Source organism: Acanthochromis polyacanthus, chromosome 19 (genome assembly GCF_021347895.1).
Source record: "Acanthochromis polyacanthus isolate Apoly-LR-REF ecotype Palm Island chromosome 19, KAUST_Apoly_ChrSc, whole genome shotgun sequence".
Classification (NCBI taxonomy): Eukaryota; Metazoa; Chordata; class Actinopteri; family Pomacentridae; genus Acanthochromis; species Acanthochromis polyacanthus.
In genome coordinates this window covers 16,513,553-16,633,336 of record NC_067131.1, presented here as the reverse complement: position 1 = coordinate 16,633,336, position 119,784 = coordinate 16,513,553, and the positions used below count along the sequence as shown (strand labels likewise).

The 119,784-nt window shown below is 40.4% G+C and overlaps 7 protein-coding genes and 1 long non-coding RNA gene across 9 annotated transcripts; 4 read left to right on the top strand and 4 right to left on the bottom strand.

Annotated features, from left to right (window-relative positions):
• Nucleotides 1–2,610: 2,610 nt before the first annotated feature.
• snu13b (SNU13 homolog, small nuclear ribonucleoprotein b (U4/U6.U5)) lies at nt 2,611–4,940 on the bottom strand. Its single transcript, XM_022197651.2, has 3 exons — nt 4,729–4,940; nt 4,423–4,543; nt 2,611–3,075 (listed from the first exon to the last, which is right to left on the bottom strand). The coding sequence occupies exons 1-3, from the start codon at nt 4,729–4,731 to the stop codon at nt 2,813–2,815; spliced, it is 387 nt and encodes a 128-aa protein (XP_022053343.1). The 5' UTR covers nt 4,732–4,940; the 3' UTR covers nt 2,611–2,812.
• A 1,127-nt stretch (nt 4,941–6,067) lies between these two features.
• Nucleotides 6,068–15,776, top strand: LOC110953569 (cytochrome b-c1 complex subunit 2, mitochondrial). 2 transcript variants are annotated; one of them, XM_022197653.2, is made up of 14 exons: nt 6,068–6,198; nt 8,069–8,137; nt 8,547–8,696; nt 8,952–9,016; nt 9,131–9,187; nt 9,394–9,518; nt 11,172–11,269; nt 11,356–11,413; nt 11,498–11,593; nt 11,702–11,901; nt 12,083–12,163; nt 12,291–12,367; nt 15,131–15,281; nt 15,420–15,776. In XM_022197653.2, exons 1-14 carry the CDS (start codon nt 6,166–6,168, stop codon nt 15,501–15,503), a joined length of 1,344 nt encoding a protein of 447 aa, XP_022053345.1. In that variant the 5' UTR covers nt 6,068–6,165; the 3' UTR covers nt 15,504–15,776. The 2 variants fall into 2 exon arrangements, with proteins under 2 accessions (XP_022053345.1, XP_022053344.1); XM_022197652.2 differs by lacking the exon at nt 8,069–8,137 and adding an exon at nt 8,173–8,271 and having other exon boundaries at nt 6,077–6,198.
• Nucleotides 15,777–16,864: 1,088 nt separating this feature from the next.
• LOC110953570 (uncharacterized protein C16orf52 homolog B-like) lies at nt 16,865–37,382 on the top strand. The gene is made up of 3 exons (XM_022197654.2): nt 16,865–17,633; nt 27,659–27,871; nt 36,405–37,382. The coding sequence occupies exons 1-3, from the start codon at nt 17,528–17,530 to the stop codon at nt 36,587–36,589; spliced, it is 504 nt and encodes a 167-aa protein (XP_022053346.1). The 5' UTR covers nt 16,865–17,527; the 3' UTR covers nt 36,590–37,382.
• Nucleotides 37,383–38,993: 1,611 nt separating this feature from the next.
• tmem235b (transmembrane protein 235b) lies at nt 38,994–54,527 on the bottom strand. The gene is made up of 4 exons (XM_022197616.2): nt 54,042–54,527; nt 49,384–49,464; nt 49,122–49,259; nt 38,994–40,510 (listed from the first exon to the last, which is right to left on the bottom strand). Exons 1-4 carry the CDS (start codon nt 54,217–54,219, stop codon nt 40,281–40,283), a joined length of 627 nt encoding a protein of 208 aa, XP_022053308.1. The 5' UTR covers nt 54,220–54,527; the 3' UTR covers nt 38,994–40,280.
• Nucleotides 54,528–54,817: 290 nt separating this feature from the next.
• birc5a (baculoviral IAP repeat containing 5a) lies at nt 54,818–59,113 on the bottom strand. Its single transcript, XM_022197617.2, has 4 exons — nt 58,912–59,113; nt 57,711–57,820; nt 55,305–55,422; nt 54,818–55,061 (listed from the first exon to the last, which is right to left on the bottom strand). The coding sequence occupies exons 1-4, from the start codon at nt 59,017–59,019 to the stop codon at nt 54,969–54,971; spliced, it is 429 nt and encodes a 142-aa protein (XP_022053309.1). The 5' UTR covers nt 59,020–59,113; the 3' UTR covers nt 54,818–54,968.
• Nucleotides 59,114–59,528: 415 nt separating this feature from the next.
• faap100 (FA core complex associated protein 100) lies at nt 59,529–69,240 on the top strand. The gene is made up of 8 exons (XM_022197618.2): nt 59,529–59,777; nt 59,903–60,021; nt 61,493–62,346; nt 63,159–63,315; nt 63,417–64,335; nt 64,442–64,564; nt 66,860–66,946; nt 67,297–69,240. Exons 1-8 carry the CDS (start codon nt 59,628–59,630, stop codon nt 67,411–67,413), a joined length of 2,526 nt encoding a protein of 841 aa, XP_022053310.2. The 5' UTR covers nt 59,529–59,627; the 3' UTR covers nt 67,414–69,240.
• Nucleotides 69,241–77,713: 8,473 nt separating this feature from the next.
• Nucleotides 77,714–95,107, bottom strand: fscn2b (fascin actin-bundling protein 2b, retinal). Its single transcript, XM_051939872.1, has 7 exons — nt 90,942–95,107; nt 90,518–90,616; nt 89,616–90,342; nt 80,890–81,046; nt 79,864–79,985; nt 79,576–79,743; nt 77,714–79,488 (listed from the first exon to the last, which is right to left on the bottom strand). The coding sequence occupies exons 2-7, from the start codon at nt 90,608–90,610 to the stop codon at nt 79,283–79,285; spliced, it is 1,473 nt and encodes a 490-aa protein (XP_051795832.1). The 5' UTR covers nt 90,611–90,616; nt 90,942–95,107; the 3' UTR covers nt 77,714–79,282.
• LOC127531164 (uncharacterized) lies at nt 86,357–95,658 on the top strand. Its single transcript, XR_007938156.1, has 3 exons — nt 86,357–86,690; nt 95,034–95,109; nt 95,229–95,658. It is a non-coding gene; the product is annotated as an uncharacterized LOC127531164 (long non-coding RNA).
• Nucleotides 95,659–119,784: the final 24,126 nt, after the last annotated feature.

Below are 119,784 nucleotides of genomic sequence, written 5' to 3'. Positions count from 1 at the left end.
CAGACAGTACTGAAGGAAGTAGTCAGATTATTATGTGACAATCAGTGTATGTTTGTCCGTCTGTTTGTCTGTCTGTTAGCAGCATTGCTCAAAAACGGACAAAGGGATTTGGATGAAATTTTCAGGAAAGTTCAGAAATGACTTAAGGACCAAGTGATTAGATTTTGGCGGTGATGTGGCTTATAGTCTGGATCCATGGATTTTTTTTTAAAGATTTCTGTATCATTGCGAGATAGTGGCACTGCGTCACTGTAACTATGACAAGTGAACGCTATGTCAGCTGCCTGCTGATGATCACATGATTGTGATCCTACTACAAATCCACTGCTTATCAGGACTTATCGGGAAATGATACAAGGAACAACGGATTAAATTGTAGGGGTGTTTCCGAGTCCCATCAATTCCGCCGCTCCCTACATATTTAGGACACTCTGTACATAACATACACAAGCATAACACATGCCTGTGCTCACTGCAAGGTAGTTTTCTGTTAAAGATTTCATTCATTGGAAATGATACGACTGAGCAGCTTTGGCGGAGTACTGCGCTCTCTAAGTGCTTTTCTTGTTAAGTAAATGTAGCCATGTAAAACTATTACAATTAAAAGTCTTGCATGAAAAAAACTACATAGTCAAAAGTACATGATTACAAACAACACAATGTCATTAAAGTATTGATGTAAAAGTACTAGTGTGGTCCCTCTGACTGATCTGTTATTATACATGACATCATTAGATTATTAATAGTGTAGCATCAGCAGTATGTTTGTGTTGTAGCTGCTGCAGGTAGGCCTGGTTTATATACAGCTCCATACACATAGACAGCAGGTAAATCTAAGAGGAAAGAAGGAAATCAAACTTCTGATACACATTTTTTTTGGATTGTTTTACTTTTTAGTTTTTGGACTTTTGAGCTACCAGATAATTTTAACATTCATCAAAATGAAACCAAGTGAGCAGTTTAGAGAGAGAGAAAACATTATTTAGAGGAGCAGTGTGCAGCTCATAGACACCTGAAATTTGACCGACTACACAGTTTTTTGTTTTTGTTTTTTTGTTTTTGTTTTAGTTTTTTTACAAGAAATCTAAAAGTTTAATCTCTATTAAAGTGTTGAATTGTTAAAAGATTGCTTTATTATCCATTGGGTATAATGTTCTAAAAAATAACGAATGCTGTCAGATATACAGAATAGAAAGTATATTATTTCTGTCTAAAATGCAGCAAAATGGAAGTATGAAGCAGCCTAAATTGGGAATACTTCTGAGGAAGTTACTCAAAATTGTACAGAACTTCAGTAAACCTTCATAGCTATTTTCCATCACTGTTAAGAGTATTCTGAGGTCAGACATGAGGATCTGCTGGGGACAGACCGTTGTTTCTGTACTTGTGCTCAAGATCAAATGAGGTGGGATTTTTTTAATTAATGATTTTTAATTGTGGGCTGCACGGTGGAGTAGTGGTTAGCACTTTCGCCTTGCAGCAAGAAGATCCCTGGTTCGCGTCCTGGCTTTCCCGGGATCTTTCTGCATGGAGTTTGCATGTTCTCCCTGTGCATGTGTGGTTTTTCTCCGGGTACTCCGGCTTCCTCCCACAGTCCAAAAATATGCTGAGGTTAATTGATCACTCTAAATTGTCTGTAGGTGTGAATGTGTGTGTGATTGTTTGTCTATATATGTAGCCCTGTGACAGACTGGCGACCTGTCCAGGGTGTCCCCTGCCTTCACCCAAGTCAGCTGAGATAGGCTTCAGCCCCCCCTGTGACCCTAGTGAGGATAAAGAGGTGTATAGAGAATGGATGGATAGATGGATTTTTAATTGTGATATTTGAAATTCAGTACATTAGTGCTTTTACCTAAGGATCTGCACACTCTTTCCACTATTCACTGACTTTTAAATTATGTGTTGAGAAATTGGTAAGTAATAAGTATTCTTACATTACTCTCAATATTTTCAAACTAAAAAAGTCCATTTAAATTCTCTATTTTACAGTTTTACAATCTATGTTTCAGCTGCATGCCAGTCTGCTTTGTCTATGATAAATTTGTGATTTTCTAAACACTGGATTTTTCAGTGACAGAGGCTGTTGCAAATGATCAACATGTTGACATTTGTGATTTGTACCATCTGTTATAATTGGGCAAAAGATTCGTTATGAAAATCAGGTTATTGCAACATCTCCAAGTAAAACTAGCTTTGATTGTATTTGATTACAGTTATGAAAAGCAAACTATCATCTGAAAACTTTGTCTAAGGCTAAAATTCTCCTCAAATGTAATGCAAATAGGTTTGTTACGACCCTCCACTTGGACACCAGTTGTGCCTGTTCAGGTGCTGAGCATCGTCAGCTGATTGAGCCACACCTGGGATCAAGTGGTTCAAACTACATAAAGCTTCCCTCATTTCTAGCATCGGGCTCTCTTCCTTCTGGTTTGGTTGGAGGTCTTCAGTGTGCCTTTGTTGACTTGGTCTGTTAATGTGTGCTGTTTGAGATTCCCAGGGGAAGCCTTATCTTGAGGGTGTGTGTGTGTGTGTAATTATATTGTTCATGGTTGAATACATATACTTAATGAAAATAACAAATTAAAAAAAAATATGAATCAAAACATCAGATTTAAATAAAAAATCTTTTATTATGAAGCAGTTGATGGAATTGCAATCTGCAACAATTCAGTGGAATCAAAGTCTTAAAAAGTAAAAAAGAAAAGGAAAGGGAAACTACAACATCTATATTGTTCTGTCGTGGACAACATGCTCCTTTATATCAAACGTACGACAACATTCTGCAATTCTTTCTTCAACAGTGCAACACAAATCACACCAGCAGTCTCTCAATAGCCATCTGGACAGACTGAATCTGCGGTTTGAGCTGAGATCCCTCCTTTATGGTGACTGAGGTAGCGATGACGGGGCGTGACACCCCACAGGCCCGACCCAAGGCCTGCTTGGAGCGGACGAACACGTACGGGACGTTCTTGTCCTCGCAGAGCAGTGGCAGGTGGAGGATGATCTCCAGTGGTTCAGCATCAGCGGCCATCACGATGAACTCCGCGATGCCTCTGTTCAGGGTTTTAGTGGCTGGGAAGAAAGGAAAGCAGCACAAGCACAGTAAGTTAACATTTTCTGAATTACAAGACATAATTTCAAACTCCACTTTTTGGTTGCTTTAGAATGATTGTTTCTATCAGTATTCCTGAGCTACAACACCCCTCTTGCCATCGACAAAAATACAAAGCAAAGAAGTGTTTTTTTTTTTTTACTACACTGGATCAAATAGTATAAAAACATCATTTTGTTCAAGCAAATCACAAAGGCTCCAATTTAGGATACACAATGCTCTGCACATCAGTTAAAAAAACTAAACCTTTATCTAACTAGGCTGCAGAATGCGTAATGTGTGGATGACCTACTTGTTTCAATGTCAGAGACTATTTTACAGAAATGTCCTGTTATTTTCTTACTGGTACCATTTTTTAAATCATCATTATTTTACTTAACAGTCACAGATTTTGCCTGACCCTATGCTAACTAAAAATATAGTAAATACATGTTCGAAGCAGTTTTGAATTTTCATCTTTGCACTAGAAATGACAACAGTTTGAAGGAATCTAATATAATAATGCTCTATTAAACAACAAATATCAACCTGGAATTTATTGTTACACTTTAAACTGCAGAATTGGTCTGCTACTTTTAAATAATGAATCATCATGTAAATATACCAAACATTTGCTGTTAACACCTTCAGATGGTGAACTATAACAAGCTAAAGATCAAACAATGCAATTCAGCAAGTTTTGATGACCATGCACTGGTGTGATAATTAGTTGCAACGTGTTTTTTTGATTATTTGTCATTTATTAAATTAATTAACTATTTCTATCGTTGATTAATCAGAGTAGCATTAGGGGGGAAAAACTCAGACTTCTCCGACTAGTTCAAATTTGACAGTTTTATGATTTCTTTCCTCCACTATGACAGTAAAATTAAAATATCTGGCTTGTGCGCAAAACACTTCATTCAAGGACCTCAACTTGGGCTTTAGAGATCAACATTCAACATTTTGAACCATTTTATGACCAAATAACTGATTGATTAATCAAGAAAATAGCAGAAAATGAAAACAATCATTAGTAACAGCAGTGATAATCTTAAATAATTAGCTAAGTTATGGTTCAAAGGATCTAAGGTAATTTGTTAGAGACCTTTCCTCAGTTATTTTTCTTCTCCCCATCAGGATCTATAAGTGCACAAATTTGAGAGGTTTTTCAGAAAACCCAGATGATAGTAGCTCTGCTGATCTGAAGAGACACCACGTTTCATAGACCTCCAGAGGCACAGCACATTTCAGAGAGGTGAACAGGCCACCTGATGAATGTGATCGCTCTAGCTGAGTTGCAGTGACCGGATTTTCTGTTTCCTTACCTTCATTGGCCCCCTTTCTCAGCTGTTTGTAGTTGGACGCTTGTTGCACCAGGTCCAGGATGGTTTTGGTCAGCGTGGCGTCGGCCAGCGGGTAGGCCTTCGGGTTCACTTGGGCTTCAGTCTGGTCATAACACACAAAACCAAGTAACTCCACATTAGTCACAGGAAAGAAGTGTAGAAAATAAATACACTGAAAGATGTAATTTAGAGTTTAAGTACAGTGCTGAGCAGCAGTTTAGTCTGTCATGGTTGCTAGTAGTTAGCTTGTCTGCTAGCTTGTCCGCTCATTCAGAACACAACACTCACCATTTTGAAGATTTTTTTCTGGTATTCCGTCCCTCTCGGCGAAATGCTTCACGGAGGATTATCTTCTTTCACTTGGATTTAAAAGGGCAACGATACGCCTGTTGTTTTCTTTACTTAATACTTTTAAGTTTAGCACTACCGACTCTCTCAGATGTGTTTCATGCAGCAGGTCCAAACGTTCACCACACGTGTGGGGAAACGCACATGCGCACTTGGAAGACTAGCCGACGGGATTTTTTCTCTCTCGCGTTATTTTGTTTTGTGACGACTGTATAACACATTTGTTATAAATTTGTTAAATGATGAACTATGTTACAATTAATCTATGATATATTCAAAATGTGTGTCTTTAAAGAAAATATTACATATTTAAATGATAAAATAACAACAGTATCTGTAATTCTTATTATTATGGAAAATATCGATATAAGTACTTTATATTTTAAATAGTTAATTTAAAAAATAATATTGCTACAGTATGTTTTTTTTCAATCATTTTACTGTCTGTATTTAAACTATACCTATGTGACCATGTGATATGTTTACCTGATATATATTTTTGGACAGTTCCTGTATGTGCTTAGATTAGGGATTTTGATTTTTCTGACACTTTCACTCTCAGTAGTTTGTAAAGTTTATGTTTTGTTGATCTTTGCAGGACAATTATTTTGTGTGAATGGTATAATGTTGATCATTCCCTTCTATCCAATTAAAGCAACACAATTCTGAGAGCAAATTGGGGAACAAATGAAGCATGGTACAGAATAAAAAATCTGCAAGAGTTTTGCTTCTGTTTTTTTTTTTTATTACTTCGATAGTATATTTTACTATTAAAACAGGGTTTTTTAAAAACAGACATTGCCGAAACAGGCTACCTAGAAGAAGGCAATATAGTAAAAATTAGAATAAAGCTAAAATATAAAGACTGCACACAGAAACTTGAAAAATGCTGTATGTCAGTATCAATAAAGGTGAAATACCTACAGCATCACATAAAATTCAAATGTATGTCACCTTTGGTTTCAGGAAAATTTTGATTCTAGCTTTGTATTCCTTATTTTTATTTGTAGTGAGGTATTTGTGAGGAGCAGTCTGACATTCTCTCCTGTCATATTTTGAGAAAACTTTTTCTTCTTTTTTATGTTGGGACATGTGGGAAATAAGCAATTTCAGATTTAAGTTTGGTAAACAATAGATTTACGACAAGCTCTGTCCAGAGAGTAAAGTATGGACTTGGCAAATTGCTGAATGTGTAGCCTGTTGTGCAGTGCTTATCAATGATTTTGTGTAACTGAGTTCATCTCCGTGGCAACAGAGGGCGCTCTCTCATTGGCTCAGCTGTACTTCAGCGAGGGAGCGGCGCGCTACGCATTCTGGGTAGGGCACTTTGAGGCCAGCCATATTGCTGTATCGTCCTGGCTGAAGGAGAGAGGGGAGATGAAGGGGATTCGGGGAATCAGTCAGCTCTCGGTGAGGACTCCGTTATTCTGTCCTGTATGTTTTATGTGTGGGGAAGCTGCACACACACCAGCCGTCCAGTTGTCTCTCCGTTTGACTGTCGGACGGTGTCTAAACTTGGGGTCGTGTCCGGTCAGGGTCTGATGAAGAGCGGACGAGGAAGCAGGCAGCTTCAGCTCGACTGTTCTCAACCACCTCTAAACCACCGACTGATAGAGTTACATCACCAACAGCACACATTTAGAGTCGACTTACGCCGAGATAAACTAATATTAGACTCAATTCAGTCGACTCAGGCTGTGTGAATATGAGACAGTCGAGATGAGATAAGTGAGAGCTAGCTAGGTAGCTTCTTGTTGTGTAGATTTGAAGCTTGTCGGGTCACTAAACCTCATATTTCTGTTTAGAGTGTATTAGCTGTAGTGTTGTTGCTGTATTTGTGTGTAGTAGTCATAACTTGAATTTTACAGTCAACAACCACATTCACAAAAACATAGAGCTGTCTGCTGTAACAGCTAACCTCGTATGGTGTAAAAACACTACATTTTTAACATATTTTGAGGGAACTGATACAACTATCTGAGTATTAGTATAGTATCTTTAAACGTGTTTACTGAAATAGTCGAAGATTTGGCTTCTAGGACATAATCTATCACCATGTAGATTAAAAGACCTCGAGGTCCATACAGAAACTACTATTGAACTTCATAACATCATATCTCTGGGCTAACTGATGTCTTTGTCGTAGTTGATATCAATACCCATATTTAGTAATCAAGGAGATCTCCAACTATGGTATTTGACTGTGATATATGTTTGAAATAATAACCAATATTTGGGTTCATGTTTTACAAACAACTGCAGTAACAATCATTAAACCACTGAGGTGAGTGTTTTCTGTATGTTCCTTTGCGGTTCTTTGCTGCACTATGTTCTTAAGGCTGCAATGAACAGACGTTTTGATGATTCCAAAGCAATCAGCAATGGTTCTCTCGCTGAGTCTCTCTTCATGAAGCACAAAGATGGCTGTGTACTCTTCTTTTAGGCATTCTCGAATGATAGTTTATTTTGGATTATCTGTCGACTTTAGACATTCAGGTTATGTAAAGAAATAGTAAAATTAATGGTGACACAAAACATGTTTTTCACCATATAATGGGAATTTTAAAATCTGTACCATTTCATTGCACTATAATTTTAAACATTATTTACTGTATGTTTTTGATTTATTATATGACCTTTTTTGCATCTTTTAGAAGATGCTTTCATTATTTAACGACTTTGATGAAATCCTAACTTAATTATCAATGTTGAAGGCCTGGTGTTTGTATTGCAGTACGTTCTTTAATTGGTATATTCAGTGATCAGCTAAAAATCAGTGAAATGGCACAGATAATCGGAAGAATATTGAATGTCCGATAACTGGTCGGCCCAATAAAAAGACGATCCCTGGCCACGCCATATTCAAAAGAATTCTATAGGTTCAACTTTGTTTGTTTGCGTTTGTGTGAGGACTTAAAATACTTCTTGGCTATGTTGGCTTCAAAGACAACTGGGAAAGTCCAACTGATGAAGGGCAGTTGACACAATTTAAATCTCCACAGAAGAAGCTTAATGGACCCTGCCAAGAGGTTATTTTGTCATTTATTCAAAATCAACTGCGGGTGAATTACAAAAGCATGTTTGTTATAGGCACATAGCACTTTAAAAGCAGGAAGGTAGCGGAACAGGAAGCCCTGCTAGCATCAGTGATCCCATTCATCATTCCAAAGTCTTTCATCCCTCTGATGCCCGTTGTTCTCACACTGCCCATTCATCATTCAACCAGCCAACAACACGTTAGTTGTAATCTCCTCCCTTCTCATGTTCTCTGTTCTTCCAGACAAGGCTTTATGCAGCCCAGGCTGCCCGTAAGGTGGAGGTCACTGGGTTTCAGCCGCAGGAAGCGCAGGTCAGTGGTTGTTGACTTGTTTCTCTTCTCCACAGAGACGGTTCTATGCGGCTGCCAGAAAAGGCCAGTCCCTTGTTCAGCCCTTGGCTGGCCTCAAGCTCTCTCCTGGAGCCCAGTCCTACAAGGATGTCCATGTATGTTGGGGAGTAATGAGGATGGCTGTGCTGGGGCTAACTGGGTCCAGACAGTGTGGCGCTGCATCTAAAGATAACAGTTATAGAAAAATGGCCATGCTTATATTTAAAAGCTTTAACCTTTAGTCTCTTCTCATTATGCTGCTTTTAGAATGTTAAATGATCTTAACGTGCATTTAATGTACAAGATGAAGCTTGCTGGCTGACTTGTTTTAACTGTGCTTAATGAATGTGATGTAACTAAAGTAGATTTCGCCATGCATCCTTCTGTCCAGGTGACCAAACTGCCCAGTGGACTGGTGATCGCCTCACAGGAGAACTATTCACCAGCCTCCAAGATCGGCGTCTTGGTCAGGGCCGGCTGTCGTTATGAGACCCCTGAAAACCAGGGTGTCACCCACCTCCTCCGGCTGGCCTCCAATCTGGTATGAAACTTCAGTATAGCCTGTTTTCCAGCTAAAACTGCACAGACACCGAATTACAAATCAAATATTGCTCTATATTAGGATTATAATGGGTACTGTTTCATCAAAGTAGTCTTGAACAATTAGTGTTCACAAATGGAACATGTTTTTCTCTTTTTAACCCATTGCTATACATGTAGTGTACACATGTGTCTTTACTAGAATTATAGCAGTTGTTACATACAGTTCCACTGACTTGCATTTGTCCCTTTCCAGACAACCAAAGGAGCTTCAGCTTTCAAGATATGCCGTGGTATTGAAGCAGTGGGAGGCAGCCTGAGGTCAGTAACTTCTCAAAGACGTTTTTCCTGAAAAAAAAAACGGTTTTGTCACAACAGTCTGAGTATCTTTCCTGTTGAGTACTCTAACCTGGACATCTGCATGTGTCTGTGCAGCGTGGCTTCATCCAGAGAGAATATGATCTACACCGTTGACTGCTTGAGAGATGACATGTAAGTCTGTCTGCCATGAGTGTCATTTAACAGGAGCATGTGATTAAAAACGGAAGTGTCAACACCCAAACAAAGGAGTATAGCTGTGACTATGTGGTGCTTATGAAACCGATTATGCTGCAGGGATAATTCTGTCTTCAGAGTTCTTGCACAATCACATCAGCTCATAGCACTATTTTCCCTCCCTTTTCATTATTGATATTCAGTGATACAGTGATGGAGTATTTGATCAACGTGACAACAGCCCCAGAGTTTCGTCCGTGGGAAGTGTCAGACCTGACACCGAGGGTGAAGTTGGACAAAGCACAGGCTGCACAGAACCCACAGACAGGTAGGTCTTTATTTCCTTTTGAACACACTTTTTTTTTGTTAAATACAAGTGTTTTATCATACAAACGCTTAATTTGTATTCCCTTTCATGTCCCACAGAGTTAATCTGAGGTGCAGATTGTTGTTTCACAGCTGTGTATGGGAGTAGATTCAGACTCTGTGCTGCATTAACAAGCCAGTGTGTGTCACAAGAGGTTGTGAAAAGGCTGATAATTGTTGTTAATGTGAGCTGTATATTTCTCAGAACTGTTCTACACTACTGTAACAAAACTGAAACATCCCGCTGGTTTAAACTGATCAGAAAACACTGTTTAAAGGAAAGATGTTTTACATGTACTGCCTGAACTGAAGCTGCAGTAATAACTACAGCAAAAAGCGAGCATTAAGCATCTACTTGATGAAGTTATTTTATCTGAGCGCTGCTGGTATGTAAAGTAAACATCAGGAAACAAGGAAGACTATTAGTTACTTAAGGATGTGACTTCATGGTACGAGTTCACAATGGCAGTTTTGGAGACAAGGGGTCGTTTTGGGTGCTTGATGGGCATTCAACTTGTCAGTGTCACATCAGAAACCGGTGCAGGCTGGAGCGCCCGTATAGCTCAACAGGTTAAGCGGGCGAACCATGTATAAGGGCTGGTCCCCGATGCAGCGGGTTCGATTCCCACTCGCGCGGCCTTTTGCAGCATGTCTTCCCCCCACTCTTCTCCCTCATTTCCTGTCATTCTCTCCACACTGCACCTATCTATTAAAGCCGGAAAAAGGCCAAAAAATATATATATATAAAAAAAAAGAAACCGGTACAGGCTGCACCTTTCCACAGCCGAGCAAACACTGGCTGTATCTGACTGTATGAATGCATTCATTTGTGGGATTACAATGTGCTCTTAGAGGTTAAAGTGTCACCACTTAAAGCAATAACTTCAACCACTGAGGAGCTATATTGGCATTAGTGACAATTGTGTCCACAAATGCACAATTACCCAGCATTAAATTAATCAATCAAATAAACTAACAACATGCTTGAGCAACATTTACCAAAGAATGAAGAAAACAACTGTGACTTCGCAGTTCTTCTGTGACTGAACTGCTGTTCTTTTGGTGCAGCTGCCAACTGACAAATGCAGTCCAGTACTTCCGTAGCCACAATTTCAGCTTCATCAGAGATATTTTCATTTAAATTTCATAAAATGAAATGTGGAGAGATAATATGCAAAATAAAGTGCATATACTATTAATGAACAACACAAAGCTACAAATAAGAAGGCAAATGCACAAAAATACCCAGCATGCCACATCTGTTTCCTGATTTGCAACTGGACAAACATGGGAGCACCTTTGGAAATTTTCTGTTATATTTAAAAAAAAAAAGTTCACTGAAACCAAAAAGCCACGCAGTTGCTCAACCTTACTTCATTTTAGATTGTCAACAGTTATTTTAAAAGTTTTTTTTTTTTTGTGTTACCGAACTGCATTGCATGGTTGCTTACATAGACGGTGAATAGGAAGTGTGGAAATGATAAATGTTGCGAACGTGTACCTTTACGCAGGTGCACCAAAGTCAGACAGACAATATTTGTCTAACAAGGAGAAAACATCACAGATTTTACCTCCAGTTGTACTTTGTGATCATGCCTCTTTCTCTCTTGTCCAGTTGTGATTGAAGGTCTGCATCAAGCGGCCTACAAGAATGCCCTCTGTAACTCCCTGTACTGCCCCGACCACATGGTTGGAAACATTCAGTCGGAACATGTGAGTATTTTTTTTTTTTTATTCAACTGATAGTATTAATATGCCAATTTAAGCTGCCATTTTCTAATGTTTGTTTTTCTCCACAGCTGCACCAGTTTGTCCAAAACAATTTCACAAGCGCAAGAATGGCTCTCGTTGGACTGGGTAAGGCTCGTTTTAGGTAAAAATTCAGATTTCTCCTGAATGACCAGTGCATCATGAAGTTTCTGATGTTGTTCTGTCCTCCAGGTGTCGACCACGCTGTGCTGAAGCAAGTCGGAGAACAATTCCTCAACATCCGCAGTGGAGCCGGCACCACTGGAGCGAAGGCTCAGTATCGAGGAGGTGGGCTGAACCGACAAAACATACGCGGCTTTTGATGCCAGCAGTGAGAGCATTACGACTCTTCCTCCAAGCCAAGAAAATTCTTCACACTGTCTCGCTCTTCTCCAGGTGAGATCCGTATGCCCAGCAGCAGCAGCCTGGTTCATGCAGCGGTGGTGAGCCAGGGAGCAGCAACAACCAGTAAAGAAGCTCTGGCTTTCGCTGTGCTGCAGCATGTTCTGGGAGCTTTTCCATATGTGAAGAGAGGATCCTGCCCCTCCAGCAAACTGGTGCAGGGTGTTGCCAAGGCAACTGCTGACCCCTTTGATGTGAGTCTCTTTCAGCTCATAACATAAACTGGTACAACAGTTTCCTCGAAAAAGCAGCGTGTCTGTGTGTGTCAGCAGTGAAAGCTACACATGTACCGCCATCACAGCGACACAGATTACAGATTTGCTCAATCGTAATTGTCACAACACCTTCAAAACCCTCCGTTCTGTTTTTTCCCAGGTCTGTGCTTTCAATGCAAGCTACTCAGACTCGGGTCTGTTTGGGGTCTACACCATTTCCCAGGCTGCAGATGCTGGTGAGGTGAGTTTGTCTTAGCTGTGACAGGAGTCTGTCTATCAGCACAAACTGTTCAACAAAGTAGCAGCAGTCTCTCTTTTTTTTTTCAAAAATTTCTAAATGTGACCTCTGTCTTCTTCCGTCTCTCCAGGTGATTAAAGCCGCTCTGGCCCAGGTGAAGGCTGTTGCTGATGGTGCAGTCACAGCAGCTGACCTGACTCGAGCCAAGTAAGAGAGCTACTTTATCCTCATCCTCTAGCAAATGGTCTGAATCATCAGTATGTTGTAGAGTGAAATTGTGATATTTCTGTTTTAGCAAACGGTAAAACACAATCAAAATTGGATTGGATTAGTGGTTAAAAACGTAAATAATGGGGTTGTGATAAAGCCATGCAGCTATCAACATAACATCTGACTGAAAACATAAGTAAACCTGACAAATGTGTTGAGAGCAGTTAAAGAGTTGGAATTTTTTTAAAAAAAATCTTATTTTACCTACATACTTTACCTTAGCTTAGCATAATGACTGGAAACAAGGGGAAACAATTAGCCTAGTTATGGCCAAATGTAAAAAAGAAGTAGTTGTGTGACACAGTTGTCCAGTTACGTGTTAGAAATGCTTTCAGGTAGATTTTACTTCTTACTCTGAGCCCCAAGACGTTTTTTTTTGTTTCATGTTCCTGTCACATTTCTACTGCGCTATAAAGCCCCACACGTCTACACTACTGTTCAAAGGTTAATGGTCACCCAGACAATTTCATGTTTTCCATGAAAACTCACACTTGTATTCATGTGCTAGTATAACTACACAAAGGTTTTCTAATCATCAGTTAGCCTTTCAACACCATTAGCTAACACAATATAGCATTAGAACACAGGAGTGATGGTTGCTGGAAATGTTCCTCTGTATCCCTAAGGAGGTATTCCATTAAAATCAGCTGCTGGAGTAGTCATTTACCACATTACCAATGTCTAGACTGTATTTCGGATGAATTTAGTGTTATCTTCATTGGAGAAAAAATTGCTTCTCTTAAAAAAATAAGGACATTTCTAAGTGACCCCAAACTTTTGAACAGTAGTGTGTGTAAACAGCACAATTAGGCTAAAAACAGAGAAAACTGAAGAATGTATAACAAAGTTTAAATACCACAAATCCTTAAATAACTGAATTTCTTTGGTTATTCATTTTACAAATGAAATAGAAAACAAAGCCTGAAATCACAATGTGGTATTGATACTGACAGAGAAGATCCTCTTACATCACAGTCAGCACAAAATACACACGTGGACAAAATTGTTGGTACCCCTCAGTTAAAGAAGGAAAAACCCACAATTCTCACTGAAATCACTTGAAACTCACAAAAGTAACAATAAATAAAAATGTATTGAAAATTAAATAATCAAAAACAGCCATTACTTTTGAATTGTTGATTAACATAATTATTTAAAAAAACAAACTAATGAAACAGGCCTGGACAAAAATGATGGTACCTCTATAAAAGATTGAAAACTATTTGACCAGAGTGACATGATTAACTCAGGTGTGTCATTTAATTGACATCACAGGTGTTTCCAAACTCATAATCAGTCAGTCTGCCTATTTAAAGGGAGACAAGTAGTCACTCTGCTGTTTGGTGAAAAGGTGTGTACCACACTGAACATGGACAACAGAAAGCGAAGGAGAGAATTGTCCCAGGACATCCGAAAAAAAATTATAGACAAACATCTTAAAGGTAAAGGCTATAAGACCATCTCTAAACAGCTTGAAGTTCCTGTGACAACAGTGGCTCATATTATTCAGAAGTTCAAGACCCACGGGACAGTAGCCAACCTCCCTGGACGTGGCCGCAAGAGGAAAATTGATGACAAATTGAAGAGACGGATCGTTCGAATTGTATCCAAAGAGCCCAGAGCAACCTCCAAAGAAATTAAAGGTGAACTCCAAGGCCAAGGTACATCAGTGTCAGATCGCACCATTCGTCGTTGTTTGAGCCAAAGTGGACTTCATGGGAGACGACCAAGGAGGACACCACTGCTGAAAAAACTCATAAAAAAGCGAGACTGGAATTTGCAAAAATGCATGTTGACAAGCCACAAAGCTTCTGGGAGAATGTCCTTTGGACTGATGAGACCAAACTGGAGCTTTTTGGTAAGGCACATCAACTCTATGTTCATAGACTCAAAAACCAAGCATACGAAGAAAAGAACACTGTCCCTACGGTGAAACATGGAGGAGGCTCAGTAATGTTTTGGGGCTGCTTTGCTGCATCTGGCACAGGGTCTCTTGAAAGTGTGCAAGGTACGATGAAATCTGAAGACTATCAAGGCATTCTGGAGAGAAATGTGCTGCCTAGTGTCAGAAAGCTTGGTCTCAGTCGCAGGTCATGGGTCTTCCAACAGGACAACGATCCAAAACACACAGCCAAAAACACCCAAGAATGGCTGAGAGAAAAGCGTTGGACTATTCTAAAGTGGCCTTCTATGAGCCCAGATCTGAATCCCATTGAACATATGTGGAAGGAGCTGAAACATGCCATTTGGAGAAGACACCCATCAAACCTGAGACAACTGGAGCTGTTTGCTCATGAAGAGTGGGCCAAAATACCTGTTGACAGCTGCAGAACGCTCATTGACAAATACAGAAATCGTTTAATTGCAGTGATTGCCTCAAAAGGTTGTGCAACAAAATATTAAGTTATGGGTACCATCATTTTTGTCCAGCCCTATTTCATTAGTCTGTTTTTTTTAATAATTATGTTAATCAACAATTCAAAAGTGATGGCTGATTTTGATTATTTAATTTTCAATAAATTTTTATTTATTGTTACTTTTGTGAGTTTCAAGTGATTTCAGTGAGAATTGTGGGTTTTTCCTTCTTTAACTGAGGGGTACCAACAATTTTGTCCACGTGTGTACATGGAGTTGAATGTTTATTTGTCCTAGTGTGCACTATTATAGCTTCTGATGAGTCTGTGTCTGTTTTCTCTGCAGGGCCCAGCTGAGGACTGAGTTCCTGATGCTCATCGAAACCTCCGAGGGTTTGCTGGACATCATGGGCACTCAGGCTCTGGATGGAACCTACCAGCCCCCTGAAGAAATCTCCAAAACCATCGACAACGTCTCCCTGACAGATGTTGCTAATGTAAGACATTTGCTTCCGTTTTACTTATGTCAAGCTATCACATTAACTTGTAACTGAATTTACACGACCTCATACAACTAATGTTAAGACTGAACGCATTCATCATTGTGACATTTGTATTTTTCTCATCATCTCCAGGCTGCCAAGAAATTCGTGTCTGGCAAGAAGACCATGGCATCCTCCGGCAACCTCGTAAAAACTCCATTCGTGGATGAGATATAAAGCCCTCCTCGTCACCTCGCCCCGCACCTTGATGGACGGCAAAGCAGATTTTTTTGTTTCCTCTACATTTGAACACAGAGGTCATTGGTGTCTGTTTGCAATGCTGTTGTTCTAAGAAATATAATGTCATAACACCACTGAGTATTTATAGGTGTTGTAACAGTATATTTGCAGGTGATACTGCTCTGGTGCATCACAGTACTGTGCTCTACCCATCTGTCCACATTAACTGTATAGCCAATGTAAAATAAGGAATAAATTCTATCAACCTTACTGAGTTTGAAGTGTTTTGTGTCCCGGATGCTTGACTTACTTTATGGTGTGAAGCTTTTTAACCAAATTAGACTGACTGAGAATCAAGTTAATATGGATGAGAAGTGCTCAAAATCATGGAAAGTTAATGCATCGACATTTCCAGGGCAATTAAGCAAACTTTGCATGCCGAGGAAGCAAGTAAGTGAAGCTTGAGCTGTGAATTTGCTTTATCTCTGTAGATTTTGGCCTGAATGAGTGCTGGAGCTTCACAGATGTAGATCTCAATGGGATGCTGTAAAAACTGGAATAAGAAGACTGATTTTAGTGTATTAGTCTCAACAAGGAGAATATAAAATGAGAAACATTGAGAATAAATATTTGAAAGCATTATAGATTGCCAGAGAGCCTTGCTACATTAGCATTTTACATTAACCCTCGTGTTGTCCTGCAGGTCAAAATTGACCTGGTTTAAAGTTTGAAAATGTGGAAGAAAATAATATATTTTCACAAACTTCTGATGTCCACATTTTCAACATTTTTGGGACACTTGAACATCTTTTGGTGATAAAAGGAATGTTAAAAATGTTTCTAAAGAATATTTGCAAAAAAATCAACCAAAATCCAGCAAAATTTGCTGGATTTTGGTTGATTTTTTTGTAAATGTTCTTAATGAAAGTAGAAGTTGATATTGATATATATGTAATCACTTCATATATTTTTAGGATTTTTTTCATAGATTTTTACTCATTTTTTGAAAATAATTACACGAATTTTCTTTAAGGAATTATTGGAATTTTATTCCTGAAGTTTCTGCACATTTTCTGAAATTATGGGGATTTTTGCTGAATTCTTGGATTTTTTTCAGCGAAGGAAACAATGTTTTTGGTGCCCATAAGTGAGGACAACAGGAGGGTTAATATAAGCATTTCCACCTTAAATCTACCTTAAAAGAGTTCATCAGAGTGCAGAGAAATGTTCGATGTATAAAGATTTTCAGAGGATGGACCCTCATCCTAACGAATTGAAGTGTGTTTCAGAAACTCCAATGACCACCACCTGCATAATTTAAAGGCAAAGCGTACAGGGAAGTCAGCTTTTTACTGATTTTCTCGCGAGATTTGCCGCCACACGGGCATGGAGACGCGAACTGGCTGGATTTTAGTTTCCTTTGCAGAGAGAGGACAGCAGCATCGTTTTGCATAGAATACAGTTGCTGTGCATTCAAAGGGTGTTTGAAAGGAGTCAAAAGAAAGGATTCAGGCAGTGAACGTGCAGATTTGAAGCCGCAGAAAGGCGCTTTTGTGTAAGCATGGGCGGTGTTTCCCGTCCGTGTTCGTCCGGAGGACAGAGAAAGCTTCCATACGGGGAAGATTCATGTGAAGTCAGGAAATAAGTCGACTGCATGCATGATTTCGTTCTCACCGCTGGATATTTAAACAGTGATTCAGTTAGAGGCCTTGATTTCAGCTCTTATTTTATTTTATTTTTTTGCAAGTAAGATGCAGCAGCCGGAGCGAGGTGATCCATGAACCCGGGCAGCGACGCTCTCCTCCCGGACTGGAGCAGGGCCAGCAGGTCGGGGCAGCTCCGGCTGTTGGAGGATTAATAAAAGCGAATCAAAGTGCTCATCTGGGATCAAACACGATGTGCGGACAAATAGTGGATCATCCCGACCCCGTCTCCATCACTGTGTGCCCCCTGCTCGACGGGACAGGAGATGCGGGTTTAGGTGACTTCTAGATGTCCCGGTGAGACAGAGGCTCAGAGACATGGATAAGCTCACCGTGATTTCAGGATGTCTCTTCCTCGCTGCAGACATCTTCGCCATCGCCAGCATCGCCAACCCGGACTGGATCAACACTGGAGAATCAGCTGGTAGGTGGTTCACACTTTGTACCATTCCGCCTCTGTTTTTGGACATTTTACACATGCATTGGTGATGGTAAGAGGTCAGATGGCACTGAGGTAATGGAAAAACTCAATTTAAATAGAAAATCTGGTATAGGAAATGGCAGAAGCCTATAATGTGACGCTTTAAAATGAAAATATGACCTCTTATGACAGGTTTATGACCTTTACTGTGATGTTTGCTGTGAGCACATTTTACTTCTGACTAAAGTGGTTCTAGCATCTAGTACATGGCATGATGCTGCCACCACCATGCCCAGCTGTTGGGACTGCATTAGCCAAATGAGCAGTCCCAAGGAAATCAGTTTCTGCCTCTTCTGACCAGAGAATCTTTTTTGTCCCTTGAATGCAGTTTGGTAAACTTCAAGCAGGCTGCCATCAGAGTTGTTTGTCTTGCAGCTGCTGTACTGTACCATAAAGACCTGTTTGACGAGGTGATGGAGGTGGTTGACCTCTGAGGAGACTGTCCATCTCTACAGAGGACTAATGACTGCTGTAGTCTTGGTCAGCTCACTAACAAATTACAGACTTGTTTAGATTAAAAGTGCTGGCACTCTTTAGTCCTTGTGGAATTTTTTTGTCTTTGAGCTCTTTCCATCAAGGCCACTCAGCACCTCGAGACTCTCAAAGCTTTAGAAATGGTTCCATGACCTTGCTGATCTGTGCTTTGCCGCCTTTTTTATCATGAAAGTCTCCTAAGAGACTGGCTTGGTATTTGTTCTGAGATACACTGTAGAGAGTTATATAAACAGATGTCTGTCTTTTAGACTATTTCTAACCCATTTACTTTTCCAAGAGTTAATGGTGAACATATTTGACCAAAGAATCTAAAAAAGAATTAGAAATTTTAACTTTCTGTTTTTAAAGACAGTCTCAGTCTATTTTTTTAGATTGTTATCATGTACATATGGTGTTTTTTAAAGACGTCATCTGCAAAATAAGGAGTCGTCACCATTGCTGAGTTGTTACTTCTTGAAATTATAACTTAACCTGGCAATAGCCAGATTAATAATTGTGTAGTGCTTGATAGTACTCCACAATATCAATCTGGGACCGCTCCATGTAAATCCGTTCGGAGGAAAGAGGCACGGATTGGACAATGCAACAGTATGTCCCGCCTCTCACAGGTTTGTTTTTAGCCAATCGCGGGATCTTCACAACGAGCGGAGCCAATTGGTAGATTAAACTCTTACCAAAACCCGTTGGTAAAAAAGCACAAACATCTTTACCATCCAGAAATGCGCAAAGCGCCTCTAGTTGTTCTTCCTTCAAAGAAGCGATAGGAGATTCAGCTAAAACTGACTTAATAGCAGCATCTACATGATCGTTGTCCTCCGTTGCCGTGTTTGTTTTGATCTACTGGCGCTTGGTGTCGTCTTCACACCCGGATATCCCGCCCATTATCCCGCCCCACACACGAATACTGCTGCGTGATTGGCCCGAACCAACTTGGTGCTGTACGAAAAGTGAAGGCGGGAGCGGAGCAAGATGGTTTCTTGAGAGATTTATGTACGCACAAATATTGCGAGAAATCAACTTGCTGGCAAGGTTAATTATAACTGTTTTTCATATGTAACAAACCTAAAGAACCAATCCTGTCCTCTTGCAGGGTGGGCTGGTCCGTATTACTGCTCTTTGGTTTCTGGTTCTAACATGTATGGCTGAATTACTCTAATAGTACATTACTTGTGTCGATGTGGGTGGTTGGTCAGAACATGTTGTAGACGGTGAGGGGTCTCGTTTTTGCGTACTTCATAGATCTGCATATTTAAAGGAGGTAATGATGTTGGGGTACATTGAAGCCATTTTAAAGCAGGAATGGATTATTTCCATGGAAAAGGCTTCTAAATATGTAACTTTAAAACTCGGAGATGAGTTTTATGAGTTCAAATCAACTAAAGAGTGACTTGCTTCTTTTCCAAGAACATGTTTTCCCTTTTTCAGTATGGGTTGCTCAGAGTCCTTTAAAAAAAAAAAATTATTCTGACATCTGCAATAGCATGTGCAAAAAGTGAAGATCCATGAAAACTTTCTGAACACACTGTACCAACAAACTATGCTGCACAATTCACCATCTGGATTTGAGCAGAGATTCGGGTGTGTTCACAGCAAATCTAGCCCCGAGCCACGAGCCTCAGTGTGAGAAGCTGAGCAGGATACAGCGCTGCTTTCTGACTGTTTCCTGTTTCATCTTTAGTTGTGGGCATTTAATGTTGTAGAGAATGCTTGATTTACAGACTTAAAATGGTGTCTTCAGGGGCTTTAAAGGCACCTATAGGACAAATTCATGTGTCTGCACAGACAAACAGAGATGATTTGACACATTTTTTCACGATTATTAATGTTTTGGCATTGAACAAGAGCAACAACAACTGTTGTTTTGAAAATGAAATGATCAGTTTTCACCAATAGGATCATTCTACTGCCAATAGCTATCCTGTGTGGGAAGCCAAATTCCATCGATGGTACAGTCAGTCCTAGATTTAAAGTGCTGCATACAGGTGCCCACCAAATCCCACATGGTCTAAATACACTCAGCCCTCCTGGTTTTTGCAGTCCAGTCATATTCAGATGCAAAGTCCAGAGCTAAACATTGACTAAAACTGATGCAACAGACAAACAGAACCGCTGCACTGTATGCACAGCTGCCTGGGGCTCTTTCAGCCTCCATCCTAATGCTACAGTGAAGCAGAGATAAGCACATTATAGGCGTGCCAAGTGGTTATTACATGATTTAATTTGTTGTAAAAAAAAAAAATACTGACTGCAGCCGCACGTTGAGTACATAGCAAGCATTTTTTTGTTGCATAAGTAAGTGAGCAAATCTTTTTTCAATCGTCATCGTACGAAGAGGACTGAAGTTCCAAACATTAGAAAGGTTTAACCTTCCATTCATCATCATAAATGATGGTGTCACTAATTACCATAGTAAAAGCCTTTTGTTCCCGTCTAATTAGCCAAATACTCGCTACCTGAGGCCAGGAGCTGTTGGTCGGGGAATGAAGATGTGTGACTTTTAATGAGACCTCCAGGGAGAGTGATGTTTTCCACCTAGAGAATTACAGCCGCTCGTGCTCAGCTCTGACATCTTTCATTTTGGCTACGAGAGCTCAGTTTTTGTGTAGAAGTCTGAATCAGTGCAATCCGTGTCATGCTGTCATCTCCTGGCAAACTGAGATATCTGCTCAATTGGACTTGGAATTTTTTAAACAATTAGACATTGAAAGTACGAAGCAAACCTAAAGTCAGTCTGAGTGTGAACTTTGATACCTTCTCAGTAGTTATTGTGGTCGTTTGGGAACGCACCACGGATGATGGCAGCACTTTTGCCATTGATACTAGTGTTTAAACACTGATGTAAATTAGCTTTTTTTGTCCTGCCCTGTCAGTTCTGGTGCTTTAGGCCACTATGAATGCTGGATATTCACAGTAGGTGTTGATGTGGTAATATATCGTATCACTTCCTTTTACAATGCATTATTGATATTGATAGTTTTATTAAATTACGCACATGCTGTAACCAGTTAACTGACCAGAGTCACTACCTCATGTCTCCTTGTGGTGATTCTTATCAAATGAATGAAGGTAAAGTGAACAGAAAGTCACTAACCATTTGCAAGGACAAAATGACAGACAGACAGCTAATTAATTGAATTGACGCATTAATAAAATTTAATGATAAAAACACACACATTGACACTAATGCAGCAAGTAAACATATATTTCCTGATTTTTTTTTTTTTTGCCTTTTGGGGGTATTTTTTCTTCCTCAGTTGCACAAATTGTGATGTATCGTAGATGATTGTCTGGTAGTGAATCTCAGAATTGCTGTGTCATGATATCGTCTCTGTCAGGGACAATGATGGTAAACTAACAACATGCTTGGGACAGGAATCCTCAGTCATCATTAAATACAGCTCTACATTAGTTTTTTTTTTTAAGGAGATGAGACTTGGTTAATGCTGCATTTCGATAAAGAAAAAAATGAGCAAAGCATAGCAGCTGATGGGTACTCAAAGTTATTATTCAGTTTATTTTCAGAAGTACGTTCTCGGGTGTGAAATGATCAGAACCAGTTTCCTTTTGGCACGTTCTCCTACTTATGTGTGAAGGGTTTATTCCAGCTGGTGACCAGAACAGGCCTGAACCAAAATGCCTGCAGAATATCAGGATACATCTGGGCAGGGAGGTGACAAATGAGCAGCTGTGATTCCTCCAGGCTGAGCAGATCACGGTGTGACGCAAAATGAGTTCAGCACTTTTTGCAAATGATCTCTGGACTCTTTCTGGAAGTAGAAGTCAGGGGCAGCGAGGCGATGCAGAGATCATTGCTGTCACTGGTTTTTAAACTTGCTGGTTAGCTGGGTGGAGTTTGTATGTTGTCATTGTGCTTGCAGGGGTTTTCTGCTTTCCCAATCTAAAGATATGCATGCTAAGTGAATTGTTGATTCTAAATTGGTTGCTTTGTGTTAGTGCTGCAACGAACTCGAGACCTTCCAGCCCAAGTCAGTTCAGTCCAGAGAGATCATATAAAAAGGCTTGTTGCAGAAACATGAGTGTGCTAAATCAAAGTATCTTCCCAATTAGACTCCACTAAGAAGCAGCATCATAGAGCTGATGAAGGTAGGAGATGAGGACAGAACTCTGGAGGTTGGTAGTGAAGCAAAGTCAGCAGATGGCCGATGGAGACTGGCGGAGACGCTTTAGACATCCGGACGAGGTGGAGATGTGGAGGAGGAGGGATGCAGGGTCAGCAGCATGGGAGGAAGAGTGACAGAAGCAAAATTATTACACTAAAAAACCACAAGGTGTAGGGGCTGATTGGCTCCGAGCAAATAGATTATTGGACGAGTGTAGGAAAGTGAAGCGAGGTAGAGAGCAGCGCTGCAGAAATAGCACATATTCACTAAGAGGAATGGAGACGAATACAAGTTACCAGATCTTCATCTCCCACAACCCTCTGCAGGATGAAGCAGATATATCACATGAAGGGATGACTAAAAGTAAACTCTTTTCCTCACTCTGGCTATCTTTACGTCTCACCATGTCTGTCTTTTATTCTTTTGCCGCATCCTTAATCCACATCCTTGTGAATTTCATCCCCCCCCACCCCCACCCCCCACCCCACCCCTCATCACTTAATCCACAATAGCATAAACATTTCAGTTGGACTCGTGGCGTCATTGGTGTTCTGATCAGGAATTTGCCGGGAGATGAATGCTCTATTTACGTTGTCCCCCACCCAGTGGAAAGAAAGGAAGGAACAGGATGTCCTGTGTGCTGGGGGAATAGGTCAGTCTGCAGGAGGATGTGGTTCAGGCCTGACGTTCTCTCCATCCCGGTGGTGGTATCATCGCCCATTGTTTCATCCCCGTTCAAAAACTGAAGCTTTTCCAGGCATTGATCGATTTGGGCCCATGGCATGGCTTGCTGCATGCTGTTTCCTCTTTCTTCTTGCCCACGCTTCCTGTCTCTCTTCAAGTGCTCCAAAATAAATGCCCAAAAAAACATCTGTGTTTAAAAAAAAAAGACAAGATAAAGGTTGATTTTAGTTTCATGGCATGATGGATACAAGGAGAGAAGCACGTAGGAGATGGTGGGGATTTTTTTAGGATTATCGGCATCATGCAAGGGCTGAAGTAAACAAGTACATTTCATTTGCTCTTTTCTAGTAAAATACGCAGGAATAAAAACTAGACGTCCATACATTTTCAATGTGTTTTACACATTATCTAGCGTGTAAAAGGCTAAGCTGTTAAATTTAAATTGAGAGGTCGTGATTGCTAAAAGCTCCAGATGTTTATTCAAATGCAGTGTGTTTTATTTAATTTTCTGCCTAATTAAAAGACGTCTCAGTGCTTCCCTGTGTTTTTCCTCCACTCTTTGTCATACTTGTGACTTGTAATTTCCGCCGCCACGACAATTATGCTAATTCTACACTCTCTGGGTTTAAATCGCCCTGATTGGATTTATAAATGAATAAAATGTTTAAAGCTCCTCTTGTGCGTCTCCTTGCGAGGCTCTAACTGCTCTCTGAAGACAATTCTGGGAAACAAAGGCAAAAAAAAGAGGGAGACAAATGAATAAATGACAGTGGGGGGAGGATTTCATTTAGCGTTTTTCCGTACTCGTTGTGTGCTCTTGGACATGTGGTGTCGTCAGGGTGGCTGCGGAGTCGAGCAGATGCAGTCTCTGCTGGGCTCCTCGTCTTGGAGGCTGCTACCTACCTGACATCGCAACACCCAGGAGGCTTTGTGACACGGGAGGCCGGCAGATGACTCGCGTCGCTGATTTCTTCATTTCCGCTTCTCTCTCCATGTGTGCGGCGCTTTGGTGGTTCACGCCAGAACCCTGAATCCGTTTGACGTCATTTGTGAATCGCTGGAAGGGCGAGGGGAGGGGGTACTGCTGCTGTTGGCACGAAGCCCATCGGCCTGTTTCCATACCGACCGTTCACTGTGGGGGGAAACGGGGAGACTCCTGGGAGGTCATCATGTCATGGACAGAGTCAGCATATGGACGGATAATGTCACATGTCGCTGGGAAGTAGATTAAGGTGGAATAAAACATGCAGCCCCAAAGCCATAGATTTGATAGGAGCTGTCTCTATTCACTTCAATCTAAATGCCATTTAAAGCCCTTGAAAACATTATATTTAAATAGTTTTCTTTAATGTTAACCCTCGTGTTGTCCTGCAGGTCAAAATTGACCCGTTTTAAATTTTTGAAAATGTGGAAAATAATCTATTTTCACAGTGAAACTTTTGATTTTCAACATTGGTGGGAAATTTTTGAACATTTTTTGATGGGGGAAAAAAGAAATGTTAAAAAAATGTTTCTTAAGAACATTCACAAAAAATCAACCAAAATCCAGCGAATTTCACTGGATTTTGGTTGATTTTTTTTTGTGAATGTTCTTAAAGAAAATTTTAGAAGTTTTACTAACATATATGTAACCATTTTAGATATTTTTAGGATTTTTGGCAAATTTCGCTGGACTTTGGTTGATTTTTTTTTTTGTGAATGTTCTTAAAGAAAACAGAAGTTTTACTGATATACATGTAATCATTTTAGATTTTTTTAGGCTTTTTTGGAAGATTTTTACTCATTTTTTAAAATTATTTACAAGAATTTTCTTGCCAAATTAGTTTAAAAAAAAAAAAAAGAACTTTTAACGGAAACATTTAAGGAATTATTTGAATTTTCCTCTTGAAGGTTTTGCAAATTTTCAGAAATTTGGGGAATTCTTTTGCAGAATTTTTGGATTTTTTTTCAGACAAAGGAACAATATTTTTGGTGCCCATAAATGAAGACAGCAGGAGGGTTAAGGACCACTGACTGTCTAATTAACAGTGAAACTTTTAAAAATTGTTATTATTCTTTATTTTACCAGGTAAGATCAGTTGAGAACAATTTCTCATCTACAATGATGACCTGGCAAGAGGCCCAAGTGGGAAGAAGGATAACAAATAAACAATACATGTACAAAAAAGGACATGCAAGTGTTTTAACAGAGATTAAAAATGCCCTAGCAGTTCAGTGAAAACAGTCAACATGTGCAATGGCCAGCTAAGTTCTGCTGCAGCTTCTGCTTAAAGATGTAAGGTGATGGAAGCAATGACAGTTTCTGAGATTTTTGGAGGGAATTCCAATCGATTGCTGCAGCAAAGTGAAAGGAATTCCAGCCAAAGACAGTGCGAACCTTCACTTGAACTTCACATGTGAAAATCACCCCCCAGTCACACTCTCATCTACTCCAGTAATCATCTACAGGCTGCGTGTAAGGAATGGACCGCCATGATGTCACCCATTGGTTTGTGGACTGCTGTGTTGAAGCCTTGGTTGCAGCTGAATTGTCAAAAAAATCTTTCTTTTCCTGAATACCTTTCTTTGATCTTTGCAGAAAATGTCACAAGGTCAAGAATCTGGCTTAAGCTGCCACAACAAAAGAGGACACACAGCAGGATGGCAGTTAGAGAATACTTAACAAAGCTAAATTAAAGGCCACATTAAATACCCCCAACATGGGGTTGTAGAAATCAGTGCGTTTGTGAGTATGTGAGTGTGTGAAGAAGCAAAACCTAGGAGGAGTAAACCAGGATAACATAAACAAACCAGGAAATGGGTCGTTTGTGGAGGGCGCGTCCACTGCAGCCACCTGCTGAGCCAATAACAACTGCTCTGATTAGAACTAAAACCCCGAGAGGTCATCACAGGAAGGACGTAGGAAATTGTAATCATGCCATAGTTGATGTTGTTGTTGTTGTTGTTGTGGATCTGTGCGGATGGTGCACCGCTTTGGCCCAGTGTCCGCCTTCAGGCTGAAGCACGAAACCCTCATGAGCTGTAGTATTCAGGTAAGTGGATTGGTGAGGTGTCCAAATGGTATAGCAAGGAGTTCTGGGGCATGCTGTTGTCTGCCGTAATGGCATTGAAAAAAGTGAATTAGGAAGGAAAGCCTGTCGATACACGGACTCACAGAGAGGTAGCATTAAAAGTATCACAAAGTCTGCATCAGAAGCCTCACACACTCACTTAGATGCATAAGTGGGTCAAAAAAAAGACCCGGTGAGGTCGTCTTCTTGCAATATCCTTGTAATAAGTTTTTATCATTTCATAGTCTTGATGTCACTCCATTTAAATTTTTAAGTTACCTTTTATACTTTTAAATAAATTGTAATATTTGTATTGCTACCCCAAGCTCTTTATTACTGATAATATCATACAAGAGGTGATGCACAAACTTGGAGAGCAGAAAAATGTCAACAAAATGGATGCTGACATTCTTCTGTTGCTGTTCTGTGTAATGTTCTTTTTTTGCAATCATCAAAATGTTCAAAATGTGCTATTAAGTGGAAAATAAACAGATTTCAAACATGAAATCATGGTTGTGTGGACAAAAACATAATACAAACAGTAATACAAGCAATAATGTCGGACGATGATGCACGAACATTAGCTAAGAACCAATCAGTCTATTCGGCTCCTTCCTTCGTCCCCTCCCTCCTTTCGGATGTTACGATTCAGTCCAAATATTCGGATACTCATCATTAATCAGGGCCGAATGTCTGGAGCCCAGAAATTGCTGTGTGGGCCAGCCCTAATCTCTAAGTGACCCCAAACATTTGAACAGTAGTGTAAGCTTCTGGGTAGTAATACACACTGCAGAGAAAACTATTTTGAAAAGTACTTTTCTGGCTTTTGATTCCTGTGTAAGAATGAAATATTCTGCTGCAGGAGCCTTTATGTTCAGACACAATTTATTTCAGACTTGTGTTGAGGCTGGGTTTCCATGACAGTTTATCGCAAAATAAAAGCGATAAAGTATATTTGCGCTTTGAACGTGTTTCCATTGAAGGTTGTTCTGGGCAGAAGCATCGTAACTCTCATAAAATATCATCCCGCGAGATTTCACTGCAGGAAGATGGACCCCCAAAACCTCCTTATAACACTCTGTATTCCTCTGCTGTTTGCTGTCTAGTATGGCAGTGATGTTTTTCTCAAGAATAATGGCAAGAAAAGTCTCGGTCTCCTCTTCTGTCCACACGTACCGCGCCATATTTACTCTGAGAGAACTGGTCATGTGACCAGTACGTCACGTCCGGTGACGTATAATTGCGGACAAAGTGTTTCCATTGCGCTTTTGCGATATTTGTCAATATTGAAACGTCTGTAAAACCACCTCATGAGAGCGTAAAAACTTTTTAGTCCTTTTTCGAAATTCAGGTGTTTCCATTACCAGTTTTTTATTGCGCTGTTTACATTTTGTGCATATCTAAGGGTAATGGAAACGCAGCTTCTGTCAGCCAGAAAGACATCATGTGTTAACTGGAAAAGTCAAATTAATAAGCTCTGTAGTTGTAAAATGACAGCTGTGTGCGTCACACAGGAAAAGACTCGGCTGCTTCCAGCTGACATTTAACCTCTAATTTCACTGCTTTGCTGGAAGATCCATTTTTTTAACTTCTGACTCTCCTTCCTTCCTCCATCCAGGCTCGCTGACTGTGGGTCTGGTCCGACAGTGTCAGACCATCCACGGCCGGGACCGAACCTGCATCCCCCCTCAGCTGCCCCGGGCGTGGATCACCACCCTCTTCTTCATCATCCTGGGCATCATCTCCCTCACCGTCACCTGTGGTCTGCTGGTGATGTCACACTGGCGCCGCGAGGCCACGCGATACGCCCGATGGATCGCCTTCACAGGGAGTAGGTGTTCGTTTTCATCGTCTCCCCTCATGGACGGCTCTCTGCTCTTATTTCACCCACATGCGTGTCGTTCTGATGTCCTCACACACATCATGCACCTTAATGGGATCCACTGCACACTAAGAATAGATAGAATTGATTTTCTCTCTTCCTGCAGATGAATAGGTCAGCTGCGGGTTTGATCGGCTAAACGGGAACTCGTAGAGGTTTCAGATGCAGCCGTGTGCTGATAAAGACCTGATTGCTGTTTGAAAGTAAGCTCAGGTTGGGGTTGCACTTGTATAGTCTTCCTCCTAACTGAACCATGATAAGAGCTGGTCAAACTCTTCAACAGTTAAGGAAAAATGCTTCAGTGTTTCCTTTCTTATCTCCTTGAAAGGAAAGAAGATTATCCGTCCCACGACACACAATCCACAGCAGACCCACATCAACAACATCCGCCATCACATGAAAAAGCATAGAGTCCGTGCAGTGGGATGGTCTTATTACCGTGGTTGTCTTTTCTTACGTCTCCGTGAAATTTCCTCCACATATTTCTTTGTTTTGACCTTGTGACGTTTTTCACCGGGGAAAGCAATATTTTTTTTGACTGCTACATATTATCAGACTATAAAAGTGGGAATAGGTGTGCATGCAGGCTTCCCAGCATGCATTGGTGCAGTGGCGTTACTCTCCTATAATCATCTTTGTGTTTTGTAGGGATATACAGTCAACCAATATGAGTGAATGTGAGTGAATCCTGTTATTTGTGCATTGATGACCCTTTAATGATAATTGGAGAGCAGAAATCTGTCATTATACCAAAGTTGACCTTAAAAACCAGGGATGCACAGTATTGGATTTTTGCTCATGTTCAAAATAGTTTCCAGCTCACTTCGCTCAATTGCTGATGTCAATATATGCACATGTTTATTCCACCTAATTGCAGAGAGCAGCAGGTCTCTGTTAGAGTGGAATAAACATGTTATTCTGACCACTATTTTCAAATGTGCACATTCAGCGCTTTAAAATAGCAAAACTACTCTAGCTTTCGTGTAGGGCTGCAACTCATGGTTATTTCCACTGTCAATTAATCTGTTGGTTATCTTCACGATTAATCGATTAGTTGTTTGATCTATGAAGTGTCAGAAATGGGTAAAAAAACAAAGGTCAATCAGTGTTTTTCTCTTGTTTTATCCACAACCCCAAAGACAGTCAGTGTACTGTCATTGAGAAGGAAACACAAATAAACACGCGCCGCTTAAAACATCCCCCGCCTTATATATAGTACCTCTAAGTGCAAGAAATAATAATGGACGATACACCTACAAAATGATACATCTTCACTAAAATAAAAAAAACAGTCAGGTCAAGGTCATACACCCCAAACGGCACATCTACATTACCAACAGGTTTAGTGTGCGCAATATGAATGAAATCCCTCAAGTAGTTTCTGAGCTATGATCCGGAAACCAAAAAATATTTGAAGTGCCTCACTATTACCTTGAAAATCAGGTCAAGGTCATACACCCCAAAAGGCACATCTATACTATATAGAGATGGCCTGGGTGCAATATGAATGAAATCCCTCAAGTAGTTTCAGAGATATGCTCCGGAAACGAAATGCGGACATACGGACGGACGGACGGACGTGCCCACGCCAATATCCCCCTCTGTGCCTACGGCCGGCGGGGGATAATAAGTGAATATTTTAGAAACTGGTATCAGAGAATTTAGACTTTTTCTTATTTAAGACATTACTGTGACCACCTAATCAATGATCAGAATGGTTGATGATTCTTTAAGTTGATGAAAGCCAATTGATTGATTGTTGCAGCTATACTTGAATATATAGATATTATCTTCCTTTCCATGTTCATTTTGAGCTAATGCTGCTGTTTCATTGTAAAGCCTTGGAGGTAGTCATCCTCAATCTTTGTTCTAAACTCAGTTACAATGTGTTTGTATGCAGATTTAAGTTCAACCAGAGCTACAGTGACTGTGTGTATGCGATTTTTAGAGCTGGAGGCTGCTCTTCGGATGCAGTTTTTAAAAGAAACACAAGACCTTCTAAGGACACAGCAATGAAAATGATCATGTTTCTGAGACAGCGTATCATTGGTCTAAACCAGACGTGCACAATATGTGGAAAAAGACAGTGCCATTCAAAAGTTTGGCTCACTTAGAAATGTCCTTATTTTTGAAAGAAAACCTTTTTTTCCCCAATGAAGATAACATTAAATGAGTCAGAAATACAGTTTAGACATTGTTCATGTGGTAAATGACTGTTCAAGCTGGAAATTTTTAAGAAATATCTCTATAGGGGTACAGAGGAACATTTCCAGCAACCATCACTCCTGTGTTCTAATGCTACATTGTGTTAGCTAACGGTGTTGAAAGGCTAACTGATGATTAGAAAACCCTTGTGCAGTTATGTTAGCACATGGATAGAAGTGGAAAACATGAAATTGTCTGGGTGACCCCAAACTTTTGGACAATAGTGTATGTCTTCCTACTTTCATGGATTTAATAGAACCCAATCATTGAGCAGCCAGTCATAATAAAGACATGTCAGTTATTTCAAACGTGCTTTTATTGAACAAACTGCTCGTGAATCACCAAGCACTTGAACAGAACATTAATGTAAATGTGACCGGAAATGAAAGATCAATTTCTCCTGCTGCTCCCTTTAAAATATTTTCTTCTAAACTGAACAGAAACATCTCTTGACATTTTACTAGATCTTCTGTTTCCTCGACCATGAGCTAAATGACCTCACAGTTTCAGTTATCTGATGGTAGCTGACTGCTGGCTGTGAAAGCATAAGGCATGTAAATAATGTACAAGTTATTCATTGCATTTTGGTCATTTTTTGCAGTTTTATTTTGTGTGTTTGTTAACATCACGATGAAATAACATGTCACAAAACCCACATCTATATATATTAGTAAATCCTAAACACAGCTCAGGTAAAGACAGAACATCAACCAAAGGATCTGCATGAGATGATCAACTTATAAAACGTTGCAGTGTATAGTTTTCTTTATTTGGTATAAAGCAGGGAAAACCTTTGTACACATAAATGGTCTGTAGCCAGTTTGCAGCTGTTAATTTCCAGGATATATGAATATCAAACCTGCAAATTTGCTTTAATATCAAGCTAAAACTTTCTAGCTGTAAACTGCTGCGCGAAGGTCAGAAGAAAAGCAGCAGGTCGGGGCAAAACTGTCCAATTATAGTTTTTAAAAAGCTTGTAAAAGTAGGACACATCCCAAGAATCTCACCTCGACATCAGACATTGTTTCATTTCCGGAAAAGCTCTGATAATTATGAGAGTCTTGACAATGTGCTGAGAAGCTGTAGTTGATGGCACCTGGTTTTTATTCTTGCAGGAAGCAGACACAATTGGTCTTTATTAGAGTAATGGAGCGGCAGCTACAGGCCTCACGTGGTTCTGAATGTGAGAAACACATTGCAGGTTCTTATTAGAACACAATCAGTACTGGGAGAAGTTTATAGTTCCAAGGAGAGTCCCCGCACTGACATTTTAATACCCAAACACTGTCCCAAAGGCAAGGCAAAGTGCTTTACAACTGCAAAGGAAATGCATAAAAATAGGTGGACATTAAAAGCATAGAAAAAAAACATAATTTAAGCAATAAAAGCAGCATCAACAAAGCTTAAAATGAACACACTTACAGTGCCTATCATAAGTATTCACCCCCTTTGATGTTTTACCCTTTTATTGCTTTCATAAATAAATCATGGTTAGTAAAATTGAGCTTTTTTAACAAAAAAAAATATTGGAAAAAACTCTTTAATGTCAAAGTGAAAACAGATTTCTATAAAGTAATGTTAATGAAAGAAAATTATATAAATGAAAATAATTGTTTGCATAATTATTCACCCCCTTTTTAATTTAATGGTCTAATTCAATAGAGGTCCATCAAATTGTTGCCAATAGTCTCACAATTAGTGAAATGAAGATCACCTGAGTGGTGTGGGTGTGTTTCAAGTGATTGAGTTATGTGTGTCTGAAGGGTCCAGAGAGCGGTTGATCAGTATTCCTGGCTACCATTACACCATGAAGACAGAAGAACACTCTAAGCAACTCAGGGAAAGGGTTATTGAGAAGTACAATTCAGGGGATGGTTACAAAAAAATTTACAAGGCACTGAACATCCCCTGGAGTTCAGTGAAATCAATTATCAAGAAATGGAAGGAATATGGCACTTGTGTGAATCTGCCTAGATCAGGCCGCCCTCGTAAACTGAGTGACCGTGCAAGTAGGAGACTAGTGAGAGGCCACCAAGACCCCTACAACTACTCTGAAGGAGTTACAAGCTTCAGCTGCTGAGATGGGAGAGACTGTGCATGAAGCAACTGCTGCCCTGGTTCTTCACCGGTCAAAGCTTTATGGAAGAGTGGCAATGAGAAAGCCACTGTTGAAGAAAAGTCGTATTAGATCTCGACTAGAGTTTGCCAAAAAGCACGTGGAAGACTCCATGGTCAAGTAGAAGAAGATTCTTTGGTCTGATAAGACCAAAATTGAGCTTTTTGGCCATCAGACAAGACGTCATGTTTGGCGGAAACCAAACACGCACATCACCAAAAACACACCATCCCCACTGTGAAGCATGGTGGTGGCAGCATCATGCTGTGGGGATGTTTCTCAGCAACTGGACCTGGAAGGCTTGTAAAGATAGAGGACAGAATGAATGCTGCAAAATACACTGAAATCCTGGGGGACAATCTTTTTCAGTCTGCAAGAGAACTACGTCTTGAGAGAAGATTTATTTTCCAGCAAGACAATGATCCAAAACATACTGCAAAAGCTACACAGGAATGGTTTAAAAAGAACCAGGTAAATGTTCTGGAGTGGCCGAGTCAAAGCCCAGACCTCAATCCTATCGAGAATTTGTGGCTGGACTTGAAAAGGGCTGTTCATGCCCGATACCCGCACAACCTGACAGAGCTTGAGCAGTTTTGCAAAGAAGAATGGAGCAAAATTGCAGTGAGCAGATGTGCAAGACTGATTGAGACGTATCCACACAGACTCACTGCTGTGATTGCAGCCAAAGGTGCATCTACTAAATACTGACTTGAAGGGGGTGAATAATTATGCAAACAATTATTTTCATTTATATAATTTTCTGTCATTAACATTACTTTATAGAAATCTGTTTTCACTTTGACATTAAAGAGTTTTTTCCAATAATTTTTTTTGTTAAAAAAGCTCAATTTTTTTGACCATGATTGATTTATGAAAGCAATAAAAGGGTAAACCATCAAAGGGGGTGAATACTTATGATAGGCACTGTAAGATGCCCACCTGCACCACCCATTGGAAAAGTCTATACAATCCATAAAAAATCTGTAGCATCAGTAATTGGCAACAATTCTTTCTCCATTTATTTATGTTTGTTATACTGTTATTGTATTATACTACTATTATGTATTCTACTATTATTGTACTTTCAAGTTAAATTGTGTCTTCATCGACAAAAACAATGAATACGCACTGTGCACAGGAATATTTTAAATTAAAATTACAGCAAAGGAATTTACATCAGAGAGAGAATCAGCCACAGATGATGATGTTTGTGTCTCAAATTTGATTCCCAGGATTCACAGCTTCACAATTTCACAACGTACGCAATCTACCAATGGCTGTAGAAGACCACCGGACTGAATTTTCACCACACAGATTTTTTTCATATTCCATTTGATTTTATGTATACATCTGTAAGCAGTTAAAATACAGAAAATCCATATAATTTACAGACATTCTGTATAAATTGGCATGTGCCCCAGATTGTGAACAGATAAGATAAGAAAAGCCTTTATTAATCCCACAGCGAGAAGTATGTAGTTGTACACATTCTTCCATATGTAGAAATTCAGATATTATACAGATTCTACAGAATGTGGAAATTAGCAAAGGACTGTTCTAGTACAATACAGTGTTTTGGGATTTTTGAGTTTTTTCGTAGCAGTCTTTCAAGCTGTAAAACCATTCCTATGTTGCTTTTATTGATTAACTTTGACTTGGGGTTCTCCAGTATGCATTTTTAGGATAGATATCAATTCTGATTACTAGTGAAGACCAATTTGCATTTGCAATAAAAATTGAAATCATGTTATCAGAATTTAGAATAATACAACCTCTAGTGCAAAATCTCTTTGAATTGACCCTTTTCTTTTTTTCTTTTTACATGTTTTTAATTAAAAACCTTTTCAACATGCATCCTTCAGTGTTGATTGGTTGTTGTTAGTGTCGTGTAACCAATCAGAACACAGAGTGACCACAAATGCTATTGTGCATCACGGTCAAAATAGGACATTTTTAAACTGGTTTAGTTAATTTGAAATCAAATAACAGTCCAATAATGAGAAAAATGCTTTATATCAGTCCAAAAATCAGCCAAGTTGATAATTGCTGAGTCCCTAACTTAATATACTTAGATTTTTTATCCCCCACCTCCACGAAGTGGAAAAGGGGGATATAGGTTTGGCCTCCGTCCGTCCGTCCATCCGTCCGTCCGTCCATCCGTCCGTCCGTCCGTGCGTCTGAGATGAAGGGGACAGCTTTTCTCGGAAACTATTACAGCTAGGATTACGAAATTTAGTGTGTAGCTTCACACCATGGACACCTTGATCGAGTTCGAAAATGAGACCTGTGCGATAATATTTAACAGAGTTATGGCCCTTTATCACTATTTTGGATATAGACTCATAGACATCACATGTGGCGGAGGATATTGATGACCATGTCATGCACTGTTTTCCAAACGCTACTGCTTCGCCATACTTTCACCTACAGACTTCATTGTAGTCTTAAAAAAAGCCCCAACTCTCTTCTTTTCAGGCATGTACATATTGTGAAGGTGGGATTTATGATTTTCCATACAGGAGCCTCCAAAATCCCCTAGGTTGAGCAAAAAAATCCCGTGTTAGAGCATGTGCTCCTCTGGTGGAGTGGAGTGTGGAGAGGGACAAAATCTGTCCGTTTTTTTTTTTACTTAAATCGCCATCCTGGCCAAACGGTACATACTACAAGGACAATCCTTTCACAGACTATAGTAAAGACTCTCTACATTCATATGAGTCTGACATTGTTCACCTGGCACATTGTTACGTCACGCGCCAGCCCTTAATTGACGTGGGAACCTGAATCGCCCTCCATAAGGCTCAATGCAAATTTATGCCTTGTGCTGCTTCACACTCAGCGATTTTAAAACTGCCGTTTCTCGGTCATTTTTCACTCTACAGCAACATTAAACATACTGACCTCTTCCGTGACTCATCCTGCCACTCACCATCCGGTTACTTTTGAGCTAGCATTCACGGTTAGCCCGTAATTAGCGACAGAACGCGACTGCAGCTGACAAGCTGTAAACTGCTGCAGGGGCGGCACTAGGTTTTCAGGACAGGGGGGACTTAGCCCCCAGGAGATGCACACAATGTGAGTGAACATTTAATTTTACAGCTAACAATTTAGTGTGTAGCTTCACACCATGGACACCTTGATCAAGTTCGAAAATGAGACCTGTGCGATAATATTTAACAGAGTTATGGCCCTTTATCACTATTTTGGATATAGACTCATAGACATCACATGTGGCGGGGGATATTGATAACCATGTCATCTTGTTTTAATTATTATTATTATCAAGCACTTTATAACCTTGTTTTCACCAAGTGCTATACAAATAAAGGTAATGTATTTTTACTTAACCCCTTAAGCTTCAGTGTACCGCCGGCGGTACACCTACTAATTTGCATAGGAATTTCAAGAATGTCCGACGGGTGCAAACGCGATTATACAAACACTATACGCCGATGGAAAGCTTAGATTCTCATGAATCCGCCGGTATAAACCACTTTCAGATGCGATTACCACAGCGGGTGAGAAAAACACATTTGTCCGACAAAAACAAATATTCATCCATCCGTTCTCTATACACGGCTTCAACGCACACAGCGCGACTCACATTTCCGGGTTTATTATTACACACAAAAAAAAACATTCCACAAAAAACGGCCATAATCCAACCTTTTACATCCAGATGACACAAGCCAGTAAACTATTTTGTCCAAAACATGTCCTGAAGTCGGTATAAAATCCCCGAATCGGTCGTTTTCAAGGAAATGTACCTCCCGATGCGCGTCCAATATTCCCCGTATTTTTCGTAATTTTTTTTATTTAAAAATAGAATATTAGCGATTTTTTTGTACTGAAAACGGCTGGAATTGACTGAAGCTTAAAGGGTTAAAGCCATTTTACCCACTCATCAGTTACCTTTAGCTCTTTCAGCAGTGTCCCTACCCACAGTTTATCCCCTATCTTGCTAAATCCTTGTTACACGCTGAGTTACAGCTGAATCTGTGTAGAGCCGTTCTTCTGAATTTGGATTATTTTCTAATCAGTGGGTCTCTGCCAAAACATTTCCTCACATTTCCACATCTCAGCTTCACAAGCAGCCCAGGTTGTCCGTCACATGTCTAAGAGGGTGTGTTGATGCTTCTCTCCTGTTTTTCTCTCCTGCCACAGTGGTCCTGTTCTGTATGGCTGCTCTCATTTTCCCGATCGGCTTCTACATCAACGAGGTTGGAGGACAGCCATATAAGCTGCCCAACAACACAGTGGTGGGCTCCTCCTACGTCCTCTTCATTCTGTCCATATTCTTCACCATAGTGGGACTGCTGTTTGCCGGGAAGGTCTGTCTGCCCGGCTGATGTGCCCTCCTCTTCCTCCTCTTCTTCCTCTTTTTTGAATCCGTGGAGAAACACCAACGCCTCAGGAGACACGTTTTGTTAGGACTGACTCCTCTGAGGCAGCGCTGAGACTCAGAAACACCTGTTTGTGTTTTTCTTTGTGGATGAATCGTCGCGATAACTGGAGCTGAAAGCGATGCAATCCATCCGACTGAGCAGGTGCAGAGATGCCTGGAATGATCTTCACCATCAACCGTGATGGACGATGGAAGTGAAATGGTGAACGGATATGAGGACAATTTTAAAAAATGGCAGTAATGGATTAAAACATCAAGACTTTCAAGGAAGATGGCCGTCATAAAGATAAATGACAGACAGCAGAAGGCCAGTCGCCTCTAACATGATGGAGGTTCTTCCCTAAAAACTGCTACCATCTGTAACATACAATAAAGTTTCATTATTTGGCTCATTTTATTATTTATTTAACTGCTTAGTTACACTATTTGTAAATGTAATTTCCAAAAGGCCTAATGTACGCCAGAGTTTGCCTGCCATTAGTACGTGTGGTGGATCACTTTGCCTTAAAGATCTGGTCAGTTTCAGTCCGTCCATCGGAATCCTTCAGAATTAAAATGGTAATGTGTTAAAAGAATGTAAAAGGGGCTGAATTTATGACTTGTTTTATACAACTGGAGTATTGATGCCTACATTTCTGTATAAATGAAGAGACAGCGTGTTTGTATTATCATCTAGAAGCACTGTGATGTTTGTGAATGAGCATGGAAGGTATCTCATTAAAAATGACTCACTGAGGCACCTGTTGTCTTGTGATTTTTTTTTTTAACCCTCGTGTTGTCCTTACCAAAAAATGTTTTTGCCTTGTCTGAAAAAAGTCCAAAAATTCAGAAAAAAATCCCCCAAATGTATAAAAATTTGCAAAATCTTCAGGAAGAAAATTCCTGAAAAGTTTCCCTCAAAAGTTTCTTTTTTTTTAATTAAAAATCCCCAAATTTGACAGTGAAATTCACTGGATTTTGGTTGATTTTTTTTCTGAATGTTCTTAAGCATTTTTTATTTGTTTCTTTCATCAAAAAATGTTCAAAAATTTCCTAAAAAATTTTTGAAAATGTGGAAGTTTTCACTGTGAAAATATATTTTTTCCACATTTTTAAAACTTTAAAATGGGTCAATTTGACCCGCAGGACGACATGAGGGTTAACATCTCTCCTAAAAGATCATGTTGTTCTATAAGTGTGCTTAGAATTATATCTAATTTCTAGCTAACGCTGACTTTGATTCAAGCTAAGTTTGTAATCTTTGGTTATCATCGGACTCATTCAGCATGCAAACTCATAGTAAATGATGTTGAAATCAAAGTGATATCAGATAGTAAACAAGAAAAGAACTCAGAGAACGCAGTACTCCACCAAGGCTCCTCAATTGCTTCACGGTGCAGTTTGACGATGTGATCATTTGTGCGCCGGTAAATGCCAGCAAAATCCAGGCAATATTTTATCGGTTTTAATAATAAAAACGGAGAACGGTATTGACCGATATTACATTTTTATGTCAGTGTTTCACTAGCCTAATATACAGTAAGCTGTCATGAATGCTGTCCTGCTCATCTAACAGAGATGATAAAATCCAACAATCAGCTATAAAATCGCAATGAACACAGGGTTCACCTGTACCACACATCCTATTTATTCAATGTCGCTTTTAAAGGGACAAATCTGAGGTGAGGATGTCTCATTTTATTAAATAATTGCTGCCTCGACTCCTTTCTTCTGGTGTCCCCTCGGTTTGCATTTCAGATGGAGAGATGAAGACTCAAGGAGACGAGGTGAGGAAAGTATTGAGGATGTACAAACTGAAAAAAGTTCAGTGTATCTAATTAATTTTGCTGTTCATGAATGCAGTGTTGGGAAGGCTAGTTTTGAAATGTAATCAGTTGGAGTTTAATAGTTACCTTTAGAAAATGTAAAAAGTAATGTAACAGATTACATTTGATTACTGTTTAAACAAATGATATACACTAAGCAATAAAGCTAAAACAACAACAACATACATTTAAACCAGGCAGTGTATACCTTTCAACAACAAATACAGTGAAGTAAAAAAATTGAACCATAACCTGCAACTACGTCTACATTCAGGTCAGATCTATGCTGAGTGGTTTACAGTAATGTCAAAACCCTTTTCTGGTTTCTGAAGGAAAATTTTATCAAAAATAAAAAGCCTGTCTGGATATAGAGACATCTTAACCGTTGATGGTGCTGCACTCTAAATTTGTTCTAATGGCTTTAGATGTTAAGCAGAAATATGTCAGAACAAACCACTTCCATGGTGAAAAGACACAGAGCAACAGACTGTTACATTCTACTCATAAACCTTTTGCTGCCAAGTATAAGTTTGGATGTAACCCTTCGTGATCACAAATGTAATTTATTTACATCATTTTTGTCAGCAACTGATTACATTTACATTTAGTTTGTACATTAATTGTGTAATGCCATCACATGTAACCAGCTACTCCCCAAAGCTGCATGTACAAATTTCTACATTTGAGTAACTCTGACCCAACATGAGAACCAAATTTGTTTCCAGGAGAAAACACAGTTTTTAATATCCACAATACTTAAGGAACACGAGGAACAGGACTTGGAGAATAAAGTGGTAAAAATCACTGGACTCAGACAGTAAATTGGTGAAATATTGTCACATTTTGAAGTTGTACGTACATGTAACACATCTTATTTACAAATGTTCCTGTAGAAAAACATGTAACTGACACAATGTTACACAACAACACATGATACAATTCTGACAAAGCTACAAATACAGGTTAAAAATATGGCCAGTGTTAATGTGAAACATTGTAAGTTGTAAATTTCACTGATCATTGCATTATCTTTACATGTTACTTATTCGTTTGGCACAGATGGAATGGAAACAATCAGCATGATCAGGTGCAATTTCAGTTCACACCACCAGAGGGTGGAGTTGGTCAATTTTAACCTTCTCACTTCACCTGCTGCAAATCAGCAGAATGCCAGGCTTCAAGCTACCTTTAACCCTCCTGTTGTCTTCATTTACGGGCGCCAAAAAATATTTTTTCCTTGTCTGAAAAAAATCCAAAAATTCAGCAAAAAAAATCCCCAAATTTCTGAAAATTTACAAAACCTTCAGGAAGAAACTTCCAATAATTCCTTAAAAGTTTCCCTTAAAAGTTTCTATTTAAAAAAAAATCCCCCAAATATTTTCAAAAAACTGATTAAAAATCTTCAAAAAAATTTCTAAACATATCTAAAGTGATTACATATATATCAATAAAACTTCTAATATTTTCTTTAAGAACATTCACAAAAAAAAGAACTTTTTTTGTGAATGTTCTGAAGAACTATTTTAACATTTCTTGTTTTCCACCAAAAAATGTTAAAGATTTCCCAAAAATGTTGAAAATGTGGACATCAGAAGTTTCACTGTGAAAACATTATTTGAACTTTAATACGGGTCAATCTCACCCGCAGGACAACACGAGGGTTAAATCAGTCCACAGTATCAATTCAACCCCATCGGCACCTGAAGAACGTCCAGCTGCTCCGTGGTACCTTCCTGTAAGGCAGAACCACGTATCTGACTGTTCCTCCTCTGGAGCTCACACACAGTTCAGCACCTTTCTTCAACATTATGGGTCCACTGTGGAGGACTATCAGGCCGTAGTGGGGCTGCTGTGCCGCAGCTTGACCTTTTCTGCAGCTATTAGCAGCAGGACTCCTGTGAGGAGCTCCAAGCCATAGGAGAGCCAGGCCAGACCCAGAGACCAGCCAAAGGAGGTGCGAATGTAGGCCAGACCCTCCTGCCCCACCAGCCTCTCGGTCTCAGCCAGGGCCTGGTACGAGTAGACGATGTAGAGACTCGCACCGCACAGAGTACACAGACCTGCAGATTAATGCACATCCAGAAAACAGACATTATGTAAATTCTGGGTCATCAAACTCAGCTGGATGTTAATATTCATTTGAGGAATTCAGGGACAAACAAACAAACAAACAGAAAGCAGCTGTCTTATAGATGAAAATATTCATCCAAGCATTTTATCAAATATGTGGTAAAACTGCTATCAAGGCCATTTATTTGTGACATTTATAAAAGCTGATGATCTGCAACTTCCTTATGACTGATCTTTTATGGGATTTCCTTTGGGATTAATAAAGTTTTATCGCATCTCACTCATTGTGAAACATTATGTGTGTCTATATAATCTATACACATGTGTGGTTACATAATAGAGGCAGTGTTCCACAGGATATATCATCCAACGTCACTGTCAGCCCATAGGGCCTTTGAGCAAATAAGAATGCTTAATGTGAGGAGACAATAGGACAAGTGGCTCTACTCCAACAAGAGTTATGTCATATCTGTAGGGAGAGAAGCCTGGAGTGGAACTGCAACGTGACTGAAATCTCACACGTATGAAGAGATAAAGAACATCCCAGTCTGGACATGAACTGAGGTTTCCTGAGCCTTGGATGTGATTCTGTTCAGTATCGCTAACACCTGCACAAACTGGCATCAAGTTCCAGCAATTACGAATCTGTCAGATCCATCCTGAGAGCTCATCAGTACAAACAACAGCAGCATCAGTCCACTCACGACGTGACCCAAAAAATCTCCTATTGACACAGGAAATGCACTGACGCATGTGTTGTCATCGTCAGCAGAGAATAGGCCGCGACATCCACATGGTCCACACATCGTTGCTATTGGAAACCCTTTTAATTTTGACAGCTTGCTATTGGTTTTAAGGGGATGGAAGTGGAGCTACCCAGGGCGGAACTAATAAAGATTTTATTACAATTACACCCCGAGGTGCTACAAACTAGGAATATGATGAGGAAACTGCATCTGATGTCTCATTTTTATGCACCTCATCGTAAAGAGCTCAGGGACAGAAAAACAAGCAGAGGCACAGCCGAGAAATGACTGAAATACAGAGGAAGGGCAACGATCAGAGAGTTGATCAGTTTTGATGTCTGATATTTGGCAGAAACTGCAAACATTCACTGGCACTTTTATTCACTGTAATTACTGTCTGCTTTTTTGAGTATCAGTTGGACAGTTACAAGTTAGTGAAGAAAGATTGTATGAGGTCTACTTGGATTTAATAAAACTTTTACGGACATTTTTAGCACATAGTGTTGTGCTGCTATACATTACTACGTGGGGTTAGTGCCGTACTTTAGTTCAGAATGAAATATCGCTACTAATCGGTGGATTGTCAAAAGATTTGGTCCAAACATTAATCAAACACCTTTTACTGATCTCTCTGGTGAAAATATACTTTGGTTTCACAAATATATTACTTTGGTAATAGAATATTCTGATATTAAGCTCGACTGTAGACAGGTATTTTGCAAACACTGTAAACACACACACACTAATATATGTTAGAGAAGCAGATAATGGCAGTAAAGTCAATTATTTTAATAATTTGAAGAGACAATATATGATTACGCTATATATCAGTTGTGCCCGGTTCTCTAGCTTTGTTTGCGTTTGCATACACCGATGAGCCACAACATGACTGTTGATTTATTTCTTTATTTTTTGATGATTAGCAATCAATGGCATTGATAACAAATATTTGGAACTGGTATACATTTGCAGAAAAATTTTAAAATATTGATGTAACTCCAAATTCCAACATAAAACTTTGTTGAAATGCCTTTGTTTATATATGTATCACACGTTATTACATAGTTTATACTGCAGGTTTAATTCTAAGAAAAATTTTCAACATGCAATCTTCTCAACTCATTGGCTATTACTCATGATCTGTTGCCAATCAGATAGCGCTGTGGGCGGGACACAGACAGAGGTGGCTGTGCCAAACCAAAAGTAGCACATTTTTTGATGACTTTATGTTATAGGTTAAAAAAACATATCCCTAACGCTGACTATCTGATCCAGTAATCTTGCTAACAGTTGGTCTACCCCTGATTGAAACCATCTGCTCTGACCCGTCAGGCCTGTCACGACCCAGCATGCAAAGGTGGAAAGGAAGTAACACAGCAACAATCAGATGATCAATGAATAATAGGTTTTTAAGATAACACAAATCAACACGTGTCACACAAAAGGAGAAATGGAGGGCTGCTGATGCTTGTAAACTTAATTACGTATCGAATATTAACAAGATAAGAACTCAAAAGGAATATTCTGCGCTGCCGTATCTGCATTCACTAACCAAATCAAAAAGTACAGACAGGAGCAGCACCTTGAGATCTGTTGTTTTAACATCTAAACTGCAAACTGTGCTTAACAAAACCCTTTAACCCGAATCAACCTCCAGTGACGAGTGTCTCCTGCATTCAGCCAAACAATACTCAGGTCTGCTATGAACCAGGTTCAAGAAACACGGAACAAAACACAGTTTTCCTGAGCTTTTGAACTCGTGTTGTGATGACTGTTGCCACCTGATGGGAGAGCAGCACTGAAATAATGGTCCAATCAGGCAAGACAGAGGAGCAGCAGTCAAAGCAACAGGCGAGTGCAGGATCGGTCTGGGACAAAGGCCTGCATGTGTTCATTTATAAATAGAACCAAGCCATTGGTAATCAAACAAAAAGTTAGGAAAAGTAGCACAATAGCCTAACAGGGCATGAACACGGGACTTCTGGGAGTATCATGTGATGCCTGGCATTACGAAATCCTTTTAGTTTTGTGTTGTGGACCTTAGTGGACCAGGCTTGTTTGGAGACATTCTGCAGATTTGAGATCAGACTGGGATTTGAGGTGTTTGGAGGTTGAGTCAGAGCCTGGTTTCTTGATCATGTTCCTCTCGCTGTTTCTGAGCAGTTTTTACAGTGTGATGTGCTCTGGCTGTGGGAGGCTGCTACCGTCTGGTTCATTTTACCCTCTATGTTAACAAGCTCTCCAGGTTTTGCTGATGAGAATAATCTCCTCATTATGATGCTGCCGCCACCATGCCTCATTGTAGGAATGGTGTGTTTGAACCTAGAATCTAGTCCCATGGCCAAAAACCTGAATCTTTATCAGACCAATAGACTTGTTTTGTTATTTCTTGTCAATAAAGCCAAGTTCAATTGACCAAAATTCATCTGCTACCATCTGGTACTATTCTTGCAGTGCTGTTCATCAAAGACTGAAAATTTGCCAACAGAAGCATTGCATTGTAACAAGATGATGGGCATTGAAAATTAATTTAAACTTCACATGTCAGTGTTTTTAATGCCATGGCTAACCAGCATCCAGTGATTAATGAAAAATATTTAGCAGATGAAAGGATTATTAGTTTGACACCACCAAATGTAGACTTCAGGCATAAGCTCGCCATTTCTGCTGGGCATTTTGTGCAGCTTTCTCCTCCCCTTCCACTATTGCTGTGTTGAAACAACAACCTCAGAGCAGCAGCCTACACACTAAAAATGGCAGGTTTTGCCAAAACATGGATACGACAGACCTGCCTGACTTTTTAATAACAGTGCTCGCCTACTCACACATAAGTGTTCCACTAAAATAGTTCCCCCTCAACACTATTTTGCAGTGACACCATTGCTACATCCAAGGCTTTGCAACGACCCAGACTGTTGTGTTTGGTTTAAAGAGACACAAACAACCCACAGCACTTCAGGATACTGCAGGATGGTAATAAGGTGTAGGAAGAGTATTCTCCACAACTGATAGCGCATTGTGGAGATACGTAGGTTCAGCTACACTAACTGATAAAATTACAGCCATAACTACTCAAAGTGCGATTAGAATTACTACTCAAAAATTACCATATAACTTAACACCTTAACATTTAGATAAGAATGTAATTTGACATGTAAACATGGATTGGTTGTCCAACATGGATGCACTTAGATTTCAGAGGAAATCTTTCTAACAATGTCATTTACACTGAAAGTGAAGTACAAGGGAGGCAATGGAACAACCCCTGCAAGCCTTCCAGACAAATACTCATTAAGCTGTTTAATGGTTGGTGAGAAAGTAGCTGCAACACTAGCTTGAAGACAGAGCAAAGCAATTAACAGAGAATTGTAATTATCACTACATATATCCCCACATATGCATTATGTGTGTGTAGAAGGGCTGTACATGCATATGTTACCCCATTCTTTGGCTGTTTCTCAAGGCACACTCTTATTCTCACACTTTGGTGTTAACAAACTGTTCCCTGTTTGTGTCATTTTTATTAACACAATGCAAGCTGACAAAGTCTGGAAATCTTTAAGTTTTGAAGAGTAACTAAACACTTGCTCCTGAATGTAACCATGTCAAGAGCAGAAAGCTGAACACCGAACAGAGCAAAGAAAGTGTTCAAAGCTGCAAAGCCAAAAAAACAACTAGCAAAGCACTCAGAGAGTGCAGACCTCCACCAAGGATAGAGAGGAAAACAGGAAACCCATGCAGTAAAGGAGCATGAGCTGGAATCAAACCTGCATCTCTGACACAGTTCTGTTTATGAATCACCCTCTTAACCAGTTGAGCTATCTGGACACCTTGCTCTAATTTGTTGGACGACATACTAACCTATGATGTTTTTGTCATATTTTGGACCACATACTAAAACATACTAAATGAAAAATTCAAAGCGATCCAGAATCCAGGATCCTTTCCGGATTGCCACGAAAATGAAATCAGCTCTTCCTCTTACCATAGTCTACATCCCCTCAAAATTTCATGTGAATCTGCCCAGGCGTTTTTGAGTTATCCTGCTAACAGACAGACAGACAGACAGACAGGCAGGCAGGCAGGCAGACGGACACACAAACGCCGGGTGTCACATAACGTCCTTGGCGGAGGTAATAAAAAGAAAGACTGGCCTGGAGACGGGGTGGTTGCGTGTGATATTCTAAAAGTCAGAGAATGAACAACTTCATGAGACAACTCCAACCTAATTCAAGCCTTTATTCCAGTCAACACTTCACCATGTGCTGCTTGTTAAAGTGAGAATATAAGGAGCCTATTTAAATAAGGGCTCATCCATCACGAGGTTCTCATTATGAGGGTCAGAAGGCGCTGGAAGGAGAGTTTTTCTGTACAAGAATAACTTGATTACTCTATCAACCCGGTCAGTGTTAACATCGTTAACACCAATGTGCCTCACCCCATAATTCAAATGATTTGCTAGAAATAATTCTCAAACTGGGTGCAGTGTGTGTGACATCTTAGCACATGTCCTTTACCTGTGCTGATATTATTACAGTTTCCTCATTTATATTAAATTTATTCTGTGACCTTTATGGCACAGACTCAGTGCACATCAAAAGAAACAGCACTCCAGTGTATAATGGTTTTAAATGAAAGCCGGATGAGCCCATAAACTCAGTTATTCTTGCTCTGATTGTGTTAAGTAGTGACTGCAATATTTATAATATGGTTGTTATCTTGTTAGGCACTGCTTTCTTCACATTGACACTTTAGCAGCTCTTTTTCGGCCCTTTGTAGTATCTCAACAGATGTAGTGTAAACAGTCCTGCGTGATAAGTGGTAGGTTGGAAACTTTTCCTTTTCATCAATTAAAGATATTAAGAAAAAAGTTGCATCATGTGACTTTAAGGATTATTTTGTTTTTGACACATATTGCAGCAACAGTGAAAGATGAAGTTATTCAAATGCAGTTTCACAAGTATTTACACATGAAAAAACATTTGATTTTTACTGATATATTATGTGTCCAGATACACTGACAGCTGAAACCAGGCTAAAAACCTCAATGCCAATGTCATCATGAGACATTGTTTTTGGTTTTTCCTTTATTAATGACTAATGAATGATGCTAACTGTTCACAAAATCATGCTTGATTCAAGCAGGAATGTGTTGCAACGACGATGCCCAAAGTAAGGATTGGGACTCCTTCGTGAGATGTTTAATGGCTGAATTACAAAAGAACTACAGAAGATCAGGAACAAAAATGAGTGTGCTGGTTCTACCTACTGCTTGTTTACTCAGTACCACAGTTTACACATGGAGATTACTGTGACAGACATATCCTGACACTAAACTATATCAAATTACTATAAAATAATATTGTGGTTGCTACACTGTTGTGTTCATTTATGTTGACATTGTGTTTGCGTTTGGATAAGAATATTCGCTCATCTGCTTCAACCACCTCTGGGCATAGAAGGGATAGCAAGTCTCTGGGAACTTTTCAGAGGGTGTGGGGTTGAAAGAGTTTGGGAAACCCTGCTCATCATTTTTAGATTTGTATGTTGCTTGTTTTATATGGAAGATATACTTATAATTTGTCCTGTTTTTCCAGTTTATTTTTTGAATCAATACATGTTCATCAATATATCTTTCTAAACATTCTTTCTCTTCAGTGTCGCCAAGACTTTGCTAAACAGAATCATTGTATTAATAGGATTTCTATGTATATTATGACAGGCCATTAATCATAATATTTAAATCAGTCAGGTATGTTCATAATATACAATACTACAGAGTCTTAACCGTAGAATTTAAGTTTATTGGGTAAATTTGTAAAATTAATCTTGTTTCTCTCTTGGAAAGGACCTTGGTTCAATGTCTGTTGCTGTATGGTGCCCATTTAAAGTAAAGTAGACACAACATTTCTATCCAATTCTTCTTTTTAAAACTGCTTAAGCTCTGTTTGGTTTCACAGGGATCATGAGTGAACAGCCCTTTTAAAGTCCAGCCACAAATTCGTAATTGGATTAAGGTCTGGGCTCTGACTCAGCCTCTCCAGAACATTCACCTTGTTATCTTTAAATTATTTTTGTGCGGCTTTGTCCAGATGCTTGCAGGAAAACAAATCTAACAAGAGAGACTGCTAGCAAAACATATCTCCATCTCATGATGCTGCCACCACCATGCTTTAGAGTGGGGATGGTGTGTTTGTGATGATATGCAGTGTTTGATGTTTGCAAAATGTGGCATCTAGTTTGGTGATTTCTTGGGATGTCTTGTCAATAAAGCCAATCTTGAATAGTAAAACTCCCAATAGGGGTGAATAATTTTCATAAGAACTGTAAATGTGCTACATAAATACCAGTAACACACAATAACAATAACAACTATACCACCAGCTAAAATATAATATTGATGTTGGAGGTATATTATTCCTACGAGACTTTCCATTTCTAATATTTTATGACCTACATGAACCACAAGGTTGGTGTCTCTTCATGTGCATTAAAGTCAGTGGGAAATTTATATAGCAAATTCGACTGACACAACTTTAGCATACAGCTCTTTCCAAAGCAATTTTGGTTCATTGTTCACCCAAAAAAAGCTCCCATTACCCACTTGACAGAGTACAGGATGAAGTGCTTCCGATATAGCAGAGGCAAAAGCACTTACACACACACACGCATTAAAAGACACACAAGCGCCTGCCTGTTCATGCATACTTAACCAATATGGCCAAATCACACAGCCGGTCAGTCTTGGTAATAAACTTCACTCCCTTTGGCCACTCAGTAACTGTAACTGAGGCCAGATTCAGTCACGCACATAAAGCACTCCAATCTGCTCAGATAAACCACATGGCCTTGCTTCACCGACACACTCAGCAGTCTTATATTTAAACTGTGAGTATACAGAGCCTACATTTATTCAAACCAAACACACCACAGCTAGTATGACTAAAGGGTGCTGCAGTAAATTACCACCACCCTGATTGTGACAATTTTCTAATCTAAGTGAAAGAAACAAGGAAATTGTGTTTGCTTTGTGCCCGTCTAATTTTATTTTTGATTATTCTACTCATCAATGAGAACAACTGAAGCATCAAATGGAAATTGTACTTGCAGTGACACCTGTTTATTTACAATATTCACCGACGTTGGAGCTGTATTTAAATTGGTGATGCAGTGGGAGGAATTCTCCATCCACAAGTTCATGAAATATTTGTGATTCACAGTGAACAGTAATTAATAGTCGTAATATTGGCAGAAAGAGTGAGAGGATGGCTCACGTCTGAAGTGTCCTCTGTCTCACTGCACACACCCACCAAATTATTTTCATCATGTGTCAAGAAAATTGCCCATTTCCTCTCCTTCATTTCTATAACCACCTAATAGCTCCTGTTCTATTTAACAATGAGGTGAGTGATGCAAAGCAGGAAGTGTCTTCATGTGAACCTCCCGCTCATACTTACTGTGATATATCTTGTTTTTATTAGACCTGTCTCTCATGCAACTTCTGTGCAGCGATGTGCTATTTCAGTGCTTTTACTGCCAGTAAATTTGAAATGTGATAAATGACATGTTGTCTCCTGGATAGAAGAGGCTCATTGTGCCGTGCAGATGGAAATTCCTGACTGTATTTTTCAGCTGTAAGGCCAGCAGCAAAAATGCCAGACTGCGTGTTTTGTTTTTTAATCGATCTGTCTCGAATGGGCGGTAAAATATCTCAGCAGTTGCACGAAGTAAACATCACAACTGCCTGTTTCCCAACACAGTAAAGCCCTCATAAAGCTCTGGACGTCATCTGCAAGTACACACAGGGGCAAATGGAAGAAAAAGACCCGAATGAAGGAAGTGCAGCTGAACTTACTGCAGATGAAGAAGTAGCAGGCTGTGCCGGTGAGGAGCACCGTGCTTCGAGCCAGAGAGCTGACCAGTCCACAGATGCCACCAAACAGCAGCAGAACCAGGCTGAGGGGAAGCAGCACCACTATGGCGACGTGCATGTCTGGGTATAAACAGATGGATTATGGAGCATCAGAGGAATGATGACCGTCTCGACAATAAAACTTCATTAGCCGAGTGCGTGATAAGTGCAGGGTTTCATCAAAGCTTTAGGAGGAGAGACTCACTCAGCATTCGCTGCTCAGTCGCAGAGTATCTGGAGTAGTTCTCGGTGAAAGAGTCAGTGGAAACTGAGTACATCTTCCCCCCTTTCAAATACACAAGGGAGCAAACAGAAAATTATAGATGTATTTGTAATATCAGGCCATTCTTCAAGCATTATTTGTGTCCCTGGCATCCAAAAGAAAAAGAAACATTCTCATTTTTATAGAAATTTGACATCAAAAGGAGACAAAAAAATAAATCTTGTGACGTTTAACCCTTCTAAATCTTTCATTTGAACCCTCTGAACCCCAAAATCAGCTGGCTGGTTTAAAAGGCATGTTTTCTTTCTTTTCTTTTTTAAAAAAGAGTCAAATTTACACCATTCATTTAAAGCCAGAAACTGTAAAAACAGAAAACGATCACCAACATTGAAACTTCCTATCAGTTCTTGAATTATCAACCAGTGACAAGCAGCTCCATTGAGAAACGGAATGAAATTTAAGCAACTTGAGATACATCATTTAAATCATTTTATTCCGTCTCATTTTTAAAAAAAAAAAGTCAACAATTGAGTGGTTGTTCTAACCAGAATTGGTTAAAAACAAAAGTCATCACTCATCAGCGCATCCTTAGAGCTATGTGTGAATCCGCTAGATCAACAGTCACATGACGCAAATGATTTACAGCGTAGTAAAACTGCCATGCTGTGCAGAAGATAGTTTTAAGTTTTCTCTATTTCTAGTCCTGGCTGTGCTGTTTTCATAGAGGTGTAGGACTTCATTTTGCAGTGAAAATGAGCCCATGGTGAGTAGAAATGCAACAGGAATGAAAAACATCCAGAAACTGATGGTTTCAGAGGGTTAATAGCTATGCAGTTTTGGTTTATACATTGATATTATACGCACACAAATCTTCAAAATAATAAAGTGCACCTAGCATTGTAAGGTTTAGGAACACTTGTCTCTAAGAGCCGCTGTCATTTCCACTACAATGTACTGTATGAAATGCAAATTAGTTTTAGTTGGTTCTGTGCAATTAATGTGTCAAAGAAACTCACAACTTAGAGCAGAGTGATAGAGCTGAAAAGAGAGAGCCAAGTGTTGATTTATAGTGTTTTTTTAAATTTGACTAACAGCTTTCTTCTGGCTGGAAATGACATGAACAAGTGACAATAGATAAAAGGTAATGGATAAAAGGTGTTCATGGTGCATTTTAACCAGTTCTACGTTAGTTTGTTCTCTGTTTTTACGTAAAGCAGCATGACTTTATTTGCCACCACAGCAATCAAATGCTTCTTATAATTTCAAACAATCTCTCTGGGAGTTTGGACCACTTCTTATTTGTGCTGATCTGTAGGTATTTAAGGTTGAAGATCTCCTCGCCATCATCTTCCTCTTCGTTTTCCTCCACAGAATCTCCCTGTGGTTCAGATCTGGATCGCATGCTGTTACGTTCCTCAGTGTGTTCGTGAGTAGGTAGGGAAGCTTGTGTGTGTGGTTTTTTTTTTTCAGTTTTCTCTCCTTTTTCTCATGTGTCACCCAGCGGGAGTGGCCAGGTGCACCTGCAGCTGCTTCACAATCAGTGGAGATTGTTAAAAGCTGAGCCACCTCGATTGTTGTTGCCAGTGGGATTGATCAGCTGCTGTTGTGTGATTTTTTTATATGTGATGCTCCCCTCATTCCCTAGCTCTTGTGGACGTAGCATGTTTGGGGCTTTCTTTTAGGGGAAGTGGAAAATTGATCCACTTGATTGTGTCGTAGTGTGTAGTTGTCGCTGGTGAGTCTTCGTTTTTTTTCCTGTTTAGCTGTCGCCTCATTCACAGCTTCCTCAGACGGACAGGTGAGTGTCCAGCTGAGCATATTTAACATTTTTTTTGCCCACTTTGGTTGTATGCTCCTAACATAGTCCTCTCAACTCGTAGGACCTATTGGTTGAAACACACCAAACAACATCCCCCTCTTCGCTGTTTCCATGTAAGTCCATTTCCATCTCATTCAACCACTTTGTCTGGATGAACTTTTGTTTGTCAGTCTTGTGGAAGTGGAGTCCTCTTTGGCCCGTGTCCATGGAGACCAGCCCTGCACATCATCTGCTGAAGTGTCTGCTTTGAGATGTTTCCAGAATCGCTCAGATTCATCAGGATGACTCTGGTGCTGGTCCTTTGGCTCCCTGCAAGAGTCGCTCTTGCCTCCCTAAAGGTTCTATGAGAGCTCCTTGTGCTTTTCTATTATGTTTGGTGCTGTGGCCATTTGCACTTCAAAACACTTGGATATGGCTTCACAGCTGAATATACTCACAATGATGGAATCTAACGGCAGGCTCGCTGGGATCTTTGGCTTTAGCCACGACTTGCAACTGACCAGTTATTGGAGAACTGCTGCGCCAGCTGATCTCCGTTTATAGTGCATTAGAAAACTGTAGGATGTCACAGAAAAGACCAGAACCATTCGGAACAGCATAGAAGCTGCATTTTCTCGAAAACTGTCATCATTTTCAAGGATTGTGAACAATTTGGACAACAAAAGCAACATTGAATTTCATCATAAGCATCACCAGCACAATGTTATATTGTCTTTTGTTTATGTAATTACCAGACAGAAAAACCATATGTCAAATAAAAATTAACTATATATCAGAATTTGTCAGGCGATCAAATAATGTGGACTTAACTATAGGTTAAATCAATAGTATATTTGGTTGCTAAACTGCTCAGATTACCTTTAAATGTGAAGGGTGCACTTTGAATTGTGCACATTAATTTTTTTTTTTAAAATGCAACAAAATGTTATTTCTCCAAGAGTCATTACTTTCACTTTATTTGCTGTGATAAAACATCTTGTGATGGAAATGAAATATGTATATTAATTTGGCTTCTACTGCTGATAATACAGTATGTTAAATTATATTAGCTTGTTTTTACATAAAAAAAACAAGCCATCTTTTCCTCTTTGGTTCCCACTTTTTACTTTTTTTTTGTTTAAGAGAATTCATTACACAAATCCTACTGAATCTGCTGTCAGTGTAAGAAATGGGATGCAAAATCCTCAGTCTATACTAGAATGACTTTATCTGCTTGTTTCTCCAAGCCTAATTTTGACTTCAGGACAAATTTGGAACATGCTTTTGCTCAGTGCAAGGACAACATTGTCCACCATCATTTACACTAGAAACATGTTGGAAAAGGATCCTAATAATGTCAAGTGAATGGGAGGAGTAGCTGAGCTCTTAGCGAGGAAATACTGCTTGTGCATATTGTTGGATCAGTGTGTATTTTGAAAGCACCAAAGAAGAACTGATGATCTGCATAATTTCCAATCTTTTCTTTGAACTGTGCATGTCAGTTTCACCTGCTGAATCTCAGCAGCCTCATCTGTACTCGCTGTCCCTTCAATCTGCCTTCTGACAGACACTTATGATGAAACCATCCTTCTGGATATTAAGCGGCCAATCTAGAACACCATGACACTATGAAGGATGCAGCCACCTTCGTGTTGTTGTGCAGGTTTGACAGATGCATTCTGTTATGGCAGAGAAACGGCTAAGACCAGCGTTAAATCCAGAATTGAACTGACGAACGGATTGTTTCCCAGAGATCAGACATGAATCTGAACTGTGTCAGAATGACGGTTCAGGAGGTCAAATCAAACCTTGTAGATTCTGTCAAAGGTGCAATAACCGCTGGCTGGTTGGGGTTTGTACCTGTGAGTTTCAGCACATAGAGATCAGTACAGAAGTGGTTTTCTGGTCTCTGATTGGTTTTAAGATTAGATTTCTTCTTTCAAAATGATTTTTACTCGGTGATAATTAAACTGAACAATGTTTGCTGTTATACACTACCATTCAAAAGTTTGGGATCACTTAGAAATGTCCTGATTTTTGAAACAAAAGCAGTTTTGTTTTTTTTTCAATGAAGATAACATTAAATTAATCAGAAATATATTCTAGACATTGTTAATGTGGGAAATGACTATTCTGGCTGATTTTTAATGAAATATCTCCATAGGGGTACAGAGGAACATTTCCAGCAACCATCACTCCTGTGTTCTAATGCTACATTGTGTTAGCTAATGGTGTTGAAAGGCTCATTGATGATTAGGAAACCCTTGTGTAATTATGCTAGCACATGAATAAAAGTGTGACTTTTCATGGAAAACCTAGAATTGCCTGGGTGACCCCAAACTGTTGATCTGTAGTGTAGGTCTATGTATTGTTTTAGGCAAAATGCACACAAAAGACACCACTGACGATGTTAAACGTGGAAATTATGCACTTATGGTGAGCCTACAACAATTGGAAAGGAATGGATAAATCTTGTCTGTGAAATTTAAAAAATGACATAGCTCAGTGACATCTTTTAGACTGTTCACTGTCATGGACAAATGATTGAAATCACACATTTGGGCAAATCAGGGTGTATGATTTCATTTTTTAAAAAACATTTCAGGATATAAAAAATGCCACAGCTAGTCTGTTGAGCGATGGAGAGGATTCTTTCCTCTAAATATGAAAATAAATTTCATAGAATTGTTAAGCAGTTTCTGTGGAGTGACTGCTGTGATCAGCCACGGAATGGAGAGGTGTAATACGTTAAAAAGAAATGTGATTTTCTGAGCTGAAATGGGCTTTAGTTGAAGAATGACCCTGGCTCAAATCTCATCTTACACCAGACAAAGTTCGGTACCTTCGTAGATGCGCCACAGTCCTGAGTGGGAGCCCATGTCCTCGGAGTCGCTCGCGTTCATTGGATTCATCTCTATGATGTACCAGTAATCGGTTCCGATGGAAGTCGCCAAAAAAGCGAAGCTCAAAACGCCGCAGATGCCGGCTGTTACCACCAGACAGCCGAATGTTACCTTCATCCTGCCGCTGCACAGGAGGAGATGTGATCCACGCGTAAAGCTGCTGGCTTTAACTCATGCGTAAACAGGTTTCCAGCTGTGGATCCAGTCTCTCAGACGTTTACGCGCTCAGTACGGGCGACGGTTATAAAGAAACGGAATTATAGTGCTGCAGTTGTGCAAAAAATCGTAAGTGAAACATTCAGGGCTAAGATGAATACGAACTTCTCCCCGCCTGAATGAATGAAGCCAAACAGCTGCACAGAGACTGAGCAGCAGCAGCAGCTTGTGTCTGGGAGGGACGTGGGTTTATATGCGGTGCGCAAACGTTTACGCAAAGCACAGACGGACAGGATAATGAAAGGAAACGGAACGCTCTGCAGTCATTTGTGCTTAAATGAGATGCGTGTTATCATCTGAGCTGGATGAACAAGTATCACTGGACACTGCAATCAGGGAATTTGTTTGGGTTTATGAAAACAATTATCCAAATATTTTACCAGATAACAATGAAAGTAAAAACTAATAAACCAAGTCACAGTGTGTTGATGGGATGTGTTGTGTAGTTCTCTGCTGCTACACATCTAAAAACTGCAAATCAGCACCAACAATAAATGAATCCAGCACAAAAAGATAGTTTATTTAGTAAAAACAGCTCATTTGAAAACAGAAAAACAACAAATATATAGAGGTACAAAGCAGAAAGAAAAGAAAATAAGTTCAGCGGACATCTACAATTACTCTCACACTGCACATTTCATCTACATTTATTACTCTTCTCCCATGGCTGTCTTGACGATGTCTGCTCTTCTCAGCTTTGCTGCATCTTCAAATTTGGTGATGGCCTCGCTACAAGATTTGTTCTGAGTGAAGGAAACGAAAGAAAAGAAATTAGGCTCAGTATTGAAGAAAAGGATCCTGGTTCTCATGGGAACATTAGTCTTGTTGTATAATTAATTAATTCACTTGTCTGTAAAACAAAGATAACAGAAGGATTAATGCTCTCCACTGATGCTTGCGATGTGGGATAAACAGTTAGGTGATAAAAAATGATGCATCAGATGAGTGAGCGATTCAGAAATTCTGGTGTTTTATGGAGAACCTACAATGATGAATTTGCGTCTCTCCTTCTGCAGTCTGAAGAATTCTTCCACAGTCAGCTCTTCTACTTTCTTCTTCAGGCTTATGAAGTGGCAGGAGGACGAGTGAGATTTGTGCTCCTTTCTGGAAAAACAACACGAGAGATCCTAGAATAAACACCGATGAAGAGACTATTTTTATGATTTCAAAACCATGTGTAAATTGTAAAAGCGCACAATGACGGAATTGTCCCACATAAAATGAACAAACGATGCACTGCAGTTCCTTTTCCATCCTTTGTCCTTGTTGGACATCATTGGCAGAGAAAGTGGATCTGTGAAACACTGGACAGGGGGTCTCAAAGTTCATCCACTGTGGCTTTGTTGTAAATAAAGCCTGTGACCACCCACTGTTTTATTTGTCAAACAATCTATCAGCTATTGAAATGAACAATCAACTATTCAGCGCATTAACTGCACAAACACTCAAAGGCTCTTGTTTAAATGTCAGTTTTTAGATTAGACTGAGGTTGTTTTGGGCTTGTGATAAACAAAGAGTAAAAATGCACAAATGTTTCACCAATGTATCACATTGAAAAGTGGTTAAACCCAGCAGCTCAGACAGGTCAGTGAGCCCATTACTGGAACACACATGCAGCATGCACACCCTGACTAACAGGCTGGTAAAAACCTAAAGGCCCCATATTGTGCTGCTTTTCAGCAAATTAATGCAAGTCTCACATGTCCCAAAAATGTGTTCTTTTAAATGTCCCCACCTTCTCACAGGGAACTATTCACTAATAGACATCGTTTTTCATTGACCACGTTGATTATTTGTTGCGGCTCTACTTGTTATCCCCTGACAGGTGTATAATATTAATCAATCCTTGTTATTATTTCATTGACAATGCGTATAATGCCAGAGATACAGAGACTTGACCCAGCTGACACGTGAAGGGCTGGTAAAAGCACGAATGAAAGTATGTGATTCACCAAAGAGGAAAAGTGTTCTGAGTTTTTACAGAAAATGTCAAAGAGAAAAATTCCACTGAAGATAAAACAGAGGTCACAAGTTGTCACACACCAAATGAAAGGAACATGGGCTTAACAACTCACATAATACAGCCTCAAAAACTAATTGAAGTGAACAGCAAACCAGCAGCAAACTGAGATTCAAACTGTTTTGTTAACTGTGGCTTCACTTACTAAAATAATTAGGTTGGTCAAAAACAACAGAGCACAGACTTCTGTCATATAAAGTGTCTAATGTCATGTGTATTCATCCCATAAAGGACTATTCTGAGAGAAGAAGAAAAACCCTGAACTGGTCTTTTACTCTTCAACAATTTTCGAAATTGTAGAGCACTTTTGTTATTTTGCCCATTAGCTGAGTCACCAAATCTTGCACACAGGAAGCTTTTGTTATCAGCAAGCCAAGAGAAGGTGAAATGTCCGTGGGTTGACAGACAGACGGTCTGAAATGTATGTACCTGCCTCAAAATGTGTTTGCAAGAATCATCTTGTGATAATTTACACACATTAGGCGAGTCAGTTTTAACATTTCTTTTAGACTCTCCACTGATTTCACAGAGTAAAGACCAGTTCAGTTAGGTGGAACACTCAGCCTTCAAAAACACTCATATGTGACATCTGAAGAATTCTGAGGACGGAGAAAATAACCATTTCTGAAACATCTGTTAGAAACTCAGAGAAGGTCCAAAAAAAAAAAAAAAAAAAGGGGAGACAATTTCATGCTTCATACTTCAAGCTCGTGCGCTATTTTCACTTGTATGCACATACCAAAAATCTATTTTACTTTAAGATCTACCTAATTACTGTAGTTGCTGCTATACCAACATATTTCTCTGGAGAGTTACTAATGGAAAAAGAAGGTAACTACATAAAAAGCAAAATTGATAAAGAAACTAAATTGTGTTTTTCTTTTAGAATTTCTGACCGATGAGCTCAGTAATGTGTTGAACTTAAACTTTATCCAGACTGATGAAACTTCCTTTTCAAATGCAAAACTTCTGATTTGTTTATGCTGACTGTCCACACTATTCTGGAGTTTTAGGACTCTGAAAACAGAGACTTTTGGTAATGCTGACCCCACATAGTTTGAAAAAGTCTGATTCTGTTTTGCTCTAGACATGCAGTCACTGAGACTTTTGTAAGCAATGACTCAGAAACCAAGTCGGCCTTCAGATTTGGTCTCGTCAATAACAATCTGCTCTTTCCGGATTTGTCGTGGCTCTAACGTGACAAACATTTTGCCTGCCTCAAGCACCTTACACTCGTGGAACAAACGTGTTCATCTGCACCGGCAGCGACGAGGTTTACGACTTCAGTACTCATGAGAGAAGACTCAAGGCAAGTAACATTTTTGTATTAAAAAAATCTATTTTTATATAATTAGTGCAGATGGAGCCTTACTCTGGGTCATCCTCTGGCTCCCAGCCCTCCAGCTCTTTGAGGCAGAAGAAACACATGGCGATATCAGGACTGTTCTCTGAAGGCGTGTGGATGAAGCCAGCTTTGGCCATCTAGAACAAATGAACAGACAGACATCGGTAAAAAAAAAGCCATTGTGTAGTTTTATTTATTGCCAAATTGAAGAGTCAATAACTGACTAGCTGAATTAACAGACTAGTTTATTGTTCCATTAATCTAACTGAATCAATATGCAGAGTAACTGATCAATCGACAGACTCTCAATATCAGTTATTTTGCAAGTAAAACATTTTCCATTCCAGCTATTCTCCTGTGCTCTATTTCAGCTATATCACAGCATCCTAGTGGCAACTCTCTCCACTCCAGTCTCCTGTTATCTGCTTGGTGTGGTGGCTTTCCTTGCAGAAGACAGAGAAGGGGGCACAGCAGAGGTTTATCAGAAACTCCGGCAATACATTATGTGAGAGCTCTGTTTCTGATGCTCTCCCTCCTGAGATACTAATGGTTGGTTTTGTTGGCTGGTTTGTGTTTTTGCACCATGTGACAATTCACTCACCTACACTGCTGATCTTATTGAATACACTTGTTATAGTTTATTTAGTTTCTATTATATTTCACTGATAAAGCAATTGATAATTGTCTTTGTTGTGTGTGCTTGTCTTGGCTGTGTGGCTTGGTTTGTGACAGACTGTTGTCAGACAAAATGACCGTAAAACATTTTAGAAACCAAAATTATTAATAAAGAAAATATTTGACAGATTAATCAATAACGAAGCTGTTAATGTGTTGGTTTCAGCATTTTAAGTATGGGGATTTGTTTCTCATGTCTGTAAATTATTAATAATTTGAAACTTAACTGAGAAATAAGTTCAAAACAAAAATACTCACTAGTTACGGGCCATTTATGTTAGCAAACTGAAAACTGGCCTCTAACCTAAGCTAATCCTGTGTTTGAGCTCCAAGGTTTGCAACTATTCCCTTAGAATTATAACTAATACTATCTATACCAACTAATAGATAATTTTACATTAGAGCCATTTGTATTATATTGGGACCTGCAAATACACGCTAGGTACTGTTTCATTTGAATAGCAGTGTTTTTGCTTTAAAGCTAACTGTTGTTGTTGTGTTAGCAGGCGATGCTAACTGTAGCCAAACTGAACCGTTTTAAACGTTCACTCACGTTCTCCGGGGTGCACATGCAGTCCTCGTCGAAAGGCCAGCCCTCGAAAGTTTTCAGTCGGTTCTCATAAAAGTACATTTTGATATCATCTTCGTTGAACGGGTTCATTTTATTTGGGGTTAAAATAAATGTGTTGTATTTTTGGCCAAGCCTGTGTGTCAGCTACTCTAAAGCTAAAGGGCGTTTTCAAATTTCGGAGACTCTTCGATTCGGCTCGTCTGATTGGCTGCAGAAGACACAAACGTCACCGTTATTCTTCTTCGTCGGTGGAGTTACAGTGGAACTAGGCGCCAGCGCGCCATCCAGTGTTGTTAAAACCCAAGCGGCGCCAAATTTTAACAAATGAACCGAACTACGATTGAATTGAATTTTATTGTATTTTAAAGAAACCAGAACACATTATTTTCATTTTCTACGCTTATCACTGAGCCATGAATCCCGAGGGTGGGTCAAGAAGGAACTTTGAGCACGAAAACTACAACCGCCTTTCATTCGGTCACACAGTCAATGGTATTTCCGGTTTGTTTATATGGGAAATGTAGTTCATACGTGTGATTGGTCAAAAACGCGACGCGCGGAACTTGGTGAGAGTTTTACATCCTGCTTCTGTCAACAACCAGTTCAGAATTACAGTTTATCTTCGTCACTCCGTGTCAGTATTGTGCTTATTAACATCACATATATATGCACACTCAGCGGCTTCTTCTTGTTCGGCAATGGAGGGAAGGTGCGCTGTTGAGACCTGGACAGAGTTTGGGTTTTTAGGAACATCAACTACACCGAAAGTCAGGTTTGGAACAGATGTGTTCATTTGCACTGGCAACGACGAGGTTTATGTCTTTAGTACTCATGAGAGAAAACTCAAGGCAAGTAACTGCTTCAGTGCACATTGTTTTAAACATTCCAGTCACACCGCAAAGCAAACTTTTGATGAATAAATTGCAGAGATAATTTGTATTGTGACTGTTATTGTCATGTCGTTTTGTTGCAGGCTGTTCTGCAGTTACCTGGTCCAGTGACTGACCTGGTGGAGAGCCATGACAAGCAGCTCCTCTATGTGGCATGTAGCGCTGGAGTTTATTGTGTCAATTTACAATCTGTGCTACACAGGTATAAACTTTTATACTCTACTGTACAATATAAGGTCATACACTCTTGTGCAAAATCACTTGATTTCAAATTGTGTCACCTCTCAAGAACTATTATTTCTAAGTCAATAAATAGACAATTTCCACTCGTGAACAATCAAAACAAATACTGTTGAAAGACACAATGCAAAAAACGTGAAAAGATGGATACAAATATGATCACTGAAAAAAATTTGAGTAAATTCATGACTTGAAATTAGCCCAATTTCCCAAATATGGGCATTAAATGTCCCGTGAACACGAGAAATTTCTCAGTTTTGTACCGACGAGCGATGCCTATCCTCATGTTTGCTTGTGGCTTCACCTAGAAAAGAATTGCCAGAGGATTAGAAAGATCTGATTGGAAAGCTTCTGGAATATGGTAACAGATTAAAGTAGGTTTTGACTATTTAAAACTGAATTGAGACACAGTTGCAGCAGTGGTCAGAGGCAGAGAATGAGCCATAGTACTACTAGTCAGAGCTCAGTGGTTGTTGTACTTAAAGGATACCATGGAGACTACACTGTTTCACAATATAGCTCCGAAATACAGACAGGTAAGGGCTTTAAACTTGACACGTGTTAAAAATGGAAATCAGAGTTTTTGTGACAGCTCAAACAGTGTGAAGACCACTGTGCAATGTTAACCTGTATAGACAGTGTCCGAGAAAAATGCTATTTTTTGCCCTTTGGCATTAAACTGCAGACTTTAAGTTTGCCAAAGGACATGAAAAGAAGTGAAATGAGCATTGGGGACTCATTCCTTGGTCAGATAGGGCTGAAATAAACTTGTTCAACTTGCATTGGGTTAAAATAAACCTGACTAAGACTACCACGGTGATTGCATAGTCCTGACAGTGAAGCACCAAGGTGGGAGTGTGATGATTTGGCTCTGCATGAGCGTAAAATGTGTTTGTGAGATGACATATGTAGATGGAGCCATGAATGCCTATAGATATGCTAAAATACTGACTGATAAGATGACTCCCAGTCTGCAGAAACCTAACAGAAGAGGAACAGTCTAGCATGACAACAACCCAAAAAAACACCCCCCAAATCACACAAAGAGTTTCTAAAGAAGAAGTAAAACAAAGCTATGGCTTGGACAAGTGTGTCACCTGAATTGAGTCCAGGAATACATCTTTAGGGCATTTTAAATGGAGAGGAAGAGCAAAAAAAAAAGCAGCTGAAAACATAGTCTGTGAAGAATGGCATACCCTCCATATTGAGGAACATTGGACCTTTCATCATAAGAGCAAACGAACTGAACAGAAGTTTTTTGATCTTGGAGCTAATGCACTTAGCACAAGATGATACAATTTTGAGTCATTTGACATGTAAGTGATGTTGCACAGGAGTCTACTCACTTCTGCTGTATCCTTGTTTTCGGTCAAAGATGATCTGCCTTTGTGTTATGCAAGTTTCTCACCCAATATGACCTTTCACTCCTGCAGGGCTCTAAGCTCCTCACCTGATTCATCTTCCATTCCCGCTGAGCTGAAAATCTCTGAATTTCTTGTTATTGAAGCAGATGGAGTGTCGTCTCTGCTCCTTGTTGGCACGGTGCTCCTGACCCTCAGCCAGAGAGACTCCTCCTGGCTGATGACTTTGTATAAAACACCAGAACAAACGCAGTCCAGCAGCTATGAGGTGCTCGGTTCATTTAGTCTGCCTCTGGTCTCAGCTGTTGTTCAAGCTGACACTGAGTCAAAGACGTCTGTGTTGATTTGTCTCCATTGTGGTGATACGGCACCATTAACTTTACCTCATGGCCACTTCTGCCTCGAGCCCGTCCTCTTCAAACTTCTGTTCGGGGTCGAAGCTGCTCTCGCCAAATCACCGGTTATCCTCTGCGGCCTGCCAGATGGACGCCTGTGTTTCCTCCCTCTGCGTCTTCCAGGAGCACGGCTTCGAGTTCTCCACAGCATTGAGCAGCCAGTTGTGTTCGTTGGGGCATCTGTCGTCACGGAAACAGGACCAGGACACTCGCAGTGTTTGGTGGCAATGGGTGAACAGGGCAGAGTGGTCCTGATCAAGACTGAGAAGGGAAGATCAGAGGACGGGAGCAGCCTGGCTGGTTTCACTGAGGGGATAGTATCGGGGCCTGTGCAGTGTGGCTGCCTGGATAGAAACTGTCTTTACTACAGTACAGGTTCAGATCTGCTGCTACTGGATCTGTCAGAGGGATCATCTGGGAAAGAAAGCAAAGAAAGGGTTGAAGAGACGTCCAGGAAGACCCTCCAGAGTCCCACCAGTTTAAATGTGAGCAGAGTCGTCGCCTTGGCTGAGCCGACGTCCAACACTTCAGGTGAGCAGACTAGAAGTGCAAATATCAGTCGAGGTCCTCTGTCAGCTGCTTTCAGTTCTTTATATAATTGGATGTGCAGACAGGTGTAATAACTCCGCTAAAGGAACCTTCTTGGTTAGATGTGGTAAAATGCCTCTCAGTCAGATGCCACACGACCACCGTTTTGGTGGACAATAACTAATTGCATTTAATGCAGCGAGTACAATTCTGAGTTACTTCTACTTGATTATTTTCATTTTGCTTTGCGCTATATTTATACCCCGCTACATTTCAGCGGGACATACTGTACTTTTTATTCAACTACATTAATTAAACAGATTAAAGGACGACTTTGAAAAGTGTAAAAAATTACAGAGAAGGCATTAACTGCAAATTGTAAATTTGTAAATCTATAAATTGAAAATAATTTCTCAACCTTGACAAGTTGTTTTGATTATAAAGTAAAATAGATTGCTCATTGTTCATTGTCGTTTTGTGTCTCCACCTGCAGCAGAGTGGAGTATTTTTACTTTGCTGTATTTGTACTTTAACTCAAGGATCGGAATGTTTCTTCCACCACCGAATGTTTTTTTTTTTGTTTGTTTGTTTCTTCCTAAATTATGTCAAGATTGCACAAGTTGTATTGTGCACACGGTCTAACATGACATAAGTGTGTTTGATTATAAACTAGTATCATTTTATACTGACTAACTTTGTCTAGTATTGTGTGTCTAAGATGCTCTTTGAGTTGTAATTTGCATCGTTGTGTCTTCATTGAACTCCTGACTCTGAAAGTGTTTTTCCTAACTTTAAGAATCGCTCTGACACACCAGGTGAAGTGCAGCTGCTGGGACTGTCTGTCAGAGGGCAGCTCCAGAGGATCAGTTTACCTGCGAGGAGAAAAGATGCAGGATTGTCCAAGCTGCCTTCTGCACAGGTGGGCCGAAGCATCAGAGACCTCCTGTCTGCTATCGGAGATGTCTGTGAAAGGTGTGTCAGACAAACATGAAGCCTATTTGACAAGTTTGAAATGAAACACAGTAGAGATTTGTGGATGTATTGTGTATGTGGTGTTCTTTGTTTTCTTGTAGAGCATCAGTGCTGAAAACAGCCATCAAATCCAAAAACCAGATTCTGAGACACTTGAATCAGGTCGTCAACATCAGTTTCCTGCTGACAGCCACTAACAATACTGAAGATGATCCTGCAATTAAGGAGAAGCCAATCAGATGTCATGCTATCACTAGCTGGAGCAGATTGCTTCAAAAAGACTGCTTGAATCTTACATGTGTCCTGGATAATTCCAGTCCTTTTGTCCTGGAACGAGGCTGGACTCTGAGCGTCACTGTGTTTCCTTTGTGCTGCTCTTCCACCGCAGGAGAAGAAATTTCCTCTGCAAACTTTTCATTCCCGTTCCAAAATCTCAATTCTGGGGAAACTTTAGAGGTGTCGCTGCCGATAGCAGCTGCAGGAGACTCGTCTTTCCCGATGACTGTGAACTGCTCGCTCATCTTCTCCCTCTCAAGTCTTCTGGGAGAACAGGAGGCAGCGAGCAGTAATATCAGCTTGCCCTTGAACACGCTAACAGTGGACTGGTTGAATGCTCTGCAGCTAAACAGTCCCACAGCCAGACATAAAATGGTCACATTTCAACCCGGCAGCATCACAACAGACCCCATCCAAGCTTTTATAAGCTCACGGCAGATTAGGTGCAGTGGAAGAGCCGACAGAGGAGCAGAGAGTGGATCAAGACCGGAGAAGTATTCAGCGAGTGTGCGGGTGTCATCCGAGTTACTGAAGGATTCACTGGTGTTAAAAAACTCAAATTTGGACCCCAAGGTGCCGAAGACAGGCCCTGAAAACACCTGCATCGCTCTGATTGAGTGGCTGTTGTCTGAAGGTCCAGGAGGAGTGAAGATGAGACACCAAGGAGACGAGATTTCCTTGAGCAGCTTGACTGTCCACGCTTGTGGTCCAAATGGAGCCACAGTCAAACTGACTGCGAAAAAGGTGCCCCATTATTTAATATAAGATTATTAAACATTTATGCTACTCATTTTATCTCAGATCATTTGAGAAAACAGATGAGAGTTGTACAGCGGAATTGTTTTTTCAGATGAACGTCGAGGAGGAGAACACGGAGAAGGAGGAGCGTCTGACAGCAGTAGAGGTTCAGGTTGAGAGCTCATCCATGACAGCAGTGTGTGGACTGCATCATGCTGTGCTGAGCCGGATACAGGTACAAACACACACACACACTGTCAGACTTAATACCATTTTTAGAGAAGTTTACACACCGTAAAAACCCAAAATCTTACCCAATATATTTGTCTTATTTTTAGTCAAAATGTCTCATCCCACTCGATTTAAGATAAATTCACTTCACAAGAGACATTTCAGCAAGATGGAGGGACTTGTTTTAAGAAAATGCATCTTAAGTATCTTGTTAAATCAAACAGTTTTGAAATTATCTTGTTTTGAGTTGTATTTTACAAGAAAACTCTAAATAAGTTTATCAAAATCAGAATCACTTTTATTTGCCAAGTATGTGAGCACATACAAGGAATTTGACTGCAGTATTTTACGGTACCCTCTTGTACGAGACAAATAGAAAAATTAAATAATTAACATAAACTATCTAACAAAAAAAATAGAAATACTAATATAACTTTAACCTTACGTAATAAGAAAAATTACCCTTTATTATCCCTCTTGTTGTCCTGCAGGTCAAAATTGACCCATTTTAAAGTTTGAAATAAGTTTTTTTTTTCTTCTTGTTTTGAGAAGAGCATTTTTTTCCAGTGCAATCAGATGCCATTTGCACTTTTTGAATCTTTCAATTTACAGTTCAGGCGTAACTCATTTTTTTCAAGCTACAAAGCTAGTTTTGAGGTACATCTGCAAAGGGTTTTACTCTGAAACAAACCTGGAACGCTTCGCAGCTTACAAAAACTGACATTCTGACTAAAGGAGGATAAAAACACAGATTTTGTTGCAAGCTGTGAACTGCAAGAGGAGTTGGTTGCACACTCTGCAGAAAGTCAGTATTTTTCATTCTTTGAGGTGCAATTAAAAAATTCCATAACTGTGTTTTAAAAAGCGAAGCCTTTTAAAAGTATTCTAATCATGCAGCATCACAGAGAGCAATATCTGTGATGTGTGGTGGATCTCCTCTACTGTGTTAATGCGGCGCTCCATCAACTTGAATTTCATTTTGGGAAAAACGGCGAAGCCACAGGGAGATGAGAAATGATTGTGTTCTTGGGACCAAAAAAAAAAGCTCCATCATTGTGTGCAATTGGAGCCCCCTTATGCCATCACATTCAGGTTGTTTGTAACAAATTTTCAGCCTCAGATGGCATTGATAGTCTGATCTTGGGAGACAAACCAAGTTGTACAATTATGCAAAAGTGCATGCTCTTGGTGTGCTCCAGACTTAACCCTTGTGTCGTCCTTTGGGTCAAAATCGACCCGGTTTAAAGTTTGAAAATTTGGGGGAAAAAAATCTATTTTTACAGGGAAACTTCTGATGTCCACATTTCAACATTTTTGGGGACAACTTTAAACATTTTTTGGTGGACCAAAAGAAAAGATAAAAATGTTTCTTAAGAACATTCACCAAAAAATCTACCAAAATCCAGTGAACTTCGTTGGATTTTCATTGTTTTTTTTTTTTTTTTTTTTTTTTGGTGAATGTTCTAAAAGAAAATATTAGAAGTTTTACTGACGTGTAATCATTTTAAGATTTTTTTAGGATTTTTTTGGGAAGATTTTTACTAATTTTTTGAAAATATTTACAAGAATTTTCCTGCCACATTAGGGAGATTTTTTTTTTAAATAAAACTTTTCAGGGAATTTTTTTAAGGAATTATTGGAATTTTCTTCCTAAAGATTTAGCAAATTTTCTGAAATTTGGGGATTTTTTTGCTGATTTTTTTTTTGATTTTTTTCAGATAAGAAATTTTTTTTTTTGATGGCCGTAAATGAGGACAACAGGAGGGTTAAAACACCTTCTCTCTTTTTTTGAAAACTGTGGGGGGCTTTTACTGAAAACTGTTGTTTGGTGTCTGGGTCGTAGCCGCAGATCCACATGAAGGTTGGATCATCCAGCTGCTGGCAGAATGTGATGAGTCCTTGTTTGCGCCAGTGTGAGGTCCGTGGGGAAATTGCAAATGCTCACATGATCTCAAAAGAACACACAGGCCTAGATGTTGATCACACAACATCAGGTGGGATCGTGACTCATGATAGTCACTGCTCGCTTTTGTTGCACTTGTTAATGCAGGAGAGCTCTGAATCACCGATATGACATCAAACCAATTCTTTTATACTCATTTTACGGTATTCTTCGTTTAACAATGAGGCTTAATTATGAGTCATTTTTTCTGATGGCTAGAGCTATAGCTAGACGGTGCATTTACTCTGGATTGACCTCATCAGGTTTGAGGATCACGTTTAACGGCCATTACTGTAGATGAACACATGAAAGCGTTTCACGTGAAACTTTGACTTTGTTCTGTGTTGCTTGATACAGATTTTGCTGCAGAAAGCTCCAGAGAAAGCTACTTCCAAGAAGACGATGCAGATTTTAGGTTTGAGAGAGGCACTGCAGAGAGCAGAGGTAAAACCTACATGTATGATTCTCATTTAATTAAAATAATTCAGTCTTTCTCAGAACTGGCCTAGCAACGCATACAAAGACCAACCATAAAACCAGTTTTATAATGTCAAATATTTTAAATACTTATCAAATAAATCTTTTTTTTTCTTTTCAGTTACTAAATTATTGATTTAATCCTTTCAATGTGTGTGTAAAAGTTTTTGGAAGCTGTTTATTCAAATATGTTTTAAACCCATTTAACTCAGGACTTTCATAAGTCTGCATATATATAATCATGTTGAGGCTCCTCTATCTTGGTGTTGGCTCTTTTTGAACTTTCTTCTCGTTCCCGCCTCCTCTTATGTCAACAGGTTCAGCAAAATCAAATCTCAGGGGCTCTTGGCGTGGGCATGACCGCAGGACAGATGAACCCAGGTCTTCTCAGTGTTTACCAAGAGCTCAGACAAAATCCTCTCCTCATAATTTAACACCTACACAGCTGCCTTCAGCTCCGGTTTCTGTTCAACAATCTGACTTCTGTGCTGGTTCAAAAATAATGTCCATTCATGATGCATAATAATTGCTACTGCAAAGTTACACATTGTAATGATATTACAGTGATATTTCACTTGTGGTGTGACTTTGGAGCCGTTTGCTGATGTGTAGGGTGATTTCATTATTCACATGATGATAAATTTAATGAAGATTCACTAATATAACTCATTGCTTTCCACCATTACTGTACACATTAAACAGCTCTAATGATATGGCTCTCCCACATCACAGTTTTCCACTCATTTCCAAATCAATGCATTGAACACAAGATGATGGAAAATCTCAGGTGCAGTAAATATATTTGCAGTTACATTCCAAAATGAAGAACTGTCTCTCAGGTTGGTGATGGGTTCACAGCCTCTCCATGTGTCAGACATGTAGGTTCAAGAGTGACATCGGATCTGATGGAACATGGCGGCAGTGGTAGATCTTCCGTGGGGGCAGGGGGGGACAGTAGCCCCCCCGTGTGCCCCACAATTTTTGTTGGAATTTACATTACTGATAGTCCGATTTCCGACGGTCCTGAACGCAACTTCGTTGTCCGACTGTACCTGAATGCACCAATGAGTTTAGTTTGATCTTTTGATTGCATTTCATTTGGATTTGAAGAAGCTTTGAAGACTTTTCCTGATGCCAGAGAAGATGAGCAGCTTTGTACCTTTGCGGTAAGAAGACTACGGCCGTTTCTTAGTAGGTAACTGTACTTGCGTTCTCACGTACTCGTGAAACGTCATCAGGGAGACTGCATCGGACCAGACTAGTGTGCATAGATATGAATCAGTAGATGGATATACATCTATGGCTGCAGCTCCCAGTAGACAGAAGGATCTTATTAAAGGAAGTCGGATACAGTCACACAGAGATACATTAGACCTCACACTGAAACGGAATTACAGCATTTTAAAAGCTACATGTGTGACAGTAATCCGTGCCAGAGCAGACCTCATTAGCACTTTCGCTAGGTTGGCTAACTTCCGGTCACTCCATGGATGCTGCTGTTGGTAATGTCGCCAGAATGTGGATTAATTTTTCATTTTGGGCTTGACAAAGATGAGAAAAAAATATTCAGAGCAAGTGGAGCAGCGAGCTAACAGTTATTACAGTTTAATTTATATTTTCAAAATCACATTTTTGAAATTGTAATTTTTACGTAAAACAAATCACAGCTTTTATTTTGTCAGAGAACCCTGGAAACGTTTGTCCGTAATTCTGCTAACTTGACTGAACGTGAGCTGCAGTTCCCGTTATTTAAGCATCAATATGATGTATATATGTAGATGGACTTCATATATTTAACTATGCAGAGATTTTTATTGATTTCCAGTATATTTTATAGACATAAACATATTTGATAGAAATATTAGAAATGGATATTTGTTTCCTCATAATAACTGAGTTAATGCCATTAAATGTTCATCAGTGATTAAAGGAGAACTTCGGGTTTTTTCAACCTGGGGTCTGTTTCCATATGTAATTTCATACATGTGAGTGATGGAGAAATGCATTTTCGACATAGCTCCAGTATTTAGGCAAGCAGGCAGCTTAGCAGCTCGGTTAGCGAAAAGTATGGGGCAGCTAAAAACAGAATTCTGCCTTTAATTCATATCTGGAGAGTCAGAGAACATTGAACATTGAACTGTATGAATACCTTAAATTTCCAGGAGTTTGATAAATATCTTTGCCTCATTAACATTTTAAACAGGAGTTATATGTAATGCAAAGTTGTCTGTTATCATTAAAGTTTAAAACAAGTGAATTTTTCTCTTGTCTTTTACAAGATCTTTCAGAGAGTAATAGTTTGTGTCACATCTACAGGTACACAACATAAACAGTTATAACCAAATCTTATTCAAGATGTGTAATAAAAAAAAAGTGCTATTAGTCCAAGTGCATAAGTATGCTTTTGGCTTTTCACTGTTTAAAGTGACAGATGTTACTGTACAAAACATTCAATTTCAGATTGTTCAAGAAACCAATAACTTGCTGACACTAATGAGAAGGGTGGTACTGAGATTTGGATTTCAGTAAAGAGGCCAGGTCTGGTTTGAGAGAAGTGGTTGAGATGCGTAAAATGTCACGTAAGTGGGAGTCACTTAGTCTTGACCTCAGTCTGTTCTTGTTTAAGTTCATGACAGAGAATGTCTACTCACACAAATATGTGGAGCCGAATAAGCTCAGCATTTTCTTGGCAAATGTTCGCATTTCTGGAAACCTGCCTTTATCCAGCTGCCCATAAAAGTCAACAAGAGAAAGCTGCTGGTGCTTACCGGCCGCTCATCATCACACTGCAGCTCAATGAGCTCCAGCTGCAGCTGTGGAGGAGCATCATCAGGGTCCACGGAGAAGGGAGAAGAGAAAAGCAACATGTCCTTTTCAATAACTGCAAAATTCCGAAAGCGTTTGCTAAATTCCATAGAAAGAGATGCGATAGCTGTTGCATAATTCATCATTTGCGCAGCGATGTTGTCCTGTGGGAAACTGTCGATGACCTCTTTCAAAGCTGGGAAGTGCGCGGTGCAGGGCTCCGTTTGGGACAAGTGTCTCTGGAAAAGTTGCAGCTTGGTTCCAAAGGCCTTGATGTGAGCGTACAGCTGGCTCACCACTGCATTTTGTCCTTGCAGATTAACATTCAGCGCATTCAGATGCTTCGTCATGTCAACCAAAAAAGCCAAATCTGCCAGCCATACAGGATCGGACAGTTCTTCCATCGGTTGCCTCTTTTCACCCAAAAAACGTCCAATTTCCTCCCTGAGAGAGAAAAATCGCTGCATTGCGGACCCCGACTTAGCCACCTCACATCGTTGTGATATATTACGTCTCCGTATTCAGCCTGAATGTCAAGCAAGAACTGCTGAAACTGTCGGTGGTGTAGAGCTTTAGAGCGAATAGAATTGATTGCCTTTACCACTGGTTTCATAACATGATCAAATTTGAGATGTTTGGCGCAGAGAGCCTGCTGGTGAATTCTACAGTGAAGTTTAATAGCGTTACCTCCTTCTTCGCTGACTTTATTGCAGATCAGTGTGGACAATCCACTTCGCTCACCAGCCATGGCAGGTGCACCATCGGTAATGATCCCAGAAACTTTACTCCATGGCAGTTTCAGATCATCAACAGCTTCACAAACACAAACGAAAAAATCCGTTCCTTTGGTTTGGCCTTTAAGGCTTTGGAGGTCAAGCAGCTCCTCTGTTACGTTCATGTTGTCATCAACTCATCTTAAAAAAATCAAGAGCTGTGCAGTGTCAGACGCATCGGTGCTTTCATCGCAGGCTAATGAGAAATAATCAAAAGCCAATCCTCTTTCCCCCAGTTGTCTCTGAATATCTGATATGTCCTCGACTCCCCATGCCACAGTGTTACGTGCCAGACAAACGTTCATAAATTCTTGCTTCTTCTCGGGGCAAACGTTCTCCACCATTTTCATTTGATAAATGCACCTTCAGTAAAAGGTTTGCCATGTTTAGCTATTAACATGGCCACTTCGTAGCTTGCTTTGGTGATACTTTCCTTTGACTCACAGGCCCACGTGCAGAATCGCTGTTGTGATGCCAGAGCACCTTGGAGTTGCTTTACTTTTTCAGCGCGGTCACTCCCTGTTAGCTTGTCGTATGTGTTAGTATGTTTAGTTTGGTAGTGTCTCTTTATGTTAAAGTCTTTAAACAAGGCAACAGTGTCTTGACAAACATAATTGCCTCGATCTTCAGTGAAGAAGTACTGTAATTCCCATCTTTCCTGAAAGCAGCGGTCCTCACTATCAACTTTCCTTCTTTTCTTTGCAGTCGCCATTGCAGCAATGAGCAGAGGGGTTCACCAAGGATGCAGACAGATAGCATTAAAATGGTGCTGCCACCATGTGGTGAAAGGAGGAATAACATTTTAAAGTTTTGTGATTTATTTATTCTGTTAGACAGTGCTAGTGGGCTATAAATACTACATTATAAGACCGAAGTTGCGGGCCGTATGAAATCCTACCGCGGGCCGTGATTGGCCCCCGGGCCGGACTTTGGACATGCCTGCTGTAAGGGCTCCGAGTGAAAATGAATCTGTGTATGTGAACCGAAAAAATGTACATTTAGTCAGTGTACAAATAATTTGTACATCGGACGTGATCATAACAAATTTAGTGGCAGAGTGGCCTGGGTCAACACATGATTCATTCATCCTGACGCACAGCAGTGTAGGGAAAAGACTGCAGGCCGGCGCTGCGTAAAATGATCAGCAGCTTATTTATATACAGATACATTCATGAGTTACTTTGCATTGACCATTCATGGTAAAATGTGGGTGTGTTGTGGGCGGGATGTGAGGTGGATCCACCTTGGCAATTTTCCAGCTGGTGTGTGATTTATAAAGAAATTGCGTGCAGCTGTTCTTAAGCACAGTTTTATAAATCAGGGGCGAAGGGTGTATGCCCATTTCAGATTTTCGGGGTACGCAAACTTTTAGTATGGATCCTACGCAATGTTTTATAAAAGAGACCCCTGCTCTTCTAGTCATCTTCCTTCTAGTCGCTGTAAAAAGTCACTCCATCCTCGCCGATTTCAACACCTCTTCATGACAACTTGTTCTGCCTCTGACCTGGTGGAAACTCGAGAAACCCGTCGAGACTCGGATTTTCGAAAAGCTTGTCGGGCAGGGGAAGGTGTGGTGGACGGTGGGGGGAGGTGGGGGAGTAGAGGGTAGAGTGCCTGTATACCAGAGTGGTGACAACTGGGGATTTGACGCCATTTTGTTTCCATTCACTGTGCCACGCACTAATGCACCCGTGACAGTGTGTGTACTCACTTAGCGCGCTATGTGTTTTATTTGGATTTTTACATTCTAAGCTTTCTAGTCATCATTCAAAAGGAAAAAAGGATGATTGCTTATCAATAATTTTTTTTTTTTTTACAATTTAGAGGACACAAGAACTCTACTGGAGCATATCCCAAATATGGGACGCGCAGCGCGAGGTGCACATTCACAAAAACTAGCTATTTGTGGATTGTTTACTGATTTCAAGACATGTTTTGGACAAAATATTTTACTGGCTTGTTTTGTCTGGATGTCCAAGGTTGGATTATGGCCGTTTTTTGTGGAATATTTTCATCTATGACTAGTTATGAGCCTTCAAAGGTGAGTTGTGCTGTTTACGTTATTTGTTGTTTGTTGGACAAATGTGTTTATATTACCCGCTGTGGTAATCACATCTGAAAGTGGTTTATACCGGCGGATTCATGAGAATCTAAGCTTTCCATGGGTGTATAATGTTTCTATCATCGAGTTTGCAGCTTCGGTAAATTTAGCAAAATACGTTTGCACATCTTAAGACGGCCCAAATACGGGCCGCAGTCACCTGTAACACATCTCCATGCATGAAAATGGTCAAAGTCAAAAGAACCACAACTGCCTAAAATCACATCAAACTTTTCTATCTGTCATTCACCCATACATCATAACATGAAAGTACATACATGGGACTAAGCTGGCACTAAAACGATGATGAAGTCGGTTTCCATCCCACGCTCCGGACTTTATTTTCCCACAGTTTCATTCTTTCAGGATCACTGGGAAACCTAAACATGTGGAATCCCTTCTCTGACTGATTTGTGCACCCAAAGGCACAACAACCCGTCATTTTTCAGGGAATTTAGGAAGCGTTGGAAGACCTGGAATTACTTTCTGCGGTGCAAAAAATGGCGCCCATAGATCAGGTGACCAAAATTTTTTGGACCCGTCATGTCGCCACTCTGTTATACAGGCACTCTACGTATGGCTAGAGTTCCTGTATTGAAGAATTGCAACAACTGGGGATTTGACGCCATTTTGTTTCCATTCACTGTGCCACCCACTAATGCACCCGTGACTGTGTGTGTACTCGCTAAATCTAAACATGTGGAATCCCTTCTCTGATCGATTTGTGCACCCAAAGGGACAACAGCCCGTCATTTTTCAGGTATTTAGGAAGCATTGGAAGATCTTGAATTACTCTCTGCGGTGTAAACAACGTTAACAGGAAAACCCGGCGTTCATGAATTGGAAACAAAATGGCGCCCATAGATCACGTGACCAAATTTTTTTGGACCCGTCATTTCGCAACTCTTCAATACAGGAACTCTACGTATGGCCAGATGGAACTAAAAAATTTGTGATCGCTGAGCGAACAATGTTTTTCTGCTTTACTGCCCTTCAGTTCAATTCATCCATCCATTCTCTATACATCGCTTTATCCTCACTAGGGTCGCGGGGGGAGCTGGAGCCTATCCCAACTGACTCGGGCGAAGGCAGGGGACACCCTGGACAGGTCGGCAGTCTGTTGCAGGGCTACATATACAGACAAACAATCACACTCACATTCACACCTATGGACAATTTGGAGTAATCAATCAACCTCAGCATGTTTTTGGACTGTGGGAGGAAGCCAGAGTGCCCGGAGAAAATCCACGCATGCACAGGGAGAACATGCCAACTCCATGCAGAAAGATCCCAGGCCCAAGCCCGGATTTGAACCAGGGATCTTCTTGCTGCAAGGCGAAAGTGCTAACCACTACTCCACTGTGCAGCCCCAGTTCAATTCAAGTGAGCCACCTCTGACTATAAGCTTTATCCAAAAGGAACATTTTAAGCTTAATCTTAAAAGTAGAGATGATGTCTGCTTCCCAAACCCAAACTTGGAGATGAATTAACAGCAGAGGAACCTGATAGCTGAAAGATCTGCATCCCATTTTGCTTTTGGAAACTCTAGAAACCTCACATAGGCCTACAGAGTGCAGTCCTCTGTCGATATAATACAGTACTATGAGGCCTTCAAGTTATGATGGAGCTTTGACATTTGCATGTGACAAAAAATGATTTTAAATTCTATTCTGTATTTTAAGATGAGACACTGAAGAGGTGACAATATGGGAGCCGTATCGTCTCTCTTACTGATTCTTGTCAGAACTCTGGTTGCAGCATTTTTAATCTGTTGGAGCCACAGCTGTGCAGAACATTAGAGAGGAAACACATTAGAGCCCTCCTCAGCTTTCAGAATGTGTTGAATGTATCATTACAGACAGATTTTTCTGTGTCAACAGATCAGGTGGCCTCTGCTGTCGTTTCATCTCAGGCAAAGCTCTGCTCCTGCAGCTGAGGCTCAGTGGAGAAAGTGACAACTAACTAGACTAGTTAGTAGTAAGTGTAATGTGATCATCTCACTGTAGTTTTATTAACTGCTTCTTGAAAAGGGCACACATGCTTGTCTTTCCTTTAATCGAGCCTGCTGCTGCTGTTTTTTATTAGAGTAGTCCGATTATCAAGTTTGTGTTGGCAATATGTTGCAGTCATTGTCAGTCACGTTCCACAAATTTGTAGTTTGATTAATTTTTTTACTCAACCAGCAAGGTGGAGCTGAGACTCTGCATCACTGTGAAGGTTTTGTCTTATAAGTACGGCATGCTGTCGATTACACCATGAACCTGTTGAGTTTCTACGATGAACACAAAATATTTAACATGAATATTGAAGACAAAGGAAGCTGATGATAGATCTCTTCTCAGGTTGACTCTGGGTGAAACAATGCACTCTGGAATTTTGTTATTGTCACCAAAATGTGGAAAGAATCCTGATTTCTTTTTAAACGGTCCCATTAAACACGTCCAAAGGTGAAAACATCTTTCATGCTAACACTTTGTATCAGACTAACTTAGCTGCGGTTTTTAGCTAAAATGTAAATGTAGCGCAGGTTCAGCCGATCCACAGCTAACCAGACTTTCCACTCGGTTAAACTCAAATTAAGACCAGTGCATCAAGAAATATCACAGAGGCCTTAAACTAGATATGAAAATAGGGCCCCTCTACATTTGCTAATAATGCTTATATCCAGTGTGCATGTTTAAGTGTTGTGGATGCAGATTGAAAGCAGCTGAACATCCCTTTCTTTCTGAGCATGTAGGAGAATCGATGGTGGAATTTAAGAGAGCTGCTCTAGAGCCAGTGTTTGGTTTGACCATTCTGGGCTACTAAGCTAACAAAGTACAACTCAGTTACAAGTACTCATACTCTAAAGAAAACATGATGAATTATATCTTCCATCTCTGCTGAAACATCTCTCTAGTCCTTTAGGTTTATAATTTAAATCAGCGGTGCATTTAGTTTTGATCTAAATGTCATTTGAATAATTACCACAACTCATTTCCAAACTGACTTTTTGTGATGACCCAGCTTCCACAGACTTTATTGTGTGAACTCCACAAACCGATATGCTGATAACTGTAAACTATCGTCATATAGTGCATTATACTCCTGGATAACCATCCCAAAGTGCATATATTATGCTTATGTTTGGCCACTTTTTAAAGAGATATCAGAGAAATGATTAAGTGTATGCCTAAAATTCATTGTAAAGTGAAAGATTTTGCACCACCAAGCATTTTAATCAGGAGAACATTAGGACTTATTCTCTCAATTACAAACAGAACAAAGAGAGGGTGAGAGCATTTAGTAGTTTTAGTAGCAGAAACGAATGAAGAAGTTCAACCACTAGGCGACTGACGTGGACGACAATAACGAGCAGCAGTAAAGCAGCATCTAAAAGAAACTGATGGCACCTCCTGTTATTGTCACAGCAGCTGCTTTAGTCACTGAAACAACAACACCTTCTCACATGGAGGTGTTGCTGTGTCTCCACGTGTCCCAGGTCCTGAAAGAAATGTCCAGGTGATGCCTTGGCTGCCCTTTAGCTGCTGAAGTCTGATGCTTTTAGAATTTCGAAACACACTGCCAGTCCAAAAAAGTAGTCACACACTCTAATATTTTGTTAGACTACCTTTAGATTTAGCATTCACTGTGACACCATTTTGATAAGCTTCATGCTCCCTGAACCACTCATTTTCATTGTGAGCCCCATGAATTCTGACATCTTCATCTTTGAACATACCCATGCCATCAGGGAAGAAAAACTGCACTGAGGGAAAAACCTGATCATTTGGTTTGTTCAGGTAGTCAGTTGACCTCATTCTTTGGGAGCATAATGTTGCTGAAAGATCAGCCTCACTGACCAATGGTTTTCTTAGAGCTACAGCTGTTTAGTCCCAATCCTTTCAGTTCCTTTCGCATTGTGCATGTGGAAATGCTCTTACTTTCACTGTTAAGCATAGGTGTGAGATTAACTGTTGATTTCCCACGATCATCTAAGAGTTTGCTCCAACCATTTCTTCCTCGAAGGTGATGGTGCTCCACTATCCTTCAGGTTTTAATAATGCATTGGATGGTTTTAAACCGGATTTTAGTAGTTTCAGAAATCTGCTTAGTTGTTTTCTTTGCTTGACGCAGGACAATAATTTGACCTTTCTGAGACAGATTAGCATCCTTTCCATGACCACAGGATATGTCTTCCGATGTGTTTATTTAAGAAATGAGAAGCTCCTCACTGCATCATCTAGGGTTAAGTAAGTTGTTGCAGCTGAAACATATTCATCACTGCAGTAATTATCCACTGGGAGGCTCTTACTTATTTGTTAGTTAAATCCAGGTAGCAACTCTTTTTTTTTTTTCTTGGACAGGCAGTGTATCATCTAAACGTGAAACAACAAATCTCAGCAACAGAGAACCAATGGAGAGTCAGTGATGAAGTATTTAGTTTATATTGGTGGTTGATTTGATTGAATTCAACAGTTTAACCCCCAAAACCTCCACAAAAATGAATCTCAGAGATTGTGTTCACTTGAGTAAAATCTTGCAGTTTCACAAAGAAATAGAAACTCTATTACTCATTTTCCTCCTGCACAGATTTCTAACATGGTGGTTAGCATCACTGACTGCACTTAGCAATTTTAACTTCACCACTTCCATTTCATAGCTTCAAAGAAATTATTATGTAGTTTAAATTAGACCACTTTATCCCACTAATACAGAAATATTTGTATGTCAATACTAAGCATCTAGTTGAATCCAAGGAAATAATTTTACACTTGAGCTTTTTAATTCTCAAGGTAACACTAGACATTGTATTTTTGTCTTCTGTGGCACTTTCATACCATGCAGTTCTGTTAATTTGGTCCTGACCAAAATAACAAAAATAAAGAATTTTATTACTATTAGATTTTCTTTTTTGAGGATGCCCTTGATTCCTATAATCCTCATAGAAATGTGACATTCCTCAAACAAAACATAGCCTGAAACACAAGTTTGTTTTTCTTTCTCCACGCTCACAGCAGAAAGAATGTAGAAATACAAAACTGAGGTGCAAATGGAAAATTCTCCCACTTCAAGTCTGGAAAGATGTTTTTAATTCTGCTGCCGTGTGCATTAGTCATAGAGTGAGAGAATGACCCCCGTCTTTCTATTCTGTTAATAAACATCCTCGGACAGCAGGATCATGAATGAATTAAACTCTGTCAAAAGGTGACATCACCATCATCAGTGCTGAGCGGTAATGGATTACACATAATCAGGATTAAACAAAAAAATAAGCAGCTGTAAAAAACCTAAATTACGTTTGAAAACTATGATTAAGATCGTAGCTACACTGTTAAGCATATCTTGTGACATATTGAGAATATGGTAATTATTTTTTTAAAATGATAACTAATGCTATGTTATTAACTCTTAAAAAGTACATCTGACATTCTGCGTTTCTTTGACAAGTGAGGAGGAGGATAAAGAACATTGTTGGGTCCATATGGAGGATTCCAGCAGCAGCCATCCCTCAGAATCAGCTTCCATTCCTCTATTGCCACTACTTGATTTTTCTGAATGCGCAATCCAAGACCATCTCCTGTACTCGAAAGCAATTTAGTATCTCCTTTCAGGTTCCAAGTTTTGAAAATATTGAATAATTTTTTTCACTTTTTCATCGATGCTTTGTTGAATTTTTATTTCTTTTGATTCAGAAGATTAAAATTACAAGTAAGAGCACCTCTTGCATTACACAAGTAAAGTCCTCCATGTGGCTTCAACAAAAAGTCACGCCTAAAAAAAGAAACATCCTACATGTTGAAAAAACACAGTAGGCCTGCAGTTTGTTCCAGTTCTGTTTTTGCATGCTGAAAATGCAAAATACATTTCATTTGAAAATGTTTTCACATATTTAACGAGGAAAAGGAATCTTTATGCAGCTGCATCCATATTTTTGAGTATGAGGTGGTTTGATATTGTACTGATTCTAAAGTATTCCCATAAACTTGCATTTTTCTGGAATGCACTGCTACTATTAGTAATTACAAGAACTGGCAGATGCAGTTTGTATCGAGTAACTGACCACATTTCAAAGTAATCTGACCCAGCCTTTCTAGGAAGTGTGGATGTAGCTGCGTGTCTCAATTGGCAGCTCGAGTCACTGTACTTCTTCCACTTGATGAAGGACAAGAGTCTTTACACATCTGTATTAGCACTTACTTGCTTGCGGTTACTAATGCAACACTAGAGTGGCAGAAAGGCAGCGAAGATGAGACCATCTAGGATGAAAACACGAAGGAGTGTGGCTGTGATTAGATGTGTGAAGCATCACATTCTGAAGTCTATCTGCCTTCATTTGTGTAGTTTTAATTATTGGAAAAAAACTCCAAGTAATAACACAAAAACTCAAACATTCATTCACACTAATTTTGCAGATTTGAGTTCAAGAACTCGTTAAAAACTTTGTTCACTTCGTCAAGACTTCTCTTGGCTGAATTTACATGGTGAGTTCCTCTCCTTCTTTCACCTATATGAGTCTTTGAGTCCTCTCTGGGTGAAATATCATCAAGTTTAACTTTACATTACAGCCAAAGTGGTGATTAGTGGCAGATTACCTCAGCAGTGAGATAAGGTAGTCTAGGTTTGGACTAATATCTGTTTGTATTAATACTCCCACAAGGCTGAGCTGCTCAGGCTGAGTCCGTCTCCCTTCAGGGTTCCTCCCTGGTCACCACGCAGGTATTTCCCGTTCTTGCCCCTGATGGCCAGGCGACCATGTTCCAGGAGCTCCAGACTAAAATCCTCAGGGGCCTCACCGTCCGAACACACCAACCCAGCGCTGTTCACGTACCAGAACCGACCATCAACACCTGCTCAGTGGAGGACAAGCAAATGAGATGAAAAAAGCAGAAGCAGGAAACTAATCAACCCCAGTGTGTTTGAGCGTGTGTCCTGACCTTTAATGTTGTAGGCCCCGTTACTGAACTGCAAGTTGAAGATGTCGTAGACGGATCTACTGGCGTCCAGCGTGTTGGAGTTCTTATGGTGGCAGATGAATCCATTCAGTCCTCTGAGGATCAACATGGGTCGGTTGATTAGTTTCAAAGTGAGCTGCTCATCCTCACCTGGCAAAGGCAAGTAGAAGCAACACAACAGAGGTCAGAGTTTAGTTGGTTTGGAAAATGAGATTTACTAGTAGAAGAAGGAAAACAGGAGAACAAAACTAAACCTAAATTGTGTCCCACCTATGGAGTCACTGACAGCAAGTAACTGGCCGTTCTTCTTAGTGCAGATGTATTTGCCATTGTTGGCTTTTAGTGCCACCTTGTGGCCGAGCCACTCCACTGAAAACATGGTGTCTGCTGACCTGTGGGAGACGAGAATTTGCCTTGAATTTCAGAGCTCCTGGAAATATGTTGAGTGCAGATGATATTTCTAACTGTCCATATTATTTTCACTCCTGTTATCAATAGATGGTAGCATGAACTGCATCATTGGTTTGCATTTTCAGTGACACATTTACTTGTATCCTTGACAAAATTACATCATCTCTTACTAAATACAAGCTACAAGAACATTTATATTTCAATAGAAAAAGGTCACTTTATTACTCAGGATGCAGTAATGGTGGAAATATGTTTTTCTTTAAACTTATATCTGAATTATTCCCTCTCAAATTATCAGCTGCCTTCTACTCGACCATCACTGATTTACTTGAACTTATTTAACAAACAAAAACATCTGAATTACATATATTTACAGTGCTATCTGGGAGAATTTAAACTGATGTTTGAAGTCCTTTCCAAGACCAATTTTCAGAACCTTTATTCAAACATTTAAATTTGAAGCTATGTTTGGAGGACGATATCTCAGGAACTATGACAGATAAAAACCTGATGTTTTCACCGTTATTTCTCATCATACCATTGTTTCATAATCTACAAATAAAAATAGATCAAATAGTCTTTAAATATGGGTGAATTTAAAAAAAAATCTTAGTTGTATGAAACTAAAGAACCCTGCAACATCTTTGTTTTTGTGGTACAATGTTTTTTTTGTGTCATATTTGATATATTAAGTCAAACTTTAACTAGCATATTTAAAAACATTGTGTTTTATACTATCAAAATGACAGGCAAATCAGAGCTGGTGGAGTAGAGAATGTTCTGTAAATTATGGATTGAGCCATCTGTAATGTAAACAGTGGAAGTGACTATTGATGACTGTATTCTTTATTACTCTGTACAGCCGATATAACAGCATCCACTCACACTTCTGTGGCTGTAGTCTGGACGCCTCCATGAGCCACCAGAGCCCAGTAGCTGCCTTGGCTGGTGCGGAACGTGCACTTCTTGGTTTCCTTGTCAATCTCCATCTGAAACGTCTCCATGTCCGTCTCATCTTCCTGATTGGCTGCGAGGCTCAGTCCTGGGAGGGGCGTCGCAAACACATGCTGTCATTAATATTTTAATAGCATTGAGAACTGAGAACTATTTAGTGTACCAGAAACAATGCAATTACAGTACGGAGCGATTAATCAGCAAAATGTGAGCTCACGAAATAAGTGTGGTTGTGGTGAACCAGTGCACAGCATAAAATGATGCACAGAACTGAACACAAAGCCAAAATCAGCAAAGTGACATAGCAGCCAGCTAATTAAGTTGTATTGATTTGTTTTCCTTGGCCAAGGATAAAGGGTTCAGTAATCACGTCTGATCCCGTTATTTTTAAGTGTCTTAAACTGCACTTCTGATCTGACATGCCAAGCGAGCCTATATCTCCCTGAGGGTAATTACATTTTCCCTGATCACGGTTTAGGATGCATTTATGCACAGAATATGCAGGAAATACGAAAGAAATCTGCAACTTGTGCCAATGCGGGAAATTTTAACTGATAAAAAGCATATTTCTCACAGTTCATCTCTCATCATGAAACTCTGTGTAAACTGTGGAGACCACTTAACACCCAAATAAAAATCATACCGTTTAACCCTCCTGTTGTCTTCATTTATGGACACCAAAAAACATTGTTTCCTTGTCTGAAATGAATCCAAAAATTTAGAAAAAAAAATCCCCAAATTTCTGAAAATGTGCAAAACCTTCAGGAAGAAAATTCCAATTATTCCTTAAAAGTTTCCCTTAAAAGTTTTATTTAAAAAAAAATCCCCCTAATTTGACAAGAAAATTTTTGAAAATATTTTCAAAAAATGAGTACAGATTTTCACACAAAAAAAAAACTAATGTGACTACATATATATCAGTAAAATTTCTAATATTTTCTTTAAGAACATTCACAAAAAAAATCAACCAAAATCCAGTGAATTTCGCTGGAAACATTTTTTTAACATTTCATTTTTCCACCAAAAAATGTTCAAAGCTTTCAAAAAAATGTTGAAAATGTGGACATCAGAAGTTTCACTGTGAAATTTTTTTTTTTTTCCCCATATTTTCAAATTTTAAAACGGGTCAATTTGACCCGCAGGACAACACGAGGGTTAATAGAAACCTCTTAGAATTTTTAATATTTTCAATACTTACACATAAAATAGAAAAACATATGAAATACACAGCCAAACAGTCAGAGTGACAACATGCAGAAAGAAAAACAATTGTTTGCCACACCGCCAAAAGACAGATTGCAGAGGGCTAAATCCTAAATTCGATGCCTCCCAGAATATCCCCAAAACAATTTCTTAATCCTTTAACAACACTAATCCGCATGCATCTTTTTTTCTGGCCATCTTTCTCCACCCTCTTCCCTTCCCCCATCTCTCCCCCTGTACCCTTGACCCCCTCCAGCCCCACCTCCTGCCATCACCCCACCTTCGGCCCTGTCTATCTGCCCTCTGCACAGTGGGTCCCTGATATAATCAGCTTTCGAGTGCTACCCATCCAATCCCTCAATCCCCTCAATAAAAGAATAAAGGAAAAACAGGAAGAGACTGGGGGATTTTATGGCCCACACTTGGCAGGATGTGCAGATAATTACCAACTCCTTATAAACCTCATGCAAAAGGAATCATGGATGATCAAACATATGGAGAACATGCTAAGATGTTTGAAATGTATCTGCAGTAACTGGCTATATTATACACTCAAGAAATACAGTCATGGAAAAAATTATTAGACCACCCTTGCTTTGTTGTTCATTTTAATGCCTGGTACAACTAAAGATAATTTTTTTTTAGACAAATATAATGATAACAACAAAAATAGCTCATAAAAGTTTAATTTAAGAGCTGATATTTAACTGTTTTCCATGGTTTTCTAGATAATAACCAGAATCACTCAAGTTCTTGCATCAATAGCTATGCCATTGTACCGCTAAAAACAGTGTTTTTAGGCGTTCCATGTTTTCTTTTCTGCCTGTTTTAGACACACACTGGAGTTAGTCCTTGATTGCATAACCATTGTTTTTGATGACAAAGGTGGTGTAATATTTTTTTCATGACTGTCTGTGTAATTTCCTGCTGACAAGAAGAGGCCTTAAAAATCAGAAATTATTTCAAGAACACTGTATTGTTTGATGGTAACCTGCAAATGACTGCAGAAGTCCCACAAAAAGGGTTTTTGCAAAGAATTTTGTCCTCTGAAACTGTGCTTTATATGTTGTATAGGGACAGACTGGCGACCTGTCCAGGGTGTCCCCTGCCTTTGCCCGAGTCAGCTGGGATAGGCTCCAGCACCCCGCGACCCTAGTGAGGATAAAGCGGTGTATAGAGAATGGATGGATGGATGGATGTTGTATAGGAGTCAATAACGCTGCCTTCAAATGGAACTCATGAACTCTGAATCATGACGTTGGAATTTGTGCACATCAAATGATTAGTATTGAAGGAGTAACATTGGCTGTAGGTTGTGAGAACATTGGTGCTAGTAAGCAGCCACATGGACTTTGCTGCTGGCTTCTAGAAGGGGGGTTGGGGGGGACAGAGCTTCCTTAGGACACAGCCCAAATATTGACCAGAAATTGTTGATGTTGTTTCCTGTACTGAAAGAAATTATAAAACTAGTAACACATAGAAATAGTGGAGAAAGACCCATACATCGTCCAATGGCCAGCTTATACCCACAGTCTACATCCAGTAAGTCAGACCACAAGATGGGGACGTTCATTTGGACTCTTCTCATGAACACAGTAAACATAACTCCGTTTGAAAGCACCATAAGTCAAACAGACACTAGACAAGCTATCCTAACAGTGTCTGTGATGCTAACTACAGTGATGAGTTGAGATAATGCCAACATAAGAATTCTAGCAGCATGCTTGTTCGCATGTAAGAATTTCTCTTAAACACTCAGCTATCAAACTAAACAAGCCATGCTGAATCAACCGTATCACTCACCGAGTTAGTAGTTTCTAGCAGTGGAACTCATTCTCATTTTTTACTTTTTAAAGCCACTTAAACAACCACATACCTAAATATGATAGCACGACATTTTCTGTTTAGCTCATGTAGTATTTATGTAGGAAAGATTTTGTACTGAATTGAAATAAAGGCTTGAAACATACAGACAGAATGAATTTATATTACTGAATTTAAAACAGTCAATTGGCTGCTTTACACCGAAGAGGCAAAGTGGCACCAAACTTTATAGGAACGGCCTTATAACTGGCCCTTTAAGCCTTTCTGTTTCCATTATAGTGTTGCATCTAAAGGCTTTGAGCACAACATTAAATAGTAGTGTACCAAAACAATGACAGATAGTCTTAGTAGATGTAACTCCAGTTCTATAAGTACGCTGGAAATAGAGCAATGGATATTTGCCATGTTAGACTTTATGGTGAATTCTCCTTCTACCACCTACTCCTGCCTAGGTAGGTACTTTTTCTCCACTGAAAACAGTCCTGAAAGTGGCTCTACCTGAACAGTTCCACAAAGTTTCAAGTTGCACCAAAATATCCTCCAAGTTCTTGCAGAGGAAGACAACCTATTGCCAGACACTGACACAGATATTTACTTTTGAAGACTGCTGCATTTAAACTGTTCCCTAAAAAGTACAGGAACCACCCAGTCAGTAATTATGAATCTGTAAACTCGACTGAATGAAACTATTCAAATCAACAAAGTAATTAGCAATTTTCACACGTAACTCCCACAGTGACAACTCAGAGTGTTTTGATTTCTTTGCTGCTCTCTCATATGATAAAAGTTTAGTGTATTAACATGCTAACACTTGCTGATTACCACTAAACGCAGAGGCATTTTCTAAGATACCGTGCTTACATGCACATTTGAGATACTTGAATATTATTTTATAAAACTTTATACTTGTACCTCACTTCATCTTAGAGGGAGATACTGAACTTTTTACTCCACTACATTTGTCGGACAGCTTTAATTATGAGTTACTTTTTAAATGATACTTATTCACACCCTTTCTATCCTTTGAAAACCACAAATCTCCACATGTGGTGATTTTGAATGCTTGCGATAAACTGAAGGATTAGGTGTTCCTTGATGGGTTTAGATAATTCTCCTACTTCTTAAGCTCAATAAACTATTTATTAATCCCCCTGGTTTAGTTGGAAAAGGCACAAATGCCACAAAAAACGAGGCTATTTTCTGATCTCAAGAAAATCTGACTTTTAAAGAATTGCGGTTCTCATAGTAAAGCAACAGTGCAAAGATATTATGATCAGAATAGAAGCGAATATGATGCATTGCTGTAGATTAAACTACCCAACAGTAGCTCAATCTTAAACATCTACACCAGTAAGAAGCAACATACATACTAATGCAGAAATTATAAAAGATCTAAAACATCATATGTAAGAGTAAAACACTGACAGGAACCATTTCATGCCACAGTTAGTACTTTTACTTTAAATAGACTACATTTAGACATACATTTTGCTGATAATACTTGCATATTTTTACTTGTGCATTTTCAGAGTACAGTATCAGTAATTTTCCTCTAGTTAAGGATCTAAATACCTGGGGAAATAAACATTTAAGTAGTGCCATGCTGTGTGCAGGTTTAAGTCAGCTTGTGTTTTTTTTTCTACATTTACCATAAGTAATAAACCTGAGCTCTTTCACATACACTGAATCAAGCGGCTTAAGGCTACTGATGGATGCATGTATATAAAGCTCAGATGCACAATTCAACACAAATGCACCTGCAAATACCAATCTGAAGGGCCTGGTGACAAAAAATAAATAAATGAAGGAAGAAAAACTAATTTCAACATAAATTTTTATACTGGTTGTTCCAGCCTGTGTCCCACGGTTTATGACGATGTAAATTCCACCTGTTTTAAGATTCTTTTGGGACATTTGGCTTGTTTTTCTTTTCTTTTCTTTTTTTTGCTTTTGAAATCTGTAGAAATAAACTGAAGGAGCGGGAAAAGGGGATGACACACGACAGAGATGTCATGGTTACTGAGCTACGGGGATGCTTTAAACCCATCTTATTCACACCCGATAAACTAGGTATCATGAGGTCTTACAACTGGTTAAATTATCATTGATCTTAAGTGCATTTGAAGCATAAATTTAAGCCCCTCGACTCTGCCGCTATGCCTGGGGGCCTATCACTCCCATTCTCTCTCATCCCGACTCAATGTCATGCTTTGTCTACCTATTCCATGTGTCCATTTCACACTAATTCAACCCAGAAATGATCCTCAGACAGGGCTCAGCTGGGACTTCACAGCCGCTATCTGATAGATGAGAGAGGAGACAGAGGAAGGAGAGAAGGACGGAGGAAGAGAAAGAAACAGAGAACGGGGGGAGAGAGGGGGTGGGGGGGATTGGATACGCTGAAATCCAAGCCAGCAATCTGAGGATATCAATAGCTGTGTTGATGACCACCTTTGACACACCCCTTGGTAAAGCATAAGCAGTGAGATGTTGTCATCACATCCATGATCGCTGGTAAACGACGGCCACAGTATCGCACTCCCTGGTGCATTTGGACGGCACGCAGGTAGCTTCAATAGTGCCTCATTTTGGATCCGACCCCAGATCCAGCTCCTCTTCCTGATGCTGTCCAACCTCCAGCCTGCAAGTGGAGCAGGCCTAACGAATCCATCAACGATAGATGGCTCTGACATCAATTTTTAATGGTAAGCCAATGCCACTATCCCCGTGTCCCTTATTTTCTTCTTTCTCACAGTCCTTCACAACTGCATTTTCTGATGTTGGTTCACTTCACTCATTTTTTTCTCCACTTATCTGTCCCTGAGCTGCTCCTGCATGGATGCAATATGTGTGTTTGTATGTCTATGTGTGTTTGTATGTCTATGTGTGTAAATGTGTGTTAATGGAAAGTTTGTGTCTTTGGACTATCATCTCTTTTTCACATTCAGGGCAGAGTGGACCACTTAGAGCCGAGGAACACAGGAAGGCGATGAGACATGATAACAGATCTACATGACAAGCTAACACACAAACTTGTGCGCGCGCACACACACACACACACACACACACACACACACACACACACACACACACACACACACACACACACACGTTTGCATACTTGCATTCACGAACATACAACTCACTGCCACATTTCATGCCTGTCAACAAAACTTTTTGCACTATTAAATGTTTTATTTACTGCACGCTGCACTGCACTAAACGAAGCCCAAACATTGGTGCTAATTTATGAGCCACAGATGACATTAGGCAGGATGAGCCCACCTGTCTCCACTCACACTCCTATAGTCCTTTGGGAGTCATCCTACAGCTGTATCCTCCCTTCTCTGCTTTCCATTCCCCCCTTCCTTCTCCTGAATCATCATGTAGAACCCAGAGGTAACGAGGTCTGTTTACTTAAGTATTGCAATTCTGTGGCATTGCATCTTAAGATTTTTTTGCAGTTTTTTTCATTTTTAGTCTAACTTTTACCCCATATATAGATTCTTTTCTGTATTAACTGTAAATTATCATCAATCTTCCAACTTTCATTCATGCTGGTGTCTTTACAACCTTCTAGCAACATAATCCACATGTTCCTGGAAAGCTTTGCAACACTAGAAAGTCACTTAATATCTTGCATTTCCATTTAACAAGAAACATGTATCAGGTGACGATTAAACTGTCTGTTTTTTTAAGTTGAAATGCAAACGTTTTGTACCTATATTCCTCCATTAGAAGTTGATTTGACTAATTCAAATTCTTCTAGCTTTACCTTAAATACTATTTTGACAATGAATATGATCACAGCTAGTCTGCTCTTGTGCCCTGATGTGAATTTTCACAATGACTCACAGTTTTGATGCAAAATCCTCTCCCTTTTCCGCGTGTTTCCTTGATTTTCAGTAGCACATAAGCACTGACTGAAGCTGAGGTTAGCAGGTTACATTAACGGGTTACAGTGGACTCGGTGGGGCACAAGTTTTGGCCGCAGGTAAAAGGCAGCTTGGGTTTCTGAAAGCAGACTCCCCCTCGCCTTCCAGGAACAGGGGCCAACTTCATCAATAATTCAACACACCTCACCACTCGCCGTAGCAGGACGGCATGGTTGTGAGTGGGCGAGTGTCTTAGAAAGAAAAAGCTTTTGTTTGTGGAGAACAAGTGTAGGAAAAGAATAAAAAGAGAATGGAAGAAAGCACGCTGAAAGTATTCCTCTGTGTGTGAGAGCAAATGCATGCATGCATACAATATGCTGCAGCGCTATATACAGTATGTGTGCTTCATGCTCAACCTTATTTCTCCTTTCCCTTCAACCAATCAGTTTAAAAATGTTCCCAGTAGTTTGGTTCCTGCCTGCAGCCCCCACTGCTAACCAGGAACAATGAGCGAGGAGAGATTCAGTTACAGCACCCAGGGTTGAAGTAACTTGACCCTGCAGACAAGAATCTGCAGCCTGTGGATGGCTGTCATGGCCAAGTATGCTGACAAGCACTGTTGGTGTATGCTAATCTACCCCAAATCCAGTTTCAAATCAGGCCAGCAAACCCTTTCAACCATCAGCAACTGAAACTCTATGCAGGTCCTTCTAGTGCATCTCTGGTTAGATGCAATGTGACACTCACAATTACAATTTTCGTAGGTTTTACACTGATCAAAGAAACTCAACCTTGTTTTTGAGCAGAAATTACTTCAATGTGGAGTGTAATCCATCAGTACAGTAGTGTGGTGTCATGCCTGTGTGCTGATCAAATAACCCCCTCCAACAGCCCTATCACAGGATTGAGGAGTAAATGCATAATACAGTAACAACAGAGCATTACTGTACAGCGTATTAGTTACAAGCAGCTGTTTCAGTAAGCCCAAGGGGCAAAAGTGTAGAGTGTTAACAGTATTACCCAACAAAGCCAGGAGGTGCAACTGAGAGGGAATGAATGGGGATTTTCAAAAAATGATAGATTATTTGGTAAAAGAAAAGGAAAACAATGCCCCTTTCTCCGGACCTTTCCTTTTTTTAAATTTATATTATATTTTCTATGAAAAGGTCTCTTCTATTGAAGACATTCAACACTTTCTTTGACAACATCTAAAGGGATTCATGAAAAACTGATTCCAAATCATTTCTAAGAAATCTATTTTTGTAGGTTTTCTCAACACGGATGCACAATAAATCTGTTACTTGAATAAAATCACTCAGAGTGCAAGACTTAATACCAACAGTGGACTAAACTAAATCAATTACAGCTCGAAAGCAAATGGAATATTCGTCTCAGGTCTCCCAGATGAGGCTGATAGTCTCCCATATCAGCCTCATCTATCTTGTTTTCCTGGAGAGATGCAGCCATCCACGGTGATGTCGATGCATGTTGATGTGCAGACTACATTACCCATAATTACCATGCATCCTTTATCAGCTGTCAATTTCTGCTTCATTATGTATGTGTGCAGGTCAGTGTGTGTCAGCAAAAGCTCGTGACCACCCTCAGTGGCAACAAAGTATGACCTTCGTCCATTTAATCAGACATTTGGGATTCTGTGTAAGACTTTGAGGAACCAGCTTGTGTATGCAAGGATTCAGAACAAAATCAGATCTGTAAGAGTATAGTGCACTGCTTATGTGTCTGTTGTCTTACCTTGTCTGATGGAGACATATCGCCCGTTGGCTGCTATCAGAACCACCTGTGGGTGACTCTCCTCCAGGTCAAACAGTTCGTCTTTGCCTGGCTTGGAGCACCGTCCAGACCTCAGGGTCCCTGTAGGCCCCATGGGGGACAAATACTTCCCTTCACAGTCTTTGAAGGCCAGCTTCCCACACTTCAGCTCCAAGGTGTACGCCGTGGCCCTCCCATTCTGCATCACCAGCTTTCCGTCATTGCTGAGGAAGCGGCTGTCACAGGTCTTTAGGCAGTACTTCCCGTCCAGGTAGACAAGTGTCAGGAGTGCTGCCACTCCCCAGGGAATGTTCAGGTCCACAGCGATTTCCCCATCCTCCATGGAGAGGTGGGCATAACGCTTTCGGGCCACAGACAGCAGGTTGGCCTGAGGATGCAGAGCCAGGTGCACTGCCCACAGCTCGGCATCTGTGATTATCTGGGCGAAGCAGGACAGGTAGTCCCGAGAGCCTCCGAAGAATCGGAGGTACTGCTCAGACTGCAGGGCCCAGCGGCCGTCTGACTGAGCCACAATGAGGAAGCGACAGTCTGAGTTGTGGCCGTCTGCCTCACAGGTGACTTTGCCATCCTTGTCAGAGGCCAGGTAGCGTCCCAGGTGACTGCGCAGATAGACAACCTGGGTGTCTTGGGAGTCCTGCTCAAGAGTCCATATCTGCTTCTTTTTTAGGCTGGGAGCTGAGGCATTCACCTGAGAACCAAGAGAGGTATACACTCTAAAATCTTTTATACAACAAGATCGGCACTTCCATGTTATACTTCAGCCTTGTACTGTTTGTACAGATCCACAGGCACCACCACTACAACAACAGTCATGCAAAAAGTGTGTTACAGTTTGTCTTTCATATTGGCTGGCAATTTCGTACCTTGAAGCCAAAGGTCTCAGCAGTGAGGTAGCGACCCTCATGATTTATTAGGCCAAACTGCAATTTTAAAGGACGGTTCCCATTAGCGGGCATCTTCACCTGTGGATTTTGTGGAAGGGGTGAGAGACAGACGAAGAACAAGGGGTGAGCCAGCTTAGGGATGGGAGAGAAAGTAAATAGAAGTGACACTGGATGGAGAAGTGACGGGTACGCTTAGAAAAAAGGGGCAATAGTGGGTTTTTAAAGCCGTAAGGAATAAGGAAAGAGGTGATGTCATGGGGAATGATGAAATGCAAAAGTTGTAAAGGCAGGAAATCAATTCATTAAGGTACAGTATATAAAGCACTCCCAAGACCACAAATTCCTTCCCCCGCCCATGGCTTCATTATACATTTTTCCAGCCACAGCGTCCTAATTTACTTACTGTGGTTTTGTGGCTTCCCCTCTGCAGTTCCTGCGGCTCTAATTCCAGTTCCCAGATTTAAGAGGCTCCTTTCACCAAGCGTCCTCGTGTAATTCTTTCTCTTTTCCTTCTACTCTAGCTGGCTCTCACGTCCTGTTGATTGGGTCTCCCAGCTCGCCTCCACTACTTTTACTATTCTTCCTAATCAGGTTGGAGGCAGCAAAGACTTGAGTCAACCTTGATCTCTCTTCAGTCCGGTGTCAACCTCTCTTTCTCTGTAGACTAATTTTGCTCTGAACTGCTTATCTCCACTTCTGCAGCCTTCCCTCGCCCTCCCTCTCTCTCCTGTTGAACGGTGCTCTCTCGCCCAGCCTCACTCCTGTTCTTGCATGACTTGTTATTCACCCAGAAGGCTCAATCACTCGGTGCCCCCCTGACTACACTGGGGTTTTGTGTTTGCCCCTCCTTTGCCAACTATCTTTGCATCAATCACATCAAATCCTCTGACCTTCTTCTTCACCTTCCTTGAAGTCCAGGTTCCTCGTTTGTCAGACACAAGTTTGATCAGTGAAGGAGAACATCCTCGGTGGTCCCACAGATTTTATGGTAGTGCACTGAAGGACACCTTCACTCTTTCCCTAAACATAAGCCGTCCATCACAACTGAACTCTGCAACAAAAGGTGCTCGCCTCTGTAATCTTAAGCCTCCCTCTGTCGCTTTTTCCTCCCATCCTCTCCTTCTCTCTCACTGCCTTTCTCTAACCTGCCATGTGTGTAATCCTGCCTTTCGCTTGCCTCTGCACCTTATTTTGAGCTCCGCACTTCACCTCTTTCTGTGACACATAAAGAGAAGTAAGTAGAAACAATGCGCAAATATACACACACAGCGCCGGGTAACCAGAGCGCTCCCTGTGCCTTTGAGGTAGTTGCCTGAGTGCAGCTCCCCTTACCTGCCCACGCCGGGGTTTAGTTACACACCTTCTCTGATTGCAAGCTCTCTGGGTCAGTCCTAATGGGAGCTGAGACGGAGAGGCAGAAAGACTTTACATCTGAATTTAGGAAAGGAGATGGCGGGTGTTATCAAGGAAACAATAACAAGCTAATCAACATATGGGCTTCTGAATGAATGAGTGTGGGTAGCAGGTGAGCCTGAATGTGCGTGTGTGTAATCAAGCTTGCCAATCAGCCTATTATAAGTCTTCTTTGCGAAGTAAACAGACGTTTCAGTTCCTGAATCCATCTAATCCTCAACCCAATCATCCCAACCTGGCTAATCTACCGGCACTACCCCCCTCCCTGCCCCTCTAACACACACACACACACACACACACACACACACACACACACACACACACACACACACACACACACACCCTCCTCTGCTCGTCAGTGGCCATAAACATACACACAGATTCACTGACCCACAGCAACATACATGTCATCGTCGCACACACAAACACACTCATGCACAAAGGTCAGAGGAAGGTCTCAGAGTAGACACCACCCACCCAAAAGATTTACTCCCCCTGACCCAGACTTGAACTGCTGCGCTTTTACGCAAAACGCAATGAACAATGCGGCGTCGCACACAAATTCACACACAGCACACACTTAAGGACATGAGTGGTGGAACTGCTCTAAAGGTGTAAAAACAGAAACAACCAAACAGGAACCGCAACAGCAAAATGGAGCACAACAAACATCTAAAATGTTGAGTTTTTCATGCCTGTGGTGTTACCATTACATATTCTTTTGAAACATTTCTTCTCAAGCAAATCTGTTATTTTTGTCACCCTTGTTTTTTATTAGTAGAAATGATTTCACCATTATTGTATATCATTCAATTATCACTTGATAATTTTTTTTGACAATTGACAACTGATGCTTTCATTTTAACAGTGCATTGTCTGAAGATCATTCCTGCCTGTATATGAATATGAATATATTTCATGATTATAGGGGATTGAAAGCTGGATATGCACACTGAAAAACTACATCGAATTGAAAATCTTAAGGATAATAACTTTAACTTGATGCCATTAAATGCATGTCACTTTTTTAATAATGGCCAAATGATAATTAAAATGTAATTAAAACATTTACCATTGAGTGACAAACAACTGCCTTCACATCAGTGCTGCACGGACTTAGATTAAGTGTGCTAAATATAAAAGAGAACTTTTAATTACACTTTAATTAAAAGCCACGTTAAAGCAATTTTGTACTAGTTACACCGTTATATAACAATCACATAGCTATTAGTGCATTAACAATATTAAGTAGCAATTGTCAAAGTAATAATAAATCCCTATGAGATTAGAATAGCTGTATTATCATATAGAAACCAAATGCAATGCACAGAGCTGTGCTGTTTAACCTACAGACAGGAGGCCCAGCACAAATTCGGTGTCGTTTTCAATATTAGTGAGTTTTAAGTTTTCACTCAACACGAACAACTCCAACTAAAGCATTAAGGGGAAATTCAAAAGCAATAGCAGAGCAAATATGTTTGCAGTTTTGCACCTACTTTATGAACTCCAGCGGCCCAAAAGCAATTGAAATCTCATCCAGTGTCGTCTTCTACGCACTTAATGATGTGGATGAAATCACTTCTTATAAACGCTCACACTGATCTCCTGTTGGTACGAGGAGCTGCATATGTGTGTGTGTGTGTGTGTGTGTCTGTGTGTGTGTGTGTGTGTGTGTGTGTGCATGAAATTCATTCAGGGAGCTCAACACTTCTGATCTTTAAAATAACAGAAATAAATTGGAAATCACATCTTCACATTTGCATGCTGCCTTTCTTTCTTTTTCCTGTCTTATATTCAACCACAAATTCACAAACACACACTTAAAACACTGCAGAGACTGTTACAAATAAAAGGAGATGGGAGGTGAAGACAGACACACTGCACACAAATCAAAAAAAGTCATACACTGTTATTGTTATCAGAGCTATTATTTTCATTACTATCACTATTATCACTATTACTGTACTTCCTCCTCATATGTATCCTATCCCACGCATCATTAGCTCACTCTCTGCGGCCCCTGGGGGCTGCGTCATCGTCTGCTGATGTGCCGCCACTCCTGCTGCTGTCGGCACGGTGACGCCTGTCGATAGCCAACCAGATGTTTTTTTTTTCTTCTTCTTCTTCTTTTTTTTTTTCATCTCCCCTTATTCTGGGACAGCGGCTGTGCCAGGTTCACCGTGGCAACCGTGGGATGGTGCTTTAGAAGCCATTACAGCGATCCTCTGATGACACTCAAATAGCTATCATTACACCTCCTCCAAGGAGACACAGAGGAGGGAAGGGAGGGAGGGAGGGATAGATGGGAGGAGGCGAGGCTAAGGAGGGAAGGAAAGAGGTGAAAGAGAGGCAGGAAAGAAAAAGGGAAACAGCCGAACGGTGGGAGATGGGTTAGGGGTGCTGCGAGACAGAGGGAGAATCGGCAAATTACACAGGCAGACATGGATGGGAAGAGTCACAGATATATAAGGTGCATGGAAAAATGGAAGACGGGGAAAGGAGTGATGGAGAAAGAGAGAATGGGGAATTCAAAATGACCGTTTCTGAGTTAACAGCCTCCAGCCTTTTTCTACCCTATTAAGTTCCATTCTGCCATTACTTGGGACTGCGGGGTGCTGCCTCGTACCCCACGGTGTCCCACAGACGCCCCCTCCCACACACATATGCCCACACAGTCCCCCTTCCACACTCTTCCTCAGTTTTCTCCTCCATTCACCCTCATCTCCTCCTTTTTTTCCCCCTCCCCGTAAGTCTTTCTCTCTCTCAGTTCAATTCCAGAGGTTGTGAACTGAATGAAAGAGAGATCAGCTGGATCAATCTCTGAGTCCGCTGGTTGTCATTGTTGTTGCTCCTTGCAAAAGCACGCCGAAACAAGCTGTTTTTCTGCCACTATTGTGCTTTGTTCACTTCCTTGCCTGTTTCCTCTTCTCTTCCCAAAGGCATTACGAGTCTGTTTCGGTGCAAATTGATTCGTATCAAGACTTAATTTTGTACTTAACACTTGGAATATGCATGAAACAGAACTAAAGTCAAACTATGCTGGGTTGTCTGAGTACTTTCTGTCTGTTTTGTCAAAACTGAGGCGCAAGAGCAGCTGCAGCGAGGGAAGAAAGCGAGGAGAGTCAAACATTTGGCCGCGACATTAAAGCCACTGACAGGTGAAATGAATGACATTGATCATCTGGTTACAATGCAATGTTCTGCTGGGGAAAAAATGGGTCCTGGTATTAATGTTGATATTACTTTGACACATACCAACTATGTGAACTTCTTGCAGACGGAAGACCTCTAACACCAGGACTCCCCCCAGGAGCAGCATGAGGAACACGACCAAGAGCCAGAGGTGTAGATCCAGCCTCCAAACCACACAGATCCAAATCTGATCGAGTAGGAAAGGATTCCAGTGCCAGACACCACCTCTGGAGACCCTGTACCCATGCATTAATAGGTCTAGAAACACCAGAGGGACCTACACAACATCAGGCCGGTGGTTTGAATGTTTCTGATTGTATAGAGAACTCCTGACTCTATTCAAATGATTCTTTTTATTACCCACTTGCAGTTCTTTTCTCAGATTTATCTTGTAATATTGCAGAACATTTTAACTATTCCCCTCTGATGGTTACATGTAACATTTCTGCTACAAAGAATCAGAATGGTAAAAGCCTGTTTCTTGCAGTCACTTGTTTTTACAGAATGACAATGGTGTAAATAGCTCCTCACAGCTTTCATTGTAATTGCTATTCGATTACATTAAAGTGCAAAGAAATCATACACGCACATGAAAGTTTCTTAGGTCTCCACTGTCAATAGTAGGCTGCCTCATCACATGGAAATAAATTTATTGCACTGATGCCCCATTGGAGGGCATCTCTCTAACTCTAAACTAATTCACTCTGCGGGTTTGCAAGGCATGTTATCTTTTTTTAATGCCCAAATGACATCATTTATTAGAGCCAGAAACAGTAAAAACTAAAAGACTAAAAAAATGTATCATCTACAATTAAATAATCATGTGTGACATGTGGGTTTTTACAGAAGATTAACTAAATCTAAGCTTAAAATTGTGGTTTCTCGCCAAAATTACTTAATTTATTATATGTGTCATTTAAAAATTTGGCAAAAGAAACTATTTTAATCAAATTGATCCTCTGCAATTTGACCGATCTCAGCTTAGCAGTTGAAAAGAAAATTAAAAATGCAAATAGAAGAAAGGAAAAGGAAAAGAGGAAAACAAACCGTACTTGATCAGTAAAGAAAAAGCAGCGTGGATCAAAAACGGCATACAGAGGAGCAGGACGTCAGCAAGTTTGTTGGATGATACATTAAACATGGTGAAACATCTCTCTGGAGGGTTGTGAAATGTTGCAGCTGCACTAAAAAGCAACTGGACTTCTTTGTGCTTCTTGAAAATGTTTCACCTCTAAGAGGAAAAGTTCTGCAGAACTGGAGGAGCCTCTTGGATGAAAGGTGGAGCGTATTCAAGAACCTAAAAAAGAAGTCCTGTTGCTTTTGACAGAAGCTGCCAGGCTGTACATGTCGATTTAAAGTCTTCCCAGTTTTTGTAAATTAAATAATCAAAGAAATACGACTTGAATTGTTCTTTTTTGTGATGTAAGGCATTCTAGCTATTGGAAGACATTTTTGACTTTTATTTAATTCAAATCAAAGTTGAGCTGTTTCCTTGAAGGTGCAAAATTTTAGATTGCAGTCCACAGTCAGTAAAATTGTGACTGGAGCAAAAATCACTGTTGTGGTTCTGAGGAGTTACATGAGAAACCCCAGAACATTCTTGACACATCATCATATATGATGTCTGCTGTCTGGAGGCATTGTGCTCAATCTGACGTGAACTACATGTCAGCCATCTGGGAAGGAGCTGTAATAAGACAAAAAATACAGGTTTTGAGGACTGCCACCACACCACACCTTGACCTTCCACACGTTCAATCCCCAAAGCCACCACTGAGCGGCGGTGTCCGCCCGCTGCTCTGGCTCCTGTATGGGAACCATGCCTATATATTTTTTGGAGGTTACAAAAAAAACAAAAACGAAAGAGAAGATTGATGCATGGTTTGTCAGTGTTGGTGCCTGTGTGACTGCATAGCGTAGGAGGGAAGGACTGTAGTGCTATTTAAAATGGCTGCTTTTAATGTCTTTTTTGAGGCGGGGGGAGACTTTGTAGAAACTGAAAGGCGTCAACAACACGTGAGGCGTTATCAACTGTAAAACATCAGTGCAATTAAAATGAAAGGGGCGGGGGGTGGAGAGGGTGCAGGGTGGGGAGTGTTTCCCCCTGTTTCAATTATTTCCAGTCACCCTACCTGAGTGTGCTCCTCGGTGCAGCCTCTACATGGCAGAACAGGAGCAGGTCTGACCCACAATTTCAGAGCCTGGAAGTGTGAATGTGGGTTATACCTCGCTGCTAAGCATGCACTTCTCATGTGCTTTTAATCTCATTGGTTTTCTTGCATGCTGATTTGATTATGATCAGGGCAACACACACTCACACGCAGACACACACAGGCTTTAAAAGGCTGCAGCGCTGCTCTGGTCGCCCCATGTGCTCCAGTGCACTGTAGTATATTACCCTCGCTTTTCTTTAAATGTGTCTGAAACGAGGCTTTGAAACAGTCCGGATTAACTGATGTATCGCGTTTCTAAAAACAAACCGCCTCTGAATCATTCATTAATTCACATTTGGCTATTACAGTGCGGGTTTGTGTTTTATGGGCAGCGCGGCTCCGTCCTGTGTGGTAGGAAAGAGTTAATAACGATGGGCTAAACGTGATGAGTGAGGGGACTCTCTGAGAGACGGCCGGCCAATCAGCGTCGAGATTAACACCTTGCCGTGCTGTGATTGGCCAGTAGCGTGGTCGTTGTCGTCCGGAGCTCAATACCCACGTGGGGGCACGGACTCAGACTCGAGCTGTGATTGGCTGACAGCTCGCGGGCAGGACCCGCCCGAGCAGAGTACCGCTGCGCTATTGGCCAATCCTCAGCAATCAGCCGCTCCCCTCCTCCTCCTCCTCCTCCTCCTCCCCCTCCCTCACCCTCTCCCTCCCCCCCCTCCGCCCCTCCCCGCCTTGTTTTTCCATCCGCGAGGAAAGGAAATATCCCTCTCCCGAGCTCCGTGGGCTCGCGCGGGCAGCCGCGGCACATCTATCAGGAGGCGCGCGAACTCACGGCAGACAGCGATCCTCTGAACGGACCGGAGAGCGGAGGAAACACGGTCCAGCTGCTCGGTGTGGACGGTTCTGACCGAGGAGGTTCCCTATCACTCCGCTTTACCGGCAGTTTCACCGAGACGCCGCTGCTGTCTGCCTCCCGGTTTGCTCGGTTTCTCTTCAGAGCGTCCGCTACTTCCCTCCGCCGCCGAGCTGGACTCAGACTGACAGTGTTCATGTGTGCAGCTCTGCAGTGACAACAGCGTTAACCTTTAATGAATTAATTATATTTGGCTGCTAAAGATTAACAGGAGGGGGCTTTAATCAACTTTGGTGTGTGAGTGTAGCCTCTGGCCCTATCTATCTATCTATCTATCTATCTATCTATCTATCTATCTATCTATCTATCTATCTATCTATCTGACTGTCAATCTGTCAAAAATGCATGAACTCATTAATATGTGCTCTGCTAATTAAGGAACATTAAGGATGCGGCTGCACTTTAACACCAGTAAAGGTTTTGTATTTTAATCTGTGGGTTCAGATGATTCCCCTCCAGACAGCTGTGGACTCCACATACATGCTGTACTACTTTAGTGTCCGCTTGCAGGTTGTGTTCCATAAATGTGCAGTAGATTTGCGCTTATGTATTCCACGCATGCACACCGCTGCATTCACAGCATAGTGGACATGTGGACACACATTTTACACCACACACCCACTTCCATAGAGGGATCTCACGACTTGCATACAAGATAAAAATTTACCTTACTGGGACCCCAGTAGACTAACAGATGCTTAAAGGAGAACGCTGGTCTTACGCCTTGTTTTCCACACAGTTTTTATGTGCAAAAGTTTGTATGATATACTAACTCTACCCTCTAGTGTCATGAATATCTTTAATTATGGTATAAACTCCATTGGAACTGTGACAAAGGTTAATTTTAACAGGTTTTACAGTTGAGTTTTACGGAATATGTGCATCAAGCATTAACACGACAAAACTAGGACCCATGGTTCATGGTGGGAAATGAGTGGGAAGGTTGATCTGAGTTTGTATATAGATAGATAGAGAGATAGATACTAAATAGCCCATTTTTTCCAGTTTCCCAGCACACAGTCTTTGAAATCCACCACGAATGTTCAAAGATTTCAATGTACTCGAGCCAATTCTGGACAAATAAGAAGTGTAAGGAGGAGTTTCACAAACATTACAGATCAGGGAGGTTCCCATAGGAATGAATGGACTTCCGTTGACTCATATATGAACACTGAGCTATCTGGACGTGAGGTGTAACACAGGACTCACACAAATGTGTTGCATGAACGCTTGGCGGTGGGTGTGCATGACATTTGAGTCATAGCAATTGGAAGTGCTACAGTTTCTTAACTTTCTGTCGCAAGTAAATCAAAGGAACAGATCCACAAACATCGCAAAACCGCTGGAGCCTGAGACGCATACATACATGTCATCCTCTTTTAGGGCTAATCGGAGTTTATCTTCGTCTTTATACTAAGAGAAAAGACATTTCAGCATCATGTACTGTGAAAACTAGTATAATCCTTTGCACAAGGCTTCATTTGTACTTTGCTCGCTCATTTAAAAATGAGTAATCAAGATTTGTGGTAAATGCAAACTGGGATGTTTTGTGTGAATCACAATTTGGAATATTTTTTTCCATTGCCAGTTAGTTAGAATTAGTAGTTGGTGTATTTTTCAGCTTTATGTAGTAACTGTAGTGACAGGATTATACAGAGCTCCAAGAAGTAAAACAACTAAACGTTCATTTCAGTTGCAACATAACCAACCAGATTCTACAGATCTGATCCACTTTTGCAATCTTGATGTTTTAGTGCATTAATAATAAATTTGACAATGTTCAATTAGCTGCAGTCAGAGCATATTTCATTTTAAAAACGAATAAATCAGTGAGTGTATAAAAAGTGAGGCACCCGGGCCACATAAGAAGCTCACAAAACACGTTAAACTCAAATTGAATTACAAAATAGTGCCAAAAATGTGCAGCGTGTTTGCTCCTAACAGTTTAAAAGCTTTGACATTGGCATACTGTCAAAACCTCCCGGGAGCTGCACTGGGAGTTGTTAAATGCTAACAAAATAATTGTTCTTACAGCTTGATTCAAACGATGAGGTGTTTAGATTTTACCACACAATCAGCTTTGAAAATGGACAGCGGAGTCTTCAACATTTCGGAAGAGTCAGTGAAATCCTCCATGCTAGAACACACTGGAGGATGGTGGAAAATTAAGTCCAGCGGCAGTGGAGAAAGACGCTCTGTCATTGAGACTCATTCGTCTTTCATTTAATATGAAATTAAATGACAAAGCTGCATCTCTGTTTTGCCAGAAATAACAAAACAACTTGACAGATAGAACCATATGTGTTTATGTGCTTCATGTCAAGTCCTGTTTCTGGCCGGCAGCTGAATGCGGTTTTAGCTCTCAGTTGGTCTTTGACTTGGTCTCAACTGACTCCAGGCTTAGATTGCCATTTTTACAAATTTAAACAGCTAATTTGCTGACTTCCTGCTGTTTGGTGCTGGGCATGTAGCATACGGGAGGTTTACATACAGTCAGTTAAATCTTTCCACTGCACTGAGTTGACTGATTCATCTGGCATCGTGACAAGCAGTTTCTTGCTTGGAAAAAAGCAGCTGGTCCAATGAGCAGTAGTCAGAGCATTCTTTTGTGTAGAATGTTCTGACTACACCTTATAATCATTCTGCTATAGGGACAAAACTGGCTTGTTTGAATTTTATTCAACCAATCACAATCAACCACTCTCACAACAACCAGTGGAGGCAGATAGCTGCCATCCTTGAGCCTGGTTCTATCTGAGGTTCTTTTTTTCCCCCTGCTCATAGAGGAAACTGGATTGTTGGGTTCTCAGTTCTCCGTTTAAAATCCTAAGGTTTTTACTTTACTGATGACGAATGTGGTGAACTGGGGCTATATAAATTTAACTGAATCTATCATGTTGGGGTGTTAAGTCTGCAGAAACGATGTCCCTTTAAAATGGTGACAGGAAATATTTCAGTAAACCATTTAACATTAAAATTAACAATTGACTGAAAACTACTTGCAAGGCTGCCTTATTGCTCGGCAAAACCTGAAATTTTCAATGTGGTAAGTTGTTCTTCAGAGGTAGTTGTCATTGTTTCCTGTTTGTTTCCTAGAGCAAAGGATATTATTAAAGAGGTAAAAATTATATAATGGAGGAGAAAGCTGTATGAACTATCCATCCAATGGCAAGTTTACACCTGTAGTCTACATCTGGAGAGTCAGAGTAGTGTAAAGTGACATCTACTGATTGATTAGGCACAATCAAATTCCCTTCTTGATGAAAATCAGAGGGAATTTGCTTAAAGGCATTAGAGGAGATTTAATTTCCTACGACTTTGAACGTAGCATGCACACGCGCACATACAACCTCTCCCTCACCCCCCTCTAACCTTCCCCCTCTTAACATTTATGAAGAAACGCCCCCCTCCAGAAACTTGCGTAGGACTCGTGAAGTTGTCTTTTACAGCTGGGTCCCCCTGGATCTTTATCTGCCATTACGTAAAAAAAGATGAGCAAAACAAGTTGCCAGCTAACTACGAAGCTATACCAAAGCAACACATACACAAAACACGTAAGTCCAAGGCGTACGTAATCTACGTAACTAGGCCTGAGCCGTAAGATTTTTGATTGACAGGAAAGGGAGTAAACCAAACGCCTCGGTCCGAGCGCGTTGATTGGCTGATGTTTTTCAGGTCCTGCCATGTCCACAGTTATTTTTTTTTTAATTTTTAATTTTTTTTAGAAACCATACATACAAGTCCACTAAAGGTCAGTATTTTCATTGTATGTGAATCAGACAAATTAAACAAAAAAATAACCATCCTCCATAATGCCTTTAAAGGTGAAAATAAGGTGTAGCGAGCTGACAAACAGGTTGAAAATCAAAATCATTAGCTAAGAGAGGCTAAAAACCTCTGTAAGAACTGCAGAGTTGGGAATTACTACTGTAGGATTTCTGCATCACGAGTTGTCAAAAGTAATTTCATGCAGTGTTACTGTAAAAATAAATCAGAATAAAAAACAGATAAATCACCAAATGGTGCTTGAGTTGCTCAGCAAATCATTATTATCTGTATTAAACTGTTACTGCATCCTGTGGAAGACCTGAGTTCTACTGTATGTACACTTTAGATAATGAAGGGAAGGTATTTTTTGTGTCGCCCATGCTGTCAGCGACACTTGGTGGGCCTCACAGCTGCAGCGACTCTTTTTGGGGATTTCTTCTCTCCAGAAACATCCCGTACCCGCCGTCCTCCTCTTGAAATGTTGAATAACGCTGCTACCCTAAGCTCAGATTGAATCTCCCGTCCATTCAGTTCACCTCAGAATCGAGATCAGTCAGCTCTTTCTCGCCTCATCCTATGCCGGAGCCGTGCTGTGGATTTAGCTTGCTTCTGATCCGGCAGCAGCAGGCACGGCGGCCCTCGCTGTGTGAAGGCTGCAGGAGGGGAGCTGGGCCAGCGGGGAAGGGGGATGCCTCCCCCCCCATGTGCGCTCGGCAATTGTTGTCGTGGCGATGGTGGCCATAGTGGTGGTTGCCAGGGAGATGGCGGTTGCTTGTCTGACCCGTCCCCCTCGTGCTGTCACCGGCGTTATTGATGCACGCCGCTGCTCGGCATTGTGGGAGTGCGGGAGGGAGGGCGGAGAGGACAACGGTTAATGAGTTCAGGAGGAACAGGGACTCTCCATGCTCCCTCTCTCTCTCTCTGTTTCCCCATCACCTCTCTCTCTCCCTCCCCCTCTCTTTCTCCCCTTCATTTCTCATGGGTGTCTGTCTTGTGCGAGTGTGCATTAAGAATGTGGGTCTCTCATGATCCATCATGGCAAAATACACTTTCCCTCTCCTTCACACACACACACACACACACACACACACACACACACACACACACACACACACACACACACACACACACACACACCATGCAAACACATGCACAACCACACACACTTTGGCGGCATAGACGGTACGCTCACAAAAACATGTTCTCCCACACCTTTACTCGAACAGTGTAACTGACTCATTCGCAACCACTCCTTTCACTCTCACTTACACACACACACACACGAACACACACACTCACACACAGATGCTGCCCTGCTGTTATGCCTGAAGGTAGGAGAGCTAGCAAGATTAATAATGACCCCTGACTCCCCATAGACAGACCCAAATATACACAGTTTGGAGAGAGAGAGAGAAAGAGCGATAGTGAAAACGAATGAAAGGAAGAACAAGGTGAGGCCAAATGCTGACTAAAAATATACAGTTTGGAAACAGAGGGAGAAAATGTATATACAGTTTAGAAAGTGATAGTGATGAGAAAAGTAAGACGGGAAGAAGAAGCGGGAGATCAAACGTGAAAAAATTGGGCTGAAGTAGTGGTGATGGACAAAAGAGAGCGTGTCAACACTAAGCAGACTGTATTTAAAACAGGTTTCTCCTATGCTTGCATTTTTGACACCTTAAGACTACACTTTTCAAAACTGATCTGCAGAGTGGATAAATCTGACAACACTGCTCACACATTTTTGTGCAGACAAGGAAAAATGAGCTTTGGTAAAACAATGGTCAGAGTTTAGGTGAGGCCTATTTGGTGAAATTAAAGTGGTAATTCAACAATTCAGCAGTACGCTTCCACAACTTGCAAGATTGAATGTACAGCATATTCAGAGCTACTGGAGGTCACTGGAGCGACAGGATCTCAGACCAAAACAAACATGGTGGCCACACCTTGCCCCTATTTTAACGCTTCATTTATAAACCAGAAAGGCTGTATACACAAGAAACAGAAAACGTAATCTTTCTACAACCATTAGCCCACATCTGCATAGTGAAATACACTGGATCGCTGTAACTAGTTGTTGTCAACTCAAGTATAGTTATGACGGTTGGTCAAAAAGTTACGAGACAGTATGTGTAAAAGTCAAAAACTGTACCTGATTTAAACTGTGCAGTAATACAGCACCCCCATTGCCACAAACTCCCCCTGGAAGCCCTACTATATAACATGTCAAGCACCATCTGCAGTGAGCGCTGAATCTCCTAAACTGTGTCAAAACGGTGACTCTTCAGCTAGAATTTCATTTTGAGGAAGAGAAAGAAGTCTCAGGGAGCCAAATCTAGTGAGCAGGACAGGTGGAAAATGATGACTGCGATGTAAAAAAAACCTCCATGTATAATCCCGGTGCTGTGACCAGCTGAACAGTACATTGGAGCACTCATGTGCCATCACGCCACATTTCAGGTTGTTTGCGCTGAGTGTTCTCCTTTCGACACCTCTGGACATTACAGTAGAACTGTGCCTTGACAGTCTGACCCTGGGGGATTCATTTCCAGTGCACAGCCACGTGAATGTTGAATTAAACAATGATTTTTCTCCTTGTGCTCCTGACCTGATGTACATTGTCCAGTTTTGGAAACCTTGGACTCTAACACTGTATAAACAGTTCTTTCTTCTATTGTTGGTAGCTGCAGACTCATCCAGTAATGATCCTGGATATGAAGGTTGGATCATCCCAGACTGAAACAGAATATCATGTTTTATGGAGGAATTGTAAACACACACCTACCAGTGATCACAACAACATGTGTAACACAGACCCTGCTGTTGATAGGTAGGGTCACATGACATCCTGCATCCTGATAGTTCGTGCTCACACGTTACATTTGCATGACTGTGACACACTTGGTGCATGCAGGCATGAAACTATTGAATCAACCTTGATATCATCACTTCAACAGTCTCTTTTTTTGTTCTGCTTCACCATGTCTGTTCAGCTCCGCTCTGTGTGAGTCTGTTTCTCCATGAGTCAGTGACACATAGTGGAGGAAACCCAGATGGTTAAACCAGACACGCACAAGGACCGTCCTGGTTGAACAGACATACAGTTTCTTCCATAAATATTTATGGACACCAAAATGGGTTTGAAATGAAACAATCAAGATGTGCAGAGTTTCAGCTTTAATTTAAGGGTATTTACATCCAAGTCAAGTGACCGGTGTAGGGATTACAACGCATTTTATATGTGCCATCCACCTTTTAAAGGGACCAAAAGTAATTGGACAAGTAATATAATCATAAATCAAATTGTCATTTTTGTATTTCATTGCAGATTCTTTGCAGTCAATGACAGCTTGAAGACTGGAACTCAGACATACCAGATGCTGGGTTTGGTCCCTGATGATGCTCTGCCAGGCCTCTACTGCTGCTGACTTCAGTTTCTGCTTGTTCTTGAGACATTTCCCCTTCAGTTTTATCTTCAGCAAGTGAAATGGAGCTCAGTTGGATTCAAGTCAGATGATCAACTTGTCCATTGCTGAACATTCCACGACTCTTATCCGGCCTTCCTGTGGCTCACCACTGGTTTACACCTTCTGTATTCACTCTGGTGAAGTTTTCTCTTAATTACTGAGCTTGACACAAATGCACCGACATCCTGGAGAGTTGTGATGGGATTTTTCTTGTCCAGGGATCCTGTCATCCACCACACTTGTTTTCTGTGGTTTTATGGGTTTTGTTGGTGTTGCTCAGCTCACCAGTGCGTTCTTTCTTTTTCAGAATTACCAAACAGTTGATGTGGCTACACCTAATGCTTTTGCTATCTCTCTGATGGCTTTGCTTTGATTTTTCAGCCTAACAATGGCTTGCTTCACTGATAGTGACAGCTCTTTGGACTTCATTTTGAGAGTGGACCTCACCAGATTCCAAATGCAAATACCACACTTGAAATAGACTCGAGACTGTTTATCAATTCTTTGTTAACAAAATAATGAGGGAATAACACACACCTGGTCATGGAACAGCTGAACAGATAACTGTCCAATTTCTTTTGGTTCCTTAAAAAGGGGGAGGGGACATTCAAAATGTGCTGTAATTCCTACACCGTTCACCTGATTTGGATGTACAGTGCCTACAAAGTATTAATGCAAGGGGGCCGAATAATATTGCACGCCCCACTTTTCAGTTTTTTATTTGTTAAAAAAGTATAAAATATCCAATAAATTTCATTCCACTTCACGATTGTGTCCCAATTGTTGTTGATTCTTGACAAAAATTTAAAATTTTATATCTTTATGTTTGAAGCCTGAAATGTGGCGAAAGGTTGAAAAGTTCAAGGGGGCCGAATACTTTCGCAAGGCACTGTAAATAGCCTCTAATTAAAGCTGAAAGTCTGCACTTAAAGCACATTTTGATTCTTTTATATCAAATCCATTGTGGTGGTGTAAATAGTCGAAATGCAAAAACTTATGTCAATGTCCAAATATTTATGGACCTCACTGTATGTAGAGCAAAAAACAAGATCACATAAATTTGATAAATAAAATCAACAAAAAGATTTTGTTTTTAAATTCTTGCTTTTAGACTTTAGTGTTTTACAAGACTTTTTGGTTAGGTTTAGGCACCAAACATGGCTAATAAAATATCATATAGTTAGGTGAAAAGAAGCTAAACAAAAAATATCAAAGATATGCTATTTAGAAAAATATTTGTGACATGCCACAAACAATCTGTGAGAAAATGTTTCCCTTGCAAATGAGCGGCTTCGTTGTATAGGAACATAGCAACTGCTAATTGTTGACCCAACCATCGGCCCCAACCTCCTCTATGACATATTGTATTAATCCATAACATCAAGCAACTTCTGCCTTTGTTTTTTTCAGACTGTAACTCGAAAGTCCCTTATAAGAGCAGTCATGAATCTGTCTTCATGCAGATTTTGCCAGACAACCTTATAAAAATCATAAAATCTAACTGAAGTCTCTGATCGCTGTCGACGCACATTGTTTTGACAGCGAGAGTATTTGCACTGACAACGTGTTACTGCCTCTCACCTTCTCACACTACAACGATCTCACAGATTTTTCAGCCGTCTCTCTCCTTCTTTCTCACACACACGCAAACACACCCACAGGCTTGTATTGCATGAGTGTGTGGACACACAAAAGCACTCACCGATACCAGCAGCAATATGCAGACAAATACACAAACAGGGATGCACATACACAAACAGAGCTACACACAAAACACACACACACACACGTACAAGCACCGGCATGGATTAATGTGTTTGGCTCAACTATTTCATTTATTACTGTCAGAGGCCTTTTGTGATGAGGGCATTTTTCAGGTTGCTAACCATTATTCCCTCTAGGCCCCAGGCTCCTCAAAGGACTGCTTGAGTGTGTGTGTGAGTGTGTGTGTGTGTGTGTGTGTGTGTGTGTGTGTGTGTGTGTGTGTGTGTGTCAGTGTGGGACTTGCGCAGCCTTATGGTTATGGTTATGGTCCAACCAAGGAATCAGATTTTTTCCTTTCTATTCTTGAGGGGATTCACGTCGCCATCTCTGACTGTACTTAATGCTCCCTCCCCATTTGTCAACACATGCCTAAGCAGCTCGAAGCCTGTTTGTTTTGCCATGAAAGGGTTTTTTTTTTGTACCTCTATCATACCTTGAAATATTGCTGAGTGTGCTGTATCCATCAACATACCAAAAGCATCAGAGAGAGGGAGGGAAAGACATGGAGAGAGAAAGCAGAAAAAACAAGAAAGAAACAAGTGAATGTCACTTGTGTCTATCCTGAAGTTCCTCTCTCTCCTTCCCCATGTGTATTAAAATGTGTTTACACTGTACTCGGATCAACTACAGCACAAATTACATGCACATAGAGATATAAACTCAAACCACATGGCTTTGCTGCTGCTCTGAATCATGGTGGGTGTTTGGTTCAGTTTTCACGGGCTCGACTCCGCCATTGCCTCAAGAATAAATTAATTCATTGGTTTATTCTTGTTTTGTCTGTTTTGCTCCGAAACATTTGTTTTCTGGCCAGTCGGCTAATGTGGCACACTGAGGCACTAATTAATTGAGATCCGTCTGGAGGTAGACCATATAAAAAGCAGGAAGCCAGGGTGAAAACTAAAATGTGTGGTTAGATTTTAAAGCTGTACAAGTGTGAATGGATTCCAGATACATTAAGGACGCAAGACAAACTCAGAGGTGGTCAAGGACAGGTGTGTCCGCGTACTAGAGGTGTTCAGAAGCCTTTAACGGCGAACCTGTAAACTGAACTAATCACACTGAATGACCATTGAGCTGAATGAGAACATAGTTTTTGTTAGTGGATCTCCTCTCGCCCTCCTTTACTTTTTTCAAAATTTACAAAAAGAAAACCGCAGAAACATTCATATCCTGAAAACTCTGTCATAAATAACAGGCTGCTGAACGGTTAACCTTATCAAACTGAGCTTATAGGCTTAATTTTGCACTGAACTGACTGCAACGGCTTGAACTAGCAGCAGAGCGAATATACATGACAGTCTGAATCTGAGCTAAATGACATGTTGTGAACTATTCACTTTCAGCTGCTTGTATCTGTGATGACTTCATTTAGCCCAGAAAAAAAGTGAAGAAATTGTACTGAAGAAGTCAGTCACTAATCATTTCCACTTCTGCCATGTTTTAACACATAGCCAGTGTAATGTGAATGCAAGTCTGTTTCTGACTGCAGTGAACTACAGCTTTCGAGATGTTATTTAAGCACTGTAACAATGATTTTCTGGCTGTTTTTGGTGGAGCTGCACTGCGCTTTGTTCTTGTCATGGACACTATTTTCTGAGTCCAGTGTAGTTAGCAATGACTATCTCGCTGTACCCACTTTGTTGAGCAACAAAATGTATGTTTTGTCGCCATATTATTATTATTAGTTTATGCACTTTTCAAACGTTACTCAAAAATGTTTAGGGCCATCTAGTGTGAAATCAGTTTCAATAAAATCATGCATCATCACCTTTTACAAAATGCTGTTATTAATCAACCACGATCATGAAATTTGCATAAAATGATCATTGTTTAATGCTTCTTGTGCAGACTTTCCAAAATACACTGCCTGGCCAAAAAAAAAAAAAAAGTTGCCACCTGGACTTAACTAAGCAAACAGTTAAGAGGCTTCTGTTGGATAATTACTGCATGAGTGATTATGTTTCAGCTGCAACAACTTATTTAACCCTAGCTGAGGCAGTGAGTAGCTTCTCATTTCTTAAACAACCATGTCGGAAGACATATCCTGTAGTCATGGAAAGGATGTTAATCTGTTTCAGAAGGGTTCAATTATTGGCCTGCATCAAGCAAAGAAAACAACTAAGGAGATTTCTGCAACTACTAAAATCAAGTTAAGAACCATCTAAGGCTTTTTTAAAATCTGGAAGGATAGTGGTGTACCATCATCTTCGACGGACAAATGTGGTTGGTGATGTGGTTTGATGAGTCCAGATTTACCCTGTTCCAGAGCGATGTACGCATCAGGGTAAGAAGAGAGGCAGATGAAGTGACGCACTCATCATGGCTAGTCCCTACCAGTCTGTGGGGGTTAGGGTTATAATCTGGGGTTGGTCAGGTTCAGCAACGTTATGTTCCCAAAGAATGAGGTCAGCTGACTACCTGCATGACCAGGTCTTTCCATCAATGGAGTTTTTCTTACCTGATGGCATGGACATGTTCCAAGATGACGATGCCAGGATTTATGGGGCTCACGTTGAGAATGAGTGGATCAGGGAGCATGAGACGTCATTTTCACACGTGGATTGGTCTCTACAGAGTCTGGACCTCAGCAACATTGAGAATCTTTAGGATGTGCTGGAGAACACTTTGCTCAGCTGTCCGACTCACCCATGATCAATATAAGATCTTGGTGAAAAATGAATACATCTCTGGACAGAAATAAATGCTGTGACATCGCAGGCGCTTATCAAAACGATGCCACGGTGAATGAGTGCCATACCCAAAGCTAAAGGCAGCCCGAAAAATTTTAGAGTGTTCAACTTATTTTTGAGCCCGACAGTGTTCCCAGGACTGTTTTCAAGATCATGAATATATACCTGCATTTCTGCCTTTATGCAAGGGTGAAAGTCAGGAGCAACTAATTCAAAAATTTACAAGGACGCTCAGTATAAAGTGTCTGGGCAACCATGTCAAGCCAAAACATCTTCAGTACACCTAGGCATTGACTCTCCAAGTGTCTGGAACTCTATTGCAGAAGCTGAACCTTCCAGAAGCTCTTCCCTTATTTGGTGCTTTGTTGAGGGTAGTGGAGAGACCTGCAGTAGTCTGTAGAATCTTCCATACTGTTTCATTGGGTATAGATACGGTGACTCTGAAGACCGCATCATTTTAATTTTCATTAAACCACTCAGTTACCCCTCGCACTCTTTGCATGGAGGCATCGTCATTCTTTAAAAGACCTTTCTCATCGAGACAAAAATGTTTCAAAACAGAATAAATGTGATCACTCAGAAAAACTTTGCATTGATTTGCAGTGACCTTTTCTTCTAAGGGGACAAGTGGAACCAAATCATGTCAGCAAAAATCCTCCTGCAGGAGAAAGATGCGGAATATGTTCCCCAACAGGGTTTCAGATCTGGTTGGAGACCATTTGAACCAAAGATCCACTGCTCAGCATTTATGTGTATCACAAAGCAATTAAGATTCTGAATCTGAAATTATCTAAAATGTTCACATTTAAATGATAGAGCTCTTATCGGTCTGTGGTTTTAGTAGCAATCTGAGTCCAACCCAGGTGTGAAATGCACACAAAAGCCTCAAATTTCTTTCATGCATTAATTTAAGGGATGAAAGAGTTAAAGTGGTTTCAAGTCAAAGCTCAACCACAGAGAGAGACAAGCATTTGCTGTGACCAGAAAGCTTTTAAAATTGTGGAAATACAGAGTCAAAATTCACCCAAGATTTTAATCAACCTCTCAACCTCCGTGTGACACAGTGTCAACCAACATTGTGCAGTGCAAGTGTCACAAAGCTGGTATTCAGGGCTGCCATTCACTCAGCCTATTACCAAGGCCAAAGCACAAAGATGCTGTTGGTGCAAGAAGCACACAACCCAGAGCCCTGAGCAATGGGCAGGAGCAATGTGATCTAATGAGCTGCCTTCATGCTTTACTTATAGGTGTCATCGGAGTGCATTTGGTCTAATGTTACCTTTATATGACTTCATAACAGCAAAAGAATAAGAGGCCATTTTTGCGCATGATTTCCCCACACTGAAGGATGATGGTGTCTGTATGGACACAGTTAGAGAAACTGAACAGTTGTTTCATGAGCTCCAAAATGAATTCAATCATCTCCCATCAGCTCCAAACAAACGCTGACCCTGCATGGTAAGGAGTGTAAAAATCTACTGTTGTTGCGTCTCAAAGAACTGTGTGCTTCTGCATCAAAATCTAACGGGAGGGAAGACCAAAGCTGCTGTGAAAGAAAATGAGACAAAAATGCAGTCGCCAGTACAGCTGCTTAGCTTCACTCATCTGCTGGCTGCTGCCAGACAAATCCTGAACATTTTGGACTCTGATCTTGAACCAAAAATATATTGGACAATTAAAGTGTAACACTCCCATGCCCGTGATTACATCTTTCAATCAAATGCATGCCACTCTAGTTTGGTATTAAAAGTGCAATTAAATATTTAGCTTATCTTATTATCTATCTAAATTGAGTTCTAGGTCTTTTCCCCTCTTTAACAGGCCTTAAAGTTTTATAATTTTCAGATAACTTCTTACAAATTAAATTAAAATATCAGAAATAATGTCAAATTAGTTCTTGTCAATGTACATGTATGATGTTAGGGTAAAACACTGCTAAGGTACTAAAAATGCATTAAAATTAGTATATCGATAATATTCTTCATGACTATGATAGTCATGATACACAATGGTCAAGCTCTTTAAAATCAATTTAGTTCAGCATGTACAGTGACATTCTGCACCGACTCCCTTCATGATTGTTTCAGCTCTTACTCACATCTCACTGATCTGGCCGCAGCTAACACATTCATGCACCGGCTTGCGATAGACCTTTTGCCTGGACATGCAGGAAATCATTTTCACACCTTAGTACGTAAGCAGTTGCTTCACGGGCTGAAACAATAATCACCAAATGCCTTAGCCCAACAACAAAGTTGTTTTAAAACTGCACATTTTCAGTTTGGGGGCATTTACTCTTGAAAATGTTTCCATATGAACTCATTTTTTATATTATGGCACCCTTTAGAGGAAAATAGATGATAAAGGACAAATTTTTTTGGTGTGGCACAGTCTGTGACGAACAAGTTGCTACTGTACGAGTGTTTATACGGTTGCTGTTGAGTTGTCAGTCTGGTCCACTCATCACATCCAGTTGCAAAAGATAAAAATAAAGACAGTGAACTGCCATACTCCAGGTTTTAAAATGGGATGATGTCACAACTGCTTTGTCAATCACTTGTACATGAAAAATTGGCACTGAGGGGGAAAAAAACTACCTCTAAGAGAGTTAAGGAGTCTGTGTCCATGTTAAAGGTGGCCCCTCATCTCATTTCTAATATACCAAATGAGAATCAGCTTCAACAGCAGCTTTTTCAAAATGTTATTCCTATTACTACTGAGTGAGTTGAGGATCAACATCCAGCTCAACTAATAATCTTTTTGTTGTACAAGACTATTTTTATAAGACATGTTTAGAAAAAAAATAAACCTGTGTAAAGGGAAAATATACTGTATGGGTAAGGGTTAGGGTTAGGAAAGTATACATGGATTGAATATTGATAACACTTGGTATTCTTACATGTTATGCACTCATAGTCTCATTTCTATTGGTCAAGTGAGTAATGCTAGATGAGACTGAGAGGGAGTGTGAATGGGGAGGGGGGGTTTCCAAATCCGATTCATTGGGTTTTTCATCAGAGGACTAGTTGTCACAGCAGTTGCGTTGCTTTCATGCTCCCCGACTGGACTGCACTACTTTCTCAGCTGTAAGTGTGATAATTTATACTATGTATTATCAGTTATGGTGTTTGGAACAGGCCCTCTGCCATCCAAGACATAAACTTATGGCAAAATCTACAGTCCGATGGATCATTGTGAGTTTAGAAAGTTACAAAAGGCAGTAACTCTGAATCAGAAATGAACTCGGCAATTTTGTGACATTAACCGCAGATTTCCACATAGATATTATTTTACATATTTTGTAATCTTAAGTAATATCGTGATATGTTTTCATCTTAATTTTGCAATTATTTGCAAATGAGCACAATATGACTTCTATGCAATGCCAATGTTTCTAATTGGTGAAATTTCTAATTGGTGAAATTTGCATAACATTTAAATTGAAAGGCTAAAATATAAGCTGGTTTTACTTGTGTGCATCTCTGTCTTAATGTCCATTTTCATTATTAATCTTTGTTCAGTGCATCTGAAGCACACATGGAGGCAGCAGGAAGGCTGTTTTGGGCGTTCTTCCTGGTGCTACTTCCTGTGACAGGTACAGCTTATATTACATCATTGCTGTTATTTGTAGAAAGCTTTGCGCGATCATCTCACAGTCCTAACAATGTTAATGAGACACTAACCTTTAATAATAATCAAATGATTGTACCCCTATTTCTTTTAAAATTGCAGTATCATCAGCCAAATGTGTGAACTACAGACACCAAGAAATTTGTGGCTTAAAGGGTTCATCAGTAGAGTTTCCCTGCTCCTATCCCAGACATGTTAAGGTCATTTCCATCCCAGGATGGTACCAAAACGGGAATCCTGAACTGAAGCTTATACCCTTGGACAAGCTGCCATCTTATGAGGTTCGAATGAGCTATCTTGGAAGCAATGGGAACTGCACAATGAAACTGGCAAACCTAACAATAGAAGATGCATCAATTTATTATTTTGTTTACCATTTTAGACATGTTACAGGCAATCAGAAGAAATGTAATGGGACTCCCAGTGTAAAACTCCATGTTCTTGCATCTCCTGTGCACATCTTTGTAGAGGAGAGTATCAGAGGACAGAAAACGCTTGTTACAGACTGGACAGTGATAGAGGGTCAGGGGATAATGCTGACTTGTATCCACACCTGCGCAGCAGATCTGAACTCCAACCCAGGCTACATCTGGTACAAGAAGAGACAGCAATTAAATAGCAGCCAAGTAAACTCACCCTATCTGTCTTTACACCCAGTCAGAATGTAGGATACGGGCAGCTACATTTGCGCCCTGGTTAGCTACAAAGACCTCCCCTCATCTGCTGTCAATCTCAGAGTCGAGACAAGGCCCAGGAACACAACATCAGGTGAAAATCATGACAGTAGACTCAAAAGTGACAGTCTCACAACTCCTGGGAAACCCAAAGGCACAAGCTTGTTTCCGCTCCCTATAGTGCTTATTGCCAGTGTTAGCTTTGGATTGGTTATTGTGATAACAATGGTTATGCTAGGTCTCAAAAGGAAGAAGAGGAAAAGACCTGCTGGTTCCATTCCAGTGACTCCCAACCACAACAATCACATCTACATGACTCTTGATATCAACTCCATGTCTCCTGATTATGACACGTTGAACATAGTGAGACGCAGCTTGGTGGATGGCGCCGACTATGAGAACCTGCCTGGAATCTCCTCGATATGATGGACAGACACCACCACTGAACTTACCTGATACGGACCATGTAAAAGGTATATAGAGTGCTTATAAAAAGTATTCACCCCCCCAGAAGTTTTCACTTATTATTTGATTTAACACAGATGCATCCACTTGGTGCTGGATGTCACACATACACTGAAATGGAAATCGTAGAATCACATTTTTATCTCGAAAGTCTAGTCACAGGTGGATCAGTACTGCTGACTATAATTAAATCATGAAGAAAAAAAACACTGAAAGCAACTCCTTGAAAAGGTGAACACCAAACACTGCACATCTTTGCAAACACCATCTCCACAGTGAAGCACGGTGGTGGCAGCATCATGGTGAAGAGATTCTTCTCTGCAGCAGGCTCTGAAGACTTGTAAAGGTAGAGGGGAAAGCAAAGGCATCCAAGCATTCTTAGTGGACAAGGTAATGCAGTCTGCAAGAAAATTGCAACTTGGGAGAAGATTTGTTTTCCAAAAACACAATGAAACATACAAGCAGAGCTACACAGAAATGGTTTAAAGACAAGGTGAATGTTGCGGAGTGTCTGAATAAGAGCCCAGATCTCAGTCCAACTTAGAATATGTGGCAAAAGAGGGCTGCTCACTCACAATCCCTATGTAAAATGACAGTTTTGCAAAGAAGAATGGGGTACAACTGCAGCGTTCAGATGTGCATGGCTGGCGGACTGAAACCTATCCACAGTCTCAGTTCTGTAATGGCAGCCAAAAGAGCGCCTACGAAATACTGACTTGAAGCATGTGAATATTTATGCACTTTTTTTGTTTTATATTTTTAATAAATGACTTTACTGTGTTGTAATTTTTTTTCACTTTGACATGAAAGTCATTTTTTAATTTCTTGTACATCTTTTTTTTAAATGACCATGATTTAGTGTTGAAAAGCAATAAAAAGGAAAACCCCACTGGTTGATGGAGTGTTTTACATCTTTGAGTATCAATCACTGAACAAGACTACAGGTGTGTCCCAATAAGTGCATGTGCATGCACCACCAGGTAGAAGGCATGTTGGAAAAATAAAAACACAGAACCTGCATTTGATGTGCAGTTCCCTTGATATCACTTCAAAGCTGTAGCAAAGTAAATCTGACAATTCACTGTGGTCTACTGCAACACACCAGCCCAATTATTAGTGTTTCTAAAGGGTGATTTTAGGACTATCAATAATAAACAAACATTAGTAAGTTGAACTTTATACAATGTTTCTGTGCGAATAATTATTATGTCTAAACCCTAAACACAACTTTCACATGTCGATTGACCTGAATACCCTACAGCCAGCAGCTCTATGAGGCTGCACTGTGTACTGTACACAGAGACACGTTAAGAGACATGTTGGGATGACAACAGACTCACAATGACTAATATTCAGCAGGTGTAATATTTACTATTTAGCTTAGCTTTTTAGCATGCTAACATTTGCTAATTTACACAAAAAAGTATCAGACAAATTATAAATTTGACCTGAAGATGGTTGAAGATGAAAACATTAGGGCTCAACAAAGTGATTACAACTTTAACATTTCAGACATTCCAGTGTGAACCAAAGTGATCAACTCACAGACTAATGTAGCACTTGTAATGAAAATGTGCTACCATTTGGTGGGCTAAGGGCTAGGCTATTGAAAAGGTTCGGCTCTGGGAGCTGTGTGAAAATTAATGAACACAAGGCACACAGGAATTTGTTGCTGGTAATGTATTGAAAAAAAATACTTGAATACATCAAGCCAAAACAATGACCAAAATAATAGAACAAAACAATAACAGAAAATCAGAATGAGAATAAATAAATAATCAAAAATTCACCTGTAATTCAAGCGATTAAATCATAATTCAGCAGCTTCACTTTTAACAATTAAAAGCAACAGTGCTATGTTCAGTTCAACGACAGTTCTAAATTCAGGTGAGCATGGTTCCACACTGTTGCCAATGGTGTTAATCAGAATAATTCATCCATGAGACAAGTACATGAACAAATCCTAACAATATTAAACAAATCTAACAAGGGGAAACGAATCGAACCAAGCAAGTCCTACCACACCACTGGGGAAGGGATGAAGCTGTGAGGCTTGAGGCCTGTCAGTGAGTGGGGTGGTGAAGGGGTGAATCTAGCCAACTGTTTTCCACATAAGCCTAACCTGTTCAGCAGACAGGCTTCATTATTATCATCATCATAATCATCAGTCGCTCATCACATTTCCATTAGTTGCTCACTAATGTTCACCACAGTATGGGTTCAGGTGGGTGGCATCCAGAAATCCAGAAGCATGGTTCCAGTGGTGAAGGCCTGTTAGCATTGGCATGAGCATTAGCATGATACTAAACACCTTTTAACAGGCTTAGCAAAAGTTTGAAGTCACTTCCTCCTTGATGGTGTGATTTCCAGGCTTGTGAAAAGTGAATGGTTTCCAGAGATGAGTGGTGTGGGGTGATCCTATTGTTGAAGTTACCGCTGTGTGTCTGAATGAAGCTGATGTGGTTCAAACAAAGGAATGGGGTGGATTCCAGGTGGGAGAGAGATTGCTGATGATTGGTTCAGGTATTGTGACTGACAGTGAGGAGGTCCAGTAATATGGAAGTGACTGACTCTGACTGATTGTGACTGGCAGGTGTCTTGTTCATGTTGGGAATCTTGATGGCCAACAATGAACTATTACAGAGTGATTATTTGAGAGTGAGTGCTACACTAAGATTTGATATTTTTAAAGCATTCCCACGAGCATCATCTCCAATATTATTTATACTTTGCTGTTCTTATGTCCCGTATCATGTTTTGATCTGTCTCTTCAGTCCTATGCCCTTTGTATCTTGGATTTTGAAAAGTAAATAAAGTTATATTATTGTTAGAATTATATTACTTAATACAGGTGGGCCACGGACACAAGAAAGTGGGCCTCACCTATGAAGGACATATGACCTCTTCTATAAAAGTTAAATGCTATGTACGTAACTAGAAGCAAGAGGCTTCAGATTAAAGTGACTTCCTTTACTTCCTAAATGCAAATTTTAGCCAACTTTTTGCATGTTCGACACAAGATAATCACATGTTCCACTGATCACATTATAATTTCATTTACTAAAGAGATTGTGCTGCATAGGAAAATTACTTTTTTCTTTCTTTTTTGTTAACACCTGCTTCCGGGACACAGATTCAAACATACACAAAGACACACCTTTAAACCGAATTAAGATCTGCTAACATGAATCAGGTTACTGCTAAAAGTCACACTTTTGTTTCACCCACATGTCATCACTCTCTCAGTTTCGGTGTCTTGGTACCTGCACAGCCCTGCATGCGCCTTCATCTGCTGCCTGCTTGGTGGCTCCAGCTAATGACATAAGTAAGCAGACATGTTCAGCAGCATATTGGTGCATGTAAACATTGTACACTGTAGCAAACCTCCCCTCCTGTTTCCTCCAAGCTTTTATCTCTCCTCTTATCTCCTGCCGTCTAAATCTGCTCATCTATCGCCTCTCCTGTCTCTCCTCGCTTCTATCTGTCTCACTTCCCCCGGCACTCACATCCTTTTCTTTCCATCTTCTCCCCCTTTATTCTAATTTCTCCTCTCCTTTTCCTTCTCCTCTCCTCAGCACACCTCCGCTGGCATTATTTATTTCTGCCTGCGACTCCATCTGTCTGACGATCTGCCTGCCTCTCCAGCCATTCATCCACCATCACTCTGTTGCTGATGTGGTGTGATGGAGGAAGTAAATAAACAGAGCCAAAGCCAGGAATCCTAAAAGATCTGGTCTTTGCATGAATGACAGTAATTCATCACCCGCCCCATCTCCCTCTCCCTGTTTCTTCTGCGTATGGGAGGAGATTTATCTTTAATAGTAATAGTGAGTCAGGTGATCGGGGAGGGAGGGGAAGGAGAGGGGGGTGAGGGTTAGCTGGGGAAAGGGAATTATTAAATGTCACCAGTAGTTTGATGCCACCTGGGGCCAAGATGCCATCTTTGTTTTGGGCTTACTGCTTGCTGCTGGTCAGATGGATGCACTTGCTTTATTGGCAGGTCTTCTCATTTCTACTTTACCCCATGGCAAGAAGGAAAAGCACAAAAAAAGAAGGGAAGGACAGGAGTGGAGGAGGGAAGGAGAGCTGCATGTCGCACTGTTAAAAAAAGAAAAAGGCCTGTTTGTAGGTTTAAAGTGAGAGTGGGAGAGATAGATGTGATGAATAATTGCAAACAATGGGTGGTGAAAAATAGAGGAAATATTCTCCGGAGGTGCACCTCATTGTAGAAATCCCCCACCAAATCCAGGCTTCCTCCAGCTTCCTCTACCCAGCCTCCTCCTGGGTAAGTGAGCTCCTTTCTCCCACCTCCCCGCCTCCACCCCCACCTCCCCACATAACCAATTAGCTCTGAGGCCATAATGGATGTTGTTTGCCGTGTTTCGCTGTCAGCGGATTGAATTAGCGCCTCTGTGTGTGCGAACGTGTGTGTGTGTGCGTGAGTGATCATCTTATCGGCTCTTAGTACAGTAATGAAACACAGTTATAAATGGCTGCAATCCTGTTAACAAAACAGCACCTGAGTGCAGCCCGCTAGATAAATCAGAACTGGGCCGTCACCACGCCGACCCGGCGGCTGTTGCTAAGGCGCGGAATCACCAGGAGACAATTGAATCATTTGCTCAGTGTCTGATAAAGCATCTGTCTTTAACAAGCGGATCACTGCTATAAAAAATAAGACTATTTGTTACCACCGTGCTTCCTCTGTTCGCAGGATGTAGGGGAGGTCTGGTTGAATTTCTGGTTTTGTAATCAAACTGATAACACAACAAAATAACAGCATATTGACTTGATTTAAAAAAAAAATAGGGAAAAAAACAGCTTTGGTTTTGGTTTTTCCTCATCATAGTCATGTTGATATGAGTTGCCATGCCTACCCCCCCCCCCCCCACACACACACACACACACACACACACACACACACACATTCCTCTGTCTTCATGCTGGGGGACTATTAAGACAGTGTCTAATGCTGCGACATACTCCAGTGCTCACACACTTAATTGTGTTAATGTTTGAGTTCACATAATCTTTCAGCGCTGTCATTCTCTCAGATTATTCAGCCCTGTTTTCAATTACTGAACGCCTCGGCACTGTAGGCCCAG

Coding starts and splice junctions, on each gene's coding strand:
- tmem235b (XM_022197616.2), bottom strand. CDS start 54,219: ATGAAGGTAACATTCGGCTGTCTGGTGGTAACAGCCGGCATCTGCGGC. Junction 49,465..54,041: donor ACTGTGGCGCATCTACGAAG/GTACCGAACTTT, acceptor TGTATTTGAAAG/GGGGGAAGATGTACTCAGTT. Junction 40,511..49,121: donor CTGCTACTTCTTCATCTGCA/GTAAGTTCAGCT, acceptor ATTAATCTGCAG/GTCTGTGTACTCTGTGCGGT.
- birc5a (XM_022197617.2), bottom strand. CDS start 59,019: ATGAACCCGTTCAACGAAGATGATATCAAAATGTACTTTTATGAGAAC. Junction 55,423..57,710: donor GAGCCAGAGGATGACCCAGA/GTAAGGCTCCAT, acceptor TTGTTTTTCCAG/AAAGGAGCACAAATCTCACT. Junction 55,062..55,304: donor AGAGACGCAAATTCATCATT/GTAGGTTCTCCA, acceptor TCCTTCACTCAG/AACAAATCTTGTAGCGAGGC.
- LOC110953570 (XM_022197654.2), top strand. CDS start 17,528: ATGGATAAGCTCACCGTGATTTCAGGATGTCTCTTCCTCGCTGCAGAC. Junction 17,634..27,658: donor CAACACTGGAGAATCAGCTG/GTAGGTGGTTCA, acceptor TCCTCCATCCAG/GCTCGCTGACTGTGGGTCTG. Junction 27,872..36,404: donor ATGGATCGCCTTCACAGGGA/GTAGGTGTTCGT, acceptor CTCCTGCCACAG/TGGTCCTGTTCTGTATGGCT.
- fscn2b (XM_051939872.1), bottom strand. CDS start 90,610: ATGCCCGCTAATGGGAACCGTCCTTTAAAATTGCAGTTTGGCCTAATA. Junction 81,047..89,615: donor ATATGTCTCCATCAGACAAG/GTAAGACAACAG, acceptor CGCCCCTCCCAG/GACTGAGCCTCGCAGCCAAT. Junction 79,489..79,575: donor CGGGGCCTACAACATTAAAG/GTCAGGACACAC, acceptor TCCACTGAGCAG/GTGTTGATGGTCGGTTCTGG.
- faap100 (XM_022197618.2), top strand. CDS start 59,628: ATGGAGGGAAGGTGCGCTGTTGAGACCTGGACAGAGTTTGGGTTTTTA. Junction 59,778..59,902: donor CTCATGAGAGAAAACTCAAG/GCAAGTAACTGC, acceptor GTTTTGTTGCAG/GCTGTTCTGCAGTTACCTGG. Junction 62,347..63,158: donor GCCGACGTCCAACACTTCAG/GTGAGCAGACTA, acceptor CTGACACACCAG/GTGAAGTGCAGCTGCTGGGA.
- LOC110953569 (XM_022197652.2), top strand. CDS start 6,166: ATGAAGGGGATTCGGGGAATCAGTCAGCTCTCG. Junction 11,902..12,082: donor CAACTGCTGACCCCTTTGAT/GTGAGTCTCTTT, acceptor GTTTTTTCCCAG/GTCTGTGCTTTCAATGCAAG. Junction 15,282..15,419: donor CCCTGACAGATGTTGCTAAT/GTAAGACATTTG, acceptor CATCATCTCCAG/GCTGCCAAGAAATTCGTGTC.
- snu13b (XM_022197651.2), bottom strand. Junction 3,076..4,422: donor GAGAAAGGGGGCCAATGAAG/GTAAGGAAACAG, acceptor CTTTCTTCCCAG/CCACTAAAACCCTGAACAGA.